Source organism: Cryptomeria japonica, chromosome 1, assembly GCF_030272615.1.
Source record: "Cryptomeria japonica chromosome 1, Sugi_1.0, whole genome shotgun sequence".
NCBI lineage: Eukaryota > Viridiplantae > Streptophyta > Pinopsida > Cupressales > Cupressaceae > Cryptomeria > Cryptomeria japonica.
The window spans coordinates 239,180,999-239,325,177 of NC_081405.1; the positions used below are offsets into that span (position 1 = coordinate 239,180,999).

Sequence of the window (144,179 nt, forward strand, 5' to 3'; positions counted from 1 at the left end):
ACAGCTTCACCCACTTTATTCAATTTGTTCCTGAATACCCATTTAGTACCAATAACATTCTTATCCTTAGGTCTAGGTACAGGATCCCAAGAATTATTCTTTTCAATCTGATCTAGTTCTTCTTCCATAGCTCTCATCCAATTTTCATCTTTGCAAGCTTCAACAACATCTTTAGGTTCAACTTTAGAAATCAAGGATACTTCTTCAACAACTAACCTTCTTCTAGTCATTACACCTTTATTCTTATCACCAATAATCTGATTTTCAGAATGATTCAGTCTTACATACCTTAGATTCTTCTGATTGTTTTGATTATCAGGTTCCTACACCTCTTCATTGGCATCAACAACATCCAGATTAACAGTCTCTACCAGATCATTTTGCTTAGGCTCTTTAGTCTGAGTAGGAGTTAAAACAATATTTTATCCATCATCGTAACCACATGCTCTGATCTCTTTTCCAAGGTTCTTATCCACCTTCACATTTGCACTCTCCACTATCTTTCCCAGTCTCTTGTTGTAGCACTGGTAGGCACTGGTAGGCTTTTCTCTTTGTTGAATAACCCAAGAAAATTCCTTCATCACTTCTAGCATCAAACTTTCCTATATCCTCATCTCTCTTGATATAACATTTGCTACCAAATACTCTAAAATATCTCATAGTAGGAACATGACCAAACCATAGCTCATAAGGGGTCTTACCGGTATCACCTTTGATGTGAACTCTGTTGAATGTGTAAACAACAATGCTAATGGCTTCTCTCTAGTAGATCTTCAGAACATTCCCTTCAATCAACATAGTCCTTGCAACATCCAAGATAGTTCTGTTCTTCCTTTCAACAACTCCATTCTATTGAGGGGTTCTAGGAGCATATAATTGTCTTCTAATCCCATGCTACTCACATAATGAATTGAACTCACTGGAATAGAATTACCCACCTTTGTCAAATCTCAGACACTTCACCTTCAATCTAGACTCAGTCTCAACCTTTGCTTTGAATATCTTGAACTTGTCCAACACTTTTGATTTCTCCTTCAAAAAGACAACCCACATCATCCTAGAATAATCATCAATTATTAGTATAAAATATCTATCACCCTACACACTTATAACATTTGTAGGTCCACATAGTTCAGTATGTACAAGATCTAGTAGTCTGTCAGATGTATACTATTTTCTCTTGAAAGAAATCCTTGTTTGCTTACCCAACTGACATTCCTTAAATACCAGATTATCAGGCTTAACAATCTTAGGCAAATCTCTTACAACATGTGTAGAAGTGATCTTAATCATTGAATCAAAATTTACATGACACATTCTCCTATGCCACAACCAACTCTCATCAATCTGAGCAATCAAATAGCTTTTCTCACTAGCATTCAAATGAAAAATATTACCTTCAGTCTTAGTTCCAGATGCAATCTCTATACCAGAGGCATTTAAGATCTTGCATTTTCCATCCTTGAATTGTAGATCATAACCTTTATCAACCATATGTCCAACACTCAAAATATTATTCTTCAAATATTCAACATACATGACATCATCGGTGTTATACTTACCATCAAAATCAATAGAACCTCTTCCATGGATCACATAGGCTTTGTCATCTCCAAATTTAACTATTCTACCATCATATCTTTCCATACTCACAAATTTTCTTTTATCACCGGTCATATGATGTGAACAACCACTGTCAATTACCCATTCATATTTCTCTTCAACCTTAGCAACTAAAGATTTCTTCTCAATAGTACAACTAGTGGAATCAACATGTATAGGTCCATCTTCCTTAATGGCAAGGAATACAACTTCATCTCCTTCTGATTCTTCATTTGTAATACCTCCATCAGCATCATAATAACAGTTCTTCTGATTTTTATACTTTTGGTTAGGCTTATAAGGCTTATCATACTTCTCATTCTTTTCATATCTATCATTCCTATCATGCTTATCAAACTTATCATGCCTATCATACTTATCCATTCTCTCCAGGCATCTAGAAGAAAAATGTCCTATCTTATTACAAGAGAAACATTTCAAAGGCAACTTTCCATCATACTTACCGGCTCCTTTAGGAAATCTTCGGGTAATCAATGCTTCAAGTTCATCCATCTCTCTTATCTCTCTTTCATATCTAGATATTATGCACTCATCAGGATCATATTTCTACTTACCGGATACAGATGCAGATGCTCTGAATATAGTCTCAGACTTTCCATGTGATTCTCCAAACTCACTTAGCTCAAATGCAATAATCTTTCCAACCAACATATCTCTTGTCACTGTAGTCACACTCCATATCTCATCAATAGCAACAACCTTATGTTTATAAGAAAGAGGCAAAGATCTCAACACCTTAGCAACAATTTCATCATCCTCAATGGTTCCACTGGCACATGTGATACCTAGGACAAGATCATTCACCTTAGCCATGAAAGAGTGTATGTTCTCATCATCTCCCATCTTCAACATCTCATATTTTCCTTTTAAACTCTGCAACTTAGCAACCTTCACTTGTTTATCACCTTCATACAAAATCTCAAGCTTTACCCAGATCTGATGTGCAGTCTGAAGTCCCATTACATTTGTCATCTCAGAATCAGTCAGGGGCACTGAGCAATGCTTCCTTCACTCTAATATTATGTTCAGCTTCCTTGATCTCATTAGGAGTAGTCAGTCCATTCAGAGGAACAATATAGGTATTCTTTGTAATCTTTGAATAATCCTCTCCAAGACATTTCAAGTGCACTTCCATTCGGTCGTTCCATATAGCATAGTTACTCCCATCAAATCTTAGACTATCCTTCTTAAAGATAACACCTTGAGCTACCATCCCAGATCTCCTCAAGTGTTTAATCTTGTACCAGAGGATCTAGCTCTGATAGCAATTGTTAGCAGCAACCAAGAAGGAAGACTGAGAGGGGGGATGAAGCAGTCTTCACTGGAATATAAAAATTAATCACAAAATATTGATATGATAAACTGCAATAACAATAAAGATAAGAAAATTGAGAGCACAACACATAACACCAAGATTTTGATACACCAAGATTTTGATGTGGAAAACTCAGTTAAGGGAAAAACCATAGTGGGATCCTACCCACAATAAGATGATACTTTGCAGTAGTATGTGAAAATATTACAATGGGGAATGCACATGCATTCAGGCACACTACGTAGAGCTCACTGCTCAAAAGATAATGGCCCGAAAGGCTACAACCCTCAAGGAAGTCTCACTAACTTACAATAAGATTCAGATTACAATTCGAAAGAAATGAACAAAAAGAATAGCATCTCAATATGCCTAATTACAGTTCCGGTTAAGCACACATGTCTTCTCTGCAACACCAATCTCTCCTCAACCTTAACGTCGAAGGATAAATCTCTTGTTCACATATAAACCTCTCTCTGATAGTACAAACATAACATCGATACCTAAATTATATGACAATATCACCTATATATACAATTCATCAACCTTGATAATAAGGTTAGCTAAACCCTCAACGCTCAATTACAAAATTACATCACACGATACAAGGATCGACCACCTGACCAATAAAATGATTTACATAGCATAACATAGACCTAAATCAAATTCCCAAATGCTCAACTCCACCGAAAATCGTGCCAAGATCAACCGCAACATGCTACACCACTAGGAAAACTACATAACACAAAAATCATCACCAATTGATAGAAACCACCAAAAACTTGCATAGTTTTGACACAACTAGGAAACACCAACAAGCACGTTAGAATCACCAAAAACAGTTGCGCCAATACCACTTATCAAATCTTCATTTGTCAACGACTGAAAGCTCAAGAACACAACCAATCAACAACTATCACAAAGAAAGATAACTTGTGGAGCACCAAATCACAATCCATCTGAAATGAAGATACACAAGACCATCCCAAACAATATCCCAAAAACTCAGTACAAGATCTGATCACACCATAATATACCAGAGGAAATACTGAACTCTGCAAAACAGTGATCAACAAAATAACACTGCAAACCGGATCATAAGATCTTCCCAATCTGCAATCACTGGAGTATGTTGACATCAATGACAACAACATATCCTAGCAATAGAAATGACCAAAAATCTCCAACAATTAATACACAGACATACAATGAAAAAGTGTGGTAGAGAAAATGAAGATCATATTACAATCATAGAGGATTGAAGACAGTTATAATCCATGATATGAGGTAGAACAATGATTGTAAATGAAAAGAGGGTTCAACATCTAGCAGATAAGTAGCAAAGGTCATCAACGCAATGGAATCTGAAGAATACAGTGAACAATGAGAGATGAGAGATGCAAAGACAACTCATCCAAAGAGCTAATACAATCTAAGAAGAACAATGAGCCCATATACATCAAAAGTGCAGTCATACCAAAGATTGAATGGTGGTCTACTAGTTAAGACAATGAAGTAAGAGAGTAAAGGTTTGTGATAGTCCTTGGTGTAATACCCTAAAAATGGTCATCTAAACCATGAGCCCCTAATCTTGACAACATCACCAAGGTCCTAACCAAAGGCAATTAAAATAATCTTGAGCACACAACTAATTTCTAAAATCATCAATGTCACATGGCAAATCAATAACTCAATATTAATTAAATATTTATTTAATTAATTAAATCATTCCAAGTAAATCATTTTTAAACAATTATCCTATTTATTTTATTGAAAATCCTAGCATATTTAATTAAATAAATCAATTTACCATTAAATCATCAAAAAGAGGAATTAATTTGACAAAAAAAAATTAAAAATTGAGAAAAGAAATCAATTGGAGATAATCTTGAAAAAAAAATTAAAAATTGATAAATTATCTCAAAGAAAGCAATTAAAACAATTAAATATTAAAATTGAATGAAATAGAGAATAAATTAGTTTTTTCTTGATTTTATCTTAATTTTAGTTCAATTTCCTTTAAAACTGAGAAAAACATCCAATTACATCAATTCACCTAGATTGTGCTTCCTCTTGGAAAATCTTGACCGCTCATCATCATTTGATCTCAGTCGTTGGTTTCTTTCTGAATTTTCTATAAATTCAAGCTCTCATCTCTCATTCAAGATCCTGGAGAATATATTGTTATTATGTTGTTTTTGCTCTAGATTCATTGATAATTTCCATTGAGATATTGCATATTAGTTATTTCATATTGCTTAAATCATTTAGCTTAAATATTCATATATTGCTTAAATCATGTTAGATTAATCTTGCATATCTAGCTTACATCTTGCATCCATTTAGCTCATATTCATGCTCATATATATATTTAAAAATCCTTCGTTTAGGTGTTGTCTAGTCACTGGATAACTTAGCAATCTGAGAGCAATCTAAACTCGCGTCTACTAGAAAGCAATGGGTCACTTTGTAATGGTTTATTATTCATTGATTATTGATTTACTAACCATGCATCTAATGACTTAATTGAAGTGTTGTGTATTCCAGATTCAAATACAAGTCCACTTTTCACACACACATTTTTGGCGCCCACCGTGGGGCTTGAACCCATGACTACAAGATTTATAATGTTTCTTGAAAAAAAAATTTGTTTGGTTTTTATAACTAATAAACATGTGTTAAATTTGCAAATAAAAATCTTTCTTTTTGCTTGTTCTTCTGTGACAGTAAACAATGGTCTCTATTTGGAGGGCATAAAATTTTATTGAACCGTTGGATCTAAACCAAGTTTTGATATGTTGTTGAAAGCCAAGTGTTCTACAATTTCACCGAAGAGATTTTACTAAGGATGTCTATTTTGAAAGTTATGAATGACAGAGTGCAGTACTATCATTTTACTTATTCTTCCGTGACAGTAAAAAATGGTCTCTGTTCGGAGGACATAACTTTTTATTGAACCATTGGATCTAAATTTTTTATTAATATGTTGTGTCAAACCATGTTTTTTACATTTCCACCGAAGAGATTTTCCTAATTATCTCGTTTTAGAAATTTATAAATGATAGAGTGAAGTACTATCAAAACTGTCATAACTAGGATAGTCATAAAAAATGGAAATTCTTGTTAAATTAGTTTAATTTATAGTTTGCAAGATAGAATTTTCTTTTGATGATTTTTTTATGTTATTTTGGCAACTAATCTTGAGATTTTAATATTTGTAGGTCTACTTGACAAATAATTCAATCATTAGACATACGCTTGCCAAAGATTATAAACTCGAACCACTGATATCTTTGTTTTGCAGGTTGCCTCCGGAGATACAAACAAACATTCTGTCTTCTTAATATTTTTAGTAACACTTAAATATCTATAAGGGAAATAACTTTGTTTTATGTGTTTTTGGAAGAAATATAGAGTAGGAGAGTATGCTCTTGTCCATTTGGACAATCAGAAATCCAGACCTTGAGGTTTTTTCTATTAGAGATTGAGATCTGTTGATACCTTTAGAGGGCTTGCCTCCCGAGAAGCCCCTAAGGATCGGTGAGAGGGAACGACCCAAGTGAGTTTGACTAAAGCCAGGAATCCAACTCACTATAATAAAATGCTTCTGGGGTGAAATTCCTAGGAGACAGAATAATTAGTGGCACTGCTTCATTTATGAGGAGTGTCTCGTGTTGAGCATCTTGTAGGGCCTCATGGTCTAAATCACGCTTGCGTGACTACATGGTTTCAACATCCTATTGGGTTTTGTATTTAAATCATGCTTGCGTGATAGTCAGGCGGTCCTTCCGAATGAAACCCTAACTAAGAACTATAAGATAGAGGCTACCCGATTCACCTCCAAAAGAGGGATAATCTTTGTGCAAGAGAGATAGTAACTCTCCCAAGACTTGCCATATCATGCCCCCATTAGCGTTTGGAGTCGGATAATACGACGTTGAGAATCTATTGCATGAGACTTAGTGACCGTATTCTTATTAGCTATTGGCTGTGTACTTAAGTCAACAAGAAAATATTTTTTTCTCTAAGCCAACTTCTGTAGGGTTAGCGTGCTGTGATTGAATTATTATATATCTTGCATGTTTTTTCTATTTTCATCCCTAAAACTAAAACTGAAATACTAAAACTGGAGAAAACAAATCAACAACTCAGTGATAAACTCCGTTTGTGTCCAAACTGGTCTCCATCAATCATCGAAACATCAGTCCTTATAAAAAATTGGTAGTCGTCAGTCATTCACAAGCTCTATCTGTCAGAATTTCATTTTTGTCTAGTTCTCTATCATACGAGTCTGTTGAATTGTCATCTTGCTAGATACATCTTGTTGTACGAGCTTTCATTGATCCTAATAGTTTGTCGTCTGGCTTTACAAACTGTGTCATACGAGTCTAATAAGCTGTCATCTGGTCTTTTACAGTCAGTCATGCAAAAATATATAACTTTCATCATATTATCATCTGGAGTCTGCCCAACTATCGTACGAAATCAAGTAGCAACTCATACGAAATATTGTCTTTATCATCTAGTAATTGTTAAACTGTCATCTGGACCTGCAAACTCTGTCATACAAATTCATGTTCTTATCAGTCAAAATAGTCAAACCTATCCAGATCAGTCTACAAGGAGCATAAAACTGGATATCGTAATTGTGAGCATAAACAATCTTGATAGTGTACCCCTGTCGTTGCGTTGCACAATTTTGTCGACCATCTCTCAGCTAGTTCAAACAACATCTTATCAAACCTAAGTTGACTTAGATAACGTCTTACACATGATAGATTGTTCCTAAAACTAGACCAGATCTTAGTTACTTCACTCAATCACTACGTTAAATGAACAACTAGCTACAATTTGATCTTGACTTCTGCAACACATCTAGCTCTCAGTCCTGTCAATTCTAAATGCCTATTCAAACCAAAAGCTCCTCTAAAAATTCTGACAAAAGTAAGAAGCCCATGGCTACCTTAGCTCAACAAATTCAAAATCTCAAGAGAGAAATATATGACATTCAAGCTCAACGAAAAGATTCAATGACACCTCTTGAGATGAAAATGCATGATATTAAGAACACTAGACTTCAAGAAATGCTAAAACAATTACATAAGATGGAACAACAAATAACTGACAATCAAAAGCCAAATCTCAAACAAGCTCATAAGACACTTTCAACAGGACAAAAAGACATTTATCCCCTGGATAGACAATTTATACCTTTGGGGCAATCTATTGAGTCATCTTTGGAAGAGCTTCTTAAGAACAATCTTATCATATTACCTAAAAAGACCACATGGGGATGTGAAATTTTGATTAAATAGTGTGCATATCACAGACAAAATGAACATATGACTTCAAAGTGTATGGAATTAAAACATAAAATTCAAGACCTCCTTGATGATGGTGTTATTGAAATTGAAGATCGTAATAATTCACCTAAAGAGAAACCAGATGTCATTACCAAGCATGATCAAAATGATGAACCTATGTCTAGAAATGGCCCACATGTTGCCTCCATCTCTTCCATGATGCCTCCATCTCCTAAGGCTTCTCAACAACAATCCATATCATATCCCTTAAATAATGAACCTAATGATGAAACTTCTCATGTTGATCCTCCAGGGCTATCTCAAAGGCCATCCCATCCAATGGTTGAAAAGGATCTTACCTCCCTAAAATCCCATGATGATCCCCTTATACCTTTCTATTTCATACAAGATGATACCCTTCCATATCAAGAGAAAATAATCCTTCCTAAACAAGATCATGATGCCTCTTCAACCTTTTCAAATGGTCCTATTCAAAATGAAGAGTCAAACACCCTTCCTACTCTATCCAATGGTCCTCTTCCATGTCAAGATCAAATTATCCCTTCATCTCCTTGTCATAATCCTCCATGTTCACCTCAAGGATCTGTCATGCCTACAAATCCCTCTCATGATCCTACAAGTTAGAATATTTATAAATGCAAAGGGGTAGACCTTCACAAGCAAGAACCCCTCCATGTTAAAGACAATATTAAGGGTCATGGCCTCAGTGATATTCCTCAAGATGGTGGTATCCTCACTAAACCAAAATCCAGGTACACACCTTCCCCTTCGTCTCTTCCATCCATTTTAGGACCCTATATCCCTCCATCCCTTGTGTAGGATCAACAAAGGCATACATCTTCCCGTACCTTCCATCCATATAAAAGGACACAAAGGCCCATTGAGAAAAAGAAATCAAAATTTAAAGTTATATGGGTTCCTAAGGCACTTGTAGAAGCAATGCGTTCCAAGAAACTGCAAAAGCATGAAAAGTCAAAAACCATGTGGATCCCTAAGCATCTCCTTGAAGCACAACAGTCTAAAGAAAAATCCAAATCAATAGCCAAGATTGTTGTTCCTCCATCCAAACCTTCCAAATCTATTTCTCCATCACCTCCTTCATCTATTTTGGATCCTTATGTTCCAAAATCCCTGATTGTTCCTCCATCCAAATCTCAAAATTTGAGATCCACTTTTCCTCCATCAATCCACCATCCCTCAAGATGTGTGCCAATGGTGATCCCGCAAACGTTTCCATTGGTCATGCATCAAACTTTCAATATCTTCTCCATTATCCAACACCTCTTTTTCATCCTTCCATACCCCTTATCCGATCCTTTGCATAAGACTTTACCCTAGTTTCATCACCAAATCCAAAAACTAAGGAAATATACATTGGAGATGCTGGACATGTACACTTAGCTGAGTCCTTCTTGGAAAGACATATTTATGTTGGACCAATGAACTACTTACACAAAACTCCCTGACCCTATGAACAACATGCACCTTAAATGATATATATCTAAGGGTTAGGTTAGTTTCGGTTTTTCTTTTTGCACTCCATATCATTTTCTTAAAAGCACCGCATCACATATAGTTTCTTTTTCAAATGCATCACATTCATAAAGTTTTTGCATTTGCATATAACATCAATAAAACAAGGCAACTATCCACATTTATCATTTGTTTGCATTCAAGACAAACAAGGGTCGTCTCCTTTCTTAGATATTCAAACATGAAGTCCTTGAGGTCATAAGGTCATTCATTTTCAACATTACACTGTGACGATGCTTTACTTATGGTTGGGTAGCAATTTCACTATTTGAGACTTTCTAACCCAAAATCTATCAATTGCTATATCTCAAACACATTAATAATATCTCTAATTCATTCTAGACACCTAGTTGATCATATGACTAGTGAAAAATCTAACATTCTACTTCAGCGCCACTGTAATTGTCACACCTAATTAGGTTTCATTACTTACAAGTAAAGACAATAAGATAAAAAAAGAAAAGTGCTATGCCAAATATTCATCTCAAGGCAAAAGAGAAATGATATATAATTGAAATATCACGCATACAAGTGCGACAAAAAGCTTGACTATGGGAACATGCGAGTAACTCCATCAGGGCTATAGACGCCTACTGGCAATGGAGCAATATTCGAGAAATTACAGTCTATAACCTCGTCGGAGCTCTAAAATCTTGTTGGCAACGAGGTTCTATTCGGGACGCTCTTGAAGTTAGAATAATCCATGTAGATAGTCATATATGATGCTAAGGATCTTTGGTGAACACAAGAGTAGGAATTAATTCATTTGCACTCACATGGGCAAAAGAAGTTCAAATTTTCAAGAATCAATGAGGAATTTTTTTGCGTCTCAATTTGTAAATCCTAGTCACTAAGTGTGTTAATTTGGATGTTCCAAGGGACCTTAAGGATCAATTGATTGCTTATCTATGAAATGTTTTGTACCTCCAATTCAATTGATGTATTACAAAGTGCTAAACAAATATGGTCATCCTTGCTCAAATAGGAAATGCATCTTCATCATGCATATTGCATTAATATAGATCATATCAAAAAATTCATTGTGTCCACATGCATTCTGCAGATCATCATGTCATATAGGTTTGCATACTGGGGGCATAGTTGAAAAAATTCTAAAAATCATAAAATGTCCAGAACAAACTCCTAAAAATCATAAAATGTCTGGAACAAACTCCTAAAAATCATAGAATGTTTTGAACGAACTCCTAAAAATCATAAAATGTCCTGAACAAAATCCTAAAAAAAAAAAAAACTCAAAATAAAAAAAATAAAAAACTGAAAAATCGAAGCAAGAAAGCATAGACTATCCTTCAAACTAAATCAACATCAGACAAACTCTCAAAGTTTGCAATCAAAATTATCTCATGTCTTGTTAATATATCTATCAAAATCTATCAAACATCAACATGTATTATACAAGGAAGGGTACACTCGAAACCAGACAGATCGGTCTTATACGAGGTACTTACTCTTTGAAACCAGACATTCATATTAATGATCAAATAAAAACAATGACATCGATTAGTATGGTTACTGGATTTCATCCAGGTTAGTCTTATCTCTTGTACTGAAGTGTTGCATCTTTTCTTTTGCTTGTACATATCTTTTAGTCACATTCATGGCATCCTGGTTCTTTTGGAACCCTCATGCTTTGAAATTGATCAATGTCCTAGTCTTAGGTTAATCGTCAGAGTACATTACATGTCCTAAGTAGTATCAACCGAGTCATCTTTACATCAGTGAAACCTGGTCATCCACTCTGAGTCAATCACCTGTCTCCTGACTACTGAAGAGTTTTATCACTGAGTACACAAGCAAACCAACAAAACTGAAAACAATCACTAAACAGTTTAAGCTATGCATGCAAATTTTCTTTATGTGCTATCTTTTGTATTGGTTTTTAATTATTATCCCTCTGAGTAACTCGAGGAAGTCTATCTTGACTAAGAGGAGAAAGGATTGGGGGCATAATATTTTCTTTGTTTTCTGCTTGTAGAAATGATTCCGATGATATGAAAACATCTAATTAGTTGGGTGTCTGTGACAAGAGCCTTCACATTAAGGTGAAATCGCCACACATACCTTGACTCCGCTTATTTGTATGCTATAGGGGGGTTCCCATCATTTCTTTATCTATTTTGAGGGAATTTATTTATCATGCAATCTAGGTCCCTACAAAATCTGTCCAAGGATATGAACAAAAAAAGGGTCACTGCGGACAAAATAATTAATATTGCACATGAAAAGAAAGGAACTCTAATCTGCCTGCTATGTTTGTAAAATGCTCAGTGATGAAAATTAAGCATTCCAAATCCAGTGACTAGGTTTAGGTTGCATTCATTCTAAATTTTATGCATTTTGAGTGATTTCGGCATGATAACAATGATCTCTTTATCTTTTGAATGGGAGTTTGAAGCTTCATCATTTCTCAACTAAGTGGTCTCTTTTTCATCATCATTTCTCCAATCGAGTACTTGTGTATTGAGATATTAGCTGCATACATGAGCATCTTATATAGATCCATACATTTCATTTTATACTTATTTGCATTCATATTATTGCATTCAAAAATATATTTTTTTTGCATTACTAGTCACTGATTCTCCTCATTCATTTGCATCATCATTTATGTGCATGAAAAATGAAACAAAAATAAATATCCATATTCATTGGCATTACATCCATACTGAAAATATATGCATAGATATAGAATAAAGCATATAGAAAAGCATCTCATTAATCGATTGACACAAGTACAATGAAGTCAAATCAAGATCTCGTATATATAATGATCAAGTCTTAGTGTACAAAATAATGTCAACTGACATATACAAACTCTCATCAAAGCAAGAATTGTAAGGGCTACAAAAAAAATGGTTATGTCTACAAAAAAATCTCAGAGCTACAAAAAGAAAATCTAACTCTCTGCCTCTCCCTCATCGCCAGGTGGTGGAGGAGGTGGAGCCTGCTGACCCGGATCCTGCCTAGGTGCCCGAGCTCCCTCCGATTGAGCCATATACTGAGAATATGGTACAACTTGCTGCGCTACTGGAACTGCTATGCTATAAGCTACAACATAATAGACTGCTTGACTCATTTGATGGAGAACCTCCTGTTGAAGAGCATCTCGCTCTGCCCTCATTGCTCCGACCTGACAATCATGCTCATCTCTGACCTTAGCTAACTGATGATCTCTCTCTTCTCTAAGGTCCACTAGCTATTGGTCTTGCTTCGCTAGCTATGTCTGTACCACTGTCAGCTATGACTGCAAACCCGCTAGGCGTGCTCTCATCAATCGCGCTGCATCAACCCCCTGATCCCTCGTAGGCTCTCTACCTCCATCTCCTCCTCCATCGCCTCCACCATCTGCACCTCTAGCTCCCCCTACTCCTCTCTCCTCTGCCACCCTCCACTACTCTCACTCCGCTCAGCCTCACCCCAACAGCCCCTAGGGATCCACCCTCTCCTCTCTGCTGCTACGTACCACCAGCTGGTACCCTGCTGCTGCTAACACTAGGATCACCACCTGCTCACCTCAGAGCCTCAGCTCTCTATCCCTGTGTGGGGGCATCATCCTCTACCTCCTCTATGTGAGGTGCTTGCTCAGTCGGATCCGTAAATCTCGGGAATGGATGCTGCTGGAACCAATCCCTGTACTGGGGCAATACCCCCTCATTTACAATATCATCTAGGTAATCCCATCTTAGCCACTATAACCCAGTCAGCTCCTGCATGCCCAAGGTGTATGATAGCCTTGGTCCCCATCCCCGCCTCTCCTCATCTGCATAACGCGCGTATGTAGTAAAATCCTACGAGATCCCCTGAGGCCTACCATACTGCCTCATCACTCGAGTAACAACAAAATACTCGACCACTGGCACTGATCTACCGATAAGAGGTCGAGTCATGAATAGGTCTCTGCACACAACTCTCCAATCATCCCAAGGCTCCAGACCCCTATAAGGTCTCCATATGACAACTATAAGATCGTCCAGCTACCGTCTCCAATAATCTGTCTTGCCTAGATGGGGCTGCGTAATGTATCCATAATATCTATAAACAATAGGTTGTTATGGATCTCTGGCCTCATCGACAATCAACCTGCATACTGGGAGATGCTCCCAAGCCCATACGTGTAAAATCAGTACCCCGATAGTCATACTCTTCCCCTCCCGATAGACGATCTCATGCATCTCACAATACATATGTGCCAGTATACATGAACCCCATCCTAATCTCTGGGGGTGCTCAACCAGTCTCTCCAACATCCTGCCCCATCCACATAAGAACCCATGTTGTCCCCTGTCTAGCATAAGAACACAACCGATGAAACCTACCAAGACGCAAGCTAGTGGAAAATCCTCAATGTATCTAGTCATCATCTCATCCCAACTGAGGGACCGTGTCAAAATGTCCACATCATGAAATACCTACCTCAAGGCTAGAAGGCCAGGACACTGTGTTGAATCATAATCTACCTTATCCCCAGCAAAAGTGATATGAAGAATCCTGTATACATCCTCGGGAGTAATGGTCATCTCCCCAACTGGAAAATGAAAGGTATTATTCTCTGAATAGAACCTCTCTACTAATGCAGTGAGCATACCATGATTCACACGGATATTAGGCAACCCGAGAAGATGAGTCAATCCGCATTTATCAATATGGGCCCCGTCTATATCTAATAACTGATGGACTAATGTCATAGTTAGCGGATATACACATCTGAATAACACATGGGGCACTTGAACCTACAAAAATGAAACAAAATATCATCAGGAAACATTCCAAATTAGCTTATAAAGGAAGTAAAACATCATGAAAATCCAACGACATCAACTGTGAAATCACAATTTCAAATTTACACCTTAAAAAATGCTCACTATTTTTCAAATGACAAAACATCACAGAGATAGAAACTCGTATGAGTTAGGATTGGATATAGGATGACAAAAGACTTTGATACGACACAAAACAATCCCTGAAATGACAAAATGGTCTTTTTTGAACAAGCTCGTACAATACAAGGGTAGGTGTGAAACAACAAAACGACGAAACCCGACTTCTACATGCCCAAAAAAATTTAAAATTGAAATGAATAGAAGGCATAAGATCGATCACTTACCGTTGGCTCATAGTTTCAAGGTCGGTTATGATGTCTCTGGCACTCGAATCGGTGCTCCTGGATCAGAAGGACCATTTTTCTTCGCAGAAGTTTTTTTTTGATAGCTTAGCAATCTAAGAGTAATCTAAACTCGCATCTACTAGAAGGCAATGGGTTGCTTTGTAATGGTTTATTATTCATTGATTATTTATTTACTAACCATGCATCTAATGACTTAATTGAAGTGTTGTGTATTCAAGATATAGATACAAGTCCACTTATCACACACACATTTGGATATCTTAGTTACATGGAAAATCATTGTTAAAATACAGAGGAAAGCAATCAAAGACAGTAAAAGGAACATGACTTCTAAAAGTAGTGTTTGTGCAATCAACATAAGGTAATAATGACTTTATATAAGGAGGGTAAAGAAGGGCACATCTTTTATGCACAGTTATAGTGCTTTGTTTTTTACAGTTACAAAAATGTATGAAGAGTTTCCTTGTCACAATAATACACATAATTCTAGTCACTATTTTGGAGATAGAGCCAAGAAAAGCAATAAGCTTTTATTACCAACACTGAGAGAGATATATAGTCATAAGAATAGTCCAATAAACATCGGAATGGTGAACGTTCTTTATTCAATCTATAGAAAGATCTTTATCTTCATGCAAAGCTTGAGTAGTTTACCTAAACATAAAATATTGATATTTAAGCTCAAGTTTGAATCTTTAAAATTCTATGCCTATTAAAAAAGGGATGCTTATGAGATTACCTAAAAAAAATTCATGCAAATATATTGATCAACACGTCATTAAGGAGATTCAAAGGGCAAGAATAAGAAAGAAATAGGTTGAATATTTGAGTTTGAGCCTAAAATAAAGGTTTTAAAGTAGTTTGTAGCACTTCAAGTGCAGTTTTGAGACCCCACATGGGTCATACAAGGTTCAAAATAGTTTTGCAGTTGTCAACCTTGAGTTTCAATTAGTTTTAAGGCCTTATTTGCATGTTCTTTGTTCAAATTTGACCAAGGAGAAAAACTCGTACAAAAATAAAGATAAAAAGAGTATTTTAATGGTAGATACAACAATTCTACATCCACTTAGCATACCACATGCATGCACCATAAACCAAGGAGCACTTTGGACCCACAAACACTCAGTTTCAATTAGTTTGTACCTCTTTTATGCATGATTTTGAATCAAATTCAACCCCGAGGACTTCACATGCAGATTTTAAGGATAAAGACACAGGAAAAACACTCAGCTCATCTTTCAGTTCAAAGAAGACTCCTCTTCTCTATATATTCTTCTATTCTTTTCTTTTCTTGGCTAGTTCTTTTATTTATCTTGGTTTGCATTGTAGCTTTTGTGAATCTATTTCAAGCAGAAGAAGGCAATTGTAGCTGAATTTTATTTAGTTCTCAAGCTTTGTAATAGATTTTATTTTTAGTATTCAATAAAATACAATACGTTTTCCTTCAAAGTTGTGCTTTTTCTCTCTTCATTATCATTTGGTGATTGATGAAATATTGTGATTTAATATGAATCCTTTATTTCTGTCTCATTTATGCTTTGTAGTGTGAAGAATTTCATGTTAGTTCAGGTTATATAATTGTGTTTATCATCTTTGAATCTCTTGTAGTTGTGAAAAATTAGGTTTTCCTTCAAGTAAAGATTGAAACCTCAAACCTTTATATAAATTATTTATGAGCTAAGTGATTCAAATTGAGTTGTGAAACAAAATTTGCAATATTTTAAGAGCCGATTATAGTTTTAGGACAACTAATAGAATCACATCATTTTGGTTCAATCACCTCCTATCGCTTTAGGATTTCAGTTTTTCAGCAGGCTTTCTATCCTTTTTCTCAATCAAGAGTTAGTTTTAGGAGGTTTTCATTAGGAGAACCAGCTTGCTTTGGAGATTCACCTTCAATTTGGGCAACCCACAGGCTCGAAGGTGTTTCCATATTTCACAAGATTGCTAAACTTTTAGCTTGAGCATCATGGGTGCAATCTTCGTGACAACAAGACCCATTCTCATATGTCTAAAGATAAATACTAAATCCAACAAACAAAGAAAATTTCATGCCCCATCCTTTCTTTTGTAGGCGATGACATCCTTGAGTTGCTTAGGGAACATGATATAAAAAATTAAGAGACTGCATATGAACATGCATTCTTATTCATGTAATGTGAGATAAAATCATCCCGCTAGTTGATTTTTAATTTGATTTTTGTTTTTCTTTTACACTTGTGTTCATAGTTTGTTTTTATGTTCACCATTGGTTTTTTTTTAATCTTTGGTTTGTGATGTCTGTCGTGTTTCTTGGTTGTCTTTTTTTTTAAGCTCAAAGTGGATCGTCTTAACTAGGTTCAATATTTTTCCCCCAATCCAGAAATAAACCTTTTATTATGGATATATATATTGGTCACCAAGCCATGGTGAGATGTTGCTGCAATGCCTAAATATTTACAGAAGGCTTTATTTATGGATATGCATATGATGGAAAAAATATGGATGCATGACATATCTACCAATAGATGGAAGAGCCGATCTATCACAAATAGCACCTATTTCTAGGTTCTCACCACTTTCTTTTATTGCACCTTTTGATCTTTTATGATTTTTTTAATTTTATTTTTGATTTGTGCATTGGATTACTTAAGTATAGAACTTCTTGAGGTGTATGTTCTTGATAGGTTCTTCAAACACATCCCCTTCAGATATAGACAACTGATATGCCCTAGATCCATATGCCAATAGGATGACAAAAGGACCTAGCTAATTAGGCTCAACTTTTCCCTTCTTTTCTCAATCTTGTTGATTGCGAGGATTCCCCTTTAGTACCAAATCACTGACCTGAAACATCCTTGGCCTTATCTTATGGTTATAGCTTCTTGACATCCTTTGTTGATAATATTTCAAGTGGTCAAAAATATGCTGGTGAGATTCATCTAGCAACTCCAACTCTTGTAGTCTGGATATCTGATAATCTTCATCTGGGATAAGTCCTTTCAATGATACTCAAAGTGAAGGTAGCTTGACCTTAATAGGTAAGATGGATTCTGATCTTTACACAAGGGCATATGTGTGGCTCCAATGGGTGTGTGAATGCTAGTATGGTATACCCACAAGGCAGGGTGTAGTTGGATGTGCCAATCGCAACTAACATCTTTGACAATTTTCTTTAGGATTTTCAGAATGGTCTTGTTTGAGGCTTCTGCTTGGCCATTCCCTTGGGTATAGTAGGGGATGGAAAATTGATGCTAGATATGGAATTTGTCACAAAGTTCTTGCACATCTTAGTTCTTAAAGGGTCTACTATTATCTATGATAATGGAGATAGGAATGTCATAATGATAGATAATGTAATTCAGGATGAAAGAGGCAATTTGTTTATCGGTGACAATGGTTAATGGTACAACTTCAATCCATTTCATAAAATACTCGGTGGTTGTGATAATGAAATTGTGGCCATTAGATGAAGAAGGATGAATCTTACCCACGAGGTCAAGACCCCATTGAAAAATGGCCATGTAGATGTTAGCGGTTGCAACTCCTATGCAGGTGAATGTATGAGGTTTCCATGAGCTTGACACTTCTTACATTTCCTAGCAAACTGAAAAATAATCTTTCTCCATGTTTGGCCAATAGTATCCCATTTGTATGTGCTTCTTAACTAGAGTAGGACTGCTTGAATGAGTACCACAAATACACTCATGAACTCCTTGTAAGTTAGTTTCAGATTCATCTTGTTCAAGACATCTAAGCAGAGTACTATCAAGCCCTCTTCGATAAAGTGTATCAACTATTAGGGTGTAGCTAGCTGTTTGGAAGATAAAATTTCATCTTTGGTTTTGGGATAAATCAAGTGGAAGGGTATTCTCTTTCAGATATGTATAGATCATCCCATAGGTTGAGGAATCAGGACCAACTAGATGGCAAACAATTTGAGAGTCAGGATTGTTATATGTAGGAGTAAATAATTGTTCCACTAGGAATTCATAACGAATTTTCTTTTCAAGAATTTGTAGAAGCGAAGCAATGGTTGCCATGGCATTTTCAACATTGTTGTCTAGTCTTGGGATTTGTTCAAACTTAATCCCAACAAATTATTTCTTGAAGTCATCTACCATTCTGTTGTATAGCATCAAATTGTCATCTTTTGTTTGATATTCATCATTAACTTGATTGATGACTAGTTGAGAATCTCCATAGACCTGCAATTCTATGATTTTTCATTCCACTACTACCTTGATACCGGTGACTAAAGCTTCATATTCAGCCACATTATTTGTACAAGTGAACATCAACATGTAATATTTTGGAATTGCATATCCTTGAGGAGTGACAAATAAGGTTCCAACACCTAATCCATGTTGAGTGTAAGATCCATCAAAGTATAGTTTTCAAGGGTGTGTTGTAATTGTAAGAACATCTGCATTAGGGAATTCAATGTGCATAGGATGATCATCTTGTAATGGTGGCTTAGCTAATTGATCTATGATTACTCAACCCTTGATTGCCCTTCTATCCATATATTCAATGTCAAATTCACTCAATATAATTACCTACTTTGCAAGTCTACCTATTAATGTGGCTTTCCTGAGAAGATATTTTAGTGGATCCATCTTGGCTATGAGCTTGACTGTATGTGTCAACATATAGTGCCATAATTTCTAAGAATCAAACACCACTGCTAAACAAGCTCTTTCAATGAATGTGTAATTAAGTTCATAGCCACTTAGTGTCCCATTGATATAGTAAATAGCCCTTTCTTTCCCTGTAGAATCTTCTTGTGTTAAAAGAGCTTCTAAAGATACCTCAGTAGCTTATATGTATAGTAAAAGTGGATTTACTTCTATTGGTGACATCAATATAGGTGGATTCATCAAATATTATTTTAGTTGACTGAAGACTTCTGCACATTTTTCATCCCACTTGAAAGGAACATTCTTATGTAACAAATGAATAAAAGGGTGACATATGTCGGTCAATTGTGAGATGAATCTTCAGATAGATTGTAGTTGTCCTTGTAAATATCTTAGCTGACTGATGTTCCTAGGAGATGACTTTTTCATGATTTCTTGAACCTTTGTTGGATCTACCTCTATGCCTTTACTTGGAACTATGTATCCCAAGAGCTTTCCAGATGTGACTCCTAACACACATTTTTTTGGATTGAGTCATACATTGAACTTTTCTAAACATTGAAATATATTATCTTAAATCTTAAGATGTCCTTGTCTGGTGAATGGTTTTTCTAGCAAGTCATCTACATAATCCTCCATGAATGTGCGTATCATGTCATGAAAAATTATAGTCATTGCACGCTGATAAGTTGGCCCTGCATTCTTTAATCCAAAAGGCATGAAATTCCAACAATATGTACCCCAAGGGTATGTGAAAGCTATTTTACCTTGATCTTCTGGTGCTATCTTTATTTGATTGTATTCTAAAAAACCATCCATGAGTGATAGCATAGAATGATCTACTGTTAAATATACAAGATGTCTATGCTGGGCAAAGGAAAATCATCCTTTGGATAAGCCTTGTTGAGATCCCTGAAACCTGTACATATTCTAATGCTCTTATTTGGTTTAGACATAAGTACAATGTTTGAGATCCACTCTACATAGTCAATTGGTTAGATGAATCCCACATTTAATGACTTCTTCAATTCTTCTTTCACTAGTAGAGCTATGTGCAGGTGCATCTTTCTTAGTTTCTACTTTACTAGTTTTATTTTGGGGTCTATGGATAAGTGATGCATTATCAAATTAGGGTTGATGCATTATCAAATTAGGGTTGATTCATTATCAAATTAGGGTCCAATCCTAACATATCAGCGTAGAACCAAGAAAAAATGTTTGTCTTTGCTTGAAAAACTTGGTGAAATCTGGATCTTTCTTGATCTAACAATGATGTAGCTAGGTGTATGATCTTTGTTGTTTCTTTAGTACCAATGTTCATTGATTCTATGAGCTCAATCAATATGGAAGATATTTCCTAATAATGTTCATGAAGAGTGTCAAGTCTCTCATCCTTCAGTGCCTCTGAAAGGTTTTCACCATTGGATATGCCCTTTCTTTTTAGTTTTTCATAATCTAATACTGTCATTGTATGGTTTTCACCATTAGATCTATTGTTTGTTTCATTCATTTTTTGACTAAGAGACTTGGCACTCCCCTAATTGTAAGATTCTTTATTGAATTCACCAGTGGAACTTGTTTTGGGATTATCAGAACAAAGATAGTGCACAGTAACATCACCATTTGGAAATGTGGCTATATCAAGAGGTTCTTTTTGTTCTCAGTCAATGAGTTTTGAGCATACCAAGGGTAAGGAATCATCCGGTTGGTAAAGATCAAAGGCAATAATGGTCATAATGGAAATACTGTCAAGGTTTTCACTAGCAAAGTCGAGGTCTATGATGTTACTCTCTTCAAGACTTTCAATCTCATTTGGTATCTAATCATTTTCACTAGAGTCATCATCAATATGTTGTGATCCAAATTCAATTGGTTGAGACCTTGAGATTTGTCCCTCATAGAGTATAGTTACATATGTTTTTATCACATCAATATCTTTCTCTTCACATGATTCTTTAGAAGGTGAATCCCATTCCCATTCATTTGAATTTATTTCAGAACCAACTTGTAATCTGAGGATTTGTTCATAAATATTCTAGGTGACTTCTTATTTTGTCTCTTCTTTGTATACTAGTCCTTTCTTTTCTCTTGTATTGAAGGAAGTAGGTTGTATAGGTTCCACTATGCCTTTCTTTGATTTGCCTATAGGACCTTTTCCATCATATCCTATTTTTTGCATGATCTTGAATCCGTTACCATATTGATCTGTTGGTAATCTAATATTTAAAGCCTCTTCTTTAGATTCATCTTCATCTTTGTAAAGCCATTGGAGGATGTCTTTGTCATGAGCATCATCAGATAGAGTACCCACTTTTACAAATGTACCATCAAAAATTTTGAGTGGCTGTGAAGATTTTTGTCTGGATGTTGATGGTTGTCCATATGACTTTAGAGAAATTGGTAAATTTGAGAGACATAATGAATGCTCAAAAGAATACTCTCCCATTCCTTTGTCTTTCAATTGAATCTTTTTCTCAATACTCTGATAAATAATTGAATAGAATTTCATTATTTGAGGAACTAGAAGCAAGAGCCTCCTTGTTATACAGTACAATAACATCTTGGACTAGTTTGAGGTTGTTGCAATATTGGAAGGGATTGGAGTCAACCAAAATTGTGATTTCCTGTCCATTATAAGGAAACTTCAAACATTGGTGGTATGTTGATGGTACTGCTTGCATTTCATGAATCCAAGGTCTACCCAAGAGTATGTTGTATGATAAGTCTATGTCTAGAACTTGGCATATCATATCCTTTTGAATCGACCCTACTTTGATTGGTAATACCACTAGTCCTTCAGAGGATCTTTCTTCATCATCATAAGCCTTTATGGTGATCTTTCTTTTTGGATCTATTGCATTTTCTAGAAAATCCTAATGTATAGATAAGAGTTAAGGTAAATATATTTAAACCACCTCCTCCATCTATTAGAGCATGTTTGACCCAATGTTTATGGATTAGGATCTCAATATGAAGTGGAGAATTGTGTGGATGATTCAAGGATACATCATTATTCTCATAAAATGATAGATAGTGAGGTGTGGTTAAATGTCCCACCATGGATTGGATTTGAGTGGTATCCAAATTTGTAGGTACTAAGGTTTCCTGTAGATCTTTCTCTAGAATATCTTTGTGTGCGGATGAGATTTTGAGAAGCTCTAATATGGATATTTGTGTTGGAGTCTTTTGTAATTGATCTATTATATTGTATTAATTTGGAGGAGATGTTTTGGATGTGGTACCCTTCAAAATGAATTTATCTTGACCTCTTGTAATTAAATTTACTGGTGTGTTTTCTTGTTTCTCTTTGATTTTGATAACATTAATTTGTGAGTCAGATGTTGAAAGGTGGTTAATCACATTATCATAGACATAGTTTACCTTCCTCCCTTTGTTTGCTGAAGAGGATTCTCCTTTTTCATAATATGGAAGAGTATTTTTAAACGCTCCATGTTCATCATTTGTCTTGTGTTCTTCAATAGTTATGTCACCTCTATCTATCAAATCGTGTACCAAATGTTTTAATCTTTGACAATCGTTAGTTTTATGCCCCTTGCTTATATGGAAATAACAATAATGCGAGTCATTCCACCATGATGGTTTGACTCTTGGTTCAAAATCTTGTGTATCGGGCAATGTTATGGGATTATTTGCAAGGAGTTCTTTAAAAGATGATTCAAGTGTCTGCCCCAAAGGTGTGAATTTCCTTTGAGATGGATTAGGGGGTAGTTTAGGTCCATTGTTCTCTTGATTGTTCGTGGGTGTGATACATGATAGATTTAGGATGGGTTGTTTTGGTTTCACATTGCCTGCATCAACCACACCATTATTAACAATATTTTTGTTCCTTGTCCAAAATTTTGATTTATCATTGTTGTTATTGTTGTTAGGATTATTAGAATAGTTTGCCCCTTCTTTATAAATCTTTATTTCACCTTTAATCTGGACCAAGGCTTCTTCAAATTTGATTCCATTATCAATGAACTTGTTGAAGTTAGGTGGACATTGCAATTGAATTATATAGCTTATCTCATTATTTAGGCTATGGATAAAAAATTCCATCTTCTCAAGTATGGGTCAAGGATATTTGGCAAATAATTGTCGCCATCTTTGTAAGAAAGTGAAGAAAGGATCTTCTTGCATTGCATAAATGAAGCATGGCCACTTCATGTTCAATGTTGTATGAATATTGAGTGACAAATTATCTACTAATTCTGCAATGATCTGATACCGGGAGTAAGTTTTGAGAACCATTCCATGACTTGTCCTCCTAAGCTCTTTGGGAATAACCTCATTAACTAAGTTCCACTATGTGATACCTCCATGCTTGCTGCACAAAAATCTCTAACATGATCTTGTGGATTTATCTTGCCCCTATATTTGTCATATTTAGGGATTTAAAAATTAGGAGGAAATGGAATCATTTGCAAGCTTCTACCAAAAGGGCATGGGCATATGTCTTCCAAGGAGTATGTATTTGTTGTTCATCTTTGCATGTCAAGCATTTGTTGTAGGAGGGCTTTCATTTGTTGAGTGAAGGCATCTAATGGATTATTTTCACTATTCCATAAATCAAAATCTCTTTTCCTTTGATCCTCTTTTAATTTGGTTACATCGAAATCATAGTAGTTTAACACCTTGATGTGCCAACATGAGGAAGTATTTTTCTTTATCAGATTTTAGGACCTTTTCCATGAATTTATGAAATTTGGGATATTGTTGAGCTTCTTGGTTTAAATCACCTATTATCTCATCCACATATGTGTTTATAGGACTTTGATATTTGTGAAAAGGGTTCTCTTCCCTACTTTCCATGGTATATGCACTATAGGATTTATCAAATGCGCAATAACATAGGTCAAATGCACTATAGAAATGGTCAAATGAGCAATATATTTGGTCAAATGTGCAATAGAAATGGTCAAATGTGCTATAGAAATGGTCAAGTGTGCAATTCTACTATGTTTTGGGATTTTTTAAGTGATTTTTCTAATCTTTTTTATTTTTTATTTCTTTGCCAAATGATTTTTGACAAAAACCCAGTAAGCAAACATGAACAATCAATGGGCTTAATCTAAACATCAAATGTATATTCTAGGATCTTTTCAAACCCCAATGATTTCCACAGGTTTTGAACAATTTAAGACACATCAATCAGACTCTCCTAATCTCAAGGGTCATTATAATATCACAACTCACATCTTGGAATCTTCGTAAGCTCAAATAGTCGTGTCACACCCTAGGATGTGCCTACTATTTTGCATTTTTCCAGAAGTTGACCCAAAGATAATTTCTCCTCAATTGGATCATTTTCTTGGGATCCTTATGGTGGCTTCTTGGGGGTGGATTATTTTCCCACCCTTGCATTATGATATTAGAATTATTGGTTACTAACTCGACTAGTTTTTATACTTATAGTTCATAAAACTGGTTTCCATTCAGTGCATCAGTGATAAACTCCCTCAGGAGGCCTCCCAACCTTTAGAACAAAGGCTTTATGCATTACAAGGATAATGGGGGAGAGCTTCAGTGAACACTACAGTTGGAGGTGATTTTCATCACCACCACATTTGATTATAGTGGGTTGGAATAACTTGGCTTTATTCATTCCCACTTAGGTAATTTCCCTCTCACCTAGCCTTATTGGCTACTCAAGAGGGAATTCCTTCTAGAGGTTCTATCTCAATGCAATGAATTAAAAGAGTGAATCTGGATTTTTGGCCACCCAGTTAAGGGGAGAGCATATGCCTATCACTTTACAAGCATGGTAGACAATGTTCAATTAACCCTTTGCTTGAGCTATGTGCCTATTTTAAGCATGTAGGAAATTAACAATTATTTTGAAAAAGATCTTCATGCTAGGTCCTACAAAACACTGTCAGTAATTTGAATTCTTCTCTGTCTAGTTTTCGATTGTTGGAATTTCACTTGCAAAACAGACAAAAGCATTGATTAGAAAATTTTTGGTTTCTCTTTCAAATGCACTAATACAGAAGTTGAATGTGCCAAAATAATTGTTAAATATACTACAAAATGTATCAAATGCTCAAGAAGAACTATTAAATGCACAACAAAATGCATCAAATGTGCTAAAACAAAGATTATATGCACTAGAAGAACTGTTAAATGGACAATAATAGAGATCAAATGTGCCAGAGTTTGAGTTGAATGTGCTGGACTTTAAGTTGAATGCGCTGAAATGAAACTCTAGACCTATATCTATGAAAAAACTGCAATAAAATGTTAAAACGAGGCTAGAGCCCCAAGGTGGGTGCTAGAAAATGTTTACTAGAATAAGTGTCAATCAAATAAAAACTCTAAATACACCAATGAGGGTAAATTGAAAGCAAATTAAGAGAAAGGAATTCAAGCTCAACCCTCTTGTGAATGCCTCATTGTCCTCTATCTCCAAGGATTTATCAAGTCATATTAGCTCTCAAATTTATGCACTTGTGGCTTTCAAAATGATAACCTAGAGAACGAGATTGAATGCAAATGCAAGAAATTCTTCCTATAATGTATGATATTAATCTAGATGAGATACCATATGATCTTCATTATACTAGAATGCTTCCTTGATCTATGTTAAATGATAAAAACTATGCTATGCTATTCTATGCTAAATGCTCAAAGATTGTTAAAATGCTAGAAATGCTTAATGCTCTCTATTCTTCATAACTCCTCCAAGACCTTGATTTATGCAAATGAGAGTTTATTTATATATTTTCCAAGGCTCATGTCCTAGGTGGAAAAGATGGACAGTCAAGATAAGATTGAGAATATGAAGGGTTGGAGATGGAGAAGTTGGATAGAAAAGTTGATCATGTTTTCTTAAGAGGAACCCAATGGTATGAGGAGGTTGAAGAGAAAAAAGAATTCCAAGTGTCTTCCCAATGGGTTGCAATGCCATGTGTCTCTTCAATTTGTTGAAGATATTTATGCAATTAAATATTTGAAAATATTTAATTATATGAGACATATGTTGATGTGGCAATTTGATGTTGCATGATGAGATGAGTTGGTGAATGATGTAGAAATGATTTTAGGATAAGAAGAATAAATTTCACAAATCATATAAATAAATTAAAGAATTTATTTATAGATAGAGGATTTAGGCATTAATTAAATATCATGTATTTAATTAATTTTCTCAAGCCAATTTTAGGTGTATACATATGTAGCTATATTTGGTTGTTTGAATTAATTTATTTGATTCATATATTTTAGAAATAGAAATTATCAATGTTATTTGAATTATAACTGAAACTTAGAAATATATACATTGTAGGTTAAAAAACATAACATCCATAATAATAATAAAAACATAAGATCCATAATGGCAAAGACTAAGACTTGTTTTAGCATAAGAAAAACTACAAAAGAAAAAATCCATGATGGAAAAGTTACAAATATAAACCAATAATGTAGTGCCCTTTTCCAATTCATCCTTTATGATTGGTTATATTAGATACTTATGGACTTGTTTATGTTCCTAATACTCCTTGCTTCTTGTTTGACTCTTTATATTGATATTCTCCTTGATATTGGTGGATTCATTATGATTATTATGATGTTATTGTTTATATACTGAATTAATTATTGATGTTAAGAATGATTAGCTTCATAATTATTAACTATTTAGGAGATGTGGTTCATGCTTATTTCTTATGATGATTTATCTTGTGCTAAGCCTAATTTAATGTCTACAATAGACGTGGATGATGTTGACATTATTTATTATGTTATTAGAGCTTGGTCCTCTATTTTTAGAAGCCTAATAGCTTGAGGAAGATCTTGACACCAGTAGAGATGGAAAACTTGATGAAGCAACTTGAAGCAGCTCTCTCAGAGTATGATGGAAAAAAATTGAAAAATATCAAACTTGAAGATGATCTAAAAGTAGCTCAGGATATTATTCAAGCACTTCAAGAAAATCTTACCATTGCAAGAAACAAGAGAAGAGAACTTTGTGAAAAGATGCAATTTGAGAATGATGAAAAGGAAACTCTTAATGATATGATAAACAAGCTGAAGCAAGAAAACATGACAACAAAAAATGAGATGCAGGATATGACTATGAGATTTTGTAAGGAAATTGAAGATAGAAAGAAGAATGAAGAAGATTTGATTGGAAGACTAAGTGATGCAGCAAATGAGAACACCAAACTTAGCTATGAAAATGATTTGTTGAAGACAGATCTGATGCATACACATAATGATTCAAATCAACTCATGAGACATAAAGAAATCTTGGAAAGAGAATTAGATACTACAAATCAGCACAAAGATAAATTCAAAAAAAGCTTAGAAGAACTTGGTGACTTGTTGAAGATTCAGAAACCTAATGGTGACACTTGTGGAATTGGCTTTGAGGTAGGAGAAAGCTCCGGTACTGCAAACACACAGAATCACAGCAAACCGGTAAGACAACCTACTGCTTACAAATTCAATGGCAAATGCTATAACTGTAATAAGTATGGTCATAGAGCAAATCAATGTAGATCTAGAAATTATCAGAATACCAATACACCCATCGGTCAATGTTCAAAATGCAACAAAGTTGGTCATAACTCTAAAAATTGCAGAATGAATGTGAGATGTTATGTTTGTGGAAGATTTGGACACTTATCAAATCAATGCAGAACACAAACCGACATAGGTTATGGAAAGGCTATTCAGAGAAATAATGTGACTTGTTATGCTTGTAACAAGATTGGGCATATTGCAAAATTCTGCAGAAGTAAAGGATCACCAACAGACAACAAAAGTTCTAGTTTGAAAGGAAAAGAAAAAGTTGAAGAGGTTAAGCAAGAATTCTCAAAACAATGGATTAGAAAGTCAGACCTAAATAATGTTGGAAATACTCCTCCACCGGTAGAACCAATCAACACTCCAATGATAGAACATAGTAGTACTGCACCGGCAAGAAGCTCTTCATCAAATTGAAGAAAGTTTCTTTGAGGGTTTGGCAATCAAATGAGACATATGCTATTATTCCCTCGGTTGGTGATGAGAAGTTTAAAAATAATAATAATAATAATTACTTCTATACCGATAGACAAAGTTAAGTGATTACTTAACTGACATGCATTAAATGTGGTAGGTGACAAATTAACATTATAAATTTGTGATTTTGGCTCCATTTTACTTCACCGAGCATTCAAACATTCGAAGAGCGTGAAATTTCCAGAGCTAAGGCATTTCGAGCAAAGAGGCAAAGCATTTCAGCAATCAATCCTTCCAAAGGAAGAAAAAGGTATTTATAATCATGGCATCCTCCTCTGTACTTGAATTTATAGTAAACCCTACTATAGTCAAGGTAATCAAACGCCCTAGGCTCGTATTTCAGCTAGTTCCCGAGATAGCTAAAAAGGATGACAATGTTGGTGCATTCTCCCAAATTCCCAAAGGAGTTGTTTATGCAGAAGACCCTAGAATTTATATCCATTGCCATATAGAAGAAATAGGAGATGAAGAAATCAAGAACATGTACAAATCTGTTATCTCTGATGATTCCGGTAAAATAAAACCTGAACACCAGATTATTGAAACCCTAGGATTCATAGAAATTCTCAGCATTCCAGATTTCCCCAAGGAAGTTATAAGGATAGTATTGAGTAGAGCACATGGTGCATTCTTTTGGCTAGATTCGATCCATAAAATTACCAAGGAAGCTGTGAAAGCTGTAACAGGTTACCCTCCACCGGTAGCAGACCAAACAAAACCAAGGTCTCAAATGACCTGGTAATGAACTTAACTGGTGCAACATCCAACAGAAGGTCTCTAAGGGTTAATGATGTGACCAACATAAATGTGAGATTTGTTAGCATGATTTTAGGACACAAAGTAACTCATGCAAATAGAATGAACTTAGTTTCCAGTTTATGCATAAAAAGTGCACATGATATGGTTAAGGATAATGTGAAAATTGATGTATGTGAATGGCTAAAGGATGAGTTGATTGATAATTTAGGAAAAATCAAGAAGGATAAGAAAGGGACTTTTAGGTTGGTAATTTACTTGTATGCTTAATGCTACACATAACCAAACAGGTGCCCGATATAGGCAACAAGAACCTTGGATTTGACATACCGGTAGGGAAACAATTATCAGACCTATTCAACAACATGGGTAAAAACAAGGAAAAGAATATCAATGAGTATTTTCAAGCACTAAAGGCCAGAGTGAACAAAAGAATCAGACTGTCACAAAAAATTGTTAACAAATACAAGGATGATATATGATTTATAATTAAAAAGGATGAGATCTGGATGGAAGCAGTTATCCCAAGAACAATTTGGGTTACTGAAATGGGCTATGAGACTGATGACCACATCATTGAAACTTATGCAAAAGCCCTTCTGGAAGCACCCAAGGAACCTAAGGAACAAGTATTTGGCAGTGTAGAAACCATTGAAAACCAAATCCAATCCAAGAAAAGAGTGAAGAAAGTAGAAGCAACAGTGAGGAGAGGCTCTAGACAGGCTAAAGCTATAAAGGAAGATGTACTCAAGAAAACCAGTATCACTGAAGATGAGTTGAAAGCACAACAGCCAGAAACTCACCTCTCACCGGTAGCTACATCTTTTGAAAGTGATATGCCTGCAACATTTAAAAGAGTTGTAAGGAAAAGGGATCCTTCACCGACATCCACACCCTCACCTAGAAGAACTAGACAAAAACAACAGGTAGTGAGGTCTTCGGTCAAGAAGACAACCCCTAAGAAAAAGAAATTGACATCAAAGAAAAAGACTCTACAAAATATTGCTCTAATTGACAGACTGTTAGATGAGATCACAGAAGAAGGAAAACTCAAGAACATAGAAAAATTATATGATACACTATCAGCAGATGAGAAAGAGCAAGTTGAAAATAGTGTCAGTTTACACTTGGATATCTATAAGAAGTTCTTAATACAAGTGGTAGATGAACTACCAGATGAATTATTCAAGAGACTGGAAGCAAGAAGACAAGCTGTGGTAGAGCTTGACAAGAAAATCAAAATTGAAAAATTACTTGTTGTTTACCTAGTAAACTCACCAAAGGAGATAGATGATCTAATTGCAGAGGCCAACCGGTCAGTATTCTCTACTACACACCGACGTATTGGACTAATGGCAGGAAGAGTAAATGAGGTAACAAAAGAAACTAAAAATGGATGGGATATATTCCTTGTGGAGAAGGAAAAGCAGGAAGAGTACAGGAACCCCAAGCCTATCAAAGTCTATCAAAAGGACAAAGATAAGGGTAAAGGAAAGGTTGGTGGACCTCCTAGCATCAAAATAAAAGATAACTTATCCCCACCACCTCTAATTACTCCACCGGTAACAACAACTGAAGATCAACTGGCAGATGACAGCATGGATGTATCCCAAGAGGATACTAATCCTAATTCAAAGGTACTATACACAGTTGATGTTGATACTCAAAAAGTCAACATTATGATAGACCAGGACACAACCGGTAAGACAGACATGGCTAGTGAGCCACTGGTAACTGACAACATTGATAACACTGAAGGAAAAGTGGAAGATGATAACACATGGCAACAAATAGATCAACAGGAAAAGACACAAACAGAGACACAAGCTGAGCAACAGGCTCAAGAACAACAACAGGCAAATGCAGAATCAGTGCCACCGACATCTAGTGAACAAGGAAAACCACTGGTAAAGGAAATGGAAACACAGACTGACCTACCAGAGGTCACTACTAGCAAGGATAGTGCTCCCACCGACGGAATTCAATATGTTGGTTCCTCTTCTACAACATCTAAATCAACCAATATAACTGAAGTTCTCTTAGATTCTTTGAAGAAAATAACTGATTATAGTTCACAAGCTTATAAAGCTATAGATGACACAATCCCAATTTTGAAGATGATAGCTCCAAAATTTAACATAGATAATAAGGATTCCTTGAGTCAACTTGAGACTTTGTCTAAGTATATTACTGACAACACAGTGACAGTTGAGCAAATAAAAGAAGAGGCATTCAAAGAGAAGTTAGAAAATGAAAAACAAAAATTCTTTGAGGATCAAATAAAGAAGTGTACAAAGGAATTTGACACACTTCTACCGTAACTATGCAACTCATTGAAGGAATTTAAAACTATATACAGAGACATTTGCAAGACAAACTTTCTAACAGTTGACATAGATAAGAAAATGAGCAAGATACAGGATGAAATCAATAAACTTGCTGACAATTTTGTTAACTCACCTGATACATTATCAGTTTTTGAACAAAAGATAACAGGTTTTGAGGAAGAATTACTTAAGTTAGAAAGAGAAAAGGAGAGAATAATAAACAAGGCTAAGAATCTGAGACTAAGACTAAGTCCAAGACTGGACTATCTAGCATCCTTGAGGAAGGAAATATCTAAGGCATTAGTACAAGGATAGAAAACACTGGCAAAGCATTTGCAACACCTCACTGGTACAGTTCAAAGAACAAAGGCAACAATAAAAGACAGTAAGGAGTTTATGGAAAGCATAAATTTGGTTTTGGTGGATCTTTTTCAAATTGTAACCACCCAGTTATAGGGTTGAGACAGAAAACTACAACTCTATTGACACCTTGACAACCTTTGTCATTGATACCAAAGAGGGAGTAGTAGTATGAGAAAATAATCAGCAAAAGACTTATCTGCTCAGGGGGAGCTCATATATTTTTGGTAACATATTTTTGGACTACACTTTTTGGATTTTCTCATGAGTGTTGCCATCAATGCCAAAGGGGGAGATTGTTGGCATATGCACACTCTAATGAGACATTGTAGGTGATTGAAGGTTTTGTCATTGATGGCGACCTTACAATCCTATGACACCAGCAAGACAATCCACCGACACTAGCAAGATCAGACTCTACATCGACACACAGACCACCGACACTGGCAATGAAAGGAAACCGGCACAAAGGCCGATAGGATTTTTGTTGTAATATATTTTGTTTATTATTGTAAAATCATTGTAAGCCGACTTGGCAAATTGTAAAATGACCCATATATATAAGAGATCATTGTAGAACAATTAAGTATGGATAGAGGAATGTAATTAGGTGAAATAAGGCAGGCCTATTATGCGAATTATAGGTTAAGGGTTTATGTAAGAAGCAGAGTAGAAACCGGTACTGGATCTGGCATTATAGATGCTATTCTGAAGCAGTAAAAGACACTAGATTTATGTAATCCATTTTGTAATTCAGTGAGACTTCCTATTTTGTATTTGAGCAGTGAGCTCTAGGCACTTGGCCTTCCTGCATGTGTAGGCCCCTATTGTACCAGTAATATTCTCTTATTGGCCAGTAAGTGAATATTGTGGGTCACAAATCCCACCGAGGTTTTTCCCACACCGGGTTTCCTCGTTAAATCTTTGTGTTATGGTGTGTTTTTCATGTGGTTGTTTCTATCTATGTTTATTGCATTATTTTCTGCTTACCGATACACAGTTTTAATTTGTTCTACATGTTTTAAGTTAAGAAATTCTACCTACCGGTTAGATACTGATTCACCCCCCCTCTTAGTATCTGTGGGAATCCTAACAATGTCTTTGCTTGTAATGCCCACCAAAATACCCTAGAGAAATTAACCATCTAACATGCACATATAGATTTTTTTTTTTCTAAACATCATTATCTAATGCAACATATACAAATAGGATACCCAATTACATTAAACATCCATGTACCAATATGCACATATTCAACTTGAACATAATCATATGATCACATTATGCAAGTGAAAATAAACACAACTCATTGATCAACATTCCTTAGGGTATCTCAACGTCATTACTTATTCTAACATATTCACACGCCATTAATCCCTTTAGATTCATTTTAAAGCACAAATACAAATTTTCCTAATACCCATTTGAAGCTACCTATAACAACTCATGTAATCATAATTCTAATATCTTATTTTCATCAATAAACATTATCCAAGTTACATTAAAAAGTACAACAATGACTACAACATTATTTGCTAACACAAGAGTCATGTGCACAACCTATTATATCCTTTTTCCATTACATATGAGTACATTATCTACCTATCGCATAATAAATAGTCTCAATGTACAAATACTACTATCTCAAGAATCGTACTAATATAAATGACACATGAATCATATTACATCAATCTGTTCCAAGAATCCATCCATAGCCGCAAAGATGATGAATCCACATCCACATACAAGAACATCCAATGAAGAAATTCCCAATGAAAGAAGGTATCAAACCACCCAACCATGTGAAACCAAAGGAACCACCTCTTGTGGTAGGAGATGACATAAGATCCCACCCACACTTAAAATCTAATCTAACTCCTAACAACCAAAGGATAATACTCTACACATCACACAACTAAAAAATTCAAGACAAGAGACCTCTAGAGGTGACGCATCAAATCAAGGCTAGGGTGCTAGGACCTACATGTAGGGAAGGAGAATCATCGCATGCCATCATAGCAATGGGAACCTAGGCGCCTATCTCAAAATCCATGATACTCATGCAGAGTCGTCTTGACCTTTGAGGATATCAAGGGAATTCGACTTACCTGGGTTACCAAGGCCTTCCCAATCCTATCCTAAATCTGCATTACCACCCTTGGGAAAGGTATTGGGGTCACAATATCCATTTCTTATCTTGTTAAGATGAGTTACCTCTACCAACCCACCTATGATTAATTACTTATGTTATCACTTGATTACAAGGAAAACTCCCAATAAGCTATTCTGGTGGTCCAAACCTTGGGTAACCTGGTTGTCCAATCCTCATGACCCCAATCACTCATATGGAAGCCCACTCCCCTTAGCATTCACCTAGACCTTAGGGTAACATTAGCACTATACACACTAAAGGGTTCTCAATGCAACATAACCAGATAGACAAGGTTAATCAATTAATGAATAACATATGCCATTATATTAGCCTCATAGACAACATGAAACACTCATCATGCAATCATCACCATAATATCAAAAGTAAACTTAGTATGAGCCCCAAGAGAATAACAAAAAGGTATAATCCATCCTAATCTATCAAAATGATGCCATAATCAGGTCCAATCAATTAATCAATCCTAGAACAGTCTTTGCAACTCAGTAATACTCATAAGATAGCCTCTGGATAACCAAAAAATATGAAAATATAAATCAGAAAGGACTTAGAAAACCAAATACAATAGTACAACACATACGTAGACTGTTCTAGCACACACATCAACTAGTGCATCGCTTTTGCAAGACAAAGAAGTACTTCTGCAGAGTAGAATAGTGCCTTCATCAAATATTTTAGCACCCTTAACTAATAATACAATGTGATATTGAGATTGAGTGAGAAGTTACTCAATGAGCTTTAATTGGTCTAATTGTCAAATGGACCCAAGGTTATTCTTTTTTTTGTATTCAACTTGTGTTTGGTAGCATCAAACTCCAACACCCACACTTCTCCACAAGCAATCACCCTATTGTGTGTTATGCAACATTGTTCTAGTTTGCTTCCTTGATTTACTCAAGGTTACTCAAACCCTCCAGCATAGGTCCACACCCCAAATTGGTGTCTTGACTATCATGATTGGTTTAATTAGGTCCTTTGTGTGTATTTCAACTATTTTAGACAAATTAGAAAGGTTCATACATCATTTGGACAATCAGGTTCAACATTTGTGAAAACAGGGCTACTAGCCCGTGGAGGGCTAATTGGGAGAATTTTTCTTGCATAGGGTAACGATGACCACAACCTTCACAAAAATTGACAAGGATGGTGTCAATAAGGTGTAAAATCAAGGATTTTCATGGCTTGAGCCCCTGGGAAGTTAGAAGAATGACTGTTCATGTTTTTAGGCTATTAAGTAGGGTTTGAGAGGGTTTCAACCAAGCTACAAAGGAAGTCACTCTTATACCACACACCAAGCTTCCAAACTCTTTCATAATCTCTTCCCCATCACTTTGAACTATTTTCTAACTTTGCCCTACACTGTCATTACACCAAACACTTTCCATATAACATTAAAATGATTAAGAAAAGCACTGTCACTGTCAAACCACTATTTTTACTGCACTATGCAAGGTTAGATCGCCATAGAAAACTTCATAAATGCATATATCAACCTCCAATCATCTTTATTATCCCTTTCACAAGATGCCAAATTATGAATGTGTTCATAAAGCAAACTTGGATTCACAAAGGCATTAATTTCCCAAAACTGGGCACTTGCTGCCAGCTCCTACTTCAACACACTTGAAAGATGAAAGGTACATTGTTTTGAACTAAAAATGCATCCAAGACTCCTTAAATACTCGTGCAAACCCCTGCCTCAATTTTGCTTACTCAAATTGGTCTTGAGCACAAACAAGTTTGATCTTACTCACATTGCTAGCCAAATCCATCACCAATTTGCCTAACATATGCTCAAAAACTCTTCTTTCTCACAACCCTAGCCAAAATGTGAAATATTTATACCATACATGTGCCATACAACTTGTCTAAGTCCACCCATGGGAGACCAAACCTAGATTTAGACAAGTTGATGCATTTTTGAGGCCCAAACCCTTGGCAGGGCAGTCAAAAGCCAAAAATGAAACTAATTTCTACAATCAACGTCCAAATGCTTAACAAATGAAACTAATACATAAAATTCCTTGAATATGCATTAATAAAAATCTCCAGAAAGTACAATACAAAAAGGAATTGTCTAGTACAGACTGTCACAAGAAAGAGAGTTCAAAAACCATTAAAAAGCCAAAATTCTTGTTATTTTCAATTGAGAATGTCTCCAAATACAATTGCCAACCCTATACAAAGAAGAGGGAGGCATATTTATAGCACCATGAAGTAGTTATGAGGCCCTATATGGACACACAACTATAGGAGGTTTTCTTTTACAATCTTTGCTTAAAAAATGACAACTTTTTCAAACAAGAAAGCAACTTTTGTTGCTCCAAATGAAATTTTTGAGCAACCTAACTTATCTTGTTAGGTCCCGGGGGACAACTAAGAGGGGGGGGGGGGGAGGTGAATCAATTGTCTAATAATATTAAACCAAAAACAACTTAATCAAATTACTGTTTAATATCGGTGAAACAGTCTGATATACCGGTGGACAGATTTAATAGATAAATGCAATACTGGTAAAGATTAATGCATGAAACTAAAAGACAAAGTCATCCACAACACATAACACCAATATTTGTACGTGGAAACCCTGTAAGGGGAAAAACTATGGTGGGAAACCTTACCCACAATCAGATGATACTACTGCAGATAGTAAGTGTACATAAATGGGGTCTGCACATGCAGAAAGGCCAAGCGCCTAGAGCTCACTGCTCAAACACAAATGGGAGTCACACTGACTATAATTGGATGGTTAAATCCAATAAGAATGTACTGCTCAAAATAGCATCTTCATATGCTGGATTCAGTACCGGTGTAATGTTGATATGCTTTCACAAAAACCTAGCTTCACCTTCAAATGATGTCTTCATGTATAGCTCTGCTTAATCTCTCATATACCTTCACACACAACCTTCTTCACATTCCACATTCGATCTTACATTTATACCATAACCTAAGACCATTTTTAGTAGGTCGGCTCTATAAGATATTAGAATAAAATCATTTTACAAACAATACAATATCCGATGCAATAACTGATTCAACATGTCAGCTTAATGCATTTACAACAATAATTAATCATCTCCATAGCGTGCCATGCTGATCTGGAAAAGATAAACCTGCCGGTGTAACCCTAGATAACCTTGGACCTATTTGTCGGTAAAAGCAAATATGCAAATATGAATATACTGATAAACAACTTTCCAAGATACGACGTCCAAACAATGTCTTCAACATTACCAAGTATCTTTCATGCCATTCCAAGTACCGGTGATCATTATATCCTACCAGTGTACCATATACTGATGACTGTGCATTAGTCACTTGCTTGTCAGTGAATGTTGCTAGATCTCCAAAGTGCCAGAGTTGATAAGTGTTTAGTAGGTGTTGACATCAATGACAAAACCATACCAAAATACCAACATATATATCCCTCCTAAACACTTAGGAATGATTAAAATAACTCACAAAACATGTTCCAACACTTTCCCAACCATTTCTAGGCCTATAAGGCAATTTTTCACTTTTTAGCCCTTTTTGGCCTAGAAGCACAAAATTGACAATTCAAGCCCTAAGAAGAAAAACTTGATCTCTCAAGCACAAAATGAGATCAAACACCTATGAAATGACTAAAAACAACCTATGAAAACATTTCAAAACTAACAAGACACTTAAGCATGAAAAATACCAAAAAATGGAGAGTATAAGCAAAACTAGGTGCTCCTGCACCATACTCCCCCAAAGACAAAGAAGTCATGTGACTCCTTGAGGTAGAAAAGAAGAAGGAATTCCAGACTGAGGGAAATCAAATTCATGTACCCAAGTGGCTTCTGAAAGTGGTTTATCTTTTCACTTGATAAGATGCTCCATGTACACTTGATGGTGAGTCTTCTTGTACACTCTTGAGTCCAACACCTTTTTAGCTTGAGGAATGGATGGAGGAGGACAAGACAAGTCTGAAAGTGACTTGTGAACATGTGAAACTCTATCATCCTCCTTAGGAAGTGGACCTTTGAATGCCACCAAATCTGAAACATTGAAAATAGGAGATAAAGAAAGATCAGTAGGCAAATCAATTTTATATGCATTAGAACCATACTTAGCCAATATCTTGCAAGGACCTATATGCCTCATTTGAAGCTTGATGGGAAATCCCTTTTGCAATATAAACTTGTTCAAATGAACCATTACAAAGTCCCCTACTGAAAATTGAACATCCCTCTTTGATGCATCCACTCTAGCTTTCACTTTTTGTGAGGTATCTTGAAGAGTCTTTCTCACTTGCTCATGAACTTCCTTCATTGATTGGGCCATGTCATCTACTTTACCACTCTTTTTCTGCATGTTACCAAGATCCCTTAACTCCATGACACCCCTTAGGTGCATCCCATAAACAATCTCAAAGGGACTCGTACTAGTTGACCTGTTAACACTATCATTGTTTGCAAATTCTGCCTGATGGATGAGCTGATCCCAACTTTGGCCATATTCCTTTGTCAAACACCTTAAGAGGTTTCCAAGAGTCCTATTGACCACCTTAGTTTTCCCATCAGTCTGTGGGTGATAAGCTGAACCAAAAGAGAGATTAGTACCCAATCTTTTCCATAATGTCTTCCAAAAATGGCCAAGAAACTTAACATCTCTATCAAAAACAATGCTAGAAGGTAAACCATGGATTCTAATCACTTCCTTGAAAAAAAAATAGGCTATATGACTAGCATCATGCATAGTCTTGCAAATAATAAAGTGTGCCATTTTACTAAATCTATCCACAATCACAAAGATGCTATCAAAACCAGCTTGAGTCTTAGGTAAGCCTACTACAAAATCCATGCTAACACATTCCCAAGGCCTTGTAGGAATTGGAAGAGGCTGATAAAGACCAGCATTAGAAGTATTACCTTTTTCTTTCTAACAAACCAGACATTGCTCCACATACCTTCTGACATCTCGCTACATTTTAGGCCAATAATAGAAACATTGCACCAACTCCAATGTTTTGTTGAGACCAAAATGTCCACTCAAACACCCATTGTGCTTTTCTTGAATCAGATTCTCCCTCATTGAGCTTTTAGGAACACATAGCTGCCCACCTTTAAACAAAAAACCATTTTGCAAAGTATAATAAGCATATTCACTATGAAAATAATTATCAAATGCTTGGCAAACCTTATAGATGATTGCAAAATCTTCATCATTAGGATACATGTCTCTGAAGCATTCTATGCAAATACTCTAAACCTGTACTTCCTGTACTATTAGAAGCCTTCTACTCAAAGCATGTACTACTTTATTCAAAGTATAATCAGCATATTCACTATGAAAAGAATTATCAAATGTTTGGCAAACCTTATAGATGACTGCAAAATCTTCATCATTAGGATACATGTCTTTGAAGCATTCTTTGCCAATACTCTGAACCTATACTTCCTGTACTATTAGAAGCCTTCTACTCAAAGCATCTGCTACTTTATTGCATTGCCCTTTCTTGTGCTTAAGAGTAAAGTGTATGATTGTAAGTACTCAACCCATTTAACATGCCTATGATTTAACTTATCTTGTGAATTCAAGAAACTCAAAGCTTGATTATCTATATAAACAACAAACTCCTTTGGAAGCAAATAATGTATCCATTTTCTAAGTGCTTGAACTAAAGCATAGAGTTCCAAATCATAGGAAGAGTACTTCTTTTTAGCATCATTCAACTTTTCACTAAGAAAGCTATAGGTCTATTATCTTGACTCAACATTGCACCTACTGCAATATTACTAGCATCACATTCAATAGTAAATAACTTGTCAAAACTAGGAAGTATAAGCACTAGTTGAGAAGCAACCTCGGTTTTCAAAAGTTCAAACCCCTTATTTGCTGCATCTATCCACTGAAACTTTACCTTAGCTCCACCTTTTATAGTATCAAGCATTGGTGTACAAATCTCACTAAACCCTCTGATGAACTTCCTGTAGAACTGTGCTAAGCCATGAAAACTTCAAACATCACTTGCTGATTTGGGTGTAGGCCAATTTGTGATGGCTTCCACCTTGGTTTTATCCATTTTCAAATCTCCACCTGAGATCACAAAGCCAAGATAAACCAATTCCCGTTTCATAAAATCACACTTTTCCAAATTGATTGTCAGTTGTTCATCATATAACTTGTTCAAAACAATTTCAAGATGCTTCAAATGCTCTTCTTTAGCTTTACTGAATATTAATATGTCATCTAAGTACACCACTACAAATTTACTAATGAAATCATGCAACACTTCATTCATGAGTCTCATGAATGTACTTGGGGCATTAGAAAGACCAAATGGCATAACTAGCCACTCATAAAGACCCTCATTTGTTTTGAAAGTTGCTTTCCATTCATCACCTTCTTTTATCCTGATCTGGTGAAAACCACTTTTGAGGTCAATTTTTGTAAAATACTTGGCACCTCCCAAACAATCCATCAAATCCTCAATCCTTGGAATAGGAAATCTATACTTGATAGTGATTCTATTAATGGCTCTTGAATCTGTGCACAATCTCCATGTACCTCCTTTCTTAGGTGCTAAAACGACAGGTACTGCACAAGGACTTATGCTTTTCCTTATTAGATTTTGATCTAGGAGTTCTTGCACTTGTCTTGCTACTTCTTTGTTCTGTTCAGGTGTCATCTTATAGGTTGCTTTGTTTGGTAAAGAGGCTCCTGGTATGAAGTCTATTTGATGGCTAATGGCTCTAGGAGGTGGTAAGGTTGCAAGTGTTCCATCCCTTATGAAATCCTTAAAGTTATCAAGTATTTGCTGCACTTCTTGTGGTATCGCAACCTTCTTCTCCTTCTTTTCTTCTTTGGGTGTCACCATTAGTGCAAATCCCTCTCCTTTACCCTCTTCAAGTGTGTTAATAAACTCTTTCTCATTCACTATTAAAATATTTTGATTCTTTGAACTGCTGCCCTCTTTTTCTTCATTTATAGACTGAATTTTGTATGTAACACCATCTTTCTAAAATGAGTAGGAGTTCTTTTCACCATTGTGTATGGCTTTCCTATAAAATTTCCAAGGTCTACCAAGAAGTAGATGACAAGCATCCATTGGAAGAATATCACATAAGATCTTATCTTGATGCCCTCCTATAGTGAATTCTACCCATGTTTGTTCATTGACAAGAACATGTTGCTCCCTATTTAACCATGTGACTCTATAGGGATGTGTGTGAGGGATTCTTTCTAGTTTGAGTTTCATCACTACTTCTTCTAATACTATGTTATCTATGGATCCTGAATCAATGACCACCTTGCATACCTTTCCTATGATCTTGCACTTAATTCTGAACAATGACCTTCTTTGAATAGGTTCCTCCTTTATTGGCTCCTTTATCAAGACTCTTCTCATTATCAAACTCTCACCATCTTCTGATGTCAAGCTCACTTCATGAGCTTTGCTGCTTGCTACACTTTCTTGCATATAATTCACTTTTCTTTCACCTCCTTGTGATGAAGTGGGTTTCTCTGGACATCTGTAGGCAGGGTGTCCCAACTTCTGATAGTTTTAGCATTTCATGGTGGAGAAGTAGGACCCTCTTTCTAGTCCACTAGATCTACCTCTACCTAGGTTGCTAGATCCCCTTCCCCTATAGATGCTCTTGCTATATGAATCCCCACTTTTCTCAATAAATTTGGACTCTCCTTGGAATATTTGATCTCCTCTTCCCCCAAAACCTCCTCTATGGCCTCTACCATCTCTACCCCTACCTCTTCCTCTGTTGCTTTGTTCTTGCTTTTTCTTAATCTTCTCTTCCACTTTAAGTGCTAGTTGATAACACTTATCAACTGTTTGTGGACATAACAAACTCATCTCTTCATGTATGTTCCATCTCAGTCCATTCAAATACCTTGCTACTTTTATACTCTCATCCTCTATCACCTTGGATCTCATGCATAGTTTTTGAAACTCCTCAGTGTAGCTACTGACATCTAAGTCTTTTTGTCTCAAATTTTGTCTTTTCCTATGTAGTTGGATTTCACAGTCTTCAGGAAGATAGGTTTCTCTAATTTTGGCTACCATTGCTTTCTAGGTGGCTATTGGTTGTTTACCTTCTTTCACCCTTTCCTCTTGGATGAACTTCTACCAAGTTAAGGCTGCCCCTCTCAACCTTGATTTAGCTAATTTAACCTTTTGTGCTTCAGTTATTCCATCACATTCAAAATGGTTTTCCACGCCTTCAATCTATTCTATAAGAGCATATGGATCCATCTTTCCACTAAAATGAGCAACTCCCTCTAAGGTTTTACCACTCATAGCTCTCAAAGCTTTCAAGAATGGTTCTTGCTCAAGAACAGGGTTAGGTATGGGAATCTCATCTTCTATTGCTACCATTTTGCCCTTATCTCCAACCTTATCATGGGCTTCTTTAGTTTTAACTTCAACTTCAACCAGTTTGGTTGCTAGTTGCTCTAACTTCTCTCTGAGTGCTCAATTTTCTTCTTCTTGGTCTTCGACCTTCTTGGCTAACTCGGTATTTGTCACCATGTTTTCTTCTAAGGATTCTATTGATCCTAAGTCAATTTGTTTTCTCTTTTCACCTGAATCTTACTCATGCTCTGATACCACTATGATAGGGAGATTGAGTGAGAAGTTACTCAATGAGCCTAAATTGGTCTAATTGTCAAATGGACCCAAGGTTATGCTTTTTTTTGTATTCAACTTGTGTTTGGTAACATCAAACTCCAACACCCACACTTCTCCACAAGCAATCACCCTATTGTGTGTTATGCAACATTATTCTAGTTTGCTTCCTTGAGTTACTCAAGGTTACTCAAACCCTCCAACATAGGTCCACACCCCAAATTGGTGTCTTGACTGTCATGATTGGTTTAATTAGGTCCTTTGTGTGTATTTCAACTATTTTAACCAAATCAGGAAGGTTCATACATCATTTGGACAATCAGGTTCAACATTTGTGAAAACGGGGCTAAAAGGGCTATTAGCCCGTGGAGGGCTAATTGGGAGAATTTTGCTTGCATAGGGTAATGATGACCACAAAATTCACAAAACTTGACATGGATGGTGTCAATAAGGTGTAAAATCAAGGATTTTCACAGTTTGAGCCCCTGGGAAGTTGGAAGAATGATTGTCCATGTTTTTAGGCTATTAAGTAGGGTTTGAGAGGGTTTCAACCAAGTTACAAAGGATGTCACTCTTATACCACACACCAAGATTCCAAAATATTTTATAATCTCTGCCCCATCACTTTGAACTATTTTCTAACTCTTCCCTACACTGTCATTACACTAAACACTTGCCATACAACATTAAAATGATTAAGAAAAGCACTATCACTGTCAAACCACTATTTTTCCTGCACTTTGCAAGGTTATATTGCCATAGAAAACTTCATAAATGCATATATCAACCTCCAATCATCTTTTTTAGCCCTTTCACAAGATGCCAAAGTATGAATGTGTTCATAAAGCAAACTTGGATTCATAAAGGCATTAATTTCCCAAAACTGGGCACTTGCTGCCAGCTCCTACTTCAACACACTTGCAAGACGAAAGGTACATTGTTTTGAACTCCAAATGCATCCAAAACTCCTTAAATACTAGTGCAGAACTTTTCCTCAAGTTTGCTTACTCAAATTGGTCTTGAGCACAAACAAGTTTGGTCTTACTCACATTGCTAGCCAAATCCATCACCAATTTGCCTAGCATATGCTCAAAAACTCTTCTTTCTCACAACCCTGGCCAAAATGTGAAATATTTACACTATAAATGTGCCATAAAACTTGTCTAAGTCCACCCATGGGATCCCAAACCTGGATTTAGACAAGTTGATGCATTTTTGAGGCCCAAACCCTTGGCAGGGCAATCAAAAGCCAAAAATGAAACTAATTTCTACAATCAACTTCCAAATGCTTAACAAATGAAACTAATACACCAAATGCCTTGAATATGCATTAAGAACAATCTCCATCAAGTACAATATGGAAAGGAACTGTCCAGTATGGACTGTCACAAGAAAGAGAGTTCAAAAACCATTAAAAAGCTGGAATTCTTGTTATTTTCAATTGAGAATGTCTCCAAATACAATTGAAAACCCTATAAAAAGAAGAGGGAGGAATATTTATAGCACCATGAAGCATTTATGAGGTCCTATATGGACACAGAGCTGTAGGAGGTTTGCTTTTACAATCTTGTCTTAAAAATGATAACTTTTTCAAACAAGAAAGCAACTTTTGTTGCTCCAAATGATTTTTTTGAGAAAACTAACTTATCTATCCCTCCTAAAAACTTAGGAATGATTAATCACTCACAAAACATGTTCCAACACTTTCCCAACCATTTCTAGGCCTATAAGGCAATTTTTCACTTTTTAGCCCTTTTTGGCCTAGAAGCACAAAATTGACAATTCAAGCCCTAAGAAGCAAAACTTGATCTCTCAAGCACAAAATGAGATCAAACACCTATGAAATGACTAAAAACAACTATGACAACATTTAAAATCTAACAAGACACTTAAGCATGAAAAATACCAAAAAATGGAGAGTATAAGCAAAACTAGGTGCTCCTACACCACAATGCCTTTGCCAAATGTATCAGAGCCTATGTCCTAAAGGACAACGCTTTCACTAAATAAGGCAGAACTTATGAAAGATAATTAGCACATAATATACAAAGATTAGCACATAAGACCTCAAACATGGAAAAATTAGAAACACGACTAGTCCAGAAAATTATAAAGACTTTCCAAGACACAGAAATCACAATAAATTGAGATGCAAGAGAAAATAGAAGCCAAAGAGCTTAAAAACACATCAAGAAAGAAATTGGGGTATGAGATCAATAAAAAATCTCAGACAAAGAGAGAGGAATAAATAATCAATTTACAGAGAGAAATAACAGGGCTTCTCCCAATCGCACGGATAACAAATACACCTCAAAATACAAATGCCACTCTCTCAAAAGCATTATAGTCTAGAATACCAAAGATGTAAAGACGTAAATTATTCTAGATCAAAATAAGACATAATATACTCTTTATTCATAAATAAACTAAATAAATCAGATAATAAGTCTATTTCATTCAAAAATTTAATCCAAGCTTGTTAAATCGAAATAATAATAATCTATCAACATCTCATTACATATCTTTATACCATGTTTAGGTTTTTTATTGCCATAAGTATAATCAAAACATAAAAAGAAAGAGAGAGCATCTATTGATCTCCAATCTAAGTCGCTTCAATTCAGTCCTTCGAATGCAAACGAGAACAAGAATCAGGCACTTTTTCCGCCCAACCTTGAAGCTTACGCTTCCCCAAAATTCTTGGTCAATCAAGACCCGACCCTGCATGGATTGCTTAGCAAAATAATTTGAAAGACAAGATGGAATCTGGTTCCTACCTAGATGATACATGCATTTTCATTTTTCTAATTCTAATAAGAAACAAGCAAGATCAATCAAGGATATGGTAGATAGCATAAATAAAAGAACTCCATCTATTTCAATGGTTTATTCAATTGGATTACTCAGCCGAGTATAATTCCATGCATAGCAAAAATAGATAGTTTGGAAAAGCAAACTATTCTCTCTAGGATTCCATATTCGGCACCCGTCCCGGAAGGTAACTTTCCCCATACACAAGCCTATCTAGTTGGGTTGATAAAAATCAAGAATACAATTTTATAAAGAAAACAATCTTTTTGTCTAAGAGAATTAACAACATTCCTATTACTTTTGTTCATAAATAAAACATTCTTTCATGGAAGTACATTCACACATATATGAAAACAATCTTTCATTGATTAACTATCACACAAATTTGATAAGAAAACATAATTTTATTTCTAAATCAAAAGTAAATCAACTAAATTTAAAATGAAAGAAGGTGTAGTGGAAGTATGAATCTTTTCATATAAATGAGTTATATTGAGTACACATTCTTTACAAGATTAAATATTGTAACCCATAAGCACTAAATACCATTCTTTAACAATTAATCATGCATTTCATAGTTATTTCATCACATGTACCTCATAATATATTCCCCTCTATGTCTATTCAAAATAATATTAAAACAAATTTAATCTAATCATAGAAAGTCTTAATCAAATCCCATTCTACTAACCATTGCACTATTTTATGACTTTCTCATTATCATTTCTAAATGCATATAGACCAAAAATGGAAGTAGATCCTACCTCCTTATGCTTTGATACTGGCTTGAGGTGAAGATCTCGCTTTCCTCCTCTATATCTGCCTACTCCTCCCTTGGATGATGGTTCACAATACTCTGTCGATTCTTCCACTATTCCTCTCCTCTATTTCCTTTCTATTCTTCTTTCTATCTCTTCTCTATAATTCCCTCTCTAATCTCTCTTGTCGATCTTCTATGTTCTACCTTTCTAATCCTCTTCCTATCTTGTTCTGTCTATTCTCTCGAACCTTTGCTACTACTTATACTATTTTCCCTCTACATTAGCTGCTGCATCTTAGGCTTAGACCTAGCTATGACTTTGATACCTTAGCTATACACTAAAGATTCCCTTAGATTAGAACTCAACTTACTGCATATTTGGCAATCAAACTGGCTTCTATGGTTGATAGGTCTCTCACTCATCTCCTCCATGTCTATTCCTTTCCTAGACTTAGCAAGAGTTCAGTTTAACCAACTATGCATGATAGACAGTCACTGATCTTCCTACCTCTCATCTAACTGCCTTGTTGACACCTCTATGGTTTCTAGGACTTTGACTGTTGTTCCCTGCAGTTGTGGTGAGCTGAGTCAACCTCCTCTCGCCATGGATTGTGGAGCGACTTCACAGCTATCACTGTGATGGAGAAGGAGTTAACTGCAAGTTTGAAGAGCACTATGTGCCAAGTCGCCTCCCCCAAAGGTCATGTGCCACCATGTGGAAGGAGTTGACTACAGATAGGATAAGTCGACTATCGACTTCTAGTAGTCGATAACCAACCCACCACCTTTGCATAAACAATAATATAAATCGCATAAATCATGTTAATACAAATAATTTTATATTTAATAATATATATACATTGCATTTAATTATTAAATGTTTAAAATGAAAACCTAATTAAAACATTTAAGATATTTAATAAATTAATTATATATATATAATATATATAACATCTGATTTTCTATTTGTAAAAATGTTTAAATATGATAATATATATTCATGCGTACTAATTAATCTATCATTTCGAATTGACAAGATTATTTTAATAACTTTAAAATACAACATAAATGATAAAACAATTATTGAAATTTCATGCATACGAAATCCATATAATTGTAAACACATCAATCATAAATAAAATTATATTTGCATTCTCTTATGCTAGAACACTAAATCATCTTTAATAAGAACGTTAAGTCGATATGTTCATAACTCTAAATATCCATCTAATTTTCACTTTTATAGACGAAATGAATGTAACGACTACCAATTAATCAAATCATTTTATTCAAAATAATGCATCGACGAATTCATAAATGCACAAACAAACTTTTCCATTGTGGTGTGTGAGATTCCTCTAGTCTACCGACGTCATAAGCTAAAACAACTCTACCTGAGTCTTGTTCTCACCTTCATTTTTTTGTTCACATGTTCCTGCATTACTTGCACTCAATAATTCATCAATAATGACAATCCCCAATAAAGATAATACTAGCCATCTAATTTCATATTGCATGAGTAAAGTACACAAATCATTTCTTATCATTTGCATACAAACTGCATTATCATCGAAATAAATGTTCATATTCATTCCAATTTCTATTCATAATAAAAAGCCTACATTATTTTCCTAATAACAAATGCCACTCTCTCAAAAGCATTATAGTCCAGAATACTAAAGATAAACATAGCATATAAAAGACAATGGTAGAAGCCATATATGAAAAAACACAAACAACAAGATTCATTGAATAAATATAAATTCTCCCCCAAACCTTATGATATAACTTTATAAATCTTATTCATAATAATTTATTCTCCCCACAGACAAATCTATCCATGCACAAAGCATACAGTGTTTCCTAGAAAACAAAATTGCAGAGAAGGAGAAAACTTTACCAACTTGGAAAATTGATGTGATGGCAAATTGAAGCTGAAGAAGAGCAAATCCAAATCCAAAGCCCAACAAGACAAATCCAAGCAAATGCAAAATTCTCCAAGTTGTAGAAAAAAAACTCCTGAAAAGCCAACCCGACAAAATGCTCAGGGAGCACAATAAATAAATTCCGTACAAAAACTATAGAACATGTCCGCTCATGAAAAATAATATCAAATATAATATTATTTACTTACCCCGAAATATCAACCAATATGAATATAGGGTAGGTAAGCTTTATAATATTTATTTACCCAATTAGTAACAAAGGGAATAATAATAATAATATAATAACCAATAACAATTAAATAATAAATCAAGGCCCAATTAAATAAATCAAGGGCAATTTTAAATAAGTGCCACAATTAAATGTAAGGCCACAAATATATATAAAATCATAACCAACATTATGAATACTATTTAAATAATAAATAAATAATCAATTAAACACTAAATCAATTAAATAAATACAAAAGCACCAATTAAATATAAACCAATAAATCAATAAAACATTAATCAAATAATATTAATAAATCATCCAATTAAAATATCAAATCCAAATATTAATTTAATTCAGTTGAACTATATGAATCAATTATTAATTAATTAAATAATCAAATTGTCACAATGCCACAACTCAAGATACTAACATGACGACTCACACCAAGGTACTCAACTAACAAGGATGACAACTTAAACCTAGAGTGTGTAGAGAGAACTCATGTCATCTCCATTCAACTTGCCTGAAGACATGCTCAGACCTGTGAAGCCAGGTGGAGTCGATGTTTAGTACTTGCAATCATGTCACCATCAATACACGTACAACAACATATATAATAATATATCATAAATGATTAGACAAGTGATAGAGAATTGCAACATCATATCATACTTGCAATGAGTTGTATGACATCATCCCTATCACAAATACAATAATAAGATAATCACACACATCATAACACCATCTCATCACATATAATCATGAAGCGAGGTTAGCATCAACAAGATATCCTCATAAATAATATATAATGAGTGCATGAAAGTTACCAAATGTAAGTCCATCCATCAGAATAATCTAGAAAGTATCGAGTGTAAATATAGAAATATCTAGTATCATCAATAAGCATCCAAACATAGATAGAGTCATAGATATAAATCAAAACATCATCAAATAGTCTAGGCAAGTCTATTGATGCATAAACAAAAGGTGAAACAAGGAGGGGCACTACATCCTCCCCCTCTAAAACTCGACTTACTCTTGGAAGTTGCAAAGGTTAGGGTGAAGACACACACACATTAGTCTAAAACTTCCTTTGAACACAACCAAATTATATCTTTCCTAAATAACAATTACAACAATATACCTAATCTTCTCACTAAAGAATTCATCAATCCTTAAAACATCTTAATTCAAGCATTTTCCTAATCTTGAGGTAAAATAATAGCAGCACAAGTTCCCTTTCTATGCTTCAAAGATTCAAATTAATGCATTGCACAAGAGGTAGAACAAGACACATCACCCTTACTAGTTACAATGAGCATTCTAATTTGTTAAAATAATTCCAGAGATCATCATCTAGCAACATTTTGCGAGACAAAACAATAAATCTTGTCACCGAGTTAGCATGTATAAGAAAAAATCACAATAATTCACACCATTCAAGCATGAAAACACTCATTATCATTTAGTTGCTCACAATTAAGAAGATGTATATATATTTTACACAACATTTTACATATAGGCACATCCTTATATTATTGAAGAAGCCATGCCATACACCTATATGAGTGAAAATTTAATAAAATAAGCTTCCTTCAAGACCCAATAAAATCAAAATATCCCAAAATTTTCAGAAATCTATATCCCATAAACTCAAGAGAAAAGAAGATTACGACATTCAACATCTTAGTCTCCACATCAAAGCACCAATCATGAAGCACAACACCATCTCAACTAAGAAGAAGGAATGCATATCACTACTTGATACAAAGATTCAATGCATATGTCATCTAATCAAATCATTCAAAGGAACCCTTACCCATTAATTATACATGATATATACATAAGCAATCATAGAAGACAAGAAATCAATAGTTCGTTTACATTTAACTATTTCAGATATTATAAACTTCTCAAATCCAAATGTACTTCTATCTAACATTTCATAAAATCCAGAAAGTTACCAATACATTTCATCCTATTAACATATTTCATTTACTCAACTAATATCAACATTATCTAATTGTTCACTAAGTCTAGTGCACTTCTCTACGGTGTCCTCCCTCACACACACTATTAGAGGTTCAAAATGAAAATGATAGGGACTACACATATCACAGTCGAGGGCCCACAATACTTCAGCGATTAGAATGACCACTATAGACAACAACAAAAAGAGAAAGTCCAAAAATAAAAGATCATCAAATTCAATTGTTAAATCATGAAAAATTGATAGTGAAATCAACAAGAAATAAAGAGTGACAAGTGCCACCCAAATGAACAAAATAGATACAAAAAGAATTTAGAAATCCAAAATCATATTAACTCCAACAATACTTCATACAAATCACCAAATAACTCAAGGAAATATATCCAACTTATCCAAAACTACATCACAAGGTGACCAATATCAGTCGCACCAAAGGGAGTAACTGCTACACAACATCTAAGGGTACAATCCCCCAAATGTGTTAGAGAGTGCACACTAGACATTTAAAACCATAAGCTTATTTGTATATCTATATTCATTTTATCAATTCAATGTAATCCAATCTTTTACAAAAGTCTAGGAAAATATTCCTTATGAAAGAAGACATGCAAAAGGAATGAATAAACATACTACACACAATATGATTTCTAGAAAGGATTAGGGAGAGAACACGAAACATAGAAATCTAAAATCGCCAAGATTCCAATGTCTTTTTCAACATAAATTTCAAAGAACAACAAAAGTCAAAGATAACATTGTAGCACTTCACGCAAGACTAAGAGCAACAACCTTAACTAGAGATCCCAGTGTTCGCAACACGGGCTCTGATACTAGATGTAATGCTCGCCAAAATACCTTAGAGAAATTAATAATCTAACATGCACATATAGGACCATGTACATTCCCACCACGGTCCTAACGACTTTTCTCCAAATTTGTAGGGCAGATCCGTATCAGTCTAATTAGCTCAGATCCAAAGTTACAACACTATCTCGAACTGGTAGCTCCTCATTTCACTCATTTCCTCTCTCTTTTTCACATAGTCAACAAGTCAACTTTCTCATTTACAAAAGAGGGTAAATCACACTTCAACCCTTGCAATCCACTTGGAATTCACATCCTTCTTTCCCTTAGATTTGGATCTAGTGGATTCAAGCCCCTCTTTTGAATGTAAAGTATCTCCCAAGTGAAAATCATCCTAGTGGCTTCCGAAAATCATCCTAGTGGCTTCCTTTCTCTCTCCTAGGTGGAGAGTCACTAGGATCCAATTTTCCACTTTACATTTTGGTGAACCCGACATCTTACACATTAATTCTGATTTCTCATTATTAGATCTGATTAATTGCAATTTGAATTTCAAATTTTCATTTTCAAGTTTGATCTATTTGCAAATTTTAGAGGTTAATTGCATAAAAACCCTAATTTTTCATTTTGAGAAAATTAAGCTTGTGAAGTGTACAATTTTAATTGCTTGTTTCAAATCTTTTTTTTATTTCAAAATTGCAATTCAAATATGTCTCTTTATTCTAAAAATTTAGTGGTTAAATCATAAAACCCTAATTTTAAGATTCTTCTATTTTCAACCTTTGACAACAAGTTTGACCGATCTAGACATCTCCAAATTGGCTATTTTTTTGAATTCCGCATTAAAATCATAATTTCTGTCATCCCTGAAATTTTCAAAAAAAGTTGGTCGGACTGTGTGCGCTCCCGCCACGGTCCTTGACTTTTTTCCCAAAATTTTGGGAGACAGAATTGGCTGTATTTTTCTGCTCAAATCTATAAAATCAGTGTACTTTATCAATTTTAACACTCTCTAAGGTCAAACACAAATTCAAATCTTAAAATTAATTTTCATAGAAAGGTCCCAATTTTAGATATGCTTTTCCGACAAATTCAGATTTTAATTAAGGGACTTTCAATGGCAATTAATAAATTGGATTTACTTGCTCTTTCACATGTGATTACATTGCTTTTTGCATATATTTACTACAATCATGTGTCGGATAAGAGTTTCTTTCATTTCTGGTTTCTTCTCTTTATTCATAGCACTTGGTCATATGGTGTTGTTAGGATTTCCAAATTATTTTCTTTTCAATTAGATCTTAAAACTTTCATGTTGCATTATGGTGATTTTATTAACAAAATGCATTTCCTATTTTAATCACCTTAAAGATTTTGTGGACCTTAAACCTAGAAATCCTAACCTTTGTACCTCTCCTAGGGTATCTTGTGTGGATGAAATAAGATCTAATGCTTTACCCAATGATCTTTCTAAAAGAGAGTAAGCATTGGAAATTAATATGGACCCATCTTCTTCTCATACACATATCCTTGAGAAAGAGGGGCAAAATAAAAACATCAACATTCTCACATCTTTAGATCCTCCTTATTCTCTTAAGACCTATCTTCAACATCAAAGTCTATGTAGGGCGGATGATGTCATGCGGTTTATTCATGACCTTTCCCCTCACATAGAAATCACTAAAAATGAGCTTTTAGATGATGAAGATGTTCCTCCCCAATCTTCTAAAAGGATAAGCTTGATAAAGGAAAAGAGATTGTCATTTCACATGATACTCCTCCTTCATCTACAAATCCTTTTCTACCTCCTTACACATCAGATTTCAAAGAAATTCATGATCTTGTTACTCCATCTAGTCAATTGCAACATTCTTATAGTCGTGGCTTTCATATAATTACACAACATGGTTTTAAAGGACAAGGAACTGGGAAATTTGAGCATGGAATTTGTGTACCTATAAATCCTCCTACACAAACTACTACAAGAGGCCTAGGAAGTAGTACCTCTCTTTCTATGGACAAATTCCTTTGGCTTCAAAACTTTAAAGATTACCTTCAAAAATAACAAATCAAGAGAGCCGGCAAGAATGATTCTTCTTCAAAGCATCATTTTTGTTCATTTCATCAAACCCATGACCATAATGTTGATGATTGCCCCAATTTTCAAAAATCTATTCAAGATGGCATATATAGTGGCAAAATTAGAATTGTGGATAATGAAACTTCTTCTCCTAACAAACCCTCTCCTTCATGGAAAGACGATATTTATCATCCTGATAGATTAGCTACAAGAATCTATTGGAGATTGAAATATGACAAGAACATTTCCTTTCCTCCTCAAAATAAAAAATAAAAATCTTAAGGAAGTGAAAGGTATTGAATATTGCATTTTTCATGATTCATATTCACATTCTCTTGGAAAATGTTATGCATTTAAGAAATTTGTTCAACTACAATATGATCTTGCACACATTTGTCTCACAGAAGATCTAGTTGTATTTTTTAGTAAAAACATAGTGCCTTAGCACTTCTTTTCCCTTCATGTCGATATTCACCCTATGACATAATTAGCCCATCTAACAGGGGCTCTTTATCATTAGTGGTGGTATTATTTCACTTTAACATACTTTGGGGCAACAACATGAATTCTATTTTTCTTCTTCTTTCTATACATTTATCTCTATCTTTGTGCATGATTCATTATTAGATCTCTTTTCTTGCATAGGGTTATTCTTATGTGAGCATATAATTGTTCTTTGGTTTCTCTCTTTGCTCGAAGAAGGGAATCTCTAATGAGAACTACACTTCTTCTCTTTCCTTCATTATTTTGGAAATCTTACCTCTTCTATGGTTTCGATTATTCGCAAGTATGATATGCCCCTTAGCAGGGAATGATCCCTTGAGAAGTATGTATCCCTTCCTTGAAAGGATTTGTTCCACTAGGACGACATATCACTTAAAACTAATCACCATCAGAAAATGTGTAATGTTTCTCATTGTTTTCCTCACTTGGGGGACAAGGATTTTCACTCCTTTCCCTTTCTTTCTTTCTTATTTATCATTATTTCTTTTAGGGGCTGCATTTTTCCTATGTGATTATCATTTCTTACAATGATATGATTTTATGATTAATCCTCCTTGGGGAATATATGATGTTTTTTCTTTCTTCCGTTAAAAGGTTACCACTTCTTGAGACATGTATTTTACATTTACTGATGTCTTTTCTTGCATGTGTTCATGTGAGTTCATTGCACATTTGCTTATGTTTAATCTCTCTCTAGTAGATTATGTAAGCTCTTCTCATTTTCCCTTAGCTTGGGGGGCAATTATCCTTCTCTCTCTCTTTCTCTAGGGATCCACTTTACCCTATTAAGTGGATGGTGTGAGTTATATTACTTGATGTCATTCCTTGTGCACAATTGTTGGTTATTGGCTCAAGGATTCTCTCTTATACAAGAAGTGTTAGTCCTTGACTATGACCTCTTTTACACTTGGTAATGTTTATCTACGATAAACTCAACCATCTCTCTGGGGGCTAAACGTGAGTCATCCCTCATCAAGAATCCCTTTCACCTAGAAATAGGAGGAAGTATTGCATTCCTGTTATTTCCTTTTCTTGTTCTAGAAGATGTTATATTTGTCTAAGACGACTCCTCTTGGGGATAGATGTCTTTTGAATAGATATCTCTTCTCCTCCAAGGATCACCTTTGCACTTACAACAAGATATCTCTTTTCAACTCTCTTACCCTTACTTGAAGAGTATTCCTTCTCTTGCTTGGATTTATGACATTGTTGCATAGCAGATATCTTCTTTGTGATGAAGGTAGGTATCCTTGTTCTAGTTTCCTTAAGATATCAACATAAACCTATGTTGACATCTTAAGGGGGGGGCACCCACATTTCTCCTTTGTACTATACTTCTCTCATGCATTGTACAGTGGGACATTCTTGGAACCAGAGGGAAGCCTCTTAGAGCAAGGTGTCATCACTTTTCTTGTACAATGGGACATTCTTGGAAGTAGAGGGAAGCCTCTTAGAGAAAGGTGTAATCACTTTTCTTGTATAGTGGAACATTCTTGGAACTAGAGGGAGGCCTCTTAGAGAAAGATGTTGTCACTTTTCTCTTGTATAGTGGGTCATTCTTGGAACCAGAGCACAGACTCTTAGAGCGAGATGACACCACTTTTCTTTTATGCATGATGATTATTCTCGGAACCAAAGTACATACTCTTAGAGCGAGATATCATGCCTTTCTTGACACGTACTATACATTCTATACAGGTTGTAGCATACTTAGGCATAGACTCCTATGAGGTGCTTTGAACCTCACTTTCACACACACGCTTGAGGTTGGGTGGAACTAACAGTATTCTCACTCTTTCCCTTTACATGGATCACCTAGACAAGCTCTAGGGGTGAGATTTTCCATGTCCTTCTCTCCATGGATCACCTAGTTTTAGGGGCGAGACATCCATGATTTCTTCCTTCATCGCCTTTCTTCTCATGGATCACCAAAGTGTGTATTCATGTTCTATGTCTTCTTCCTCTCATGAACTCAAAGTTTTAATACTGATGGTTCATGGATGATGTCAGCTTTGCTCTTTTATGTGATAACTCATGTTTATGTGACAACATCGGTCTTTGTGTCATGATTAGTTGTTGAGACATCTGAGTATCGAGGTCTCTTCGCCTATCAGTTTGTCATTTTGTGTCTTGATCTTGTCGTGTGTCTTTTGTGATTTGTCTTTGTTGTGTGTGTCTTGTTCCTTTTTGTTTTGTGTTCTCTTGCGTATGTTGGCGTGAGTTGAGACCCTAAGATTGGGGGCTTTTGCTCCTCAATATTAGTGATGTCTTATACTCCGTGTGGTTTTTCTCCATGTCCCTCATCTTCATCTTTCCTTTTCTTCTACTTTACTAGCAGTAGTGGCGTAAGCCATACTCCTGCTAAAGTGGGGGCTAAATGTAGTGTCATAAAATTGTGCCTCCTGCAATTTTAACCACATTCGAAGTCCTCACCTTGGCGACGACACCCTCCTTTCTAACCAAGACCTCTTTCTACATTTCACCCCTTGCCCCCTTCCTATTTGAGCCCTGAGATAGGATCAGGACCTTGTCTGGGCCCCAAGATACAATAGGATAGGGGCGATATGACAAAGGCATGGCACCCCTATCCCCCTTGGACAGGGGCGTGGTGCCCCTGTCCCACCCTCTTAGGGTGGCCCCAAGATAGGTTCCCTCGGCCCTATCTGGACTTCGGGATCCCAAATCTCCGCGATGTCAATCTTTGGTGAGATGAATTAATCTTCTGAGGCATGTATAAAAAGGGAGTTGGTTTTCTCATTTCCAGAAGTGGGAATTAGATAGGCAGGGATGAGATAAGAAAGCATAGGCAAAGATATACATCATCAAGCATTCAAGCATTCAAGTCTTCTTCATTCATCCATTGGAGCAACATTACAACATTCATTTGCAAGCATGTGTGTGTGTTAGGGTTTTGTCATGTTACATGCCGTTTCATACAACATTTGTGGTTACATTAAAAAAGCAAAGCAATCATCATCAACAAGTTGCACATCCACAAGGTATACATTTCCATTGTTTACATTCAAGCATTTGCAATTACTTTCTTTCAAGGTTGATTCCTCAACTGGGGTTTGACTGAGGCAAACCCCTATCCACAACCATTCTCCCTCTCTTTTCTATGTAGGTTGCAAGTGCGCAGTTGTAATTGTAGGTTTGGGCTTCATTTGCAGAGACGAAAGAACCCTTTTCGTTTCGCAGATTTTTTGGAGGACCATGTACATTCCCGCCACGGTCTTGATGAATTTTATCCAAATTTATAGGGTAGATACGTATTAGTCTAATTAGCTCAGATCCGAAGTTACATTGCGATCCCGAACTAGTAGCTCCTCATTTCACTCGTTTTCTCTCTCTTTTCTGCATAGTCAACAAGTCAACTTTCTCATTTACAAAAGAGGGTAAATCACACTTCAACCCTTGCAATCCACTTGGAATTCACATCCTTGTTTCCCTCAAATTTGGATCTAGTGGATTCAAGCCCCTCTTTTTAATGTAGAGTTCCTCCAAGTGAAAATCATCCTAGTGACTTCCTTTCTCTCTCTTAGGTGGGGAGTCACTAGGATCCAATTTTCCACTTTACAACAATATTTAAATATTTATTTGCAAAACATAACTCTATACTCAAATCTAATCTATATATACCAAATTTTATCCTCTATAACTATCTTTATCAAAACCTAGCTATATTAATCCCAAACTACAACTATTTTTCCATTATGCTATCTTAACGAAATAAACTACATTTTCCAAATTATGAACATATATAAATATTTATCTAATTATTTGTCCAACATCAATTTACATATACAGATGTATTGACATTCAAATAATGATGAATTTATCTGAATATATATATATAATAGAATTCCACATGAAATAATATAAACTATAAATTTTTTTAAAAGGTTAACATTCTGCTTTAATATAAATTATTTGTAGGCTGTAAAAAGAACCGAGAGGGCTGTGTTTCTACCATGGACACCCACTGTGGTGGTGGTGGAGATCCCACCACCATGGGTAGCCCACAGTAGGTGGGATTTACCCACTATCGTGGGTTCCCACGATGGGTGGGGTTTCCCACCACCATGGATGCCCACGGTGGGTGGAGAAACTCCCCACCATCGTTGGTAAGCCCACACCCCCAACAAAGCACAGACTAAAATTTAACAATGCCAAAAATAATTATTCGCAGTACAAATATTAAGCAAGTAATTAATCTTCCTTCCTTTTGTTTCCTAATATCATTTTTCCCAAATTCATTTTCAAAACCTGATTTCCCCAATTTCCTCTAAAAAAACCTCATATCCATAAATTGAATGCCCAACAAATCTTCACGGGAAGCCAAAGCTTTCTCTCCCCAAAATAACCCCCCAAAAAGCATGCAAGATTCCGCACATTAATATCATTAATTAATTAATTAATTTTCTTGTAACTCCCACACATGCAAGTTTTAAATTTGAAAACAATTAATTAGTAATTACCCCTTTTAAAATTAACTTTCCACTAACACCATAAAATCCATAATTAATATTTAGTTTCCCTTTTAATAAATTATTTTCTAAACAGTAGATTAGATTAAATCACTTACTAATGCAATACACTAAATACAACGATGAGCAATTTTTCAATTATATTAATTAATTAACCATTAATATTTAATTTCCTTTAAGATATTAAGAACATTACACTAACACAAGGGTAAGGAACTAAGACTAACAAACACAAAAGACCAACAGGGCCAACACTAACATGCCTGACAACAATGAACAAGGATACCTGACAGGGGTCTTGTTCCCATAGGAATGATGGTACAACAAGGGTTTGATTGATAAATCCAATTTCCACTTTACCATTGGGTTATAGAGAACACTCAAACCTAAAGGTTCAGGTGGAGTCGATGCTCGGTACCTATAGTTGCATCACCAAGTAAGCACACATTCATTACTCCAACATATACATGCACATCGGTGGAATAGAGTCGTGACATTTCGTGTCCCTCCAAAGTGGGTGATGGCAATCCCTCGCACCCCATACAAGAAAATGAACACAAGATATATACATAAAGTCTATATGTCTATCCAAGGTTAGTACTCAATCATATTATCTAACATTTAAACATCCATAGAGATAAAATGCATAACCAACATCATATCCTCGAATCATGATAAAAATAATTACATTAGAGAGTATCATCCATTCATATAAACCACAAAATAATTCAACCATAGTAAAGCTAGGTTAAACAAAGTTTGACCGGGGGAGGGGCATTACATTCTGATTCCATTCTTCATAAACTTTCACATTTGCACTTTCCACAATCTTGTGTAGCCTCTTATGCGATGCAAAGGTAGGGTTCAACTCAACACAATGCAGACATATTTCAAAATCAATGGGCTCATATCTCGTCTTACATCCCAAAACAAGAAAGAATATTATGTGTATACACCTAAAAATGGTCTGAAGATAATTAATTGAATAAGTAATTATTTAATTAATCTCCCTCCCCAATTTAATTGAATTCATGAACAATTTGATTAAATTCTCCCTTTTCATATGCTTATTAATAAATCTAAGGATTTATTTAATAGTTTCATTTAAATAATCCCCTTTGATTAATTAATTCAAATTAATTAATTCTTCCCCATCAAATTCATTTCTTCTAATCTCCTAATTAAGTAAAACAAATCAATTATGAGTTGTTGAAATTAATTAGCCTTTTCCTATTATTTGAATTTTTAAATTCAATTCTCCTAACTTTTAACCACCTAACCTAACCCTTCTAAACCTAACTCATTCCATCTAACCACATGACCCTTTCCTTGAACACTTTACCCTATCATGAGAAAAGCTTTGTGACACTTGTCACTAAGTTTTCCCTTTCATCCAACCTCTTCTAGAATCCTCTTGACACTTGTCATCATAGAGATGACAAATGTTCCCTTTCATCCAACCTCTTCTAGAAGCCTCTTGACACTTGTCACCATAGAGATGACAAATGTTCCCTTTAATCCAACCTCTTTGCCAACCTCCTCCAATTTCACCATTGATATCTTCAGACTTAATCTTGACCATTGATTCCTGTCACCTCACCCCTAGCCTTGGAAATTTAATAAATAAACCCCATTTTGGAGCACAAAGGATCCTGATTGATCCCGATTCATCCATCTCATTTGCATCTCATGCATTGTTACTATAGGCATATGCAATCTTATTTTATCATTTGAGCATTGTCATCATAGCTTAATTGCATCATTTTAGCATATTTTCTAGCATAATCATGAAATCATGTAGCTTAATCGTTATCATTGCTAGCATAAATGCATCATTTATCATTTAAATCCTCCATCTAGGTGTAGTCAAGTCACTGGAATTTTCCTAACTAGATCTGAGAGCAAAATTCATGCTCGCATTTGCTAGGAGGCGATAGATCGCTTAGCTATGGTTTTATCTTTCTTTGCTTTAAATTCATTAACCGTGCTTGTAATGATCTATTGAGTGTTTTGTGTTGCAGCTGCAGGTATCACAGGTATACACTTCACAGGAAATGAACAATCATGTATTTTGTGTTTTTGATGATAGGCGAGTATGCTCTCACCTTTCTTAGGTGATTAGAAAGCTAGACTCATCATTTGCTTTCATTAGTGCATATCTTTAGCAGGCCTGCCCTCCTGAGGAGCTAATAACTCTTAGCCATTAAGGTTGGTGAGAGGGGAATGACCTAAGTGGGAACAACTAATGCCAAGTAATCCAACCCACTATAAAATAAATGTGATTTGATGAAAATCAAGTCAACGGCAGTGCTCGGGAATAGATCTCCTTCGTACCTTTGGGCATATCAAACCTTGGTTTTCAAGGCTAGGAGACCTCTTAATTGAGTATTATACCCCGATGCGCTAAACAGATCCCTTACTAGTTTCGATTAAATTAGAAGCTACCCAATTCAACTCCGAAAGGGTGATAATCTTTGTGCAAGAGAGATAGTAAGTCTCCCAAGGCACTTGCCATATCATGCCCCCATTAGCGTTTGGAGTCGGATAATACGACGTTGAGAATCCATTGTGTGAGACTCATCGGCCATATTTTGATTAACTATTAGGTGTGTACCTAAGTTTGCAAGCAAAGGTTTTCTCTCCTCAGCCAATTTCCTTAGGGTTTAGCATGCTTGGAGTCACTTATCACATCATGTGTTTGCTGTGTATTCATCCCTAAATGGAAAAATCAGACATCCAAAACTAGAAAACATAAGCAAAACATCAAAGTTCACTAATCAAAATTTGGCAGAACAAACATTATTTTATCTCTGCTCTATTATCTGTTGTATGAGTTAGGTTCTCTGTCATACTGTCTAGTGATTTGTTGTATGAGGTTAATCTTTTGTCGTATGGTTCAGAAAGAAATGTCATACAAAATTGATCTTTTTACATGAAATTTCTGATTTGTCATTTGGTCTTGTATCTCTTGTCGTTTGGGGCTATAATCTGTCGTACGAGTCTTTGTTTTTATCAATGCATAGCTGCCACTTTGCATGACTTTTTCAGGTCTGTCATTTTGCTTGATCAGTTTGCAGTAATCTTAAACATCTGTTATCTGGCATTATGTGCTTGGAGTGTCTTCTTGGTTTGCTTGGTCAAGTTATCATCCATCAAATCAGAATTTAAAACATAAACACCTCAAGATTTTCAAGTGCTCACCCTCAACAAGTTCAAGATCTAAACATCTCAAAAGTGCATTATCACCCTTTTTGGTAAACTAATCACTTGAACATAGTTTCTCATCAGGATCTATCATCCTTTATCACGAAACTGAAACATTTGGTTAGGATAATCTTGTCCCACATCGTAGGATATATCGTTCCTACTGGACTTGATTTTTATCAAATCATCATCATTGCACTCCTAAACCGAAGATCAAAAAACTTGCAAACTTTTAAACACTTGCGTCCTCTTTTCGTGTCATATCGCGCTATCACACTTACATTGACAATTGATCACTTATCAAAACAACTTTTGGACAATCAAATTCTAGCACAATATCTAACACACGTGTATGCCCGTTCTAACTAGAGCTCAGAGACAAAGAATCGCAGAGACTGAAATCGAAACATTGGAAACAACTATAATCATGGAACATAAAGATGAAATACAAGTTGAAGAAGAAATAACAGAACAAAATATTAGAGACATCAAAAAAGATCCTCAATTCGATAAATTTATGCAGAAATTGTTGGAGGAAGAAAAAGAAAAATATTTCCTAATGTTAGCCAAATCTGATGCTACACTCCCCCAAGATTTTGATGTAAACAAATTAACACAAAAGAAAAGTGATCCTCCTCCTAATAATGAACAATATGAGGATATCTTTGGTCTCAAAATGAATGACATGTCAATTCCTAGTAACACCAGAACCAATGAAGAAACTTACATTCCCAAAAGAGATGAAGTAGAAATTTTGAATAACATTCAAGCCAATGAGGATACAAGAAGGACTAGTGATGAAACAAGAAGAGATCCAGATCCTCCTAGAATACAAAATCATGGTTATGCAAGAACAAATCATGCTGATAATCCTATCACAACTCTCACACAACAACTACAAACACTGTAAACACAAATTCAAGATATGCAAAGAGGAAATGTTAGAAGGTACTCACTTCAAGAAATTTGTCCTTATCCATTTGACATAAATCTAAACATGATACCATTTCCTATAGGTTTTGAAACTCCTAGATAAAAGAAAAATATGATGGAAGCACTGACCCTCAAGATCATATACGAGAATTTTGCACAATGTGTATGGAGTTTGAACATGAGGATACCTACTTGATGAGATTATTTCCAAAAAGCTTAACTGGACTAGCTATGGAATGGTTCTCCAAACTTCCAGCTGGAATCAAATCATTCTCAGAGTTGGTAGATAAGTTTGTTTCACAATACTCTTACAACATACAACATGAAATAACAATGCTAGACCTATGCAATTCCAAACAAAAGAGTGAAGAACCTTTCATGACATTTTTATAATGATGGAGACGGTTAGCTTCATGGTATCCTCGTACAGTTCCAAAGTATGAAAAATGGACATGTTCATCGACAACTTAAATAATCAAATGAGTTATTACTTAAAAATGCAAGGAAATCAAAGTTTCGGAAAAATGATTGATAATGGAATCAGAATGGAGGAAGCCATGATAAAGAAAGGTGAATTGAAAATATACAAAGGAGTCCATCCTCCTAACAACAACGATAACAACAATCACAATGATAAGCCAAAGTTTTGGAATAGAAATTGAAATGTCGTCAACAATGGAATAGTTGACAACAACAATGTGAAACCAAAGCAACCAGTTTTTAATTTATATACTCACTCAGTAGCAGCTCAACAAAACAACAATCACCAAAGAGCAACTATCAAAACTTTCTTTCGAAGACAATTTACAAACATTGGTGAGCCCCTGGGGTCAATATTAAAGACACTTCTCACAAACAAATTGATCACTTTACCAGAAGAAAGGAACTACGAACCTCAAATAAAACCACCTTGGTGGAATGATAACCATTATTGTGATTTCCATCGAAACAAAGGACATCACACAGATAATTGACAGAAGTTGAAACATGTCATACAAGATTTGATTGATAATTGAGTAATAACTATGGATGGACATACAACAAATGAATCTCATAAAACTTTTAAGACTCCGCTTCCAAACTATGAGAAAGGTGAATCATCAACAATGAATAATGGTAAGGGTAAATCGAAGGTAAAATACACTCATACATATGACAATGTGGTGAATGTGATTGTAGTTAAAGAAAAACAAAATCAAGAACTTGCTCATGCTATCACAAGAAGCAAAGCTAAAGTTGTTTTGCTGGGTCCTACAACAAACACATCATCCACTACAAAACAATACAATCTAGTGGAACAATTTCAGAAAACACCCACACAAATATCCATCTTAGAACTTTTAAAGCTTTCACCTGCACACAAAGAAATTCTAGAAAGAGCATTAATCAATACAACAGTATCCAAAGATCTTGATATCGATCAATTCCAAACCATGGTGGGACACCTCACAACCCCTCATTGCTTATCATTCACTAAAGAAGATGACATGTCCTTGCAACATCCCCACAACGCTCCTTTGCATATTGAAGTCCTCATTCACAAAACGTGCGTTAAACATGTTCTAATAGACGGTGGAGTTGGCCTAAATATTTGTTCATTGAGTCTTGTTCATGCTTTAGGATATTTAGAAGATGCAATTGATGTACGGAAAAAGGATCACCATAAAAGCCTATGATGAAGAAGAATGTTCCTCCAAGGGAATTGTGATACTACCCATCAGAGTGGGACCTTTGCAGAAAAACATAACATGCCAAGTTCTAGACTTGGACTTATCATATAATGTACTCTTGGGGAGACCATGGATACATGACTTGCAAGATGTCCCATCAACATATCATCAGTGTGTCAAATTTCCCTACAATGGACAAGAAATCACAATCTCTACAAATTCCAATCCATTTCAATACTGCAGCAATCTAAAAATGGCTCAAGAAGTCATTGTTCCTCGTAATAGGGAGGCAACATCTTCGAACACACAATCCAAGGAACAATCATTTGCCTCTATTTTATCAAGTATGGAAAAACAAATGCAGCTAAGAGATCGAGGGAATGGAGAACATTCGATATCACAATTACCACTTTCTACTAAATCCTTGGGAAAACCATCAAACTCTAAACAACAACCAATTGTGAAACAACTTCCGATATTTGATGGAGCATTCATTAGTGATGGAACCTTATCAGAGGAGACAAAAGACAAAGATGTGCTATAGTGGCTATACAAAGATGAAGAATTCAACAAAAGGTCAACAATGTCAGAATACCTACAAAAAATATGGAAAAGGATTTAACATTCTTCAAAGGAAGGGATACACCGGAACAAGTCCTATAGGAAAAAGAAAAGAAGGTATCTTAGTTACTATTCAGCCTCATACTCAACAGACTACTAACAAAACAGGCTTAGGGTATGGACAAGTCACTTTACCAGAAAACACATCTTTTAACCAACAACAAGAGGAATATGAAAAAAAACAAGAACAACTTGCAATTGAAAGGGAAGAAGCATCTGCTAAGCAACAAGCACAAGCAAACATGAAATGGCAAAAGAAGCAATCCTCAAATCAACAAGAGAAACAAACCAATGATATCTCTCAAGCAGCATTAACTCTCAATCAAAACAAACATGAACTTAATACTAATCCAGGAGAGCTCATAACAATATTGACAAAACTCAATCTCAGTCTAGAAGAAGTTGAATATGAAAGAAGGAAAAATATAACTAGAAAAGCAGAAGAAATGCTATATGACCAAATCCGTAGATTCCAAGCTGCAAGTGATACAAATTCTAATGAATGGGAATGGGATTCATATCACTCTGAAGAATCAGTTGAAGAAAATTTATTTCAAGAAGATGTAGGAGTCGATGTAGTTCACACGTATGCAAGACAAACGTCAGGAACTAGTTCACTTAAATTAGAATCACATTCGGCTAACTTGGACTTAACCGAGGATGATCAAGAGTTTCTTATACGAGGTCATTCTGATGAGAGTACAGTCCTAGACATCGACATACATATTGAAAACTTTGATACATCTATCATGACCCTTGATATCCTTGAAACATCCCAACCTAAAGATCTCTTACCTCTACTCTACCCTGAGCTTATTGATTGGGAAAATGAAGGACATATTGCCATTGATACCTTTCCAAATGACCATGCCATATCTGTATATCTTAACACAATCGAACCCATAACAACTTTCACCAAGAATTTCAGCAATGCATCTTCCAGTCAAGTGGGTGCCAAATCTCCTAGTCGCAAAAGTTAAAATAAAGAAAACAATATCAGGTCTAATGTTGAAAACCATTTCTTGGCAACATTAGATCGAGAAAAAGTAAAAACAAAGGACACATCTAATGGTGAAAACCTCTTGGAGGCGCCGGAAGATGGGAGATTTGACACTTTACTTGAGCACTATCAAGAAAGGTCATCAATTTTGATCAAACCAATAGAGGCAGTTAACATTGGGACAACAAAGCAACCAAAGATTCTTCATCCAACAACTTCCTTTGTCTGAGCAAGAAATGCAACAATATGTGGAATTCTTCAAACGACGACAAATAAATTTTGCCTCGTCATATGCAGACATGCCAAGGTTAGATCCAGAGCTTATTATGCAACACTTAAATGTTAATCTAGGAGCCAAACTAGTTAAACATAAATTACGGAAGATGCATCCTCTTATTTATTTTCTAGTCAAGATAGAACTAAAGAAATTATTGGATGTCGGATTCATCAGACCAGTAGCTTATCCTCAATGGGTATCCAACATCATTCCTGTTTCAAAACCAGATAAAAGCATCAAAATATGCATAGACTTCAGAGATCTTAATAACGCATGTCTAAAGGATGACTTTCCTTTGCCTAACATCGACATCGTTGTAGATTTAACTGCTGGACACTCCATGTTTTCTCTAATGGATGATTTCTTTGAATACATTCAGATCAAAATAGCACCCGAAGATCAAGAAAAGATAGCTTTCACATGTCCATGGGGTACTTTCTGCTGGAACGTCATGCCTTTTGGACTAAAGAATGTCAGTGCTACATATCAAAGAGCTATGACAACTATATTTCATGACATGATGCATACATTCATGGAAGAATATGTGGATGACATCTTGGCCAAATCATACAACAAAGAAGAACATATAGAGATACTGGAAAAAATCTTTGATCGGTTAGAATAGTAGAAGCTACGGATAAACCCTAAGAAATGTGCCTTTGGTGTAACTTCAGGAAAGCTATTGGGATACATTGTTTCAGCTAGATGTATTGAAGTAGATCCAGTTAAGGTTAAAGCAATCATGGAAATAGCATCTCCCAAGAATTTCAGTCAACTCAAATCACTCCAAGGAAGACTCCAGTCAATCAAAAGATTTGTGGCTCAACTAGCAGATAAATGTCAACCATTTACACATATATTGCACAAACATGTTCATTTCAAATAGGACCATCAATGTGAAGACGCATTCAACAAGATCAAGGCATATCTCATGCAACCACCCATCCTAATGTCACCAATTCCAGGAAAACCATTATTACTCTATGTATCAACTATTGAAACATCATTAGGAGTTTTGCTCGCACAACAGGACAATGAAGGAAAAGAACGAGCCATCTACTACATCAGTAGAACACTAATGGGATACAAGATCAACTATTCACCAACAGAAAAAGCATGCTTGGCAGTAGTTTTTGCTTCTCAAAAATTACGACACTATCTACTATCTCACTCCATGAAGTTAATAGCTAAAATCGATCCTCTAAAGTATTTGCTCAGCAAGGCCACATTGACAGGACGACTAGCAAAATGGATCATGATTCTAAGCGAGTTTGATATTGAGTATGCTGACAAAAAAGCTATCAAAGGACAAGTCATTGCAAACCAACTAGCAGAGACACCACTTCAAGATGATCATCCTTTATTGATTGAGTTTCCCGATGCTGATATCCTAACAGTCACCACAAAAACATGGCAATTATACTTTGTTGGTTCATATACATAGCACAGATCAGGAGCAGGTATTCTATTCATCACACCACAAGGTCATACAATCCAAAAAGCATACAAATTAAGCTTTCCATGCACCAACAATACAACAAAATATGAAGATTTGGTAAGAGGTATCAAAATGGCTATAGAACGGAACATTACACAACTTCAAATCTTTGGAGACTCTCAGCTCATCATCAATCAAATTAATGATGATTATCAAACAAAGGATGAAAAGTTAATGCCTTGTAAAAATATGGTTGATGATATCAAGAAGTACTTTGTAGAAATAACTTTTCAGTAGATTCCAAGAAATGACAACAAAGCAATAGATGCCATGGCTACACTTGCTTCTCTCCTTCAAACACAAGAAAATCAACAGTGTTATGAATTCATGGTGGAAGAGTTGTTACCCTACTCGTAATTGTCCAGATTCCCAACTATTTGTCACCTTGTTGGGCAAGATTCCTCCCACTATGGCCAAACTTACACATACCTGAAAGATAACACTTTACCTCCCGATTTATCAAAGAACCAAAAGAGGAACTTTATTCGCCAATCCTTCCATTTTACTCTCGTCGCGGATACCCTGTTTAAACGAGGTCTAGACGCTATTCTTTTAAGATGTCTCGAACAAGAAGAATCTGAGAAGGCCTTACATGAAGTACATAACGACATTTGTGGCACTCATTCAAGTGGTCTTACCCTTTCAAAAAAACTCATATGCTTGGGCTATTATTGGCCGAATATGGAACGAGATTCTTTTCAGATAGCTAGAACATGCAAACAATGTCAGATCCATGGGATTTTGATTCATGCACCAGCACAAGAACTTCATGCTTTAGCAACATCTTGGCCTTTTTCTCAATGGGATCTTGATCTAGTAGGAAAGATAAATCCTTTTTCATCTAATGGTCACAAATTCATCCTTGTAGCTACAGAATATTTAACAAAATGGATTGAGGCCGTACCTCTCACAAACATCACAGGAAAAAAAATTGCTACATTTGTCTTGAATTACATCATATGTCGCTATGGAATACCAATGACCATTATCACCGATAATGGGCGACCATTCAAAAATCAGGATGTACAAGAGCTATGTGAGAAGTTTAAGATCCAACACAGATTCTCCACACCCTACTATCCACAAGAGAATGGGTAAGCAGAAGCATCAAACAAAACTATTCTGAAAATCCTCAAAAAGTCAATGAACGATGCTGGAAGAGATTGGCATATTGAATTGAACCCTTCTCTATGGGCCTATCATACCAGTATCCACACACCAACATGTGCCACACCTTTATCTCTTGTTTATGGATCGGAAGCAATATTGCCAATAGAAGTAGAGATACCTTCTCTACACGTATCATTAAAAGGTATCATCCCAGATGAAGAACAACGAGTATCTAAATTACAAGAGTTACAATTAATCCATGAATGAAGACAAAATGCCTTTGATCATTTAAAGGTATATCAACAAAGAATGTACCAGAGTTATAATCACAAGGTTAAACCATGAGTCTTTCAAGTTGGAGAACTAGTACTAAAGGAAAATCCACGCAACCAGGCAAATCGAGAAAAGAAAGGAAATTTTGAACCAAACTGGTTAGGTCCATTTGTGGTCACAGCAGTATTTGGATCAGGAGCATATCAGCTATCAACACAGGATGAAGATCAGCTCGAGGAACCTATCAATAGCATGCATCTGAAGAAGTTTTATGTCTGAAAAATAAGAAAAATAAAAAAAAACTGAAAAATTAGAAAAATCCAAAAAAATTGAAAAATAAAAAAAATAAAAAAAAGTGAAAAATAAAAAAAATCAAAAACAGTGAAAAAGCAGAAAAAAAAAACAATCAAATATGAGAAAAAGTGCAATAAAAACAGACGGTGAAAACCTGGCGAACAAGCACTATCTGTCCGCTAGCTCTTCCATCTATTAGTTCATGCATCTTTTTACTTTCATTCATTCATTTTCCATCAGCGTTGTTCATATCCATCATAAAGCCTTTGTACATACACAGGCATCCCGGGTGGCTTCTTGCCATGGTTTGGATCATTGGATATATCATAACAACTTTGTTTCTAGGCTTGGGACAAAATCCTACACTTGGCTGGGGGCAAACTCTTGATCATTTTGAGCTTAATCAAATAGGTAGAACAACAGTTAGACAACTCTTATCAAGTGAAAACTGAGACACATCCAACGTTGAACACGAGATCAAACTATCAATCATCAAACTATAACAAAGTCAATCTAAGCACATCACACACTTTTCAGTGGATAATATCTTTTGGATAATGATACAATAATTGTTCAACTTTTCTATATTGCTTTTCACTATCATGATTTCTGAGTGACTCCAGGATGTCTTTGACTAGAGGAACAAGGAAGGAACATGATATTTTTCTTGTCTGTTGTCTGAAAATTAATCATTAATATGTGCAAATTTGTCTCAGGACATGATCAATGGAGTATCATCGAAGACATTTCCAATTTGTGTATAAAAATGATTAATACTGCCTGTTTTACACAAACAACACTCAAGTAATCTCAGTTCAATTATACCTCAATGCTTGTTTTCAGTTCATCATGGTTTAATTATACCATCGATGTTTGCACTCACTTGACACATTTCAAAAGCTCAATGATGACAAAACACAATAATCCAGTGACTGGTCCTGTCGTAGCTTTGCATTTCATTTGCATTTTAGCTTGCATTTCATTCTTGCATGGGATCTCACATGCTCCTTTTATCCAAGGTTAACTCTATCATAGGAATCATCAAGGTATCATCACAAGTGTATACGCAATTAGACTAATGACTCATATCTCTTCAGATATTGTTGACCCAGTGAAAATCTTATGCTATCTCTCTCAACAGAATCAACATCGACATATCTGAATCTTTCTGCAACTTGATATCAACAAACTATCAGCTCTTTATCTAATCAACCTTATCAATTCAATTCGATCAATAAATCAAACCTAATCAACTCTATCATGTCTTATACAAGATGTATCTTTCCTAACGTTCTGATCATGTCTTATACATGATATATCGTTCCTGAAACCAGACGCTTTGATCATCTTTGTCTTATATAGGAGGTATCATTCCTGAAACCAGACTAAATCTCGATCTTATCAATCTAACCAATCAAGATTTATCAATAATCAAGAACCATATCACCATGATTGTAGAACTCACATTTTCATCAAACACAGTTGCAGAAATCAAATCATTTCTAATCGGGATATCAATTTCGCAAAAAGTCGCAAAACTCTAAAGAATCAATTATCTAAATTGATCTCCCGAGGGGGCATCATACCGCAATTTAGCAATCAAAAGCTAGGGCATCCTATCGAATTGATATCATCATCAAAATGAGATTATTCTTTGAATCAACGCGTCATCACACCTCACTTCAAAGAGGGGCAAAATGTATACACTTAAAAATGGTCTGAAGATAATTAATTGAATAATCAATTATTTAATTAATCTCCCTCTCCAATTTAATTGAATTCATGAACAATTTGATTAAATTCTCCCTTTTCATCTACTTATTAATAAATCTAAGGATTTATTTAATAGGTTCATTTCAATGATCCCCTTTGATTAATTAATTCTTCGCCATCAAATTCATTTCTTCTAGCCTCCTAATTAAGTAAAACAAATCAATTATGAGTTGTTGAAATTAATTAGCCTTTTCCTATTATTTGAATTTTTAAATTCAATTCTCCTAACTTTTAACCACCTAACCTAACCCCTTCTAAACCTAGCCCATTCCATCTAACCACATGTCCCCTTTCCTTGAACACTTTACCCTCTCATGAGAAAAGCTTTGTGACACTTGTCACTAAGTGTTCCCTTTCATCCAACCTCTTCTAGAATCCTCTTGACACTTGTCACCATAGAGATGACAAATGTTCCCTTTCATCCAACCTCTTCTAGAAGCCTCTTGACACTTGTCACCATAGAGATGACAAATGTTCCCTTTAATCCAAGCTCTTTGCCAACCTCCTCCAATTTCACCATTGATATCTTTAGAATTAATCTTGACCGTTGATTCCTACCACCTCACCCCTAGCCTTGGAAATCCTATAAATATACCCCATTTTGGAGCACAAAGGATCTCGATTGATCTTGATTCATCCATCTCATTTGCATCTGATGCATTGTTACTATAGGCATATGCAATCTTAGTTTATCATTTGAGCATTGTCATCATAGCTTAATTGCATCATTTTAGCATATTTTCTAGCATAGTCATGGAATCATGTAGCTTAATCATTATCATTGCTAGCTTAAATGCATCATTTATCATTTAAATCCTCCATCTAGGTGTAGTCAAGTCACTGGAATTTGCCTAACCATATCTGAGAGCAAAATTCATACTCGCATTTACTAGGAGGTGATAGATCGCTTGGCTATGGTTTTATTTTTCTTTGCTTTAAATTCATTAACCATGCTTGTAATGATCTATTGAGTGTTTTGTGTTGTAGCTGCAGGTATCATAGGTATACACTTCACAGGCATGACATTATGAAGTTTCACTCTCAAGGACAGGTCCTTGGCATTTTAAGACTTAAAATGGACATGGAAACTCATCATAGAATGGTTCCCAATCAACACTTCACTACCACTCTTCACAAACTCCAAGTTACCATTCACCATAATACTATGCTTCATAGGTTACAAACACCAATCTTTGTTCATTTGGAAAATATACACTCTGAAGAGTTTTCCACATACTTGACACCCTTTCCAAAAAAAATCCACTTTTGTGGATACTAATCATATCAACAAAACACCAAACCTTTCACCTCATTGTCTTATCAGTCATGAAACATGGAAATGCAGTCCCTAGGGCATCAAAGAAACCATAGAAAACCTAATTATTAAACCCTGCAACCTTGGAATACAAAAGAATATATAAAAATGAACCATACTATAGACTCTTAGACCTTTACACTTGAGGAATCAAGAAATATACAACTTTATTTACTCACTTCTACCCCAAATTTATGAACAAGGTTGTTAGGAGGATTGGTTTGTTAGACCCATCAAACAACATTTCCTTTAGGACTGGTAAGAATGAAAAAGTTTTGTAATTCAATAATCTTTCCAACAATATAAGATTCAGACCCTCATCATATCCGTACAGACCATATTGAACAAAACAACAACAAATTTCTGAAAAAAAATCAAACTCTGAAAAATGGACTTGGAGTCCCTAAAATGACCATATCTTTTGCAAATCTCAATGAAAATTGCTCAAAAAAAAAGAAAAAGAAACTAGATCAATCCAATTATCATATAAAATTTGATTCAAGCCTTTATCAGTTCATACAATAACATACAATTTTCTGCAACAAAGAAAAATCTGGAAAAATGTAGGTAAATGGAGTTTATTCTATGGTTTGATCTTCAAAACTCCAACAACCACACCAAAAATTTGACCACACAAGGTTTTTAAACTTATTTCAATCCAAAATAACTCCTCAACCAACCCACAACCAACTTTTAAACTTCCTTGATTGTTGGGCTTCCACTTTTACAACTTTGCAATCTTGCATTTTGCATTATGACAACTTTTGGAATATTTGACATATGACCTTATAGGACCTAAAACAGACTCAAACTACTTCAAAATGGTCTATTAGACCTTATTACATGATTAAATACTTTTTTGGAGCATCTTGAAAACTATTGCCCCTCTATGACAACACTGACAACAAATTGACAACTTTTGTACCATGAACCCAAAAGTGTTTCCCATCACATTTGTTGATTACAAATCACTACAAAAATGGCCCATAGGACCTCATTAGACTCATATCAAGGAATATTTTGAAATTTTTCCTCATGGAAGCATCAATGGTCTTGGGTGCCCCTGCACCATTATGTAACACCAGTAAGCATTGTTATTTGTAGAATATCCCAAAAATATTTCTTCATCTGCTCTTGCATCAAATTTGCCTAGATCATCTTCATCTTTCTTTATGTAGAACCTGATTCCACAAAATTTTCAAGTACTTAATTGTAGGAGGTCTTTCATCTAGAGTTCATAAGGTGTCTTTGTGTGATTCACTCTGATATGTACCATGTTAAGAAGATAAACAACAATATGCACAACTTCTTTCCAATATAATTAGGCAAGTTAGCATCTTTTAACATATTTATAGCCATCTCAACAATCGTCTTATTTTTCCTTTCAACTACACCATTCTATTTAGTAGGCCTAGGAGCAAAAAAAATGCCTCCTAATACCACATGTTCTTCACAAAAATTATTGAATTCATTTGATGTAAACTCTTCTCCTCTATCAAACCTTAGACATTTGATTCTACCATCTATTTGATTCTCAACCATTGACTTGAAATATTTTAAATCTATTTAATGATTTTAGACTTTTCTCTTAAAAAAGTAACCAATGTCATTCTAGAGTAATCATCAACAAGTAACATAAAATACTTTTATCCTCTTAATCCTCTTGTCCTTGTAGGTCCACAAAAGTCTATATGAATTAACTCTAAAGGATATGAAGTAACATACAATTTTTTTATTAATTTCCTCTTTGATTTATTTCCCAACTAACATTCCATGCACACAGTATGAGAAGGTTTGATAATCCTTGATAAATCTCTCACAACATGATTAGACCTTATCTTCACCACATTATCAAAGTTTATATGTCCCATTTTTTTGTGCCACAACCAACATTAACTAATTTGTGCCAATAAACAACTACTTCCACTATTATTCGTCACATAGTAGACATTTTCATTAGTCTTAATACCTTTTGCAACTAGTCTTTCAGACCCCCTTTTTCTGATTTCATATCTAATTCCATAAAATATGACTATAATTTTTAGTACACATTGGACTCACACTCAACAGATTATGTCTCACACCTTTAACATAATAAACATCATCAATTTTATGTTTACCATCAATATAGATGCTTCGTTTTCCACAAATAGGTGCAACTTCCTCTTTTGCAAACTTAACTAATTTGCCATCATATTTCTCAAGGTTAATAAACTTATCTCTATTACCGCTCATATGATTTGAACATCTGGAGTTAATGATCCATGCTTTTGGTTCCACTTTTGCATGTAGTGTAGTCTTCACACCTACTAATTTCTCATTGTTCTTCACATCTTTCAAACTTCTGGACCACTCATTATTCTTTTCTTCTGTAGCCAAGAATAAGGATTCTTAATTTGAGTCTTTACTATCTTCTTCTTCACATGAGTAGATCTTGGTTGAACAAAAACTCCTCTTTTGCTTATCTCTATCATCTCATCTTCTAATTATGTTATTCCCTTTGTATTTCTCCTTTCCTTCATCATCATTAGGTTTTCCACCATAATCTTCTTTATACATACATCTATAAGCATAATGGCCATTTCTTCCACAATTAAAACATTTTAGGGTTAACTTACCTTTGTACTTTCTAGTTCCTCTCTTCAATCTTCTCACAAAGTTTGCTTCAATCTCATCCATGTCTTCATTTTCTTTTGGTTCTTCTTTAGAATTTTTTGTAACTTTGAATGTTACGTATTTCCTTTCCCTTTTTATATCATCTTTAACAATCTCAAAGGCAAAGAGTGAACTAAGGAGTTGATACATTGTGTATTTAACCATGTCGTGAATTTACTCAATAGCATACTTTTTAGGTTTATAGCTTTTAGGTAATGTTGTCATTATTTTCCTTACAATTTCAATTTCTTGTAGCATTCCACCAACACCTCTCAGAGCATTTACATTTTCATTCACTCGATGAATATAGCCTTTAATGTTTTCATCATCAGACATTATTACATTCTCAAAATTGTGCTTTATATTTGTAATATTGGCTTTCTTTGTTTTTTTATCACCTTCAAATACACTCTTCAAATTTTCCCAAATTTCTTTAGCTAACTTCGCGCCTATAAATTTGCTAAATATTACATTATTTAAACAAGTGACAATTGCAACTATAGCCCTTTCATTATTCTCATATGCTTTGATTTCATTCAGATTTGTAGGACCATTATGAGGAGCATTATAGCCTTTCTTAATGCTTTTCCCATATTTCAATTGACAAAGTTGCTAAATGATATTCCATCCTTTCTCTCCAATAAGCATTATTTGTGTCATCAAACTTTGGATCTTTGAAGGTGTAATCATGTGCCATCTTGGATCTTCCTCAAGCGGCTAAGCTTCTCAAGAGGAACCTAGTTCTGATACCAATTGTTGAACACACCACAAGACTGAGAGGGAGGGGGGTGATGAATCAGTCTGGATCTCAAAATACTTAATTTTTAATCTTTAAACTTCAAACTACAACTATATAATAACAATAGTAATAATTCATGAAATCTCAACATACAACAATAAACAGATGAAAACCAAATTTATGTGGAAAACCCTAAATAGAAAAAAAACCACAGTGACAATCACACTCACAATATGAATATAATTTGTTACAATGTTGCCTCTGGAAGCCAGTGCTTCTAAGAGGGGTTGCATAACTAAGGTGCACAACCTTAGGGCAAGATACAAGTGACTTGCAGAACTTAGAAACACTGTCTTAGGGCAAGATACAAAAAATTGTCAAGAGACTCACCACCTTCCGGTAGAGAAAGGAATAATTGAATTGAAAAGAATAAGATCTCTTGACCATGAAACTATCCTTGAACCACTGTGTCAAACGACCAATATCATGACAAATACATGTGACTTTAAATACTATCTCAAAACTCTGTCATACTAAAGATATCGTCATCAAAGCTCTCCACAACTAATTTTTGCACATCAAATATATTTGCAAACCATTCACATCTAGTACTTGTCAATTGACATACATACCATACCTTCAGTCATACATCCACACTCCTTTATATACAAGATTAATCATTAAAACCCTTAACTAGGTCGATCACAAACAAAATAAATAATATTACATAAATTCGACAACCTGGACCTAAAATATTCATTTTGATCCACATCAGGAGATAGAGAGGACCCAAAACATCACAACAAATCCTTTCCAAATGATTCCAATGAACCACACACGCTAACACATCTTCCAAGGTCGACAACAAATGAAATGTGTAGATAAACATTAAAGCATGTTAACCAATCGACCCAAAACTAACCTCTAATGCAAATTACACAACACGAATCTACACACGGCATGGTGAGACCCAAACCACCAATTAAACTAATTATCCAAAGAAAACCTAGACCAAAATAATATGATCCAAGTAGGATACATCACCACAGTCAACTAGAAACCAGACCAACTGACAACATTGAACTCATATAATCATAACTCCACTTGCCAATCAAATTATCACTTGAAAACTGAGCTGAAACACTATACAAACCACATAAACATGTCCTCCAAATCACAACACTTGAATCCATATATCCAAAATCCACTGGAAGCGATCTCCAGACTAGTTCTAACAGACAACCTCATTATCGAAAATAACAACCACCAACTTTACCATCTAAACAACAGAGGACCTGCAAACTTGATAGTGCAGTATACACAGATCATAAACATTTGACCTAGAGATGCAACACATAATCTTCAAATATTGGAGGAATGCAAATCATTCTTCCACTGAGACATTAAAAACTATTTCCTGTATATTGAAACTTCCACTACACCATCCTTTTAGAAATACCTCAACATCTTCACAAGACCACTCAATAATACCAGAACACTCATTTCCTAACATCAATGACAACACAACACAATAGCTCAAGTTTCCAACCAATAAGATTTTAGTCATGGATACTATCTAAGGGATGCATCCCTATCTAGAGATATAAGTATAGGAAAGATATGTATTTACTAGGTTAGAGGAGAGATAATAGAGAGACAAGATATAAAGATAAGAGACATGAGACACAACAAAGATATAAGAAATTTACTTGATATATTGATATATGAATATAAACACATTTGATTATTGGGTGTAATCTATGCATAGTGTTATTTGTTTGGATTGAATATTACTAAAGTAAGATCTAGAATAATTTGTGTGTTGCCCCAATAGGACTAAGTTTGGGATTCCAAGACTAAAACTGCAAAAATCCTTTGGGAACAAAAATTTGGTTTGTCTCCTTTAGATTTCTTGCTAGCTATGTTATTAGAAAAATATTTATTATAATAAGTTGTATATATTGTAACTATACTTTGATTTATGAGTAAAACTAAAAACCATATTCTAAAATCTTATGAAATTGAGATAAAGTTGTATAATATTACAAAATTGAGAGATTGATATGCAATTAAATGGTTAGAAGATAATAAAAGATCATTATAACAAAATATATGATAAAATATTAATTTATTTGATTTGTTCTTCAAGACTTCTATAGTTTGTTGCATAAACTATAACAATAATAATAAATTCTCACATGCTTTTGTACAAAACTATATTATTGATTCAACAATGAAGATTTTAATGGAGCTATAGTGGGAAGAGTACCACAATCAAAATCAGATGGATTGGGAACCTTAATCCTAAGCATAATTTTATCTCTAATAAATTTAAGAAAAATGTTAGACCCCTCTTGTACAATTCCTGTGATGTAAGATTGAGTCATCAATCGAATCCATCTCCACCTCCTTTCATTTGTATACTTCTTGAATGCCTCTATAATCCTTTGTGATTCATCTAATTTGTTAATGGAATCTTCCTCTACATGTACAAAACATCTAGCAAGAACAATGGCATCTTCAAGTGTTGAACAACCACCTTGGGCGACATAAGGTGTCATTGGATGCATTGCATCCCCTACAGCTGTCATTGTTCCCTTCCATAACCTCCCCATCAACATACTCCATGGCCATCGAAATTTTAATACTGTCATATCTATAACATCATTGCTTGTTTTCTTTACCATTTCTCTTATCTCTTCTGGAAATTCTTTTAGCGTAGCTTCACTCCATTGAAAAATGCGATCTGGATTTTGCACGATTTCCCAAATATCTATTCATCACAAGACACAAATTTAATGAATATATTAAAATATTTCATAAATCAACTTATACTTCTATTTTGAAAATAAATTTATAATTATTTTATATAAAAATAATAAAATATATTAGATACTGCATTTATCTTTAATTTTAATTTTAAATTATTTTTTAAAAAAATTCTAATTATGTACTTCTAGATGTTTTTCACAATTATAAATTTTGATTAAATATTATATAATATAATTAGAATATAGTAAAAGCGTAACATAATTATTTATTGCTTATGAAATGCAACTTTTATATTCTTCTTTAAGTAATTTATGCTTTCTTTTCTCTTTATGATTTTTTTTTACATGGTGCTTAAAATTAGGTTACACAAGTGACTATTTATTCAAATTATACTTGATTTGTCACATTATAAAATTTGACTTTTTAAATTTATTTTTAATTCTTTTTGTTACAAATTTAATTATGGCCATGATTCCACTTATTTCAAATATATAAACTAATTTTCAGATTTCTCAAAGAAAAAGGTTTATGTTATATTATAAAATAAAACAAAGATAATAAATTTAAAACTATTCTAGAAGCTAGACATATTACTCATAAAAATGAAAAAATACTATTAATTATTATCTTAAAATATTGATAATTTAACTATAATACAACCATTCTCAACATCTTTAAAAAGAAAATGACAAATTGAATACTTTATACAAAATACCAAAAATGAAGTTCTTTGTTAAAAAGATATTTATTCAATTCTCAACATCTTTAAAAAGAAAATGACAAATTGAATACTTTATACAAAATACCAAAAATGAAGTTCTTTGTTAAAAAGATATTTATTCATTCTTACAAAATAAGGAAAATTTGGGTTGACTAAAAAATAGTTTAATATATTGAGGAATTTTGTATACTCATAGTACTAGACAATCTTTTGAATTTTAATGAGATTGCAATAATTTGTATTAATAATATAATAAAATAGATGTTAAGAATATTCATAGATATTTATATATTTGCATAAATATATATATATGTGTGAGAGAGATTTTGAAATGATATAAACAATGAAAAGTATATTTTTAGTTTATATTATATTATATTTAAAAATAAAATTAAAAACTATTTAAATAAATTTTTTTTTTTGTAAAATTGATACTATAATTTAGTTGTTGATAAAATGTTCCAAAGTGAAGTTTTGAGATGTTTTTCTTTATATAATAATTATTTTTAATTTTAATATGTATTTAGATTTTTAAAACTTTAGTGCATGGATTAATTTTTTCTCATTTGATAAATATATTATTTTAATAAACATTAAAATTTGCATGGATTGCTTTTTGTTTTAACTATTTATCCAAATGAAAAATGGCGGATTGCACTTTTTCGATGCCTACATCAACGACTTGAAGCAGGAAGCAGAACCGAGGCTTGCAGGCACCGTCGGAGTACCTTGGCGTCTACGTGGAGGAGTTAATCTCCTCCACTTGGTTTTCTTTTCTCCCACTTGCTCCGTTTTTACTCTGTCTTTCATTTATTTTGTTCTGCAAAATTTATTACATCTAACTCCACCCTTCCGCCCACCTCACGCGATCTTAACCCTGGGTCACCATGGAGCCGGAGTCAGACGGACTTAGTGTTAATAACCCGAAAACCATCCCACAGACATTACCAGCCCTAGCAAAGTCATTTGTTGAGACCGTTGCCCCGCCTGCTAATGGAGTCCGATCGTCGGCTTCCATATGACTCTTGCAGATGAAGGACCCAGTAAGGATGGTAAGTCCCCTTGCAATACCTCAGATCCTTTCTGCATTTCGCCAAACATTGAAATGTTGAATGAAATTGCTTTAGAAAAGTGTAGGCTATGTGACATTGCCATCTTTTTTGCATGTGTTGATGCTCAAAAATGCCCACCGAGGAAATTCGTAGATGACTGGTTTCACAACCTATGGAATCTCAAACTAGGGCTTAAAATCACGTTCTGTAGACAAATACAGAGAGGTCTCTTTCTCATTTTCTTTAATTCGCATAATGCCCAATTGGAAGCACTTAAACGTTAATACTGGATGGTTGGGAATACCTCCTTTCGAGTCTTAGCCTGGTCTCCAGAGGCGGTTAATGAGGAAGTCCTCACATTATCCTCACCCAGATGGGTCATCCTCAAGGATGTCCCCCCTTTTTTATGGCGCTTCCTTCCCCAATTATTGGAACCATTTGGCAAAGTTATTCGGATAGATGAAACTGCTCGGTTGGTGCCCAATCTAGATGCAAGAATGCCTGTCTCAATCAAGCCCAGAATCGACATTCCACCATCCTTAAATTTAGATATCAATGGAGACACATTCGTTTGCCCGATTGAAATGCTTGGAGGGTTGAATGCATGTTTTCTCTGCAAGAAAGAAGGGCATATTCATAAAATTGCCCAATTATTAATCGTAGGAAGCAAAAACATAACTCAAGGGAAACTACTGAAAACCCTAAAACTGTTAATGATCTACAATCTCCCCCTCCCCGCTCTACTAACGAGAGGTTCGCAGATCCTGATCCCACTCCTAATAAGGTTAACCCTCTCAAGCCTGATTTTGCACCTGCAGCACCCGAACTCCCCATGCCTATTTCCGACCCCTCTCAAAATCTTGTAGAAACCCGCTCAGGTGGTTTTCAACTTGTTTCTTCAAGGAAAAGAAGATGTAAAGTTACCCCTCCTAATGCCCAGAGTCTTAGCCGCTCCTCCAATAACCATTTGGCCTCTGCTCTTAAACCCCAGGATCCTGATCCATCACCTATTAATTCTGTGGTTAGAAATATGGTAAAAAACCTGAAAAACCCCAATTGTGGGGAGGATGGTGCTAGCTTTGGTAATAACCCTGCAATGATGATCAGTTCTGATACCCCCATTCAATCGGTCTCCTCTTCACTTGCAGGGCTTACTCCTGACACTAACACCATCATTCCCTCGACTACATCTACGCTCAAAGAACTAGAGGACAATCATATTATAGAAGTTATCTATGCTAATAAGGGTCTAGAGGAAATTAGAACTAGCACTATGCTCCGTGGCCTTCCAGGCTCCCAGTTGTCTGGGTCTGGCATAGTAGGAAATACAGATACTAGAGCTGAACTTCCCGAAACTAGTGAAGATGATGAGGACCTTATGAAAGGGCACTCCCTAAATAAAAAAAAGGTAGGCCTGTGGGCTCCAAAAACAAGAAGAAATCTGGGGACCGGCAATGGTCTCCCTACTAGCCCCCCCAAACCCCCCACTCTGATGAAATACATATCTTGGAGCATTCGAGGCCTTGAGTCGCCTGATAGGAAATTTGTGATTAAAATATTTTTGGATCATCATAAAAACTTAGATTTTCTGATGTTACAAGAACTTAAATCTGTTGGATTCTCCCTCGACACCACACTTGACTTCATCTGGAGAGATGCAATCAAAGTCTATACCAACCACCAGAGAGGAAAAGGAGGAGTTGGTCTTCTTATCGCCCCTAAATGGAAAATGTACCTCAAGGATAAAGGGACCTCCCCCTGTAATAGAGTAGCTTGGGCTACCCTAGATATTAAGGGTTCTTGCTTTGGCATATGTTCCATTTATGCATCCAATGATTATAAGGAAAGAACTTCCCACTGGAACTGGCTAACCTCCCTCCCAAATATCCCTCGGATCATGGCGGGGGATTTTAATATGATTTAATCTCAGAATGACAAGGCTAGGGGTCTTCTGTTTGAATGGAAAAACTCAGAAAGACCTCACTGGGACGAATTGAAGCAACACTTTCAATTGTTTGACCCCCTGGAAGGCACTAAAAATAACACCCCTAACCTATGGCACACCTGGTGCAACTTTTAGCAAAACACTAATAGGATCTACTCCAGGCTAGATAGATTCTATGCTAATAAGGACTTTTTCTTCTTTTCCCCCAATCAATTTGGGAACGCGGTTGCAGTCTTACCAACTACCCTATCTGACCACTTCCCTATTCTAGCCATCATTAACATCAGGAACTCCATCACCCCTAGCCATCCTTGTTATAAGAAATTCTTGCTTAACACCTCCTTGTTGCAAGATGAGGATGTCCTAAATGCCATCAAACTAATTAGACTCTTCAACTTGCAGCCTCATTTCCCCCAATCCCACATGCTCAGATGGTAGAGGAACATTTCCTCCTGGTAGAATCTTCTCCAAACCATTGGGCAAAAAAAAGCCAAGGATTTTAGATTCATAGAGAAAACTCTTACCCATCGACTTCACTCCCTAGAACATGAAATTCAACTCCAGCCTTCTTCCCCTATCCTAGCCAAGGAGGTCTCTGAGGCTAGAGATATTCTTAGGAAGCACCAACAGGTTAAAATCAGAGGTGCCTTCATCCGAGCCCGCAACCACTGGCTCCAGTTTGGTGATAAGGGCTCCTAAATATTCTTTAAATTGCTTAAACAAAAACGAACTAGGGAGAAAATAGATAGAATAACTATTGATGATAAGGAACTCCTGGATATAAAATGAAATCAAAGAAGCCTTTGAACTATTTTACAAAACCTTGTTTACCTCTGAGGATAATGAGTCCTCAACAGAGGCCCGTACCAAATGTAGAACAATTATTCCTAATAGAATCTCTGAGGACGAAGCCAGCCTCCTCAAAGCTAAGATAACCGTGCAAGAAATCAAGGATGCCATTAAGTCTCTCAAGGATAGCAAGGCCCCAGGCCCTGATGGACTTCCTGCTAAATTCTACAAAACTAACATTGACTGGATCTCAAATGACCTATTGGACATCTACAATGAAGCCCTTGCCACTAGAACCCTGGGGGAGTTCATAAATAGGGGTATTATTAAGCTTGTACCAAAGGAAGGGGACAAAGCCCTAATTAAAAATTGGAGACCAATTACCCTCCTCAACGTTTCCTACAAAATCCTGGCCAAAGCCTTAGCCTCTCGCCTTGAGAAGATCCTCCCCAAATTCATCTGCTCCACCCAACCGGCTTCATTAGAGGCAGATACATCTTGGAGAATCTTGTAACGAGTTGGGAGTCCATGGAGTGGGCCAGAACCTCGAACCAAAACGCCGCCATGTTCCTTGTCGACTTTGAGAAAGCATATGACAGGGTGGAGTGGGAATTCATCCTCATGATGCTCTCAGCCTTTGGCTTTCCTAGAGAATTCTATAACTATGTTCGAATTCTCCTCAAGGATTCTTCCACCCTGATTGAAGTCAATGGGACCCTTTCCCAGCCTATTCCCATGTCCAGATCAATTAGGCAGGGCTACCCCCTTGCCCCTGCTCTGTTTGTCATTGCTTCCGATGCCCTGTATTATCTCCTTAGAGATGACATCCTATCCCCTCATGTCCAAGGCATTACTATGCCTAACAACTCTGAACTGGTCAACATCCAGTTTGCTGATGACACCTCGCTCTTCCTGAAACTCTCAAAGAACAATATTGATTCCCTTAATAAAAAACTTGACATTTTCGGTAGAGCTTTGGGAGCCTGGATATCTAACACCAAATCCATTCTACTTGGATGGAAAGATAATCCTCCGAACTGGCTTCACCAGTTTGGCTATGGGTGGGGAGGACCTAATAAGCTAGTTTGTTACCTTGGCATTCCCTTCTCTGTATCTCCCTCTCTTAAGGGCATGCGGGGCTGGGTCAAGGGTAAGATAGACAGTAAACTCAACAAGTGGGACAATAGGGTCCTCTCCCTTGCTGGCAGGATTCAAGTCTGCCAAAAGATCCTATCCTCATACAACATATACTACTCCTCGGTATGGATGTTCAGCAATTACCAAGTCTTTGAAATCCAAAAGGCCATCAGACGGTTCCTATGGTCTGACGGGAAGGGTAAAAGGAAAGCTCACGCGGTCAAGTGGTCATGGTGCCACTTGGATAAAAAGCTAGGTGGGCTGGGCCTCAAGGATCTTAGGGTGCAAGGTATCTCCCTTGCTGCCAAATGGATTTTTCACTCATTGGAAGGTCAAGAACCTTGGAAAATCCTCATTAGAAACAACATACAAAATGGTGTTCCTAAAAAAGCCAAAACTTGGAAAGCCCTCCCCTTTAGTGACTTAATTGCAGGCGGTTTCCCTGTGTCTGTCCAAGGCACCTGGCTGTTTAAATCCATCTAGAAAGCCTGGGAGCATGTGCGTGGTCTCATTAACAACTCGAGCTTCAATTGTGACAATACCCTCCACGGTGAAAGGTCAATATGGTGGAACCTGCATCATAAGTCCAAACCCCTTGCCTTAACCCAAGGCTGCTCTGCTAAGCTCTGGCATAATAAAGGAATCAAGTACTTTATGGATATTCTAGAACATGATAATCTTATCAGCTGGGAGGCTCTTAGTACTAAATATGATCTCCCTGCTTCGCATAAGAAGACATACAATATGATTAAAACTACTTGCGCTCCCCTTGATCTCCCAAAGAACACCCAAGTAGACGCCCATAGGTACCTAACATTCCTTTGGAAGGATGGCTCCACCCTCCCTCAGATCAAAGCCAAATCTATCTATACCCCGCTCAATAGTGACACCGCAGTAATTGAACATATCAACACTCTGTGGTATGTAAATCATACCCCACATACTTGGCAGAAAACGTTTGAGAAGCTCTGGCGGTCCCCCATCCCCCCTAAGATCAAATGTTTCAGATGGCAATTTATGCTGGATAGATTACCGATTAGGAATAAATCTGCTGCATATGACCGGTGTTCTGTCTGCAGAAAACCTGAGACTGCGCGTCACATCTTCTTTGACTGTCCCTTTGCTAGAGAAGTGTGGCTTCTGTTTGGAATTACTATCACAGAATCTGTTTTCACTTATGATATAGTTATTGGTTTTATTCATGGACTGAGGAAGGATACTAATCTAGTGTGGCAAATTTTATCTTCTTACATTCTTTGGTTTATTTGGAAACTTAGAAATGAGGAGAAGTTCCAAGGTATTACAAGGGAACGTACTGAGTTTTTAAAAAAAACTCACACATTACAAAATTGTTGTGCAGGTCTATTTTCCGATGAACCTCGAGAGAAACAAGCTACTGCAATTTCTGAAGGATGGCAGAGCAACCATGTTTGTCTACGAGATGCAAGACGGCTACGAATGGGCTAGGCTCGCCGAGAACCAAGTCTCCTTTGACAAGGCAGTGAAGAAACTGATAAAGGAGCTACGGGACAGTAGATGCCCTCCCTTCAATAGGATTGAGATGTGCTCCCAGATCCTAGCAAGAAAGAAGGTGGTCTGGATGGAAGGAGAACAAGGCTGAACCACATGGATGGAGGACTTGGATGAGATTCTCCAATAGGGATTTACTCTGATATGTCACCTTTTTTTGGTTATAAGAGATAATTGTATATAACCCTCTCTCTGGCTCCTCATTTTGGCGGTTGAGGCCTTGCCCCTCGTCCCCTAGTCTTGTATAAACATTTGGTCTAACTTTTTTGGACTCTCAATATCTAATATAAATAAATAAATAAAAAATAGTCATGTTGACAAAAATCTCGTCTTAGTGTATCATATCTAAAAAAATAAAAATAAACATAAGTATTCTTTTAGGAAAGAATAAACCTTGTATTTTGGTTCTAATTATCTTATTTAAGGTAAACATATAAAATAAAATACAAATAATAATTAAACTATTAAAAAATATATATTTTCGAAAACTACACTTACAAATGCCAAAAAAGCTATTTTTAGATGCCAAAAAAACTATTTTTAGATTTTCAGCAAAACAAAAAAAAAAAAAGAAAAAAAAAAGGGTATTTATATGAATAAGAGTTGTGTTAACATTGAGTAAGCTCCAAAGTGATGTTACATATATATTTAGTGGACATTTGTAATTGGAAATATTGTGGGACATATTTAATTTAGCTAAACGAAACCAACTAAAGGAGCTATGGGACAGTAGACGCCCTCCCTTCAATAGGATTGAGATGTGCTCCCAGATCCTAGCAAGAAAGAAGGTGGTCTGGATGGAAGGAGAACAAGGCTGGACCACATGGATGGAGGACCTGGATGAGATTCTCCAATAGGGATTTACTCTGATATGTCACCTTTTTTTGGTTATAAGAGATAATTGTATATAACCCTCTCTCTGGCTCCTCATTTTGGCGGTTGAGGCCTTGCCCCTCGTCCCCTAGTCTTGTATAAACGTTTGGTCTAACTTTTTTGGACTCTCAATATCTAATATAAAAAAATAAATAAAAAATAGTCATGTTGACAAAAATCTCGTCTTAGTGTATCATATCTAAAAAAATAAAAATAAACATAAGTATTCTTTTAGGAAAGAATAAACCTTGTATTTTGGTTCTAATTATCTTATTTAAGGTAAACATATAAAATAAAATACAAATAATAATTAAACTATTAAAAAATATATATTTTCGAAAACTACACTTACAAATGCCAGAAAAGCTATTTTTAGATGCCAAAAAAGCTATTTTTAGATTTTCAGCAAAACAAAAAAACAAAAATTAAAAAAATGGGTATTTATATGAATAAGAGTTGTGTTAACATTGAGTAAGCTCCAAAGTGATGTTACATATATATATTTAGTGGACATTTGTAATTGGAAATATTGTGGGACATATTTAATTTAGCTAAACGAAACCAACTAAACCATATTTTTGATCAAATTTGACTTTAAACTTTCACCCTTTCATATTGACATTTTTATTCAACAATTGAAAATATACAAATTCAATTTTTTTTTTTCCTTTTTGCATACTAAGTTGATGATATAATATCCAATGTTCTTTTGTAGGTGCAAGTGCAAGGCAATATGTTTGAGAATTTTGCTTGTCTGTAATTTTCTGGGCTTAATATGTTGTTTAAGGTGTGTGGTCACACTAAAAATACACTTCTAGACTAAAAAGTGTTAAACACTCAGAATTGACTAAGATTTTCTATACTTGATATATTGCTCAGTGTATATGGTTTAAAGCTGGTGTGTGGGGTTTAAGACTGACCCACTCACTTAATGTTGATGATATAATATCCAATGTTCTTTTGTAGGTGCAAGTGGAAGGCAATATGTCTGTAATTTTGCTTGTTGACAATTATAAAGGGATAGAAGTTGAAGGGTGTACCTGGAGGAGTTGATGCGGAGCTTATGAACCAGTAGACCTCTTTTTCGGTGACGGGTATGATGCCCATCAAGAAGCCCTCTGCCATATGAAGCTGACGTGTGGGTGGGAATGGGTGGCCCTCTGGGTAACTTGACAGTCCGCGGACTGCACATTGCGCTGAACTGGTTGCACGCGGAAGCCCTAATACGCTTTCTGCAAGTAAAGAATTCACTCCATCGCACGCTATCACACCCTGTTCATTCAATTCAAACATCTCCTTATAAATCGAAATCGTAGCAAATTCAGAAAAAAAATGCAGTTAAGTAATGATTGGAAGAGTTTATCCATTGGGTGATTGTAAATTCGACTCTAGCCCCAATAAAACAGACCAAAACTCAGAGTCATTGAAGGATGTGTTGAGAACAGGTGGGAATGCCCAATGACAAAAAATCACAGTCTTGATGTATACATCAGAACAATGTTGAAAATGGACAATATAATTTTGCTCAATGGGTGACTTGTTTACTCTAATGAAGATTTCGGAGCTTGACATTGTATGAATTTATAAAGGTACAGCTTTTTGATCCAACCTAACAAACCCTGGTTACACTTACATTCCTTATTTCAATTGCTGACCCCTTTTTACAGGGCAATTAGAAAGGGGCAATCCTACAGTTTTGTAATTATTTGCAATTGTTTATGAATTATGGTTAAATTTAGAAGTGATTATATTCATATTTTTTAATTTTTTATGGAGGATTGTTCATTCACAAAATTATCTTATATGAGAGCACTAGTCTTAGGCTAAGAGTCAAAGACAGAGGGGTATCCATTCTGTCAAATTTGTAGGGCACAATCTTGGCTTCATCCCTTATGAAGAGCCTTAGCAAATTGAACAACTCTTCCACTAAAATTACAATTATGTGTAATTGAATATGAGCGTTTTTCCATTGAACTGTGTAATAATAAAAATCATTAAATACTATAACTCAGAAACACTATTTATTTTTCTACTGCTTACTTGATTTATTTTAATTTCTAAAATTGCAATAATGTGTATCTAGATAAGAGCATTTCTGAATAGTAATTTGAAATAATAAAAATCATTACACAATACAATCCAGAAACACGCGTACTCATATTTCTACTGCTACCTATCAGACAGTCATTATACAATACAATCCAAAAACACTCATCCTCCTATTTTTAATACTATCTGGACAGTCTATTATTTTTTAATTTTCTTTGTTTTTAGATTCTAACATCTAATGATAAAAAATCGTTAGACATTACAACCCAGAAACACTCTTACTCATATTTCCACTCCTAATTAACTGAACAAACCCTGCTCTTTCTGTATTTAACAGAATTGCAGATATACTGAACTGTCAATAAATGGTACCAAAAGTCTAGAGCTATTGGAGAGCAGGGGTATCAAAACTATTCCTTAGATTAGAAAGTTCTAACACAATTTTATCCATAGATAACAGAGCTAAACTACCTTTGCCCTGATGATGCTTCCATCTTCCAGTTCTATTTCCCACATCAGCTTTGAACGAGGAAATTGCCTCACATCAACCACTTTGCAGTTAAATTTAATGGCCTCTGGAGGAAGAACACTCGCCAGGGTTTCCAGCAGAAGAGCTCTTTTCACAAACCTCAGTTCCTGGAAACTACACAACAATACAATCTAATCATCAATACTGTGTTTCTATGCTAATTATACTAACTCATTGAAGTGATGAGCCTAATTACCTAGTATCAATAGGGATATTCACAGTGGTTCCATCAGAGCGAGAGATCAGCTTAGAACTGCCATACACAAAGAACAAAACAATTATAAAGCAAACAACAGGTGATGTTCAAGACATCATACTCTCACAGTCCATGCAAATGCATTAAAAAATTTAGTTTCTGATTGAAATTGGATAATTTTTTTAAATCAATATTTAAGAACACACTTTACACAGTTTCAATGATGGATAAATTAGTTTCTGATTGAAGATCACACTTTACACAGTTTCAATGATGTATAAATTAGTTTCTGATTGAAAATGGGTAATTTTTTAAAATCAACATTTAAGATTACACTTTACACAGTTTCAATGATGGGTAATTTAGTTTCTGATTGAAATAGGGTAATATTTAAAATCAATATTTAAGATCACATTTTACACAGTTTCACTGATGGGTAATTTAGATTTAATTTCTGATTGAAATTGAGTAATTTTTTAAAATTAAGTTCAGACTTTACACAGTTTCAATGATGGATAATTTTAATTTTCCATTGAAATTGAATATTTTTAAAAAAAATCAACAACATTTAAGATCACACTTTACATACTCTGTATGATAGATAATTTAATTTCTAATTGAAATTGGATAATTTTTTAAAATCTACGAGATTTAAGACAGTTTCAATGAATCATTTTGATACAAAAGATGAGGCCTGATATAAGAAGGGTTTCTGTGAGATAAGAAAAATACTTTTGCAAAAGACAATGCTGTTGGCGGAGAGATTGTCCAACGCCAAGTGCATCGAGTGCCTTCCAACCATTAGACCACATTCCAATGGCAGTTCCAGAGGTCCGCAGCGATTCTGCTCTTTCCAACACTAAGATCCTTTTCATCCCCACTCTGAACAGCACTAATATTAGTGTTATCAGATTTCTACAAGTTAATATTTGCATTTAATTATTTTAAAAATTCGATTAGATTCGCACCTGAAACATTGATCTAAAACAAATTAATTGAATACCCAGAAACAAAATCGAAAAAAAAAAAGAAATTGAGGTTAGAGATGAAAGAATAAGGGACCTGTGAAGAGCCAGAGCGGTGGCGAGACCTGCAATTCCGCCTCCCACCATTACTATGCCATCGAAATCCATGACTAAAGTTTGATTGCACTTGTGCACAACACCCAAAACCTCTCCCTTTTTTATTCCACTGTTTGGCCTCAAATGAAATCGGTAATGAGAAATTCTTGGTCACTGCCATTGAACAGTGGTTCTATTTCAATATAAAAACAAATTGCATTTGTCCATTGTCTGGTTTAATCTGAAATTAAAAATTAAAAAACATATTGAATATGGTTTCTGTGCTGACTAAAATATTATACAGATGTAGTTGGCAGGAGTGTATGTGAGTGAGTAGTGTATTTTTGGCTTATTATTATTAAAATTGATCTGTAAAATTGAATGCTTGATTATTTATGTGGATGATGTATAATAGAGTGTATTACTAGTATACTTATATTTAAAAATTTAGGTAGAATACGCTGAAAGATATCTTATCAAGAAGAATTTATTACCTTAAGATTAATTCTAATTAATCTCTAGTTAAAATCTAACTCTAACCTTGATTTCACTCATATTTTAAACTAACACTAATCTTGACCCTAATCGTAATTGAATTTATAATCTTAAATATAATTAAAATCCAATATTTTAACTCTTAGTAAACCCCAACCCAAGTTGAAAACTAACCTTAAACTTACCTAAATAAACCCTAAGCCTAACTTAATAATTTCCCCTAATTGATCTCTAGCCTTACCTTAATCATAACCCTGATTAAACTTAAATCCTAATCCTAACTAAACCCTAACCCTAATGATAATGGAACTATAATTATAATTTAACCCTAACTCAAAGATTCCTCCTATACTCTTAACCTCAAATTTAACTTTAATTAAACCCTATCCCAATCCTTAACCATAATTCAATGCTAATTGTAATAATATCTCTAATTCTTATTCTAACCCTAGCCCCAAATCCAATTCTAACTTTAACTATAATCATAATTCAATACATAATGTTAACCTTATACCTAACTTAAACCCTAATCATAATTCTAATTGAATGTTGACTCTACTTTAACTCCAACCCTAACTATAACCTTAACCCTGAATTAACCCTAACCCTAACCTAATCTTGAACCTTACCTTTATTTAAATTCTAACCATAATTTAATCCTAACCCTGTAAATGGAATATTTATTTTATAACATAAATTGAACCCTAATCTTAAATTTAATTAAACCTTAGTGTTTAAGCCTTTACTAAAACCTAACCCAAATTGCAAACTAACCTTAACCCAACCTTAACCATAGCTCAATAGTTTCCCCTAATTTAGTTGTAACTTAACCTTAACCCTAATTCATCATATAACTCTAATTGAATCCTAACCTTAACCCTGACTATATGTGAATTATAATTATAATTTAACCCCAACTCTAAGATTTCTCCTATAACTCTACTTTAACCCTAACCCGAATTAGTAACCATAATTGCACCCCAAAATAAGGCTAAGCAAATTGAACATTAAACTCAACTTTAACCCTAATTGAACTGTAACCCTAATCTTAACTATAATTTAATCCTAAACCCTATCACGAATTCAAATTCTAACCGTAATTGTAACCCTAATCATAACCCTAATCCTAATCCTAATTGAATATTTCTCATTTGTCTTTCTTATATGATTTAAAATTATATTTATCAATGTTCAATTACCTCCAAAATTGACATTTCCCTTTGTTTAACACATCCATATTAATTTTAGAATGTATTACTTTCTTCACATTTAACATTGTATTCATTTAGAAGGGTGAACTCACAATAATGGTTCCCACTTTTTTGCCACTTTTGACACTGAGATGTACATTTTTAAAATAATCTTCAACTTCCGAGAACTATAACTTTTAAACTATTAAAAATTTGAAGATGATGTAAATTAGTGATTTCTAGCATTTTGTTTGTAGATTCTATATACATTTTTTTCAAATTTTTTTGAAGGATTTTTAAAAAAATTTTCCATCTCCCTCGAAAAGTAGTTTTTTACAACAAACTACATTTTTTAAGAGTGATGTGCCTCCCGAAACGCATAACTTTTTTTCTATAAATAATAAAAACTCAATTCTTTCGAATTTTGGTTTGTAACATCAATATCCAGGGCTTGCATTTGGTTTTATAGTGATATGTTCAATATTTTTCATTTTATAAAGTTTTGAAGTCCGACTAGTCATAATTCAAACATAGGTTTACGTTTGAACACATAACTTGTTCTATATAAATCGAAATTCAATTTTTTTTTTTTTGTTAGAAAGAAGACATCAATACCAAGGGCATAGATATTTTTTAGAATTTTTTTGAATTAGTTTCTTATTTTTCCCAATGCGTTGAACAGAGAAGTTCATGTTCAGTGAAAAACCAATTTTTAATAAAATTAAACAATCAAGAACATAATAAATTCAAAATATAACAAAATTATATTCGTTGGAAAGCTTACTTTGAGTACTACCATCTAATATTTTTGGGTTATCAAGATTATTTCATTTGTGCATTGAACCAGAGCTTTGAAGTCATTAATTCTTGAGAACTCTGAAATATTTTGGGAGAAACTTCTAATTTTTGGGGTTCGAACGAACACGAGTTCGATCGGATTGGGTTCGCTCGAACCAAAAGGGGTTCGAGCGAACCCCCATTCGCTCGAACAAGTGAGCTCGATTTTGGCATGCCCAATGTTCGAGCGAACCCGCCCGATGTTCGAGCGAACCCAACTGAACAGTTTGGTTCGCTCGGACTCCTAGGGGTAGTCCGAGCGAACATTTGTATTTCGCTCGAACACTGGCAAATCCGAAATTCCCACTTTCGCCAAATTCCTTCGTTGGCAAAAGTGGGAACCAACTTTGTGAATTCACCCAGAAGGTTTATTATGGATAAGAATTTTATACAGGTTTAATGGAAACATTAAAATAATTAAAATGAGGATTAATTTTGGAATGTACTAATTTTTTAATGTTTTACATTATGTTCATTTTCATAACATTGTTATGATAAGAGTTCTATATAGGTTTAGTGGAAAGAATGAAAAAATCAAAATAAGAATGAATTTTAGAATATATACTAATTTCATCACATTTTATTGTGTTTATTCTTCAAATTGATATTTTCCTTTGTTTAACATATCCATATTAATTTTATACAATATGCTCATTTTAGTAAGTTTTTACTTGATAAGAATTCTATATAGGTTTAATCCAAACAATGAAAAAATCAAAATAAGAATTAATCTTGTAATGTACTAAATTCATCTTATGTTTTTTTTGTGTTTATTTTAGTAGATTTATTGTTGATAGATTTTTGTATAGATTTAATCAAACCAAGTTTTGAGAAATTATTATTTTTTGTGAAGAAGAATTTTATAAAATCTTAAGTAAAACATAGGAAAAAATAGAATGAAGATTTCAAGAGTTTTTAGAGATTCAAAGTTTTTCCAAAGCAAATTTCAGATGAATTTTTTTTTAACCCTAATCATAATTGCACCCCAAATTAACTCTAAACAAATTGAACACTAATTGAATTATAACTCCCCCTTTAACCATTATTCTAACCCTAACCCTAATTTTAATTTTATCACTAAGCATAATATAACCCTACCCATAATTCTATTTCTTGCACCAACTATAACCTTAACTGATTATAAACTTTAAGTCTAACCCCAATTAAATCATATTCCTAATCTTCATTGAATGTTGTTCATTTACCTTTCTTCTATTGCTTGTTACTAAATTTATTAATGTTCAATTACCTTCAAAATTGATATTTCCCTTTGTTTAACACATCCATATTAATTTTAGAATGTATTAATTTTTTCACATTTTACATTGTGTCCATTTAGAAGGTTTATTGTGGATAAGAATTCTATATTGGTTTAATGGAAACATTAAAATAATTAAATGAGGATTAATTCTAGAATCTACTAATTTTTTTTTATGTTTTACATATTATTCATTTTAGTAAGTTTGTTGTTGATAACAATTTTATATAGGTTTAATCAAAACAATGAAAAAAAAGAAAAATAAGAATTAATTTTACGATGTACTAATTTCAAGGTATATTTATTATGTTTATTTTAGCAGGTTTTCTATTGATATCCTAAAATTAGAATTATATATAGATTTAATGGAAACAATCAAATCCTTTTTATTGTCTTTATTTTAGCAAGTTTTATGTCAATAAAATTTAATCAAAACACTAAAACAATCAAGAGGAGGATTAATTTAGAATGTATTTTTTTTACATTTAGAATGTATTAATTTATTCACCTTTTACATTGTTCACTTTAATAGGTTTGTTATGAAGAAGAATAGTTGTAAACCCAAATGCCCACTATACTATATGGAACCTATATTTGGCTTTGCTTTCATCCAGGTTGCAAGCTATTGAATCCTCCGGCTTATGCATCCAAAAAACAAATCAATGGCGAAATAGAGAGAAGGAAATATTGCAGAACTAAAATGGATAACCTGTATTTGGAAATATTGCAGAACTAAAATGGATAACCTGTATTTGGCTTTGCTTTCATCCAAGTTGCAAGCTACCGGAAGAAGGAAATATTGCAGAACTAAAATGAATAACCAGTATTTGGCTTTGCTTTCATCCAGGTTGCAAGCTATTGAATCCTCCAGCTTATGCATCCAAAAATAAATCAATGGCCAAATAGAGAAGGAAATATTGCAGAACTAAAATGGATCTTATCTCACAAAATTTATCTTTGCAAAAGCATTCGAATGATTGTATCCTCTTCCACCTCTCAATAGTTACTAAAACTGGTTGTAGGTCCACACAACTGTCTAGCCTGAACAACAATTTTGGATGAAAAGCCAATGTCTTTCCATTTGGCAGTGATAGAGGCTAAGGTCCTGGCCATACCTGATCAAATTGACACAGATTAAACACATAAAATCTGAGAGATATCTCTTATTATGTAAGCACATATATATAACCATACACTTGAAAAAAAAAAACTTTTTTGAATCCATGGAGCCAGACAAAGCATCCATTTTTCTACAGAGCTACAACTACAATTTCAAAAAAATATAAGATTGAAATACAACAATGGTACTTATGTGCGATGTGTTTCTGATGTTTAAGAGTTGGCATAAGATTATGCTTCCCTTGGCATGTTACCGGGGGAATGTGGAAACCTGCAAAACAAAACCTCATCAACAATCCTTCAATTAAAAGGCTTATAGAAGTATTAACACCAGCTTTTAAATGCATGCATGACCTGCTAATTCTTCCAATCCCCTGCACATAATGAATGGAAGAGATTGTTGCTCCAGAAGACAATGGGTAATTATTTGCCTGCTATTTGCATCCTCAAGAGATGAAGATTTTTCTCGCAGAGAATATCAAATTGTGGCTCTTGAAATTGAAATGTCATGCGCATATATAAGGTTATTGTTTCCTCCATTAGATGCATGATCTCATTTATTGTTGGCAGGTCGCCACTCTTCCCCTACCCTTATTGGCATTAGATTCTATTTAGGGAAACATATGTTCGATTTTCTCATTCCACACGGTTCTCGGTGTCATAACGGTTCTGCAAGAGTAATGGTTCTGCAATTCTTTATTCATCGCTAGGTTCTGCCAAACATGCAAACGTTTCATAATTCTGCCAGATGGAGTACTGCCTTGCCGCCATTGCGAACTATCTTGTTAGGTTTCGGAAGACCTGCATGCAAACGTCAAATTTTTTTTAAAGTGAAATTTTGTTGACGGACAGCTTCGATGCCATTGTAGATCGCCTCTCGGCGAAATAAAGGAATTCCTCAACAAACATATACAACATATTTATATTTTATAAATAAAATTTATGTAGATGAGACTGAGAGATATCAAATTTAAAAATATTTTACAGCTCTTCTAGCAGGAATGCAAGCCGATGCATGGGATCTTTGCCCGTTCCTTAACACAGGTGTACACCCACTCCACCGTCAGTAGACGGATCTGCACCTCGCACATGAAATTCAAAGAAAACAAGCCAATAAATTTCTTCTCCGTGTCTTATCAAGAGATAGGCCTCAATTCTTACCCACCCGCCATACTTTGACCGCTTCTCCAGGCTTATATTTATCATCCGTTGTTTACATTATTTTTCTTGGCTGCATTATTTTATTTTTTTATTTAAGAGCTGCGTGGGTCATTTATATTTTCATTTATTCTCAGGGTTAATTTTTATTTTTATTTTTTATAAATCAAATAATGTTTTTAACTTATTTCTTTTAAATTTAGATGAGTTTTTAGTTTTTTTAAAAATTTTATTTATTATTTATAATAGTTTTTTATCAAAATATTTTGATCCATAAATATTTTTCCTTTGATTATTTTTTCCAATAAATTAATTCATATAATATTATATCTAGAATTTATTTATGTATTATATAAAATTTAGATTTATTTATAATTAAATAACAAATATATGTGTTAAATATTGAACATATTTAATATAAAAATATATTTTTATATAATAATGTTATGATATTGCTATGAAAATTCAACTATGTAAAATCATAATTTGACTAGTTATTGAAAATATTTCTACTTATCAGTATAATAATGCTTTAAAAATATATTTAATAATTCACATTATATAAAATTAAAATAGAATTTATACAATAATGAATTATAAATAATATATTTAATTTTAATATAAAATTTATAATAGAATAGTACACTTAAACTATATACATATATAATTTTAACTTAATTTTAAATTTATTTCCCTTATCGTTCAACTAATAATAATGCCATGTCTTCAAGAAAATTTCTAGAGCCATCTCTGATAATCTCTGGACTGTTAGCTCCAATGTTCTTTTTCAAAGAGGAATCCTTAAGGAGTATGAAGCCAATGTTGTCAAGGATTGGGATTTTGGTCATCTTCTTCATTTGGTCAAACCTAAGGTCAATCCGAGGGACAACATTAGTTGGAACTTTCCACCCCAAGGATGGGTGAAAATCAATTTTGATGGTGCGGCTAGAGGGAACCTTGGTCAAGCTGGTTGTGGGGGTGTGATACGGAATCACTATGGCAACTTCATTTCTGCTATTGCTCTCCCTCTTGGAAAACATACTAATAATGTTGCAGAAGCTATAGGAGCCTATCATGGCTTAAAACTTGCTAAACATAACAACTTTAAGCTTGTTTGGGTCGAGGGGGACTCAAAGAATATTATCAACTACCTAAAGGGTAAATCTACTCCGGCTTGGAATGTTTATATATGGATGAAGAAGGCAAAAGATATTATTAAAACCTTTGATAGATGCATTATTGTTCAAGTATACAAACAAGCCAATGTGGCGGCCGACTTCCTTGCCAATAGAGGAGTGACGTGTAAAAATTAGCTTAATTGGAACTGTGGTGACAAGATGGACTCCAAATTTACTATGCATTTGTTCCACGAGCAAAGCCAAGGGAGTAAATTTAATGATAACTTGTGCCATAATGACTTCGAGTGTTTCTAGAGTTATTGATACCTTCATTTTTGAGACAAGTGGCTAGAGAGGACATGAGAATCTATGCGAACTTATTTCACATGCTTTGTGGGCGATTTTAAACATTTTCTAGAGTCTTACTTTCACTTTGAAAATTCTTTGCAGAGAGTGTTATAGAGAGTAAGATAGAATGGGCGGTGCGAGAAAAAGAATTGAGTTGCCTAGCTGTGTGCAATTGAAGAATGAAAAAAATCTACGGTAGATTTTAGAGAAAGAGGGGTTCACTCCCTACATTGAGAGGCTACAAGGGTGTAATCAGGATGTCATGAACTATTTTGCTCAAAATTGGAAGGATGGAACGATTGTTCTCCATGGTTGGAAGTTCCTGGTTGATGCAACCCTTATTGCACAGGTCACAAGCTTATCTATGGAGGGTATGAAGTATTACAGAGACAGAGTGTATACTAAGAAAGTTGTGCAAACTTTCCCCAAGAAAGAGGTGGAGCGGGCCAAAATTGTTAAAAAGACGGCCAGTTACTATGACATTGCGATCATTAAGTCTTTTTGGCAGAAGCTTTGTAAGGTAATCATGAATTACCTTACTTTGGATGGTCGTTATACTAGGGTGTATGGTCATCAATTTGTTATATTGAATCATTTCCACCATGGTGTGAAGATGTCTTTCCATTTCTATCTCATGTCTTCTCTTAGGGTTAATTTTAGTGACCACCGCAAGAACCCTTCCAAGTTTCCCATCTTGCACGAAGGCCTTTTGGTCCTTATTGATGCCCATTTTCGTGCTCTTCCTCCCCTTGATGATTATATCCAAATTGTTTCTAAAAATGATGAGACTAGTGCGGGTGACTCTGATAATGAAGCCTCTAGGTCTGGGTCTCAAGAGAATTCCCCTCCCCTGAAAAAAGCTAAAATTGAAAAACCCTTGAGTTCAAAACCTAAGGTGAGGAAGGGTATCAAAGGGAAAAAGAACATTGTTATGTCCTCCTCCTCTACTTTTGTTGAGAATGGCTCCCCCTCTTCTAGCGAGAAGGTAGAAGATTGTAAGGACCTTGAATGCCCTAATGTCCTGACCTCTCCTTCCAATAAGGAGATTGGTAATGTGGGCGCGATTGGTATTGAAGACCATCATCCAAAAAGTGTTGAACTTAACGATAAGAGGGAGGATTATGATAATGTGTTGGGCATGGCTCGTGAACACGCTATTGACACTTTCAGCATGTTCAAATGGTTGTTCCATGAACTTAAGGAGATAAGGATCAACCAAAGAGCCCATGGAAGCAAAATGGAAGCGATCCCTGTCGGTTCTACTCAAGGTAATCAAAGTAATGAGGGGAACTGGACTAAGGATTAGAAGAAGTCAGTTATGGACCGCATCAAGAAGACGGGTGAAGGGGTTGATCAACTGAAGAAAAGGCTAGAGGATCACATTACCCATGTTGAGAAAGGCTATAACAAGATCCAGGACACCCTCAAAACTATAATGGCAAGCAGTCACAAAATTGTCAAACAAATGCGGTTGTTATGAATACTATGGTGAATATTCTAGAGCAGTCGAATAGGGTTGTTGTTATTATTGGGGATGATGCTGAGGCGGCTCAGGGTGGAGAAGAACCTTGCAAAAGGACCAGTGGGAATATGAAGAAAAAGGCCGTTATTCAGAATGTCGATTACAAAGCTATGAAGACTGTTGCTGATACAATGAATATCCTTGAGGTTGAGGTCGCTGAGACCCTCAAAAGCTTTATGTAACTGGGTCTGTGTTGTTTTCTATTTTCTTGTTGCTGGCTCTATCTGTGTCTGGGTTTGGTCTCCTTGCTATCTTTTTGCGCCCGGTTGGGCTTTTCCTGTCTCTTTGGCTGCTCTTTCTTATGCTTATCCATGCAGTCCGTTTTGTTTTGGATGCTAATATCTGATTCTATACCTCTTAGAATCATTTTGTAAAGGGTTCTGGGGCCCCTTCAAAACCTATTTTTGAAACAATGCCATGTCTTTGTTTTACAGTGGTTTTGATGCCCCATCCCTCTTCCTTTGAAAAGGAAGCCCAAAACTCTCCCTATCACATGTCATAGCAATTGTGTGGCTTGTTTATCTACTAGCCCCAGACATGAGTGGCCAATAAGGGCCTGGACTTTCTTATTCTTTGGTTACTTCCAACTCCTCTCAAGTTAATGGTTATCAATAGGGTTCAATTGTCGAGGGATGACTTATCACAAAATGGCCCCCTTATGTTTTTTATTGTAAAAAATGCAACAATTTTTAATATAGGCGCTAGCTATATTATTCAATGTCAAAGTTTTTTATTTAAAAAAAAAATGGACATTATTTACTATTTTTATTAATGTCTTAAATATATGTGATTATTCTCAATAATAACCTAATATTTGTTACAAAACTAAGAAAAAACAAATAACATATAATGAAATTTCATTCACGTCTTCCTATAATTGGCCTGATAGAGTTAACTGTGCTATATTAATGAAAGAAGACAATGGGAACATTTCAAGACATGGATGGTTCAAACTAAAATTGATGGAACTTTGAAAAGCAATTCAAGAATATCAAGAGATGGATGTATACTCAAATATGAGTAAGGTAAATTAATAGTGTCAACATTGAATAAGTTGAATGAAGTGATCGATCGACCTTGTAGCTTGATTAAAATTGTTTCACCATTTTACTATTACCTTAGACTTCAAGAAATTCATCAAACCAAGGAAAATTCTATCTCTATCTCTATCTTCCACTCTCTCCTCCCTATCCTTATCTTCTTACATACCCCCACGTCTCTTTCTCTCTTTCAGCTCTATCTTTCTCACTATACCTGTCTCTCCATTTCTACTTCATACCTTACCTCACCCTGCATCTTTTTCTTCCCCCTATATCTTTCCCACTATACCTATCTCTATCTCTCCCTTCTTCTATATCCCTCTTTCTTCCTCTCTCCCTATCACTCCTTAGCTCTATATATATCTACTCCACTATCCTCTCTCTATTTATCTTCCTTCCTTTTCCTCCTTCTATCTATTTTTATATGTCTACCCCTCTATCCCTCTCCCACACATAATCCCCATTTCTTCCTCTCTATCTCCATCTCTCCCCACTCTCTCTATCTCTCTTCCTCTATTACTTCTCTATCACCTCCTTTAGATCTCCCTTGTTCCCTCTCTATCTTTATATTCCCATATCTCCCTCTTCCCTCTCTCTCTTCCACTCCATTTCCCTCTCTCTCTCCCTCCATCTCTCCTACTATCTCTCTATATATCCATCTCTACCTCTCTTTATGTCACCTCATATATGTGTGTGTGTGTATTTTTCTACCTTTCCATCTCCTCCTCTCTCATTGGCTCCCTCTCTCTATCTCTATGTTTTCATATCCCTCTTCCTCTCCCCTTCAACCTCTCCCTCTATGCATATTGACCATTAGAGCACCAGATGGGGCTTTATACATAGTTGCAAAGATTTAAGAAATACCTTGTTGTGGTGTTCTTATTGATCCCTCTTGCATGGTTGATGTCATCACTGAGGAGTATCTTTCAACTTTATGTTTGCATAAACCAATCTATGATGATACAAATGTGGTTGTTAAGTTATTCGATGGATTTTCTTGTCCTACCATTGGTTCTATTGCACTTCCTATTGAGGTTCACACTAAAACTATGGATGTCAACTTTGTTTTCATTCCTTCCTCTGAGGAATTCCATGTGAAGTTGGGCTATCCTTGGCTATCTTCCATGAAGGCTATTGCTTCCCCAATCCATAAATTTTTGAAATTTCCTCGAAATGGAGAAATCATAACTATTAACCATAGCTTATTTCAACCAGCTGAAAGAAGCCCAAGTGTTCCTAATGATTTCTTTTGGCCTAAACAATTCCAATCTCTTCCACCGAGAAGCGATGCTCTCTTTCAATATTATCAAAAGTGGAAGAAAGATATGATCATATCCTTGAACCAACCTAGAACTCCAACAATTGACATTCCCATCCTTCTTGAAGTTGATGTTCTTTCCTTGATGGATAGAAGTAATCTTTCACCTAAGGAAGATTGCCAACCTATTCCTATGGATGAGATTATTCCTTCTCCTAAGAAGAACAACAATATTCCTCCTAAGGTTAGACCTATACCTTTGCCTCATGATGGACTTAGTCTCCTTCCTACACCTAACATTCCTCCTTTATATGGTGCAGTTCCACCTCCTTGCTCTTATAGAGAGAAGAGACCTGCCTCTCCTCTTGTCCAACCCAAAATACCTCAACCTAAACCTCCAACTACCAAAGATGAGAACATTTCTCCTTCAACAAATATTCCTCCTTTCATAAATATTCCTCCTCCTTCTCAATCTTCCGCTAAGACTCGACGGAATCATTGTGCGAGAGACCACCGATGAAAATTTCATGCTCGAGATAGTGAAGTTGTTCCTCAAAACATTTAATCTCCCAAAAATCCAACAGTTGACATGATTCCCTTTTCTCCTAAGCAAGATGTTGAACCTACATCTCCAAATCATAAGTTGCAAAAAACATGTGATGGTTTTACTCCTTTTCGTGTTCGTTCTCCTCTTTCTATAAATCTTGATGAAGAAATAGGTGAAAATGTTATACATTATGGAAATATAACTCCTAATACTTCTAATAGTGACTGAATATATTGATGTGGACAAACATTTATCTATAGAGTTTTCAAAAGCCTTATTCCTAGCTACTAGAAATGAACAAAGTGACTTAGCACATGAACATAGTCCTTGTTTGGATCTTGTGATAGCTCCATCTGTTGTGCTCGATGTCACTCCTCTGGCATGTTTCTCGCCTTCCCGAAATAGTGAACACCAAGATCAGGAGGTGGATAACATGCTAGACTAGCTACATTAGCATCGTAGATCCTCTACCTCTCTCTTTTCTTGCTCTTTTGTGATTATTCTTCTATGTGTGTCCCTCTTCTTCTATGTTCCCTAGTAATGTCTACTTGAGGATGATGCAAAGCATTGAGATCTCTTTTGGTATCTTTCATGTTGACTCAAAAGGCACATGTGTTCCCTTTCTTCCAAGTTGGTTTCCTTTCTTTGGGGAATGATGACTATTCTATGCATATATATACATGATATACATGAGTTATCATACAACATACTAACCCCAAGGAAAGAGTAGCCACCTCGTGCTTGGTGTTTTGTGTTCATTATCCTTGGGTTTATTCCTCGATTGGGGGCTAAATCCTTGTGATAGCGTGCTCCCTCTCTTTGTCTCTCTAATGTTTATCCTACCTTAAATCAATCGCTCCCGATAAGGTGTGTGCAATCTCTTTAATGTGGGGGCATACACTCCGCTCATATTTTCCTTCTTGATACTTAAATTTACTTAGTGGACTTTGGCTTTGCTTTGTAATTTTTGGTATCCTTTCTTTTCATGACTCATAGTGAGGGGAACTTTACTACTTGCAGTCATGGTTATCCCTCTTGATATTCCCTTTTACTTTGTCAATCAAAGTCATAAGATCCTTAGTCCACTAGGGGCTTGGTGTATCTTGCCTCATTGACGTGGTGAAAGTCTTTCAATCTTGTCTCCTTGTACTTTATCGGTAGTATTGGCGTATGCTTATACTCCCGCTGAAATGGGGGCTAAATGTAGCGTCATAAAATTGTGACCCTTTCAATTTTGGACCACATTTGGGTGCTTGCATTAGCAGACGAATCCCTAAGCCTGATCAGAGACCCAAAACATGCTCATGCCATCAATAACTTGCATTTCCCCATCATTTTGCACTACCTTTTGTTGTTGCCTGACCTAAATTAGGGTAGGAAAGGGGCGTGGTGCCCTTGTCCTGACCCTATTTTGGGCCCCCTTTGGTCCCCCCTTCCATTGGGCTTGTCAATTGTGGAGTGGGAAAAGTTTCTCTATGTCAGCCTAAGATGAGAAATTACCTAAATACCCCTAATTGGGAAGTATATAAGGAGCATTTCCCCTCCTATTTGCATAAGTGGAAATAAGTGGAAATAAGCGAAGTTGATCATAAGCAAAATCAAGTGCAAGCATTCAAGCATTCAAACATTAAAGCATTCATTCAAGCATTGAGCATTTCAAGTCTCCTTTCAAGGCTAGGTGTTGCATCCAAGACAAGGATTCAACCATTGAAGAGGAGATTTCTATAAATATTCAAGACATCCTATTTCACATATCCATTCAAGAAAATTCATCTACAAAGGTATCAACCTTTCAATTACATCCCCTCCTTGAGGTGGATTTACTTCATAAATTTCCTTTCATTTACTTGTGGGATTTTTCAACCACTTGGTTAATTCCAAAACGGGGTTTGACTTGAAGGAAAACCCCCAATCCCAACAACATTTCCCTCTCTTTTTTGTGTGTAGGTTGCAGGTGCATGACTGTAATTGCAGGTTTAGGCTTCATTTTTAGAGACAGAGAAACCCTTTTTGGAACATAAATTTTTTAGAGGACCGTGCATAACTTACACACGGTCCCTATAACTTTTTCTCAGATTTGCAGGGAAGCTTCGTCTCAACATTCTACTGCTAATTCCAAGTGCATAGCTTTATCCCGCATCTCTATCTCAAGATATAATCATTTCTTTGTCATTTCTGCACTTAGTCTCAATTTTCTTAATTCAACTAGTCTATTACAAAAGAGGGTTAAATTACTTTCCAAATTTACTGCAATTCACTTAGTATTCAATCTCTTACAATCGGGGATTGGATCTAGTGAATTCAACCCCTCTTTTGAATGTAATGTGTCAAAGATTGAAGAGAATCCTTTGTGAAACTTTCATCCCTCTTTTTAGGGGAGTAAAGCTTTCCACTTGATCTCCCCTCATCATTTTTTACCATATTACAAAAATATCTCTAAAATTTTAGTTGTTTTGCTCCTTATAAAGACCCCAATTGACCATAGGAGGAATTTGTCTCCAAAGTTCTCTTATAACAACATGTTTAAAGTGGCAAAGTTTCCAGGAATTAATGAACTGAGAAAGGGAAGCAGGAAAGACCCAATCAACCAAAGTGAGGGGCATAACAAAAGACCAAACCTTGAATGCAAAGGGGTAGTGAAAGAATAAATTCTCAACACTCTCACAATCTTGACAACATAGAGAGAATCTATTGATAAACGAAAAGCCTTTTTTGTTTAGATTATCCACAATGAGAATTTTTTATGAGCAACAATCCGCCTAAAGAAATTTATCTTGGGAATAAGTTTAGGAATCCAAACCTCTTTCCATCCAAATTGAGAAGGACAATGGGGAGCCGAGTCCAGTAAGATATAGGCTGATATAACTACAAATTCTCTTGAGGGGGAAGGCCTCCACACCCATTCATCCTCCATAACCCGATCAACTAGAGAGCACTCCCCTAACATAGAGACTATATCCTTGATTCTATTGTCCCAATTTGTTTGTCATCTGCTACTAGTTAGTTTATTAGTAGAGAGCCTATCTTTGATATTAATCCATGAAGGATTCCTCTGTTCCAAATAATATAGTCTTGAAATTTTTCTCCTAGCACCCTGATACAACAATTATTGAGACCTTCTATATTGTCAATTGAGGATAAAGGCTTATCCCCTCTCCTAACATCATTCCAAAAAAGAGTGTTATTACCATTGCCAACAATCTTACCCACTCCTCTTCTCAATAGTTCCTTGCATTTCAATAAGTTGTTCCAAATAATAGACCCATTAGTTAGGCCTTCAGAATAAATGAAAGCATGAGGATGATCTCCATTTAGATATTTGGCCTTCAATATAGCCACCCAGTCCTTGGACCCATGAAGAAGCTACCAACCCATCTTTGAGAGAAGATCCTTATTAAAAAAAAAAGACGTTTTCCCAACTAACAAGAGAATTTTTTGACTTATCCTCTGTCCCAGTCGAAAGAAATTTTCTTTAAAGTTTTTCAATTTGATCTGCTATTGAGGCAATGATTTTGAATAGGAAAAGATAGTAAACAAGAATGTTTTGGAGAGAAGTCTTCAAGAGTTGAACTTTACCTGCTTGACTGAGCATTTTACCCTTTCAACCAACAAGTTTTTTATGAAACCTTTCAATTATACCACTCCAAAAGGTGTCATTGGGAGCTTTCAAGAATAAAGGAATACCAAGATAGGAAGTTGAGAGGTTATCCATTTGACAACCAATAATATCCTTAACTTTTTGGGCTAATTTGGCTTCAGTATTGAAGAAATATTTTTTCTTTTATTGTATTTTATAAATTGACCTGAAGCCTCAACATAATCATTGAGGACATTTTTCTAATGTTTAGCTTCAATAATAGAAGCAACCCCAAAGAAATGGTATCATCCACAAATTGTTGATGTGTTTTAGCAAGCAAAGAGTAAGCAACCTTAACTCCTTCTATTAGACGTAAATCACATAGCTTTTAACATTTTCTTCCCAAGGTTTATGCCACAAGTATGAAAAAATAAGGAGATAAAAGATCTGTTGGACATTGTTGCTGCTAGGATATGTTGTTGTCATTGATGTCAACATATTCCTGCATCGATGATTGCAGATTGGTTTATTGGGATCATGGTTTTGTGTATGGAGTATTTGTAGTATCACTATATTATTCTGTATTGGTTTTGGTGATCCGAGAAGCTTAATTGATCATATCATATGATCCAGTTTTGCATTTTTTTTTTTCTGATCAATGATTTGTAGAGTTTAGTATTTCCTCCGGTATATTCCGGTGTGATCAGATCTTGAGATAAGATTTTGGGATGGTCTTGTGTATCTTTGTTTCAGACGGTTCATGATTTGGTGCTCTGCAAGTTATCTTTCTACATGACAGTTCTTGTTTGAGTATTCTTGAGTTTCAGATGTTAATCAATGAAGATTTGATAAGTGGTGTTGGTGCAACTATTTCTGTTGATTCTAACATGCTTGCTGGTGTTTCCTAATTGTGTCGTATTTTTTTTGATGATCTGCATTGATCATTGTGTGAGTTCTTGGTGATATTGTTGAACTGATGATGTTCTTCGTGTTATGTGGTTTTCTTGGTGGTGTAGTGTGTTGCGGTTTATCTTGGCGTGATTTATGATGGTGTTGCATGTTTTGAGATTTGGATTAGGTCCATGTTATGTCATGTATATCATTATATTGGTCTGGTGGTTGATCTTTGTATCATGAGATATAATTTTGTAATTGTGAGTTGAGGGTTTAGCCGACCTTGTTGTCAAGGTTGATAAATTGTATAAATAGGTGGTATTGTCATACAATTTTGGTATCGAGGTTGTGTCTGCATTATCAGAGAGTGGTGTATGTTTGAACAAGTGATTCATCCTTCAAAATTGTGATTGAGTAGAAATTGGTGTTGCTGGGCAGACACATGTTCTTAATTGGAACTGCCATCAGGCATTTGGAGATGCTATTATTGTAGTTCATTCCTTCCGGATTGTAGTCTGAATCTTATTGTAAGAGTGAGACTTCCCTGAGGGTTGTAGCCTTCCAGGTCATTATCTTTTGAGTAGTGAGCTCTAGGCCGTGTGCATGAATGCATGAGCATTCCCCATTGTAATATTTACACATACTACGATAGAGTATCATCTTATTTTGGGTAGGTTCCCACCATGGTTTTTCCCTTAACCAGGTTTTCCACGTCAAAATCTTGGTGTTGTGTGTTGTTTTATCATCTTGCTTATCTTTGTTATTGTTGTAGTTTATAAAATCTATTTTTTTGGTTAGGTTTTTAGATCCACTGAAAAATGATTCACCCCCCTCCCCTCTCACTTTTCCTTCATTGTTGTTGCCAACAATTTTTATCAGAGCTAGATCCTCCAAAGGAAGCTTAACCACTTGAGGAGATCTGGGATGGCAACTGGAACTGGAGGTGTTACCTTTAAGGAGAGTATGAGATTTGATGGAAGTAACTATGCTATATAGAAGAACCTGATGGAAGTGCATTTGAGATGTCTTGGAGAAGATTATTAGAAGATTACAAAGAATGCCTATTCTGCTCCTCTGAATGGACCGGTTACTGCTGATGAGATCAAGGAAGCTGAACATAACATTAGAGCGAAGGAATGATTATTGAGTGCCTTAACTATTTCAGAGATGAAAAATGTAATGGGACTTCAAACCGCACATGAGATCTGGGAGAAGCTTGAAACCTTGTATGAAGGCGATAAACAAGTGAAAGTTGCTAAGTTGTAGAGTTTGAAAGGAAAATATGAGATGTTGAAGATGTGAGAAGATAAGAATATAAATATCTTTATGGTTAAGGTGAATCATCTTGTCCTAGGTATTAGATGTGTCGGTGGAACCCTTGAAGAAGATGAAATTGTTGCTAAGGTGCTGAGATCTTTACCTCTTGCTTATAAACATAAGGTAGCTGTTATAGATGAGATCCAGAGTGTGACTACAGTGACAAGAGACATGTTGGTTGGAAAGATTGCTGCATTTGAGTTGAGGAAATTTGGTGAATCACATGGAAAGTCTGAGATAACATTTAGAGCATCTGTATCCGAAAGAAGAAGTATGATCCTAAAGAATGCAGTATATCCATATATGAAGGAGAAAGGAGAGAGATAAAAGATCAAGAAAGAGAATTGGATGAGCTTGAAGCATTGATTGCCCAAAGATTTCCTAAAGGAGCTGGTAAGTACAATAGAAAATTGACTTTGAAATGTTTCTCTTGCAATAAGGTAGGACATCTTGCTTCTAGGTGCCCAGAGAGAATGGCTAAATATGATAGGCATGATAAATTTGATAAGCATGACATAAATGATAGATATGAGAAGCATAAGAAGTATGATAAGCCTTAAAAGTCTAACTGGAAATATAAGAACCAGAAGAACTACTATTATGTTGTTGATGAAGGTGTTACAAATGAAGAATCAAAAGGAGATGAAGTTGTGTTTCTTGCCATTAAAGAAGATGGACCAGTACTCGTTGATTCCACTAGCTGCACTATTGAGGAGAAAGCTTTGGCTGCTAAAATTGAGGAAAATGATGAATGGGTGATTAACAACAATTGTTCACATCATATGCCGAGAAATAAAAGAAAATTTGTGAATATGCAAAGGTATGATGGAGGAATAGTGAGATTTGGAGATGATAAACTTGCGTGATCCGTGGTAGAGGTTCTATTTCCTTTGATGGTAAGCATAATCCTAATGATGTTCTATATGTTGAAGGTTTGAAGCATAATCTTTTGAGTGTTGGACAAATGGTTGACAAAGGTTATGATTTACAATTCAAGAATGGTAAATGCAAGATCCTAAATGCCTTTGGTATAGAGATTGCATCTGGAACTAAGACTGAAGGTAACATTTTTCATTTGAATGCTAGTGAGAAAAGTTGCTTGATTGCTTAGATTGATGAAAGTTGGTTGTGGCATAGGAGAATGTGTCATGTTAATTTTGATTCAATGATTTAGATTAGTTCTACACAAGCTATTAGAGATCTGCCTAAGAATTTTAAGCCTGCTAATTCGGTATGTAAGGAATGTCAATCAGGTAAGCAAACAAGAATTTCTTTCAAGAGCAAATAGTATACATCTGATGGATTGCTAGATCTTGTGCATACTGACCTATGTGGACCTAAAAATGTTATAAGTGTGCATGGCTCATATTTTATGTTTCTAATTGATGATTATTCTAGGATGATATGGGTTGTCTTTTTGAAGGAGAAATTTGAAGCATTAGACAAATTCAAGATATTCAAAGACTGAGTCAGAATTGGAGGTGAAATGTCTGAGATCTGACAGAGGTGGTGAATTTTGTTCTGATGAGTTTGATCTATTCTGTGAAAAGCATGTGATTAGAAGACAATTATCTACTCCTATAACCCCATAGTAGAATGGAGTTGTTGAAAGGAAGAACAAGATTGTCTTGGATGCTGCAAGGACTATGCTAATTGAAGGGAATGTTCTAAATATCTATTAGAGAGAAGCTATTAGCACTGTTGTTTACACATACAACCGAGTTCATATTAAAGGTGATATTGGTAAGACTCCTTATGAGCTATGGTTTGGTCATGTTTCTACTGTGAGATATTTCATAATATTTGGTAGCAAATGTTATATCAAGAGAGATAAAGACATAGGAAAGTTTGATGCAAGAAGTGATGAAGAAATTTTTTGGGGATATTCAACAAAGAGAAAAGCCTACCGGTGCTACAATACGAGACTGAGAAAGATAGTGGAAAGTGAAAATGTGAAGGTGGATGAGAACCTTGGAAAACAAACCAGAGCTTGCAAATATGATGATGGTCAACACATTGTTCTAAATCCTATTCAAATTGAAGAATCAAAGAAGAATGATCTGGTGGAGATAGTAAATCCAGATGTTGTTGCTGCTGGTGGAGAGGTACAATAACCTGAAAAATAATAATAATCAGAAGACTCTGAGGTATGTAAGATTGAATCATTCAAAAAATCAGATTATTGGTGACAAAAATAAAGGTTGACTAGAAGAAGGCTAGCTGCTGAACATGTATGTTTGATTTCTAAAGTTGAACCTAAAGATATTATTTAAGCTTGCAAAGATGAAAATTGGATGAGAGTTATGGAAGAAGAATTGGACCAAATTGAAAAGAAAAACACATGGGAGCTTGTGCCTAGACCTAAAGATAAGAATGTGATTGGTACTAAATGGGTATTTAGGAATAAATTGAGTGAAGCTGGTGAAGTTGTTAGAAATAAAGCAAGATTGGTATGCAAAGGATATTCACAAAAAGAAGGAATTGATTATGAGGAGACTTTTTCTCCGGTAGCCAGAATTGAAGCTGTTAGACTGTTGCTCGCATATACTGCCTATAAAGAATTCAAAGTATATCAGATGGATTTCAAGTCATCTTTTCTGAATGGTGATCTTGAGGAGGAAGTCTACATTGAACAACCTGATGGATTTTTATTATCTGATGATGGAGACATGGTATGTAAACTGAAGAAAGCTCTTTATGGATTGAAACAAGCCCCTAGAGCTTGGTATGCTAGATTGGATAAGTACTTGTTGAAATAAGGATTTAATAAAGGGACTGCTGATAGTAATTTGTATTTTAAGATTGAGAATGATAACATTTTGATTGTTGAAGTCTTTATTGATGATATTATCTTTGGAGGAGATGATGACTTGAGCATGTAGTTTGTTAGTGATATGCAAAAATAATTTGAGATGTCTATGATAGGAGAGATGAAGTTTTTCTTAGGTTTGCAGATTTCACAGACAAGAAAAGGTATTTTTATATCTCAAACTAAATATGTGAAGGAATTGTTGAAGAATTTTGGGTTAGATGATTCCAAACCAGTTGGAACTCCTATGGTGACTGACTGCAAATTGTCTAAGAATGATGAATCTCCAAAAATTAATCAGATCTTGTACAGATCTATGGTTAGTGGATTGCCATATCTTACTCAGACTAGGTCAGACATTATGCATGTTGTGTACATGGCTGCTAGATATCAAGCTCATCCGAAAGAGAGTCATGCCACTGCTGTAAAGAGAATATGTAGATACTTGAAGGGAACTGTGGATTATGTTTTATGGTATCCAAAGAATGATGATTTCATGTTATGTGCTTACACTAATGCTGATTGGGCTGATGATGTTGATGACCAAAAGAGTACCTCTGGTGGAGATTTCTTTTTAGGTAAGAAATTGGTTTCATGGGCTAGCAAGAAACAAGATTCAGTGTCCTTGTCTACTACTGAAGCTAAGTATATTGTTGCTACTAGTAGCTGCACTCAGGTAGTTTGGATGAAGCAAATGTTGAAGGATATGAGAGTTATCTATGATGAGCCTACTGTCATATACTATGATAATTCTAGTGTTATTAATATGTCAAAGAATACATTGCAACATTAAAAAACTAAGCATGTGTCAATCCAATATCATTACTTGAGAGAAAAAGTCAATGAAGAGGAAGTAGCTAAAATATGTGTCTATAAAGGAACAAATTGCTAATATTTTCACTAAGCCTTTGCCTACAGATACATTTGTCTATTTGAGAGACAAGTTAGGGGTATCCACCCCTCCTGATGAGAACTAGATGCATTGAGTTGCATCAATCCGATGGAATTCATAGTATTATTTCTTTATCCAGATTAACTAGTTGGTGCTACTCCTCTAGTGGAGTAGTCTGAGGGAGAGATTCATGTTTTATATTCTAAGGGAGAGAGTTTGGTTTTCTATTGTAAGATCTTTGGTACTGATGTCAAAGTGGGAGAGAAGCATGTGAAAAACTGTTTTATCTACTTGATCTTAGCGGGAGTTTGTTGGAGTTAATTTCTTTCTTTGCATTGATTTTTTTTCACATTCATATGTTGCCATCAATGCCAAAGGGGGAGATTGTTGGACATTGCTGCTGCTAGGATATGTTGTTGTCATTGATGTCAAGATATTCATGCTCCGGTGATTGCAGATTGGTTTATTGGGATCATGGTTTGGTGTATGGAGTATTTGTAGTATCACTATATTCTTCTGTATTGGTTTTGGTGATCCGAGAAGCTTAATTGATCATATCATATGATCCGATTTTGCATTTTTTTTTTCTAATCAGTGCTTTGCAGAGTTTAGTATTTCCTTTGGTATATTCCATTGTGATCAAATATTGAGCTAATATTTTGGGAAATTGTTTGGGATGGTCTTCTGTATCTTCATTTTAGATTGTTCATGATTTGGTTCTCTACAAGTTATCTTTCTTCGTAACAATTGTTATTGTTTGAGTATTCTTGAATTTCAAGTGTTGATCGATGAAGATTTGATAAGTGGTGTTGGTGTAACTATTTTTGTTGATTCTAACATTCTTTCTAGTGTTTCCTATTTGTTTTGATGATCCACATTGATCATTGTGCAAGTTCTTGGTGATTTTGCTGAAACAATGACATTCTTCATGTTATGCGGTTTTCCTGGTGGTGTAGCGTGTTGTAGTTGATCTTGGCGTGATTTACAGTGGTGTTAAATTTTTGGAGATTTGAATTAGGTCCATGTTATGTCATGTATATCATTATATTGGTTCGGTGGTCGATCATTATATCATGTGATGTAATTTTTTAATTGTGAGTTGAGGGTTTAGTTGATCTTGTTGTCAAGGTTGATGAAGTGTGTAAATAGGTGTGATTGTCATATAATTTTGGTATTGAGGTTGTGTCTACATTATCAGAGGGTCGTGTATGTTATAACAAGTGATTCATCCTTTGACATTATGATTGAGCATAGATTGTTGTTGCAGGGCAGACAATTGTGCTTAACCAAAACTGTCACCAGGCATTTGGAGATGCTATTATTGCAGTTCGTTCCCTTTGGATTGTAGTTTGAATCTTATTGTAAGTCAGTGAGACTTCCCCGAGGGTTTTAGCCTTCCAGGTCATTATCTTTTGAGCAGTGAGCTCTAAGAAATGTGCTTGAATGCATGTGAATTCCCCATTGTAATATTTAAACATACTACTTCAAAGTATCATCTTATTGTGGGTAGGTTCCCACCGTGGATTTTACCTTAACTGGGTTTTCCATGTCAAAATCTTGGTGTTGTGTGTTTTTTAATCATCTTTCTTATCTTTGTTATTGTTGTAGTTTATCACATCTATTTTTGTGGTTAAGTTTTTAGATCTGATGAAAACTGATTCACGCCCCCCTCTCAGTTTTCCTTCATTATTGTTGCCAATAGGATCACCTTGTCTAAGGCCCCTACTGTAGGAGAATTAACCTTTGGGAGATACATTAACCAAAATAGAACAAGGAGGGGTAGTAAAGCAAGCCTCAAGGATCTTCAGGAATCTACCTTTAAACCCAAACTTTTTAAGAACCTTTGTCAAGAAAGGTCACAAGACTTTGTCATAGGCCTTGGAGATATCAAATTAAAATACCATTTCCAACTTCTTGTTGTAATGAATAGATTGAATCAAGTCATGAGTAATAAACACAACATCTATAATGTGCCTTCCTTGGACAAATCCCTTTTTATTGTGGGAAAGTAGCTTATCAAGGACAAGCTTGAGTCTAAAGACCACCAGCTTAGCTAGAATTTTGTATATGGTATTATATAGGCTAAAAGGGAATAAGTCTTGCATGGATGAAGCATCATATTTCTTTGGGATCAAAGCAATGAAAGTTGCATTAATTTGATTGAGAAGTCTGTCAGATCTAAAAAAGTCCTTTGTCATATTTAGTATATCATTTGCCACAATATCTAAGTGATTTTGAAAGAAAATTGGAGGGAAGTCATCAAGACCTGGGGCCTTGAAGGCACCAAAATAAAACACCACCTTTTTAATTTCCTCCATGGTAACCAATTTGAGCATCTCTTTCAAATCCTCTTCAGTAATTAAACTAGGAATCACCTCCAAGACTTTATCCATTTTGTCTCTATCCAAGTTTATCTATTGTCGAAGATGGGAAAAGAAGGAGACAACCTCAGCTTCTATATCCTCCTCCTTAGTAAGAACAATTCCATTCTCACTTATCAGATTCCTTATCCTATTTCTTGATCTGTGTTTCATAATGGATTGGTGAAAAAAAAGTGTTTTTTTATCTCCTTCCTTAAGCCATTGAATCCTATACTTTTACTTCCAAAAAACCTCTTCTTCTTTAGAGAATTTAAACCATTTGAGTTCTCAACTCTCTTTCCTTAGCACAAATAACCTCATACATTTGACCTAGCTCCATCTGCTCCTGGATTTCCTTGAGCTCAAAAGAAAGAGACTTTTTATTTTGGAAGATGTTCCCAATATAAATTTTATTTCTGCCTTTAAGCATGTGTTTAACTTTTTTTAGTTTTTTATGGATAATGAACATAGGAGTTCCATTGAAAGGTAAATTCCACCAATCAACAATCAAATTTTTAAACTTAGGATGGTGAGACCACATGATTTCATATCTGAAGTGGAATGGACCTTTCTTAATATTATTTTCCTTGTTTAGGAGATTAGCATTATGATCTGAGCAAGTTCTGGGGAGGGCATTAAGAGATAGCTAAGGGAGGATATTGTAGTTGTTGATAATTAAAGTCTTTCAAGCTTTATTTGGTTCTAAAATCACCAGATTATAAGTTGTAAAGAAATATCCACTAACTTATCAACAAACCTAGAACAAGACTTGGCCAAGGAACAAGATTCAGTCAAAGACCACGATCTTCTACACTTTAGGCTCTGCAAAACCTAGGTAGGTTTCCCTTACAAATGTTCTAATGACCTATAAAATTTTTAATCTTAGACATTGCACACTAAAGCAGATTCTCTTAATGAAAATATACCAAGGAAAGATGGATAAACTCCTGGTTATGGCTTCAACCTCAGTTTATATCACTCATGTATACATTGAGATTGGTTCTCTACACTAAAACTAATCCTACTGCGGGAATATAAAAGGTAAAACAATAATATTAAAGGTTAAATAATAATGATTCTGAATGTGAAAATATGGTCAGTGCCTATCTTGGGATAACAAAGTCAAACCACAAACTTGTTAAGAGCAACAAATGCAGTATCTCAGTTTTGCATTTACTCAGTGAACCTCATATGTCTTGCATAAAAAATTCAATAAAAAACACAAAATATTTCCACACACCAACTCACACTTATGTTATAATATTCTTAAGACAAAATTTAATTCTTTTACTTGAAATGGAACCCATCACCAAGAGCATACATTCTCCATTAGAGAAGATAAACTATAACTTTATTAACACTATAATTCATACAACACATACACATGAGATAGGAGAAAACAAAATGGATTTCTTGTATTAATATTTATAAAAATATGAGATACATTACATAAACTTGTTCTCAAAAAACTTGCATAGAAAATCTTGCTTTTCAAAATACTTTAAGCTCCTAATACACAATTTTACACAAAATTCCAGAATCCCTCCTCTTGGCCCTGATTTCCCTTTTATAAGATAGGGGATAAAAAATAAGCTTCAAGCCAGGGAGGACACTTGTCAAAATTTGATTGCAATAAAATAATATGCCCTAAGAAATTAGTCCTTTTCTTTTGCACATAGATCTTCCAAATGAATTAAATGAAGGTGGTTGTAGGGGTGTCTTCTTGGAGGCTGGAGCCTCAAACCTGATGGGAGTGGTCCTATGGTGTACTTTGATGCTGCTCCTGTTAGGATCAAAAGTGTACGCTGGTGCAGGGTAGCAGGAGTACAGGAGGTCGACCTTATGAATACTGAATGCTCTTATCAATTTATCCAAAATTAGGCACTTGCACAAAAACTTATAGAAGATGCAAAAATGGAATAAAGAGTTGACTACTCTTCTTCCTTAGGTTGTTCTTCTTCCATAGAACAATACTTCTTGTGCCTAATGTCAATATCATCAGTTGGCCAGACAAAAGACTTCAAATTATGCAGCTTATTCATAACATATTTTGTTCTATGAGCCGACACAATTGTAGCTTCCAATGTGAACTTGTGGTACAAAGAATCAACATCCATGATCTTGTCAATAATCAAATGATATGCATTCTCTTGACCGGGCTCCTTTGTCAATGCATCCAAAACTGCATTAACTACTTCTTTGAATTCATCTCTCTATTTGACAAGATCTTTCACCTACTTGCCTTTAGTCAAAATTATGGGGATATCCACTTTTGTAGGCCCTTGAATGACTCCATTTTCTCGTTCAATGCCTTTATTTCCTCTTCCACGTGGGGGATATCTTTGATCAATAGATTGTAATTTTTCCATGTCACCCCACATTTTGGGGTGCTTTGGGATCATTCTTGATTCCAAAATGAATTTCTTTCAATTGTTGTACCTTGGGAAACCAAGTCACCCTAATTGGTTGAAAAAATGAAAGAATTTCATCCAGCTGGTCACATAACTATGACATCAAAGAATAAGAGGCGTGCACCTCATCTAATTTACCTAAAAATTTATTTGAAATCTGTAAAATTGTTGATTTTCTAATTTCAAAATAGTTATTTTCAGCCTCTTCTTTTGTTCTTTGCAAATCTTCTTTCATTTTATCAAATTCTTCTTGTTTAGGCCCTGCTGAAGACATTGAATCTCTATTTTCCAAGTCAACCTTTAATTTTGTATTTTCAATGAAAAGCCGACTATGGTTAGCATTGAGGGCCACATGTAAGACTTTGAGTCTTTCATGTTGTTTTTTCTACTCCTCTACAACCAACTTGGCAAAATGGGCTATGTGCATTGATATGGTGACAACCTCTGATGCAATTGTGTCTACCAAAGTTATGATGACTGCAGCACCCTCCTTATGCTCCACCCCTCACGATACTATAGGTTTATCTATATTAGGAACTTTGGACCATAATGCAAATTCTTTTATGTTTGGATTGACCCTGGATCCATGTTCTCCAAATTGTTGTGTATACATGGGGTCCTCTTGCCTCATTACCTAGTCAAAAAAAAAATCTTTTTAAGGTCCCATCTTGGCACAAATAGTATGCCACTCTTTTTGACTAGCTCCCTAGCTTCTTGGGGAGTACACTTAATGTTATTCTTATCAAAATTTTGTATTTCCTCCTCAAACAGATCTGATAATTTCTTCTGCAACCAAAAAGATTTAAATTCATCTATGTTGATGAAATTGTCATCTAACATGAATTGTTTGGAGGCAATTACCCTTTCATCTGTAACTTCATCCTCTGGGATAACACTAGGGATAATTTCCCTATCCATTTCCATCAACACCTCTACAGTGTCATCTTCTCTGAACTCTCTCCCCCCTTGACAACAATTCCAAAGATACCAAGCTCTCTAAAATAGAAACATGAATCTCTCTCCCCAAAACATAGACTAATCTAGTAGAGGAGCAACATCAACTCACCAATCCAGATAAAGAGATAAAGATCTAAAATCCATTGGATTGATGCAACTCAATGCATCTAGTTCTCATAAGGAGGGATGGATACCCCTAACGTGTCTCTCAAAGAGACAAATGTATATGTAGGCAAAGGTTTAGTGAAGATATTAGCAATTTTTTCCTTTGTAGATACATACTCCAGCTTCACCTTCTCTTCATCGACTTCCTCTCTCAAGTAATTATATTTGATTAACACATGTTTAGTCTTTGAATGTTGCACCAGATTCTTTGACATGTTAATAGCACTCAAATTATCATAATATATAATAGTAGGCTCATCATAAATAACTCTGATATCCTTCAACATTTGTTTCATCCAAACTACCTGAGTGCAATTACTAGCAACAACAATGTACTCAACTTCAACAGTGGATAAAGACACTGAATCTTGTTTCTTGCTATCCCATGAAACCAAATTCTTACCCAAAAATAATTCTCCACCGGTAGTGCTCTTCTAGTCATCAACATCATCATCCCAATCAACATTAGTATAGGCACAAATCATGAAATCATCATTCCTAGGATACCATAATCCATAGTCTACAGTTCCCTTAAGATATCTGAATATCCTCTTCACAATAATGACATGACTTTATTTAGGATCAGCTTGATATCTAGCAGCCATGCACACAACATGCATAATGTTTGTCCTAGTCTAAGTAAGATACAACAGTCCACCAACCATAGATTTGTACAAACTTTGATTAGCTTTAAGAGATCCATCATTTTTAGACAATTTACAACCAGTCACCATAGGAGTTCCAACCGGTTTGGAATCATCTAATCCAAAATTCTTCCAAAATTCCTTTGCATACTTAGTTTGAGATATTAATATACCTTTTCCAACTGTGCAATCTGCAAACCTAAGAAAAATTTCATCTCACCAATCATAGACATCTCAAATTCTTTCTACATATCACCGGAAAACTTCATTCTCATGCTATCATCACCACCAAAGATTATATCATCAACAAATACTTCAACAATTAAGATGTTATCATTTTCAATCTTGAAGTACAAATTACTATCAACAACACCTTTAGTAAACCCTAATTTTAACAAGTATTTATCTAGTCTAGCATACCAAGCTCTAGGAGCTTGATTCAATCCATAAAGAGCTTTCTTCAACTTACATATCATGTCTCTATCTTTTGATAGTGAAAATCCATCAGGATGTTAAATGTATTCTTCTTCCTCAAGATCACCATTCAAAAAGGCAGATTTGACATCCATCTGATATACCTTGAAATCTTTATAAGCAACATAAGCAAGCAATAGTCTAACAGCTTCAAGTCTAGCAACCGAGGCAAAAGTCTCCTCATAATCAATCCCTTCTTGTTGTGAATACCCTTTGTAGACCAGTCTTGGTTTATTTATGACAACTTCATCAGCTTCATTCAATTTATTTCTAAATACCCATTTAGTACCAATAAGATTCTTATCCTTAGGTCTAGGCACAAGTTTCCAAGTGTTATTCTTGTCAATCTGGTCTAGTTCTTCTTCCATATCTCTTATCCTACTCTCATATTTATACGCTTCAACAACATCTTTAGGTTCAACTTTGGAAATCAAACATACTTCTTCTGCAGCTAACCTTCTTCTAGTCATAACACCTTTATTCTTATCGCCAATAATTTGATTTTCAAAATGATTCAATCTTACATACCTCAGAGTCTTCTAATTGTTCTAATTTTTAGGTTCCTGCACTCCTTCACCAACATCTGGATTCATAGTCTCCACTCAATCATCCTACTTAGATTCTTCAGGTTGAATAGGCATTAAAACAATATGTTGACCATTATCATAACCACATGTTTTGATCTCTTTCCCAAGGTTCTCATCCACCTTCACATTTGCACTCTCTATAATCTTTCTTAGTCTCTATTGTAGCACCAATAGGCCTTTCTCTTTGTTGAATATCTGATTCAGCCATAATCGGTGAAACCCCTCAAAAGAGTCAACCGACTTATGCAACAAGAGAGACACAATGAAGGCAGAAAGAAAACATAACATATTCACATAAACAGATCATATTAGAGCCTTAGAACTTCTGGCAATCATCCGATAATTATCATATTATCATCAAAGAACATCCGGTAAGTAACCGGTTACATGCAAGCTCCAAGCCAGATACAATCCAACCGGGACTCTAAGAATCAACCAGATTAGAACATGCAAATCTCAATCCTTATTCTAAGTTCTACTTCCTCTTTTCTATAAATGATTACATAACATCATATTTATACCTGCCAATGAAATGTGTAATTAGGTCGGCCCAAAGAATTAGATAAATCTTTATGAAAAACAACAACCAAGTGATGCGGTTCAGTGGGAAGGTCAACCATATGCCAAACAACATCAGATAAGACCCAAGATGGATCCACATGCCAAGAATTGCATCGGTAATGAAGGAAAACCAATCGGTAAGCACAAGAACTATCCCAAAACCTAGAAATGGTCAACTGAAAGTGATAACTAACCAGAAAGGAACCCAAATGAACTGGAAATTTGGAATCAAGCACATAAAATCATCTGGAAACTAAAAATAAGATCTTCCATGAAGAACATGCAACTACCAGTACATACCGGTAAGAACACAAAAAACTACACAAAGAACTAAATAAGAACATAACTGAAAGGAAATATTTTTGGTTGATGCAAGATTGCTCATCGACCGGGGATGCTCCTGCATTCGACAACCTAGGTATAAAAAGATGTTCCATGAGAGGCAACTCATGAACATCTAAAAGGATTCAGAATGAAGATCCCATGCTCATTTGTGATCCAAACATCTTCCTTATTTGCCAACCTCTACTTTAGCTCTTCCAGTGCCTCAACCAACTTCTGCAAAACCATGTCACCCTTCGGTATAACCTCCTCAACTGGTTCTATCAAACCTTCCGATATAGACCCTACCATTGGTTTCTCAGTAGTGCAACTTCTCTCAAGACTCAATTTCTTCACCTCCTTCTCTTTCTCCTTCAAAGAAATCAATGTGAACTTCTACCCATCCTTTTCAATAGTAACTAGGTTTCTTCTATAGTCATAAATAGCTCCTCTATTGAATATTACCAAGGTTTTTCCAGCAAGATATGACAAACACTCATAGACACAACATCACATAAAACTTCATCTCTAAAAGGTCCAATATTGAAACTCACCAAACACTGCTCCTTTAACTCTATCTTTTGATCATCTTGTAACCAATTTACATCATAAGGAAAAGGATTCTTAAGCCTCTTCAGCACAAGCTTCACAACCATCTCCTCATATACTAAATTATCAGTACTTCCACTATCTACAATGACCTTGCAACACTTACCACCAGATTTGCATATAGTTCGAAAAAGAATCTTCCTCTGAGTAGATCCAGTATCATTTCTTCTCAACATAAGGGATTCTCCTTGCTCCGGTGTACAGTCAGATCCAATATCATTTGGTTCTTCACTTGCCACACATATTCTTGCCATTCTTTGATTACATTCATAGGATCTATGTCTAGTTTCTCCACACTTGAAACATTTACTAGGAAATTCTCTACCGGTGCTACTGCTACCTTTCCTCGGTATCTTCTGTTCTAATTCTTTACCCCTTAGGTTTTGACTCCTCTTCTTCAACCGGTTTCTTCATACTATCACTCATCTTGAATTTATCCTTTCCCTTATTCAGTTGTCTTCTTCTCACCTTCTTCTCAGCCTTCAAAGCATACTGGTAAGCTTCTTCAACTGTGGAAACCTTCAACATACTCATCTCATCTTGAATGTTAAAAGAAAGTCCATTGATGTAATTCACCACCTTTTCTCTGTCCATCTCTCTATGTCTAGATCTAATCACCACCTTGTTGAATTTCTCAGTATATTCCTTCATAGTCATGTTTCTCTATTTCAGGTTCTACAACTTCTTGAACAGTTCCAATTCATAGTCTCCCAGTATGAACTTGGCCTTCAATCTTGCAACCATCTGTCTCCACTGGGTAATCTTCAATTCACTATTCTCCACTCTATCTTTCTGCAATTCTTTCCACCATAAGGAAGCATGCCCTTTCAACTTAGTCTGTGCCAACTGGATTCTCTATGGGTCCTTGATATCCTCAAACTCAAAATAGTCCTCCAACTCTTTGATCCAATCGATCAGATCCTTCGAGTTCAACGTTCTGAAAAAGTTGGAAACCTCAACTTTATGAACTTTACTTGCTTGTGCCACTACTCTCAGGAATCTTTCCTCTCTTTCATCTTTTGGTCCTTTAGCTTCCTCAAGCACTTCACCGACTTCCTCATATTCATCCTCAGAATCAAGGTTTCTCCACAAACTGATCAAAGCATTTTGGATTTCATTCCTTATTTCACTCTTGAAGTCTTCCATCATCTGCTCTACCCTACGGGGGTTTGTCCTCCTTGACGACATCTCTTTCTTCCACTTCGGTGAATTGCCTTAACTTGAAAATCTGACTATCGGTTTCAATTTCCTCCCCTCGGAAATCTATTTAACACACGTACAACCTACCTCCAATCAATGATCTATCCACCCCAAGGAATGCCTCAATGTTCGCAAATGATTCTTCCACTAGTCAGTCCATAACCAGCTCTGATACCACTTGATGCAACCATAACCAGTGAAAACTCTCAAAAGAGTCAATTGACTTATGCAGCAAGAAAACATAACAAATTCACATAAACAGATCATATTAGAGCCTTAGAACTTCTAGCAATCATCCAGTAAGTAACCGGTTACATGCAAGCTCCAAGCCAGATACAATCCAACTGGGACTCTAAGGATCAACTAGATCACAACATGCGAATCTCAATTCTTATTCTATGTTCTACTTCCTCTTTTGTACAAATGATTACATAATATCATATTTATACCCATTGGAACACATCTGGGTCAGCCTCATAAGATTACATTCACCAATGTAGGAAAATGAAATTGTAATTAGGTTGGCCCAAAGAATTAGATAAATATTTCTAGAAAATAATAACCAAGTGATGCGATTCAGAAGGAAGGTCAGCCACATGCCAAAGAACATCAGACAAGACCCAAGATGGATCCACATGCCAAGAATCACAACGATAATGAAGGAAAACCAACCAGTAAGCACAAGAACTATCCAAGAACCCAGAAACATGATAACACAATGATGAATAGTGAGTACCAATCCAGTACTGAGAGGGGGGGGGCAAATCAATATAGGTACAAAAACTTTTCCTGAACTAGTTTGACTGCTGACAGTGAACTTGGCTGGCAATCACTAACACTGGTCATAAACCAAAATACTACTGGTTAAGCACAATGAGATTGTGAAAGATATAAACCAGAAACACTTATCTTACCACACAAACTACTCCCTCAATTCCACATTATCCTTGTGCATAAACGGATATTCTATCATCAGAAATATAATAACATGCTAGATCAACATGATTCACCGCTTGACAGAAAGTAACATAGCATCACATGAAAAAGACATCACATATGACACACATATTTTTCACGTGGAAACCCAACTGGGAAAAACCATGGTGGGGATGAATACCCACAAGCTGTTTTTGAACTCTTTAGAAGTTTGCTCTGTTAGAATCCTAGTCTGGTTAAAGACTCAAACCCTGTTAAGGGTTACCTTGTTAGAGGAATTTATGAACTCAATGACTTTGAGTCACCCTGTTAAAGGATTTACAACAAGTTGGTTAAAGCTACCCTGTTAAGGGATTTTCCAACTGTTGAAGTGATTAGAGATCAACAGGTATTACAATGATCTGGTAATAGCACTCTATTGCAATGTAGACCCGCTTTAGTTCCTTTCTTCTGCATACACACTCTGTAGGTATCAACCCTCTTATCTGGTCTAGCAAGAATCACGTATGTTTGCACTTAGATACACACACAACATTTGCCAACAACTTCAACATGAAACACAACATCGACCTTATAGGAAACAGATAGGTTGGTAACATAAACCCTAAACCCTAAACATTTAGGTTGAGCAATTCAATCGGTTCAATCCTGACCATTGAACACTTGCATTTTAATACAATGGTCTTGAACAGATCTTAAGACATTCTCCATCGTTCGTTCTTCACCGCTTCTAGGAGGTGATAACCCATCACACGTTCTCCACTATGTGCAGAGACTTTGCACATTCCCAAGGTGGATAGGATCAATCTCCTTCATGCAAGATCCTTCACGTGCATGAGACTGATGTGGCAACACGATCTGATTTCCATTATAATGCTAACTCAACACACAATGCCATTGGTTGAATCACACAGGCTCGAAACACTTCAACCGGAAACCTTGAAGCTGAGACTACCAACCAGTAGTCATACCATATTAAACCTTTTCACCTTTAGCACATATACCAGTTCACTTTACCAGTTACTTAACTTCAATAAACTGGTTCACTCTTCATCATATTACCGGTTCACTCTTCAGCATATTATTGGTTCTCTTTCAACATATTACCAGTTCATTCTTTCAGCATATTGACATCAATGATAACATAATATCATCATGTCAACATATTCTGCACATATGCCAACAAAACAGTCAACCAAAAGCGATAACTGGTCATAAAAGAACTGGAAATTTGGAATCCAGCACATGAAACCATCTAGAAATTGAAAATAAGATCTTCCACGAAGAACAAGCAACTACTGGTACATACCGGTAAGAACACAAAAAATTGTATAAAGAACTAAACAAGAACAAAACTAAAAGGAATTTTTTTGGTTGATGCAAGATTGCTCATTGACTGGGGATGCTCCTGCATCAATATCCCAAGAAAATTCCTTCATCACTTCTAGCATCAAACTTTCCTATATCTTCATCTCTTTTGATATAACATTTGCTACCAAATACTTTGAAATATCTCACAGCAGGAACATGACCAAACCAAAGCTCATAAGGAGTCTTACCAGTATCACCTTTGATGTGAACTCTGTTGGCAGTGCTAATGGCTTCTCTCCAGTAAATCTTCAGAACATTTCCTTCAATCAACATAGTCCTTGTAGCATCCAAAACAATTTTGTTCTTCCTCTCAATGACTCCAATCTGCTGAGGGGTTCTAGGAGTAGATAATTGTCTTTTAATCCCATACTTCTCATAGAATGAGTTGAACTCTTTGAAATAGAATTCTCCACCTCTATCAGATCTCAAACACTTCACCTTCAATCTAGACTTGATCTCAATCTTAGCTTTGAATATCTTGAATTTGTCAAATGCTTCTAATTTCTCCTTCAAAAAGACAACCCATATCATCCTTGAATAATCATCAATTAGCAGCATAAAATATCTATCACCCTGCACATTTCTAATATTTGTAGGTCCACATAGATTAGTATGTACAAGATCTAGTAGTCCATCTGATGTATATTGTTTTCTTTTGAAAGAAATTCTTGTTTACTTACCCAACTGATATTCCTTACATACTGGATTAGTAGGCTTAACAATCTTAGGTAGATATCTAACAACATTTGTAGAATAGATCTTAATCATTGAACCAAAATTCATATGACACATTCTACTATGCCACAACCAACTTTCATTAATCTGAGCAATCAAAGAACTTTTCTCATAAACATTCAAATGAAAAATGTTACCTTTAGTCTTAGTCCCAGATGCAATCTCTATGCCGGAGGCATTCAAGATCTTGCATTTACCATCCTTGAATTGGAGATCATAACCCTTATCAACCACCTGTCCAACACTTAAAAGATTATGCTTCAAACCTTAAACATATAATACATCATCAGGGTTATGCTTACCATCAAAAGAAATAGAGCCTCTCTCACAGATTACACAAGCTTTGTCATCTCCAAATCTAACTATTCCACCATCATATTTTTCCATACTCATAAATTTGCTTTTATCACCGGTCATATGATGTGAACAACCACTATCAATTACCCATTCATCTTTTTATTCAACCTTAGTAGCCAAAGATTTCTCCTCAATAGTACATCTAGTGGAATCAACAAGTACAGGTCCATCTTCCTTAATGGCAAGGAATACAACTTCATCTCCTTCAAATTGTTCATATGTAATCCATTCATCAACAATATAATAACACTTCTTTTGATCTCTAAATTTTCAGTTAGGCTTGTAAGATTTGTCATACCTCTATTCTCATTGAGTAGTTTCTTAGCCCGCATGGGTAACTTTTCAAGCACAAAGGTCATGAGAGGTAGACATATCCTTCAGCAATAACACACTAGTACATTTGGGGCTGATTTCCAACAGCCTATCATCGGAATTTTGACTATTTTTTCATCAGATTGCCGACAAATGAAGCCATCAAAAACTCATCATTGGTAATTCCGATGGTGCCATCTAACATTGGAATTCCGATGACATCCTAAACTCTTTCGATGACAGCCATAATCGCTCATCCGTCCAAAGAGTGTCGTTGGGCGTAAAGCATACTCATCGGATGGACATTGGAATTCCGATGGCTACCAGGAACTTGCAGCGACAATGATTACGATGAGTGTCCGACAATAAAGTGTCGTTGGACATACAACATCCTCATCGAATGTTTCTTTAATTGGCATCAAAATTCCATCGCTTGCCATGAACTATGCACCAATGAGGATGCTGTTTGTCCAACGGTTTGGTCATCTATGCAAAGTTGGGATGATGTTGGAATTCCGAAGGTGATTTATTTATAAAAAAAATGCATGCTAATTACAATGGTTCTTGTTGGTTCTATTTTAGCATGTCCTACTAGATGGACCCCAGTAGTTCAATTTCAAGTATACTGGGATGAATTTCAATGCCATTTGGAATCCCACATGAAGCCGCATTGATATTTTATCGATAAGACTTGCTATGCACTAATTCATACAATACAAAATTGACTTGACTCTCAAATCTCTTATTCCAAATATATCTTTAGCACATCATTTTAGGAGAACACAATCAACACAAAGTCCAAAAATTAGTAAATTCAAGAAGTATCAAGTCAAGTTCATCCTTGTGGTAGTTTGATTATGCTTGCACCCAAGAAAGATGACATATGGTGACTCTACATTGACTCTTATGTGTCAAAAAGATCTCAATGAAGAACATGTATCTCTTTCTACACATCAAAAATCACTTGGGTCATCTCTAGGCACACTAAACCAAATCAACATATCATCAAGTTTCGATCCAATAATTTTTTTTTGGAGAACTATATTCAAAATGTGAGGACTTTATGAATGGATGGCTATGCCTTTTGACAGTTTCTAATGCTCTGGTGACACTCATGCTTGATAAAAAATGTTATCATTGTCTACATGGATGACATCCTAATCTTTAACAAGATCTTAAAAGAATGCAAGCTACATGTTGCATAAGTATTGAATACACTACCTCAACACAAGTTGCAAGCTAACCTTTATAAATACATTTTGGCACTACACAAAATTAACACCTTGGTTACATAATCAACCACACTTGCATTCATGTTGATCCAAAGAAAATCAAGGTGATTCAATACTAGCCTATGCCATACAATATTGGAAGAACATATGTTACACATTGCACATGTACCACATATGCTATGCCAACACAAGTTGCAAACCAACCTCAAAAAATAAAATTTTGGCACCATGCAAATTTAGTTACATTATCAACCACTTCCCATTCAAGTTGATCTTGAAAAAATCAGGGTGACATGATACTAGCATTCCCATGCAAACTCAAATAATTGCACATCTTTCTCAAACTTGAGAACTTCTATAAAAGGTTAGTCCTTGGATTTTCACATGCTACTTGATCACTCAACAAGGTTATATGCAGAAAGGAAACATTTCTATGGACTCCACAAAAAACATGCCTTTAATGGCCTCAAACAACACCTCTACTTTGTGCTAGAATTTACTCTAGTGAATATTACAAAATCATTTGATATTTAGATTGATGCATTTGATTATGTACTAGGCATCATGCTAATTTAGCATGGACAACATATTACCCATCACTCAAACTCTATTAATGATACCTTTTGGAACTATTCAACTTATGAAAAGGAGCCTTGCATCCTCATACAAGTCATCAAACAATGGTGCCACTATATTCTTAACAAAGAGAATACCATTCAATTGATCATTGCCCAATTCAATTACTACACACAAAGTAAATTGGAAAACGTGTGGCATGTGAAGTGGATGATCTATCTACAAAAATTATCTTTGGCCATTAAGCATTTGAAGGGGCATAACAAGGCTACAAATTAATGTAGTCATTAATGGTATTCATAATTCCAAGGGTGGTAGGTTGAGAGGGGTAATAAAAACTGACAGGAATGCAGTTTGAAGGTAGGGGTTGGCAAAAGGGATCGATGATGGCATGTAAAAAATATTTCAGCCCTTTTTGTGCCAAATTATTTTTTGATCTTCTGCCATCACTACTCTATGTTTCATGACTTCCTTCAACTAGATTCTATTCAATACATTGGGATTAGATGCCATGAACTTTTTTGACAACCAATGCATTGGCCAACAATTTTTAATATGGGTTCCTCACAACATTTAATTTTATGTTATAAAACCAAAAATTTGTAGGTGACATCCTTGTCTCATGATGTTTCTCTTAGTTATAAGTAGTACTTGCAAGAAAAGACTACATACTAGGAACATTACAAAGAACCAAGAATACTTGTAAATGCAATTAGTTAGAACTCTCTACAATGGATGGGCCCTACCTCTATGGCCTAGCAAAGGGCTTACTAAGTTAGTCTCTAATCTAGGAGTAGGATTCATCACAACCGTAGTTATCTTAATTATCATCATATTTTCCTTCATTGTCATCTAGGTGGAAATCCTTTAGTGTTGGTTGATATCTCAATATACATGTCAATGTCTTGTATTCCTTTCTATATGACTTGGGAAATGACATGAAATCCTCAAGAAGGTTAAAAGAGATCAATTTATGACTACTTAATAACCCTATTGTAACCTCACCATGCCATGTATTCATCATTGAGTGTTGACAATATGATTGTACAACACAACTAAACACATTGTATGACAAGGCAAACCACAAAGTTGTAGAGACTATTAAAACTTGAAAACATCATACACATGGGCAAGGGTTTTGAAGGGTTTCAATGCTCATTATCATATGGAATCCTAATAGTGACACAACCTCAAACTTATGGACTTTATGACTATTCGAGACTTATTTAAATATCCTATAACACAACCTCAAACTTATGCACTTTATGACTATCTAAAACTTATTTAAATATCCTATAACACATTTCATATTGAAAGTATTCATTGCAAATCCAAACTATGATAAGGTTTTGTGAGGGTTTTAACAAGTCTTATCACTAAATCTATCAAACCCTCATAACAACAAGGTCTAGACAAGGGTCTTTTTATAACACAGTGTGACACTTTCAACATAAAATCCTCAAAATAAATTATGTTGATGACAATTTTGACAACACTAACTCAACACAAGGCTTTACATTACAAATCTATTACATGACTCTCTCTCTACTACTTTACATTACAAAACTTTCTAAAAATCCTCATAAACACTTTCTCCTTGCATGCACAATAGTAGATCTTATCAAAAGAATCCAACAATGAAGATTATATTCATTCTCTTATGACAATAAAGATGATGCAATATTTTCATCATAATAGACATGACTCTCTACAACAAAGCTTTCTCAGATAGATACCCCTACATGTTCTTGCATGGTTAAAGATAGATGCTTTTAGGGGACCAAACAAACATTCCCACATGTCTTGTGATCATGATGCATAAATCTCCATGTGAAACTAACCTAAAACTATCCTCTATGGTGTTAAAATCTGGTAACAACAATGAATATGTAACATAGATAGCATGCTCCTTGTTGAATATGATATCATAGATCCAAACGCCATCAATACTCCTTGTGATGTTTTATAAAAACCTAGATGCTACAACACTTGCAAAGATTTGTGAAAAAAGACATAATTTGTAACGAAACCCTAATAGCTCAACTCATCTTATTAGAATTAAACCTTCTCTTGAAACATGCCCATGGTTCTTTGATACTTTTGGCACTTTTAAGGTTTAATAAATCTTATTAAACGATCAAGACACTTCTAAAAGAAAAGACATTTTATCAAACCTTTAATTTTGAAGGAACTTTCAAACCTTTTAAAACCCTCAAAGTGGACCAAGACCCCTTAAAACAACACCAACTCTTTGTTAGCACCATTGAAAAACTAACTAAACAAAAAATAATTAGGAAGACTAAAACCAACAACTAACTGTGCTTCAACACTTGGAAGAAAACATAGTTAACAATTTGTGTGACAACACTTATTCTAACTAAAAAACTATCCTAACCTACCCTAACAAATAACAATGAAGCTCAAACGAATCATTAACTAGTTCTTTGAAATTGCTACTTTTTCTCTTCAACTTACAATACTTCACATGTTTATGAGTAGCCAAGAGGAGATGAAGAAGTGATGAATGTTTAACCAGATGTTGTAATGCCTCTTGAAGAAATACATAAAATTCACTTACCCACTTATATTGGTTGCACATGTTACTATTTTAGAGTGGATATGTAAGTTGGTTTTTCTCTTCTTTAGTTGTAACCTCATGGTTGGCTGCGAGCATGACTTGTGGTATCTTACTAGCCTCCACCATGGCTAGATGTTTGATAGGATACCCTTGTACTAAAAATCTTAAAACTCCAATATTGGTCTCCTACTTGTGAAGTGTTGTCTTATCACCCTGCTGATTGGAATGACTTGATTCGTGTGACTGATTTGATGGAAACATGGCTAACTTCTCCTCTTGTTCATGTTGTTAATGATTTTTTGATTTATGACTTGCTGGTTTGGTATCTAAATTTAAATAAAATGCTTGTAATTCATCCCAAAACACATCTTCTTCAAGGTCTTCTTTTTCTTTTTGTATAAGAGGATTGTTTTTAACTTCATAGAAACTCTCTTCAAGCTTTATGAACTTCAAAATAGAACCATCTTTGATTTCTTCTATGAAAGTAGATTCACTCCCAACACCTCATCACAATGCTTAGTATGCTCTCGCTATCCCAAACTTATTGCTGATGTTGAGATGAAAATGTTCTCTTCTTCTTTCTCAACAAAAGAAGGTAGTCTATCAAACCAAATTATAGACTCTTCTCCTTTACCACACCCTTCTTACTTGTTATATTATTGTCCCAATTGATTTGCTGACACAAGAATTGGTAAATTTTCCTCATCTTCAATAAAACATGGATGTTCATCAAACAAATAAGTCAAAACTTCATATTCAAAAAATCTTACTTGTTTTTTAGCTTGTTCTCCTAGTTGATCATGCTCATCATCCTCTTTTTCTTTTTTCACATTGTAAGAAAGTTCATTAATGGAAATCTATCCCCTTTTTACTTCAAACACTTCCTTATTATGCTCACTAAATCAACTTTTCTGATAAACAATTGTTTTACCTTTATAAAGGTGAATAGTGATAGGATAAGAAGGCAAATTTGTTAACTTAGACTCTTGGGGAATTTGTTGGATTTCTCAAAGAAATACAGGCTTTGGAGAGGACTACATTTGTGGTGTAACTAGGTGGATTAGAGTAGGAACATGTTCTTGCAATGGAAAATAATCTCTTCTAAAACTTGAAAATTCAAATTTAGAACCCTTGAGGATTCAAGAGGTTCACCTTGCTTGAAGCTTGGAAACTTGTACTTTCTCCTCCTTCACAGGTTGATCCACCACTGTAAGAGGTTATTGTTTAGGAATTGAAAACATTGATTGGTCTTCCATCATTTGTGCTTGGTCAAGGAAAAGATTCATTTTCTATCTTATGATAGAACTTTATGCATTAGTCTAGGTGATGAGAAAGCGTATAAAAAATAGTATGAGAAAGCCTCAAATTATGGGGAATACAAATAGAAAGAAAATACATGATCATCAAGGGAAAATCTAAGATTGGTTGACAAATATAAGATAGCAACCATGAAGATCATACAACAGTAATAAGGAGAATGCCTAAATAATAGTCCATATGTATCACCAAGTAATAGCAGCATATAGTCATAATAATCCTCACATAGAGCAACTATGGAGTCAAAGAACATTATCCAATCTACAGTTATAGCAGGATAAGAACTTTATATCCATCTATTCTATTGATACATTATTAGAGGAGATAAATAGCTATAATAGTCCTAATGATGCTATAGGGCAATCATACTAGATTAAGAGCATGCAACAATGAATATACCAGTATCAACATAGTGCCAATGAAAAGATCATGCATGAGGAGCATTCATAGCAATAAATGGCACAAAGGATAGTATAAGACCAAACATAAAGGAAGATCATCACACAGTGTATATTTGTCATAAGCATTAGAAGTCACAAGCAAAATATAGTGTTATGAGTCACAATAAGTACCTTCGAGAGTGAATAAACACCAAAAAGAAGGTCATCCAAATTGTAGAGCAACACAAAAGACATAGATTGGAGGTAGAATACAATCATAAAGGCATTTTTTTTTGAAAAGACAGGGTTAGAGCTTAGTCATGGCAGTATCACAAGCACAATGTTGTTTAGATCATTTGACAGTCAACGGTGAAAACAAAGTCCCACACTTAATAGTTAAAAGACAGTCCCAAAGTCAGGTACATCAAAAGCATAAAAGAAGCAGTTACAGTGGCTAAGGGTCCCATAACTAGGAGATTAGTAATGTATAGAGGATCAGGTGCAAACACCATTATCATGATCACTATACAAAAGGTCACAATCCATTCACTAGAAAACAACCAAGAGAGAAACAATGACTTAAGATGCAAAGCACAGTCTTCCATTCATCAAGACAGTGGCATCAAAGTAAATACAATGAAAAATACAGTCTTAGAAAGGAATCTTGATATTAATGAGGACATTGGAATTTATAGCATTATAACTGATCAACAGTCACCATCATGGAGGTATCCTTCACAGTCATATGATACAACAAGAATGAATAATGTATTGATAGCCATCAAAGAGTTTGTCACAATGTTTTATTGTAGTAGAACAGTGATCATGATTATAATTTCAATACAAATGTCTTCAAAGGAGCAACTTCAACATAGGATTAGCAGTCTAAGGATAGTTTGCAACCATGGAATTTATAAATAGTTCAAAGTCCAACACAGTGAATAATGAAATGCTGCTACAACAATTCTTCATGGACAGTCCATATCCTTATAATATAAACACTGATAAGGGCAAAAAAGATCACTATTATCATGGGTCTGAGACAATATAAAATGATCAAAATATACAATTATTAGTAGTCATAAACTATCTTAGAGGATTGGCAAAGAAAAACATAGGTGTTCTCCTCATAGAACATAGAGATGTGAAGCAATAACGAGATGTGAGGAAACAATTATAAAATTTGGATGAACTCAAAGAGATATTTACAAATACAACCTACCCTTTATAATCCCTAATTGAAAAAATGGATGCAATGCAAGTCCTTGTATCAATAATGTCTGGCAGATAGTAAAAAACTAGAACAATAAATTCCATATAAAAGTGGTTAGACTTAAAATGATAAGGAAAATTTAAAAATGCTAAAGAAAATGTCAACTAATAAAAAAACTTACAAGGATGAGGCATATTCATAACTTTTACAGTCCCACCATGGATATCAACACTAGAAGCAAATCATACTGTTAGTGTACATACAAGACAATATGGGAGTTCATTATACCCATCAAATTGTGGTTTTGTTGTTCGTGTTAGCTCCGTTGGACCCTGCAATTAAGATTCAATATACATTACTCAATAAGATTAATTGTGCAACATAATGAAATATTGAAAAGTGTGTTATCTTATTGAGCTTTTCTTGGTTTCGAGAATAGTTTAATATTCTCTACTTAACAGGGCCAACCACATGAAGGTGGAAGCTCATTTGGCCCCTCCCCCCCTTAACATCACTCTAAATTCCCCATTAACATCTAACATTCATTCATTCTTTCTACCAATAATAAAATATAACATTCATTCATTAATATCACATAACGTTCATTAACACATAACATTGATTAACATTAATTAACACGCAACATTCATGAATATTAATTAACACATATCATTCATAACCATTCATTAGCACATAATTACATTCATTAACACATAAAAATCAGTCATTATCAAATAAGGTAGATTACAATCCTTTCTTTTTTTCTTTTTTCTTTGAAGGTATGTAAAGAATAAGTGGAGCATCATTTTCTTCATCATTTCCCCCCTCTTTAGTTGTTTCGCCCTCTTCTCGTGATCTCGATGTATGCCTAGTCTTATACCGAGGACAAGGACACTGAAGTGAAAGGGGGTCCTTTGGAATAACAAAGAAATGGGTTAAATTCAAAAAAAAAAAAAATTATTGTTACAAGTATTTCATTAATTATGTCAAAGTGGTCTGGGAGAGGTAGAGGTAGGACATAATGCAACAATTATAAAATTATCTTTTCATGTTTTCTAACATAAAACAATGAAAAGTACATGTGTAGTATACAAATATATAGTAAATACACAAGAACATGAATTACCTTAATGAAGGTATACCAATCATGCATTTTCATCCTTGGCCCAAATTCACTTTTCTTTGATGAGATTGTTTATGTTCACAACAAATCCTATGGGAAATCAAATTTTTCATTTGACTTCTTTTATAGCATTGCTTTTCTGGTCCATTAATAACCAATGAAGGTCACTTATATTAATTTGGTCTCCATGGCTATTTGATTGAATGATATTTTTCATTTCATGATTAGATTCCTGAATGTCACTACAAATTTTGACAATTTTTTCTTTGTCACACCTTTCATCCAATATTTTCCATAATGTCTCTATTATATTCTTTCCAATATGCATAGTATCAAACAAATGCACAATTTGTAACTTCTTGTAGGAGGGAAACCTACTAAATTTTTGGGGATAACTTTTTAGTCCTTTATGAAGGTGGTCATTGATGCCTTGACAACCTTCACGATCATCAATCACATCATCAGTAAAGAAAACACAATAGAAAAGATGTTTTATGACATAAACCATTAGATGATATGACATTACCTTGATGATTAATTCTATTATATTCCAACTTCCATAGGTGAGGTGTCATTCTTCACGACTTTGATGTATTATCTTCTTCCCATTGAAAAGATGTTTTTCAGTATTTCGATACTTATGATTTTTGTGGAGAAAGTGCCTATACTCATCAAACACCTCCTTTCCTAAACTTTTTGAATGATGAGATTTCATCTTTGGACCACAAACTGGACATGCAAATTTTCCCTTTGTTTGAAGACCTACAAGATAATGTATAATTGGATTAAATATGTTAATTTTTTTAATTATAATTATCATGCGCAACTTGAACACTATAACATACCACAAAAATGTGTTAGCCCTGGGGCATTGTATATTGTCCATACAAGCATCACATGGAATTGAAATTGTCTTTGTCCTATTGGTCTAGAGACGTCATACATAGTGACACCATTCCATAACTCGAGCAACTCATCGATAAGAGGATCAATATATACATTCATATCTTTAACTTGGTACTTACCTAATCGAATGAACAAAAACATTACATAATTATTATGACCATTTTACTGCAATATTTATAATTAAATGTAGATGATTATTAAACGATAAAATACCTGGAACAATCATTGCCAACATTATGTGCTCCCTCTTTATTGATATCCATGGAGGAATGTTGATAACAAAAACATGCCACACTAAGTAAACAGATCTCAGCTCTCCAAATGGACTGACACTGTCCGCTACCAATGAAAGCTTGGGATTATGAGGTTCTTCTTTAAAGTGTGGCCACTTTTCCTCTATTTCCATAAATGCTAAACCATCCACAGGAATTCAAATAATGTCATCTCGACTTCTATTGTGTTCATGGTAATCCATAAATTGTGCCAAGCTAGTGTACTTGAATAATCGTTGCATACGTGGAATAATGGGAATATAACGAAGAACCTTGTGAGGCACCTTTTTTGTTATTTGATTTTTTCGATATCTACTTATATGACATTCAGGGCATTCAGTTCAAAATTCATGTTGTTTGTGATATATAATATGATCATTGGGACAAGCATCTAATCCTTGATACTCCATTCCAATATATTTCATAATGGCAGATAATTCTCGACATGAGTGAGGTAGAATATTTGATGGTGGTAACAAAAACTCACCTATCAATCTACAACAAAAAAATATAATTTGTTAATATAAATATTATTAATGGTACATGATTCACCATTTATTAACTATAATGACATATATGACATACCTTAACATACGTGAGATTGTTATGTTGGATAAACTATTCATAACTTTCAAGTTCACCAACAACAATACAACGGAAAGAAGAGTTGTCTGGGATCCTTTGTAAAGGGCCTCATATGCCTTCTCAAGTAGAGGTAAATCATGAATAACATCAAGGTCATCTTCATCATCATGATCAGTTGCACCAGTACTAAATGTGTCATGGACCAATGTATTTGTACCATCATCTTCAAATTGTGTTTTGTGGCTCATGATCGTCATCTTCCATGGGATCATTATCTTCAGCTTCGATATTCACACCTCCATGTTTCTCCACTTCGAAAACCATATTCTCTGGGTTGTGTTGATCCATATCATGTGCTCCGGGGAGCTCGACCTATATAAAATTGATAAACATAAATAAACCATGATCATGATCTCATCATGAAGTGATTTCTTATGTATATAAATTATTAAAATGATATAATAAAAAACTTACCAATGGATGATAATCATGTCCCCCTTCAATGTGACCATGCAGCCTACAATGTTTCTTAGTTGTTTTGATTAGAAGTCATCTATTCTTTAACCCCTTATAAATTTTGTAGGGACAATAACATTTTCCATCACCTTTTCTTTTCAAGTTAGACCATAATTTAGCAATTGTCTCCTTATTTTGTTGTTCGTTGATATTATCTAACATGGTCTTTCTTCACAGGCAAAAAAATTGGGCTATAGAACTAGTTATATAGAAGTTGAAATGTTAGTTATGAAATCACGTTTTAGTATAATATACCAAATTAAATTACTTGAACATGGAAATAATTCAAATTGAACCAAAACCATTTCTCTTCTTTTTCATCTCAAAACATATCTAATGGCTTTGTGGTGATTTAGAGCAGGTGATATGCTAATGGCTTTTTGGTATGCAATCTTTGTATCACATCTTAAGTTGACTAATGTCTAATTGGGGTAATCCATGAGTGTCTAATGTGAATTCATTATCAATTTTGTGAAGTCATCAAGAGTATGGTGATAGTAATCCTTATAGGATCCTCTCAATACTATCCAAATCAGTCTAAAAGGAAAGTAACTATCCATTCCCATGCTCATGCATACTTACATTACTAATGCTTCCATTGTGTATTCTAAACATTGGAAAGACCTTATTTGACTTGCCAAATCAATGTGGTTGCTATCCTAATATGAAATACTGAGTTCTACCCTTGCCTCTACATCAAACTTCTCACATCATGTTTCTTCAACAAAACACACTATTCCGATCCTAATCTTCCTCAATACCCTCAGTGGAGGGGCATGTATAATGGTTTCAACATACAAAGTCAATGATCATATAGTCCATTCTTCTAGACACCCTTGGATACATTACTTGGCTTCTAGGCTTGGGAAAACTAATATGAATTGAGCCAACACCATGAGGATAGGGTCAAGTATCATGGCGAATAATCATAATACGTGAAGAACAGGGTTCACACCTAAGTGTTGGCTCTCAACAATGCCACACTTCCAAAATTGTCAGTCTCAAGACTTCTCCTATTGGGTCAACACTCATTGATGGCCACAAGGCCAAATCAATGTATCTAGGCTTAGAACTCCTTACTCTAGGCTTGGAGGACCCTACACAAGGTCTATGAACACTCACTTGGTATTACAATAGAAAGAGCCTTCCTCTAGAACTTTTTTTTCAATACACACATCATTGGTAATCATTGTTATGATGGATGGTCTATTAGGACAGTAAATAAAATGCTTATTCTTTTTCCACCCTTTGAAACTACAACAAGGTATTTGACTTGGCAGGGTCCCCACACATTACTTCAATAGAAAACATTAGGCAATTTAACCTTTTGCCTTCTCAATGCATTTTTTTTTTGTCTTTCACTGGTTTTCTCAATCTAATACATAGGGATATCAGACCTTTCATGGCATCATCACACGCGCAAACTTCCCCATGTGTCCCTGTAAGTCTAATATATTAAATACATTTCACCTAGCACTATCTAGTATATATTAATGTTTCCTATCCATATAGGATGTTTGCACACCACACTATCATCCTTGACTCATGTATATGATGTAGAGGTAGGGGCATGTATAATGGTTTCAACATACAAAGTCAATGATCATACAATCCATTCTTCTAGACACCCTTGGATGCATTGATTTGATTCTAGGCTTGGGAAAACTAATATGAATTAAGCCAACACAATGAGGATAGGTTCAAGTATCATGGCAACTGATCATAATTTGTGAAGACAGGGTTCACACTCATTGATGATCATTTTTCAAATCACCTTGAGTCTACATGAGCTGCAAAAGCTTGTGATAAGTATGGATGATTGCCTCCTTCCAATATGTAGTCCTTTCATATTTTAGGTGCCTACACACTATGTTGTTTTTAAGTATTGATGTATTCTTAAGACATCTCATGACTCCAATACATTTCCACACTTGGGTTTACAAACACAACTCTGTCAAAAAAAAAACAATATCATTAGTAAAACAATGACTGTGACAATTAATACCCTTAGGACGGTCATAGAAATTTAATCTATTTCATTTGGTTTTGATCCACAAACCCTTCTGAAGGTTTCATAGGGTCCCCTCACCCCTCTCTCTATCATCAACCACTTCAAAATACCAATCGCTTGGTCTTCCCACCAAATTCTTCACTCTTATTGCCTTTTACTGTCTGATACATAGAGATATCAGACTATCCTCATGCCCAAACATGTACCAAATCTAATTTGGAGCCCTGCACACAACATAATATGATACATAGCATGAACATAGGTCTTCCCACATATTTGGGTGAATTTATATTCATGGGAGACCAAACTATACGTTATTTACTCGTCTCGGTAAACACTAGGCAGGGTTTTGACATTTTTTGGAAAAACTATGATATCTTCTTTAAAACACAATGAAATTCAATGCCACAAAAAGAAAAAATTCAGTTAACTTATTTCTCTACCATATCCAATTGACTTCCCATCAAACTATGATGATTTTCACAATGAAAAATGAAGAGAATTAGACCAAAATGTCAAAAAATGCACAAAAAACCCCAATTTCATCAAGAAAAACTCTTGGATGGCATGCCAAAGGCCTATTTATTCCCATCCAAGTGGGTTAAAACCTCAAACCACCATAAAATAACTTTCCAACCACATTTTAAAGAAGTTTCTACAAGAAATACAAAAGTTGTCATGGCAAAATGACAACTTTTTTCCCAGTGGACCTCAAACTTTCACAATTAGGTCCCAATACATGAATATTTGAATGGTATGGAAACTTCCAAAGAGGGTAAATCTTGCACATAAATTGAACTGACATAAATATTACAATAAAATATTTATTTAAATATGCAATTAACAATCTCCATGCACATCAATCCTCTTCACACTTAATGTCTCTCCCTAGCGTTTCAAGTTTTTAGATAGTTATTGATTTGATCAAACACATGGCAATTATATTTGTGGTAGAGTTTCAAAATCCTTTACTCTATGATGGATATCATACCCTACTCTATGGCTCAACCTTGCATCTTTTCTATTCTTGTTTCTTGCATAGCATGTCTCTATATTGTGCCACGCACCATCTTTGCAACCTTCCAAAGTAGTGTTATGTTTGTTCATTGCCCCTTTTACTAAACTCTATAAACTGAAATCTTGTATTTATTTTTAATTGATGCTTTCCTACATTGTTTGATCTGCCATCTTGTTAGAAATTTCCTCTCTATTATGCTTTGATGGATGTCACATCCTGTTACAAACATCACATTTTGGCATTTGCATAAAAGGATATTAGCAAAGGTTGTGGAATATATCTTTTACATCTATCAATTGTCATTCCATCTTGTGCATATGGATTTTACATGTAGAAGAAATAAATTTGATAAATAGGCCATTTGGTGGATGATAAGTGGAGGCTGTAAGTACTAAAGGTTTCGCACTAGTGGCTTTAGTACATGAAGGTGACTAGAGGTTGTGGAAGGAGAAATAGTGGAAGTTGGATCTATGGTAGAGGTGGGAGTAGATGTTATTTACGCATGAAAATGTTAAGCTAATACTCATAAAATATCTAGGAATCCAACTTAAGGCCTTCTATTTGTTAATAAATTTCTCTACCATTGAGCTACTACCCCCTTTCTTACCATTCCATTGTTGGCTTGAGTGTAGATTATTTTCAACACCCATTCTAAGACACATTATAGGTTCTTGGGGCTCCTAACCTAAATCAGCTTTGATATCATTTTGAGCTACTACTCATGGACTAGTTAGGTTACCAAGCTATGACCTTCTATTTATTGTTAGAATGCGATCTATGACTAAGTATTAGAGGATCTTACTAACTTGGGTATCATGCTTTTATGTGTCTCTGACATGACTCCTAGTAACTATATAAGGATCTTACTAGTCCTAGATCTATGTCTTGTCTTTTTGATATGGTTCCTTGTGAGAATATATGAATCTTACTAGTTCTAAATGTCATAACTTTGTGTTTTGCATGCTCCATGTGTGTTACCAATGTTACTCATATTACTCACTTTGTTCTTCCCTTTTATCTCAATATTTTAGATTGACAATATCATAAGTCTTGGGAGCTAACACCTTTCCAAACTTGTAGTCATCTTGACTCTTCAATATCTTGGTGAAAGAATATTTGGTTTCTCCATATTTTCCCAAGAGTACATGAGCATAATTTCATACTCTTGCTAAGAGGGGGCTAAATATTGCATCATAAGTTGTATCTCTTTATAAATATACACTAGGTTTGGACTCACTTTAGTGGTTGTGCCTTATTTATGCCTAATTGTACTTAGGTTTGAGAATGTTTCCATAAATTTGGTTCATTCCCTTATTCATGATGTTCCTCATGGCTCAATTTTCTAGGACTAGGGTCTTGGGAACCCTTATTCATGGAAATTGGACCTAAAATTTGAAAGATGAATGTTGGATTCACAAATAGTAGGAATTTTCTCTCCAAGTTTGGACTTTTCCAAAAGTTCAATTTGAAAAGGTGCAAGTTGCATATAGATACAAGCCTATTTCTCATTTCAAAACCTTATCAACTCCAACCCACATCTACCAATTTTTTTATCAAGCAATTAAAATCAATTGAGCATAGATCTATAATCAAGGAACAAGGCATTCAAAGATACAACATTGTTACATCAGTTATGATCAACTACATTATGTTTTTCCATGATGAAAGCATACACTAACATGTTCTAGAAACATTAAGGCTTGTGTGGAACTTCATGCCAAGCATTTCAAAATTGAGGTATATTTATCAATTTTTTATTTACATTTATGCACCATTCTTTACAACTTTTCACATGATTGTCTTGACAATGATATGGTTGTCACTTTATCTGAAAATATGCTTATCATCATTTAAAGAGATAAATCTTCTTTTAACTATTCTTATACCCTACAATGCATTGAATTGGCCTTGGTATAGTAGAAATCATCTTGCAATTCTTGCATAACTTTTTTAACCATTGGTAAAAATAGTACATTAAATTCTAGGATCTCTTCAACTTTTGGTCTGCAACTATTTCTTGAGCTAAGGATAGCTTGTTTATGAACTAAATATTCCATAAGGCCTGCATAACAACTTTCTCTGCTAACTCTTGGCTAAGATATAAGACAACTTGTTTTAGCTTCCAACTAGTTTAGTATATAGCTTCCGACTGGTTGAAAATAGATTTACAAAATGGTCTTTATCATGTAATGCTATCTTTGTGCTGTCTCATTATTGTTGTTTAGTTCACCACAAACTTCATACCTTAAAATATAATGGTGGGAATAACGCTTTGTCTATTTATATAAAATATATATCCCAATGGATTGCATCTTGACCATCACAAAATTAGGCCTCCATGACTACCACAATGTCCACATCCCTTTTTAAACTGTCATGTTTGCTCTTCTTGGTTTCAAATCTCCCTTACTATTGTAATATTCTATAAGACTATCAATTTGTTTTGGGAATCGCCTTCATCAATGTATCAATTCTCAAGTTGAACATCCTTTTTTAGGATTTCTTCTCTATATCATGCTAGGGATTGTTATTGCTACTTGGAATGTGATGTATTCCCATTTGATTGGATTGTCAATCATTGTATTTTTCCATATCATCATGGACTAACTTGTTCTCCTTGTTATACTTATTTGTCTCATTCATTTAGACCACAAATATCACATCCTAGCATGCTTTTTCAAAGGATATAAATGACTATTATTTCCCTTTTATTGAGATCCTTAAGTCTATTGCTGACAATTTGTCTCTTTGTATCCAAAACTTTCTACCAAAATTGACTATCTTAAAAGCTTTATGTTCTTTGTACTTCTGCTCTACTTTGCTTATTTAGACCGAGTGATATACTCTTTTTAAACTAAAACCTATGCACTCACTGCTAGTTTCAGATATGATTGCACAACCTCATCATATTTTGTCCATTCATCCTCTCACCCTAAACTATCATGTATTTGATGCTCATTCTTGTTTGTTTGACTAAGCCAAGATCACACTTCACATTGTGTATAGGGCTATTGTTTGATTCCTTGTGTCACAACCATCTTTTCCACTATTATTAGTGACTTTTCTCTTTAACCTTTCATTTTTTTAAACCATTTATATAGTCAATACTAAATAATTATAGCATTGTCATGTCTGCATGTTGTCTCGGACCTATAACAATCTCTTCTTGTTGTATCACTGTCACTTTTGGTCACTAGGTTAATTATTTAAAGGACTTGGTCTTGTAATGGAGATACCCTTAATTACAAATAGATGAAATTTTTAATTCAGAAACAAATGTTGGAGCCTCAAATGGTGACCAAGATTGTAGATCACAACGAACAATGACAAATCAACCCAAGAGTGTATGCATTCTCTTCAAACTATTGTAGAATGGTATAATACTTCAGATCAGCAAGATCACAGTGGGTGTGTGCATAAAGATGGTGGTCAAAAAAGTGGACACCACCCAAAAAAAACTTGGAAAAACAGGCAGTGCGTACGCGGTTTTAAAATTTCAAATTCCCACGTACGCGCTTAGGTTTGTTCTTCCCGTGCCTAGAAAAGGTAGCGCATACACGCTGAGCTTAGGAAACTAAGCGCGTATGCACTACACCTAGGAAAATTAGCGCCTACGCATTGCTTATAGGAAATGAGCATGTACGCGCTAATAATCATAGTAAAACCGCGTACGCGGTGCCTGATGAATTTTTTTTTAAAAAAAAACTGGGTCCTCATTTACTCGAAAAGCGCATTTTTTACTTTCTTTTTTTCCCATTTTATAACCTAAACCATGAACGGGGTGCGGAATTTGTCCTCAGGCTATGGATCAAGGTTATTTTTTGTTTTTTTTTGTCTTTCTTTCTGGTTTATGCAATTTGTTTTACATTTTGAATTTAATTTCATTAATTTTGATTAGGTTTTTTCATTTTTTGTTTCAAAAACCAGATTCTTCTAATCAAGAACAAGAACAACCAAATGCACCTCCTGAAAACCCACAAGAACAACCAAATGCACCTCCTGAAAACACACAAGAACAACCCCCAATTCCTCCTTTTGACCGCACAGCCGAAACACAGGAAGAATTAATTAATCAATTAGGGCAAAATACATCCAAAATCAATAGACTGATTGTAAAATTGAAAACTTCTGAACTTGACCATCATCAATCCCTCGCCACTAGCCTAGAAACATTAGCTAGTGGTGCCATAGCTGTTTCCACATAAATTACCAAATGGGGAAGCTTTAGGGATAAGTGTCGTCAATTCTATGCCAATGGGCTATCATACGATGGAGTTAAAAACAAAAATATTTCTAAACAACAAATATGTGCCCTTTTTGTTGACCCCAAAACTGGCTAGGCATTACCTCCTAATGCAAAGAGGTTTCCCATACATTGGTGTACCAATGTGAAGATGAAGAATCTTTTTTGGCAGAGGCGGTGGATGGTCTTTGACGATCCACCTTGTAATAATTATGAGGTGCCATTATATTTTTTGAGAAAAATATATTGTGAGTTTGTGGTCAATGTGCACCCAAATTATTTTGACATGAGAGAGTTTCATGGTAGAGGTGGTGGCTCTGCCCAAGATAGACCTGGAGCCCGTAGGCAATTAACTGCGGAGAGTCGCCACCCCCTAGCACCCAAACCCAAGGTGCATCAGGCTGTCCCATTAGAGCTGAAAGAGTTGATGGAGC

At 35.1% G+C, this 144,179-nt stretch overlaps 1 protein-coding gene across 6 annotated transcripts; it reads right to left on the reverse strand.

Moving 5' to 3' along the window:
- Positions 1-47,490: 47,490 nt before the first annotated feature.
- LOC131050856 (monooxygenase 1) lies at positions 47,491-96,428 on the reverse strand. Of its 6 annotated transcripts, none has more exons than XM_059216954.1 (7): positions 96,281-96,426; positions 90,398-90,570; positions 90,068-90,217; positions 89,336-89,392; positions 89,082-89,253; positions 87,602-87,833; positions 47,491-47,793 (listed from the first exon to the last, which is right to left on the reverse strand). In XM_059216954.1, exons 2-7 carry the CDS (start codon positions 90,466-90,468, stop codon positions 47,738-47,740), a joined length of 738 nt encoding a protein of 245 aa, XP_059072937.1. In that variant the 5' UTR covers positions 90,469-90,570; positions 96,281-96,426; the 3' UTR covers positions 47,491-47,737. The 6 variants fall into 6 exon arrangements, with proteins under 6 accessions (XP_059072937.1, XP_057841135.1, XP_057841136.1 ...); XM_057985152.2 differs by lacking the exon at positions 47,491-47,793 and adding an exon at positions 47,829-48,377 and having other exon boundaries at positions 96,281-96,428; XM_057985153.2 differs by lacking the exon at positions 47,491-47,793 and adding an exon at positions 48,885-49,056.
- Positions 96,429-144,179: the final 47,751 nt, after the last annotated feature.

Coding starts and splice junctions, on each gene's coding strand:
- LOC131050856 (XM_057985151.2), bottom strand. CDS start 90,468: ATGGATTTCGATGGCATAGTAATGGTGGGAGGCGGAATTGCAGGTCTC. Junction 89,393..90,067: donor CAGCATTGTCTTTTGCAAAA/GTATTTTTCTTA, acceptor TGTGTATGGCAG/TTCTAAGCTGATCTCTCGCT. Junction 78,516..87,601: donor CTCCGCATCAACTCCTCCAG/GTACACCCTTCA, acceptor TGTGATGAATAG/ATATTTGGGAAATCGTGCAA.